At 42.3% G+C, this 143470-nt stretch overlaps 7 protein-coding genes across 8 annotated transcripts; 3 read left to right on the top strand and 4 right to left on the bottom strand.

Moving 5' to 3' along the window:
- The first annotated feature begins 6206 nt into the window (after positions 1 to 6206).
- opn8b (opsin 8, group member b) lies at positions 6207 to 16184 on the top strand. Its single transcript, XM_076756789.1, has 4 exons — positions 6207 to 6476; positions 11130 to 11423; positions 12519 to 12847; positions 14125 to 16184. The coding sequence occupies exons 1-4, from the start codon at positions 6407 to 6409 to the stop codon at positions 14488 to 14490; spliced, it is 1059 nt and encodes a 352-aa protein (XP_076612904.1). The 5' UTR covers positions 6207 to 6406; the 3' UTR covers positions 14491 to 16184.
- A 4678-nt stretch (positions 16185 to 20862) lies between these two features.
- mmut (methylmalonyl CoA mutase) lies at positions 20863 to 35228 on the bottom strand. The gene is made up of 13 exons (XM_076756478.1): positions 35153 to 35228; positions 33962 to 34394; positions 33305 to 33672; positions 33019 to 33176; positions 30218 to 30389; positions 29879 to 30127; positions 28190 to 28301; positions 26873 to 26988; positions 25844 to 25959; positions 24942 to 25073; positions 24685 to 24832; positions 22317 to 22484; positions 20863 to 21664 (listed from the first exon to the last, which is right to left on the bottom strand). The coding sequence occupies exons 2-13, from the start codon at positions 34356 to 34358 to the stop codon at positions 21536 to 21538; spliced, it is 2265 nt and encodes a 754-aa protein (XP_076612593.1). The 5' UTR covers positions 34359 to 34394; positions 35153 to 35228; the 3' UTR covers positions 20863 to 21535.
- Positions 35229 to 35563: 335 nt separating this feature from the next.
- Positions 35564 to 43554, bottom strand: fkbp1b (FKBP prolyl isomerase 1B). Its single transcript, XM_076755927.1, has 4 exons — positions 43097 to 43554; positions 42398 to 42445; positions 36425 to 36537; positions 35564 to 36335 (listed from the first exon to the last, which is right to left on the bottom strand). Exons 1-4 carry the CDS (start codon positions 43131 to 43133, stop codon positions 36207 to 36209), a joined length of 327 nt encoding a protein of 108 aa, XP_076612042.1. The 5' UTR covers positions 43134 to 43554; the 3' UTR covers positions 35564 to 36206.
- A 45-nt stretch (positions 43555 to 43599) lies between these two features.
- wdcp (WD repeat and coiled coil containing) lies at positions 43600 to 48501 on the top strand. 2 transcript variants are annotated; one of them, XM_076755924.1, is made up of 5 exons: positions 43600 to 43738; positions 44116 to 44329; positions 44490 to 46428; positions 46790 to 46910; positions 47439 to 48501. In XM_076755924.1, exons 3-5 carry the CDS (start codon positions 44509 to 44511, stop codon positions 47630 to 47632), a joined length of 2235 nt encoding a protein of 744 aa, XP_076612039.1. In that variant the 5' UTR covers positions 43600 to 43738; positions 44116 to 44329; positions 44490 to 44508; the 3' UTR covers positions 47633 to 48501. The 2 variants fall into 2 exon arrangements, with proteins under 2 accessions (XP_076612039.1, XP_076612040.1); XM_076755925.1 differs by lacking the exon at positions 44116 to 44329 and having other exon boundaries at positions 43623 to 43738.
- A 50-nt stretch (positions 48502 to 48551) lies between these two features.
- mfsd2b (MFSD2 lysolipid transporter B, sphingolipid) lies at positions 48552 to 66576 on the bottom strand. Its single transcript, XM_076755926.1, has 15 exons — positions 66246 to 66576; positions 65329 to 65687; positions 61032 to 61157; positions 60807 to 60931; positions 57032 to 57155; positions 55207 to 55285; positions 54890 to 55071; positions 53433 to 53523; positions 52771 to 52892; positions 52166 to 52249; positions 51880 to 51963; positions 51563 to 51672; positions 50150 to 50293; positions 49750 to 49926; positions 48552 to 48919 (listed from the first exon to the last, which is right to left on the bottom strand). Exons 2-15 carry the CDS (start codon positions 65668 to 65670, stop codon positions 48871 to 48873), a joined length of 1839 nt encoding a protein of 612 aa, XP_076612041.1. The 5' UTR covers positions 65671 to 65687; positions 66246 to 66576; the 3' UTR covers positions 48552 to 48870.
- A 2489-nt stretch (positions 66577 to 69065) lies between these two features.
- Positions 69066 to 74675, bottom strand: ubxn2a (UBX domain protein 2A). The gene is made up of 7 exons (XM_076756791.1): positions 74556 to 74675; positions 74109 to 74171; positions 73662 to 73764; positions 73271 to 73380; positions 71641 to 71778; positions 70697 to 70858; positions 69066 to 70047 (listed from the first exon to the last, which is right to left on the bottom strand). The coding sequence occupies exons 2-7, from the start codon at positions 74150 to 74152 to the stop codon at positions 69864 to 69866; spliced, it is 741 nt and encodes a 246-aa protein (XP_076612906.1). The 5' UTR covers positions 74153 to 74171; positions 74556 to 74675; the 3' UTR covers positions 69066 to 69863.
- A 2448-nt stretch (positions 74676 to 77123) lies between these two features.
- Positions 77124 to 142807, top strand: atad2b (ATPase family AAA domain containing 2B). The gene is made up of 28 exons (XM_076755520.1): positions 77124 to 77318; positions 79074 to 79240; positions 79581 to 79612; positions 79730 to 79877; positions 80385 to 80484; positions 80594 to 80723; positions 80879 to 81028; positions 81189 to 81264; positions 81476 to 81577; positions 81810 to 81921; positions 82159 to 82274; positions 82495 to 82669; positions 83677 to 83765; positions 84936 to 85095; positions 86405 to 86495; positions 86628 to 86939; positions 87587 to 87737; positions 88623 to 88809; positions 89196 to 89381; positions 95926 to 96061; positions 97193 to 97386; positions 97472 to 97631; positions 100245 to 100367; positions 102592 to 102720; positions 122788 to 123528; positions 124901 to 125031; positions 136773 to 136901; positions 141424 to 142807. The coding sequence occupies exons 1-28, from the start codon at positions 77220 to 77222 to the stop codon at positions 141463 to 141465; spliced, it is 4368 nt and encodes a 1455-aa protein (XP_076611635.1). The 5' UTR covers positions 77124 to 77219; the 3' UTR covers positions 141466 to 142807.
- Positions 142808 to 143470: the final 663 nt, after the last annotated feature.

Below are 143470 nucleotides of genomic sequence, written 5' to 3'. Positions count from 1 at the left end.
ATAAGTGCTGTGATTGGATTTAAGAGGGCAGACATAAAACAAGAGGGGTTAGTAAAACATAAGTGCTATAAATATAAAGAAGTGCATTCAAATAAGTGCAAGTAAAAAACACAAATATATAAATATACACAATTTGTGAAAATAAAAATCATAAGAAAGATAAAAGTGGTTAAAATGAGGTTATGCATTTTTATGGACCTTAGGCCATACTGTTGTTTTCTGTCTAAAACCTTCTATTTGTAAAAATCAATCCCAAGATAAAAGAACTTGCTCTACTAAAAAATAATAATGATAATAATGACAACATCCCACAGGTTTTTGTAAAATACGTTTTATTAAGAAGAGGGATTAGTGGGGGCTCCGACTGTGGCAAGACGCCTCTTGTGAAAGAAAAGGAAATGAATGTTAGTCTATGTAATGTCCCCACAAGTGATGAAACCCCCCTTGTGTGTGTGTGTGTGTGTGTGTGTGTGTGTGTGTGTGTGTGTGTGCGCGCGTGTGCGCGTGTGCGTGTGTGTGCGTGTGTGTGTGTGTGCGTGTGTGTGTGTGTGTGTGTGTGTGTGTGTGTGTATGTGTTCCTTCCTGATCTTGTTAACATAAGGACGTCCACTGAAATTGCTATCAATTATGTAATGTCATGTAATGTATCTGTCTAATTAAGCATGGTATGTTTCAAACCTTTTAGAATTAACACATTCTGAGAATATCTGCAACACTAATGAGGAGTGTGTCTCAAATGGGAAAACTTGTCAGGGACTTTGATTGGGTTACAGGCCTGGTGTGTACCCATTTTAAAACAAGCTGTTTAGCCTGGCAAAACAGTGGTTTTACCCTCTGAATGCAGTTTCTTCTTATTGTGTTTGTATCTGATTCACAGCTGCTTGAAAATGATGAGTTTTGTGCATCTTTCCACAATGTTCTCATTATAAATAAAAATAATTTCTTCTCATGCACGCTAACCTTCGGCTGCAGTTTTGTGCGTGTTCATGTGCAGACATGAGGCGGGCAACATTTTTGACTTTATCGCCGCATGCTGTGTGTTATCAGCTGTAGAAGGTCCACATTTTCTCTTGATCTGCCATGCCTTTTCATTAGTCCTACTTAAAGCAGTTCGACATTTTGACAAATATATACATTCATGCCAAGAGTTAGATAAGAAGGTCAATACCACTCTCATATCTGTCCCTTAAATATGAAGCTACAGCCAGCAGCTGATTAGCTTAGCTTAGTGTAAAGACTGGAAACAAGGGGAAACAGCCAGCCTGGCTTGGTCCAAAGGCAGTAAAATCACCCCCTATCTCCTCTAAAGCTCATTTATTAACACGATGAGCTCCTTTTACACTTTCTGCACATAATATAATGTGTTAGGCTGGTGTTTTTTTCTGCTGTTTACAGGATTTTGTCTAAACGCAGCTAACATTTTCCTGGTTGGATATCGTGGTCGTATCAGTTGGCAAGGAGGTGATTAATTGCAGGTATTTGGTCTGTCAATATGGTTGACAAATCGGGTGGGTTAAGAGACCCTTAAGGTTAGGCTCAAGGTCTAATCTACATGGAGCATGCGGTACCTTGTAGTTTACTTAACATAACGTTCCATTCTCAAACATTCACTAAATGAAATTGGGGTCAAAAGGTCAGCTGCAAACTGTTCCATCTGGATATAGGGGAAGGGGTGAGCGTTAATGTATTGTATTTGTTCAAATTGTGTTTGAAGCCCTAGTACTAGTTAACAGTAATAATTAAAAATAACAAGAAAAACTATAAAAGAATGTAATAATGTCAGTACAAGGACATCTTTTGAAATATGCAAAACTCACTCTAAATATGAATTAGCTTTATTATTATAAAACAATCTATAACAGTTGTTATATGGAATAAATCAATATTTTGTATTTAAGAAAGAACATTTTACCAATGTTGATTATTCTGCATTACATATATTGTATGAATTAAAGTTTAATGGGGGAAACTATAGCAAAAATGGAAAACACATAATTAATTAAAAGAGAACATGAGGAGAGTATGACCATAATCGCAGTGGTATTTTTAACTAAAGTATGTGGAGCATGATACGCAAAATACCACCACTAATGTAGATATATAATTTAGTGAAAAATAAAAGAAATTGCCAGGGGGTAATTGAACCTCAGTATTTACAAAATTCTGTCTACGGCCCTGCATGGAACTGTGAGAAAGAAACATGTGGAAATAATTAAAAACATCAATAAAACAAAACTTAACTAGATGCTGCAGATTAAAGGGTCTTCATGTAATAAACGGAATTTCGAAAAAAAAAAAAATATCCACGGAAATACAGTGTTCCTATCAAGGCAGGATTTCCTTCAAGTTTTTGGCCAGGGGGTCCTGCACAACACGTACAAAAAAGGACATCTCACCTTGGAGGACTGAGAAAGCTAGTGACAACCTGTTGCCAACACGTCATCATGCTGCCACACCTTCGTTGCAGAGAGAGCATGCAGCAAATCACAAAGCAGCAGTCAGCAAGATGTGGAAAACCTGAAAAGTAAGTGCTCACACCACAAGTGAATTCCCCTCCCTCTCATGATGGCTCTGGCAGTTAAAGGTACCCCGTGGAGCTGTAAACAACCAGGGTTGTTTACATTGAATACATCTGTTTGAAGACTGCATCATTTGTTCACACAGCGATCTCTTTCTGCTCTTTGACTTGATGTACGGCAATTATTAGAGATCTGCTCTTTATGTAAACATTTGTGTAACCTGAACCTGGACAAATAAAACCAAATATTGCGTGTATGGCCAGATACCACTAAAATCAAGTTCGAAACAGAGATAATACAGAAACTGGCTTATTACACATCGTCCAAAACTGCACACCTTTACCCTCAGAGGAAATGATTATGCTTGTTGCTTTGACCACACAATAGCAGTTAGCACAGCAATTTTGAACACTTTCTCCTCCACTGAGAAAAGCAGCTCATTAGCAGCTCCTTTCATGGGAAAATCTGCACCACTGTCAGGCTATCGACACCTTGTGTAACGACACATGCCATTTTAGTTCCACAAAGCAACACCCTGGCTGGCCCACTTAGTATTATCATTTCTGAGATATTTTGTGGTGGAGACTTGTTGCAGTTGGGGGTGGGTGGAAGGGATCTTTCAAAAAGGAAGCTCACAAATCCAGAAAACCTCTCCTTTGGAAGTTGAGTGAGTTATCCTGAAATGCACACATTTGGTTTTGTCTGGTTGCTTTGTCTGTGTTGACTTCTATGGTGTACTCTGTCTTCTCTGTCTGTGAGCTAATCAAATCTCTGCATATCGAAATGTGCTGTCGGCAAAATGAGAAGCTTCCAGGTTTCCTAAGAACGTCATCTTTTCCAAAACAACACAAGCGTCTGCATCTTAATTAGTCTCTGCATGGAGGAGTTTCTTTCATGTTCATCAATAGCACGTTGCTGGGATATGAGAGGAGCAGAGAACTCTTGAGTTCTCAAGTGCTTATGGTATGGCAAGAGAACAAAACACAACCTTCATTCAAACCAAGTTATCTCAAAGCTAAGGGTATGGAGGAAGATAAAAATCTTGCCTATGGAGTAATAGATAGATGCATAGATACTTCATTCATCCCCAAGGGAAATTCACATTGTGGATGAGTGGATTTCATCCATATGTTAGTTGTTATATCATCACATCTTATTTAATGAAAATGCACTGTTCAAACAAGCCATTTGTAGCTACCCTTTCTTGGGAATGGGTAACAAATTATAATCCTTTAGTAAATTTTAAGGTTAAGTTCCTGTACTGCTAGATAGGTCCTGTAGATATGAAATGTCAAAGGAGGAGATGAGGTCAGCCATGCTGCCAGTTAGTGCAGTGGATCATCAATAATGTTATTGTTAGCATGTTGCAGTAGAGATGGCTGGATATTATTTGGAAACTAAATTACTTTTGAGGAAAACAAACAGCTTTTCATGAAAAATCAGAATTAATGTGCCTCCTATACATACTTGGCACAAAATCTACTCTCTCTTTCCAAAGGCTATAAATGTGCTTCTAGTGGCTGTGAAAGCTCCATCAGTCTCTCCATCTTTCCAGCAGAGACTGACAGCAGCTTCTCGTGGCTGGTTAACTCTGACCACCACCTCAATGTAGCCATCCATGCTACACTGGGTGGTAGTCAGTCAATCTCCCCAGTGTCCCCTGACCCTCTGCATCACACACAACAAACGTAGCTGTTTTCCAAAGAACAGATTTTCCACTTGAGTGACTGGGTACTGGCATATTCACTCTCCTTCAGACCTATTTTAAGGTGTGATGTCCTTCCCACTGTCTTGGAGGCTGCAACCTTAGCAGGCAGTTGGCTGGGATGGAGCATGGAGGCCTTGGACTGGACTGTATGTTTTGGATACTAAAGTGTCTTTTTAAGTCCGAGGGCCCATTTTTCATTCTCACCTCTGCCCCGACCTTAAAGGGCGTGGGTCATGGGAAAATGTTGGCTGGGCCCTTCAAGAAAAGAGACGACTGCAACAAATCAAGTTCAATAAGTAAGAAATGCAGTTCATCACCGGCCTTAAGCATAAACACAATGTGTTCCTGTGAGAAGGGCCGACCAACTGTAAACGAAACTGCTTCTGTTTACAAACAAATAAAACCGCCTTTGTTTACAGTGAAAACTCCAGAGGCTACCTTCAATGCCAGAGGCTTCTCACATTATTGCCTGAACAGTGCCGATGTTACTTCTGTCACAGATAGGAAAAGCAATTACTTACAGCACTATTTTTGTCCATTTAAAAGACAAATAAAAGTTGCGTGTGCAGTATTATGTGGTGGGGTTTGACACTATATGTAACCTGAAAGTCCCAATGCTTTCAGATGACACCTCCGGCTACAAAAGGCCAGTGTGTTGTCAAAATTCTGTTTGGTTCTCATCTATAAAAGTCAAATTAAAATAATTTTGGCACCCTCCCCCTAGCTAAATCAGCTTTTTTCTCAGCCTCTTGTCCGACAAACAACACTCCATTCAACACCTGTCAACTCCAAATACTTGCCACAGAAAAGACATTTACTAATAGCTTCATACTCTCGACGCAGAAAGGCCTTTTATATTTTGACAGTCTTGTATTACCGTGCTGTTCCTTTTCACACTAACCCACTCCTACCCAGTGTTAAGACATTCCATCTGTGCCCTGCCTTGTGTCTGGCTGTTAATCAGAGCTGTCATCTCTGACTGACTGTCTGGACAGCATGGGTCACTGAGTGCCAACAATGGATTTTCTATTGCAGGTGTCGACAATGATGCACAGACTCATAAAAGAAAGACAACTCAAGGTGAAAAATTCAGTTTCTCTTTTTGACATTTGTCACAGAAACATCCTTTCTTATGTCGCCACTTCAAATCAACAACATTTCAGTGAACACTGACAGCTATGAACAAGCTTGATCCAAGATGGGAGAAGAGAGACTCAATTTCAGGGTCCTAAAGCTAACAAAGCCTTTCATGGGGCTGTGACCCTGCACACGCACACACACACACACACACACACACACACACACACTTACCTGGAGACTTACCCTAACCATAGCCATAACCACTACTTCACCCAAATCTTCACCCTAAAATTTAATGATTTACATTATGAGGCATTTTGTTGGCATTGGCTGTTTAAACACATTTATGGCCCCACAACGTGGTCAGGAAAATAAAGCCCAAAATAGCATTAATCAGAATAAAACACATAAATTGGTTATTTCCCCCCACACCTACTCAGCAAATCTGTAACTGAGCCCAAGGCTTTAGAGATTACATATCCTCGTCTTAGCTGCAGCCTTTATGAAGAATACGCACCCTGGCATCTGCCCTCTGGATATAGAAGATCATTCCGCATGCATAAAATATATAACATGATTATCCATTGGGACCGTTCAAACTGCAAGAAAGCAGGAGCCAAATCCAAAACTCGTGTTAGAGTTAATGAAAGCATTGATAAATGAATAGTTTCCATGTTCTCCTGTTAAGCTGTCTTCTGCCTCTAACACGGAGTTGATTCAGGGGGTGATTAAGCACTGACTAGTGATTTGGAGTGCAGTATACCACTAGTCCAAGATGTTCCTCCTCCTCACTCACTTGCGTGAGCTGGGACGTCTGACATGGAGTCACACAGCAGCAGCGGAGACGTTGGATGTAGCCCTGCCCTTACTAACCATCTCTCAGGCAACGCACCTTACACAAGCTACAGGCTTGAGCCGGAGCAGAGGAAGCCAGAGCGCTGCGCCCTGAGAACCTCTCTGCGCCCTACTTGAGTACAGATGGATCTGACACCAGAAAGCTGCATTGGCTGTACATTTTGACCTTTCTCCATCTCATGGAGACGGGTCATCTCTTCTTTGACACCTTTTTTATCACTCTTCTCTGTTACTCACAGTCCCAATGGATATCTACGCCTCCGCTCTATCACCGGCATTGGACATCGGCGCAGGTTGTTATCTGCTGGTTATAGGTAAGTTTGAAGCCGCGCGTAAGCTTGAGTTAGTGATACAATAAGATGTGATGTTGCGCTCAGAGGCTTTGTATATGTGCTTTGTTCAGTTCTGTGTGAGTGAAAATACATGTAGGCTACAGTGTGCTGAATTAAGTTCTCTAGGATTTGGAGACAATTATGCATTTCCATGGTCCATTTTACGTACACCTTCTGGTTGTGTGCCTGCAGTCTGGTATTCTTCCAGTGACTTTCAAACAACACAATTTAACTCAGAAATGTTCATCAAGTGTTTTCAGTGTGACCTATCATGTTGCCTAAAGCCATACATAAATTCATCCCTTTGAGCACCACATTCTCAGGGGAAGCTGTGAGCAGGTTCGTGGTGAGTGTCTGTGTGTGCGCGCGTGTGTGCACGTGCACCTTTTTCATAACGTTGGGGGGACAGAGATTTTTTCATTTTTTCAAAATATCAGTCATTTAATGCTAATTGAGATTGGAGTAAGGCATGCAGAGGTCTGGATTAAGGTTAGGGTATGAGAGAATAAGTGCATATCAATGCAGTGTCCTCTGATGTGACAAAAACAAATGAGAATTATGCCGTCATGCAGTGCCCATATAAACTGTTATAACTGAGTGGTAAAATTAAAAGATGCATTAAGACCCTTCATGTGGTCTATAAAGAAGACAAACTGGTGAGCAAGTAGTCAAATGGACGTTTCTCAGGGCACATTCACAGCAGGGTATTTCAGCCTGGGGACATAGACTTAAATAACCATGCTGTGAGACTGTCTCACATGCATTGCAATATTATATGTCTGACAGTAAAGCCAGCCTTAATGTTGTGTAGGTCTCAGCTATGAAGAGAATCAGTCTTGCTCACTACTGCACACAGCCTCCCTCCACAGGAGCGCTGTCATCTCACAGAGATCTGCCAGTAGTAATCTGCCAGGATGGCAGACACCGCAGTTGTCCTCCATCTATTTCACATATGATATCTGCCTGGACTTCGGTCATAGAGCATTAAATCTACAGAACAACCAAAAGCAGATTGATTTACCGAAGTAATGAAAGATGGATGATAGTGAGCCAACTGATCAAAAAGCAAACAGACAGCTGACCCTGATGCATGAGGCAATGTAATAACAGTTCACAATCCATCATGTGATAAAACTTCCCAATTATTTGTTTCTTGTAGTGGACAAACAGAGCTGGTGTAGACATTGTGGTTGAGTACTGACGTTCACATCTGCAGTTCATCTGTGCTTATTTCCCTGTTATCCACAGGGGAGGAATATGAGGCTTATTCTTTGTAGATAAGTTTACATTCAAATAAGTATTGACGATTACTGAGGCACACATTACATTATTTCACACTTTGTCCAGGCGTTGCCAGTGAGTATCTTCCTCTCAGGATTACCCCATGTCTATTAAAAGAAATTGTATTGAGGCTTATTATAGCTTGCTGCAAATTGATTTATAGCATACTCATACATAATACATAGATTGAATTTGCTTGGCAGCCATAGAAATTTTGAGACAAAATAATAAAAATGTGTGATAGCAGCATGCACGTGCTGTAATAACCTGATTTTTTTTTCAGTCAAAGAAAAGAACATCTTCCAAGGAGGGGGGGGGGGGGGGGGGGGGGGGGGTCAATGTCCTTCTGGTGCTCTTCAGTTTAGTGATCTTAATAGTTTAGAAGCCTGAGTTACTCAAGAAGGTAGTAAATTAAAAAGTCTTTAATAATGCATGGCTATTGAATGAAAATACAGTTAAGTGGTGGACTCTTTGGGCTCTTTTGTCTACATGTTGGCAGTATGCATGTAAGCTGATGGTAAGGACATCTGGAAGATCTTCTCTCAGAGAAACTTTTAAGGTCAAAATGGAGGGGGTCAGAGACTTTATAATATCACAAAAAACAACAGGTGACACCTGCTGCTTTCATTTTCCAACTTGCAGAGCTGATTTTGAACCACAATCCATTTGTGTTTGAGAATCAAGTCTACAAACAGAAACAGGGTTCAGCAATGGGAGCTTGTTTTGTGGCCAATTATTCTAACCTGTTTATGGGATTCTGGGAAGAAACATTTGTGTCTTCTAGCCTAAACGTTAACTTGGAAAGACACATATAACAAATGCTTTTCCTGACATAAGTATAACATTAAGTCATTTATAAATTGCAATATATGTTGTTTACAGACTTGAGTGTTTTGTTTTTAAATTGGGAGACTAAACCTAAACTGAAGGCAAGACTGGCTGAACATAAACATGCTATGAGAGCTGGCAACCCCCAACACCCCATGGCTCTACATTATTAAGAGGCTGCCCCTGGCAAGTGCAATACACTAAGGGTATCAGGCTTAGACTGTATGGAAACTCAATAAGAGGTGGAGACAGATTAAAAAACACTCTTACAAAGAGAATAATTTTAGATAAATGTACTTAAAGATACACAATACCCAGGCTTGAATGGGGAACTTGCATTTAGAAACCCCTGTGAACTGAGAACTTGAACATTAAGATGCTGTGTATATAATCACTGCCTTTGTTTACTACTTGATGTCCTCTGCTGAATATGGTCGATCATTTGTACTGAGAACTTAAATATCGAGGTGTTTTGAGATGTTGTGCCTGTTTTTCTTCTGCTAAGCATGGCCAGTCATGTCATTTTATCTGCTTGTACTGTTCATGTGACTGCCAACCTGTAGATAAAGGAGCCCAAAGGTGATTGGCTTCCTATTTGTTTTCCTTGGTGTTTAGGATCTTTTGTCTATGTTTCTTACTCGGCTACATATTGTAAATGAATTCCGTTCACTCTTGTTATTCTTTTTGCTGGGAAGCTCTGGTGCCCGCAGTTGGAGATGATCCAGACTCCTCCAATAATACTGAATGAGAAATGACATTGCCTGAGCATTGCCCACATTGTTTGCCTGCTCTCAGGCCGTGGGACTCTGCAGGAGCGTAGATGCCTCATAAAGCTGTGTGAGATGCAATGATGTTTAATCTTTTTTTTATTTGACTGTGTCCATGTCAGTTGAATAAATAACAATATTTGATTTTTTTTTTATTATATGGACAGATCCACACAAATATGATTTGGAATGAGGCTTTTTTTCTTTAATGTCGAAGTTCTGGTTTCTCTACATCCCGGTGACAAGAGCATTCCCCCATTCAAGACTGGACACAGATGGAAACAATTTGCCTGGCTCTGTCCTCTGGGGAAAAAATCATACTTGCGCCTCTAAAGCTCACTAATAAACACATTTAATCTTGTTTAATCTGTACAAAGTGTAAAGACAACAAGTTGTTGTTTCTTAAGGGGGTTCACGGGATGACTATTTCTTAGCTAGGTGCAATGAGACTTCCCTTTTTGCCTGACTCCAGGAAGTTATTGCACCCGGCCAAGAAATAGTCTAGCACATATTCCCCATAAAACCACAGCTTGTCATTTTAACTGCTGGCAGATTGATTTGGTTACCCCCAGACAGAGCAAAGCCAGCAGTTTCCTGCTTCCAGTCCATATACTAAGCTAAGCTACTCTGCTACTCTTACCAACTGTACTGTAAGCTACTGTAGCTTCACAATTACCAGCCATGAGAGTGCTATCAATCTTCTTATCTATCTCTTGGCAAGAAAGGGAATAATGAGTAAATAAAAAGTCAGATGTCAAACTATGCCTTTAAGGTATGACTGTGTGTTTTGTAATTGGTTGGGGGAGTTGTTGTAAGCCAAACCAGTAACATCTGTTCTGGGGCTTCTGCAGTACAAAATCTTTGTGTTACTCAGTAGTTGTCCCCAATCTTGGCTTCTAGGCAATCTCCCCAACCTCTGCCCAGTGTTTGTTTTACACTTGCATTCACCCTTACATACATCACATACATGATTGTCCCCTCTTTACACACCTCATGTTTAACCTATGTTTGGTTAATGTGTATTCATTGTGTTTGGCCTACCTGTCACTTCAGAAGGAGCATGCTGTTTTATTTTGGATGCATCAAGTTAATGAGTGTCCAAAACAAACAGAGGACTCCTCAATTTATGGCCTAAACAAGTGTCCCTTGGCTGCCCGTATTATGTCAGGAACCTGTCCCATAAGATAAAATTAATGATGTTATAATTGTGTTCAGGAACCCCCTCAAATATACTCTATTTAAGGCTGTAACAGTGTTTTCTAAACTGTGCTTAAAGCTCTGTGTTACGTTGGATTAGGTCATTTGGCCCTTCATGCTTGTCTAAAGGGCAAGCATTGCCAACATAGAGCAACAGTACACCTCAGGCGGTTTGTGAATTGAATTGTTAATAATGTGTGCGAGACTTCATTCTGCTTGGTTTCGTGTCCCCCATTCTTTCTGCATCCTCCCTTTAAACCATTTAAGCCATCAACAGTAAGTTGTGCTTCTGGAGCTACAATGACAATTTTGTGATGTTCGCTGCAGTGAAATTAGCCGACAGCTTTTGTCATAAACATGGGGAGAAATGGCATGTAATTCACCACAGAGACACATTCTGTATATGCAATCAAAAGACATCGGCGAAAGAAGATACATTTGAAGGTAGCTTTTACGTGTGTTTACTGGTTCTTTTCACATAGTTTCCACTTCATGGTTCACTCAAACTACTTCGGGTGCTTTTATTCCAGCCCTCTCTGTCTCATCCTCTTGTTTGTCTCAGGTGTTCTGTCCATCATGGGAAATCTGCTGGTCATCGTCATGGCAGTCAAAAGGTCATCTAGGATGAAGCCGCCGGAGCTGCTGTGTGTGAATCTGGCAGTGACAGACCTGGGAGCAGCTGTTACCATGTATCCCCTGGCTGTGGCCTCTGCCTGGAGCCACCACTGGCTTGGGGGAGATGTTACCTGTATATATTACGGTCTGGCAGGGTTCTTCTTCGGTGTCGCCAGCATCATGAACCTGACAATCTTGGCCATAGTGCGCTTCTTTGTGTCCCTCAATCTGCAGTCGCCAAGTGAGTTATGAGCTTGAAAACTGGAGAACATAATCACAATGAAAATTTCATGCAGCAACTTCTTACCTGTGAAATCTTATTTTCACATTTCCTGTGCTCCAACAGACATTTGCATCATTAAGTGACTCTTACTGTGGAAAAGGGTGCTTTTAGCAGTAGCAGTGAGAGACCTAAGACTTAATTCTGCCTCACCAAACTCGATCAATGGTAACACAGTAACACAGATCTATAAGCTTAAGTGAACAGTTCAAAAGGTTCTTTACGCTTCGGGGTTTTTAAATTGCTGCACTTAAAAAAGGAAAAAAAGGAAATCTACTTTGCATGCAAGTTGGCAATTGGCTGCTTCTACTTAATATTTACAAGATTTAATATGTGAAATTGTGATAACACTTTCCATGAAGGTCAAGTCTTTAATATATTATAATCACATTTATAATACATTATCATAATTGATGATATCATAATATCAGAATAATACAATTAATAAAACTCAGTAAATGTTTCTAATCAGGCATGACAACTTCTAAGAAGGCTTACAAATTATTCTAAGCAGTGGAAATAATGTATTCTAAGTAATTGGAATAATTTTGGAATGAATGATAATTAATGTAGCTGTTCTCACGATCCTTGCGTTGATAGTACAGCACGGAGACTACAGGAAAATAAAATCAACTATCTTCCAATTTGCTCTGATTAATATTATTAATCATGCATTTTCTTCTTAATATTGAATATTGAAGAAAATGACTCTACCAAGGTTTAGACCATGGGTGCAGAATCTTTCTTCCTATCAAGGACCATCTCAGAGATCATAAGGAGGTGCAGGTTGTTGTTTGTTTGTGAATTTTTTTTCATGCAAATCAGGTCTTACAATAATGTTTAATCTTTATCATTATTTTGCCATTCTTGCATTAATCCTTGCAGTCTACATGTAATTTGGGGAAAAGCAGGAATGTAGCTTCTCTCTTTTGCATAAAATGTAAGCTGCCTTCATAGATGCCTTAATAAAGGACCACTTATCTATAATGTACAGTGTAGCGTGCTTAAACAACAAAAGAAACAAGAAACCAAACAACCTTTCTTTTCACTCTGCAGATGAAAAAATCAGCTGGAAGAAGGTGAAGATGCTGTGCATATGGATCTGGTTCTATGCTCTTATCTGGGCTCTGTTCCCCATTCTGGGCTGGGGACAGTATGGCCCAGAGCCCTTCGGCCTGTCCTGCTCTCTTGCCTGGGGACAAATGAAAAATAAGGGCTTCTCTTTCGTCATCTCCATGTTCTCCTTCAACCTTGTCTTGCCTTCTGTCATCATCATCTGCTGCTACTTTGGAATAACCATCAACCTCTATTTCACCTACAAAAAGTCGATGAACAACAGCAACCGAGTCCCCAACATTGTCAAGCTCCATCGAAGGCTGTTAATAGTAAGTAACTCTTTCTGATCTGAAAGGTCCATTATAGGTTTGATAATGCTCAGTGCAGGTTGCCTTGACATGATTCAACACCAGTTTGTCCTTGGGAGCTGAACACTGAACTGAATAGTTCTTGATTATGCGGAGAGTGGGCTGTAATTTAAAAATCATTATATGACCTGCTTGACTTAATGCCTCTTTGCTTCTCTAAGGAACATAGGCCATTGGCAAATGTTCTCCACCTCAGTCTGATTTGGTTTTCATTTGTCAACACTTCTGTAACTCACACTTTTTTATCCTCATCCTGGAGATCCTGGCACTGCTGAGTCTGCCTCCTCACCCTTGACCTGTCCAGTTTACTTTGACCTGCCACGGGTATAAAGCCCCTTCTGGCATAGCTCTCAGGGTCACAGGAGTATGCAAGCCTCTCTACCACGTCAAGGTTGCAGTCCAGGAGAAAAATTTTTGTATGGGCATTGTGAAATAGTATCTTGCTCAATATTGCAAATTCAAACACACCCAGCGACTGCTTATGTAATGCAAGTAATACACTATGAATCACTTATCATTGTCAGTGTGGCTGTACAGGATAGAGCAGTATCTTTTGTCTGATGTACCCCCGTAACCATGTTTCCATGACTTTGAGCTAACTGTTTCAAGTAGTTTTTCCTTTATTTTTAGCTTAATAACAGTTATCCATTCCGTTTAGCCATTTCAATCATTAGTCCTTTAATGAACTTTTTCAACCATTCATCAATTACTTAATCCATTGATACACTGAGTTAACTATTTCAAGCATTTATCCATTTTTTTGCTAACTGTTGAGACCTATGTTTGCTTGGTAAATCTTCACATAATTGCAACACAAACTGTTCAAGTGTTACAACTGCCTCAGTATCTGAAGATATTTTTTGTATGTCATGGCATATGGCCCCTTGGTAACTGCAGTGCCTTCTGAGGTAGAAGTAACCCTGGTTGGGAATTACTGGTATAGAGGAAAAGTGGCCAAATTTAACTTTAAAGTTACATAAGATGTAAATTGTTTTGTTGTATGAAATAATTATACCTAGGACTAGGCACTTCGAAAACAGTTGCTGTACAGCTGCAGTACGGGTAGTTCATATTAAAACAGACTTATTCTTTAAATGTTGCCCTGATCTCCTGAATCTGTTAATTGGTGACTTTTATTGGTTTGAATTGTATAATTATCAAGCACACTACAGGTAAACACAAGTAACGGCGAGATCTCGTGGGACTTTTACTGACCCTATCCTCCTGTTCTATTGCAGATCGCTGTAATGATCAGCGTAGGCTTCATAGGCTGCTGGGCACCCTATGGGATGGTAAGCTTGTGGTCTATTTTCCAAGACAGTAGCACCATCCCACCTGAAGTCAGTCTCCTGCCGTGCATGTTTGCAAAGAGCTCCACTGTATACAATCCATTGATCTACTACATCTTCAGCCAGAGCTTCAAAAGGGAGGTAAAGCAGCATCGCTGGTTTTGCCTAAATCAGCGATGCTCTAACTCATGCCACGTCTCCAACAGCATCAATGACAACAGCATTTATATGGTTCGTACCAACATCATGCCCAAAGTGGAAGCACAGTCCTCTTTCCAAGAGATCACAGAGTCAAAGACAGTGACATTAGGCTAAAAGACTTTTTTGGGGATGTTAAATGTTTTAATCAAGTGACAGCTGAAAGGTCATGTTTAATTGTCAAGTCTGTCTCTAAAATGTTTACAAAAATAGTATTGTCCACCGTTACCAAATCTAATGGATGTATGTTGACTTCTATCATTTTTAGCAGCAATCTGCATGGTTCTTAGGAAGAAGAATGTGAGCAGCAACAGTATTATATTTAAGGGACCAATGCATAGGAGTGGCATGTAGCAGTGAGGCTGCAGAACCAACTGAATACCCCTTACTCACCCCTCCCTTTCTGAGCGTGTAGGCCTAACCTGGCCATGAAACTCATGAAAAAAGCAAAAGGTGCTCCCAAGAGCCAGTGTTTGGTTTGTCTGTTCTGGGCTGCAGTAGAAACATGGCAGTGCAATATGACTGACTCCATGAGGACCCTCTGTAGGTATAAAGAGCTCATTCAGTGACAAAAATTCTTATTTTCAGATAGGACTGTCATTATGTTATCTTTTTATTGTCAAGAAATATGGACCAAAAGCAAAAAATACAATTGATTGTATTAACAAGTATTGCCATGTAAAGCCACTGGACTGACTTGACTTGTTCATGTTTGAGTATGGTAAATAAGAAGCTACAGCCAGAAGCCTGCATAAAGACCGTAAAGGGGGAAACAGCTTGCCCGGCTCTGTCCAAAGGTAAAAAAAATCAGTCTCAATGTGTCATGAGATATAACGTGTTAATTAGTGAGCTTTAGAGGTACAGATTTTTAATTTTTTTTTTTTTTTGTAACCTTTGTACCCCCCCCCTTTCCAGGCTTTGTTCTAAGTGGCCAAGCTACCGCGCAGTTGGTAGTAGCTTCATATTAAATCAAAAGACATGAGAATAAAACTGCAGTTACCAAAACAATCTCTACTCAAGGTCCGCTAACTCACTTGTTCTGGAGCTTACAACCGTATCACAAAATCCTCATTAGAGGTTACCCAAGAGGCCCATGAAATTTTAATGTCAACGTGGACAAGAAGTCCTACAGATGCCCAGAATCATAGCAAGTCTCAGCATCTACAGTTCCATGGCTCGATCTGCTAATGAGGACCATATGATTCAGCTGAAAGCACCAGAACAAACGAGAAGCTCCCTTGAGCTGTTTTGTCAACAACAATTCTGAGATCTGGTGCAAAAAGAAATAGCTACGTCGTGTTTTGACTACACATTCAGCACTTGTAAGTAGGATACATTTATTGCCTTTCATTGACATTAATACAGTAATTAGTGAAGGCATTGTCCACATTTCACTGGAAATCCCCCCATGACACTGCTCCAGTACAACAGCATATTATTGTATATAATTCATAATAATAATCAGTTCATACACCATACACCATACATGTTTCTGCTTAATAGACAACTGTTCTTTTCCTGGTTTACTCAGGGATTATTTTCTTCCTATATATTCACCTGCGTACAGTAGCAGCAGTAGTACCTGTTGCACTGCCTTTTCCAACTTTCAAATTGAATGGCAAATGCTGTTGGCTTTTGGATTTAACTGTGTCATATGTGTTTGTTTGTTCGTTTTTTAATTGCAACTTGTAACTACTTTTGACAGTGTTGAAATATTTTTTACATTTGTGAATGTAGAGCTACGGACATTGACCACATTTGTGTGCACAATTCATTTGACTTGTTTGAGAATAAACACTGAATGAATACAGCAAATTACTGGACAGTGAATACATACACCATGAAAGTATCACTGTCATACTTGATAGGAATTGGGAGAAAGGTGGTGGTGCACACCAGCGGTTGGGCAGGTCCTGCAGGTATAGATGCTGCTAATCTCAAGTCACAAGTTGACAAGCTTTTTGTTTCAAAAACAAAACCAATGGCAAATTGTCACTGACCTGACACAAAAAGCCATCAGTTAGTTACATTGTTAGTTACATTAGTTCCATACCCTCATGATTCTATCACTGTGTTGCTGTTGGGCAACAAACACGCAGCAATGGAGGCAAGGCACGACCTTGGTTTCATGGAGCCAGTTCATCTCCTTCTCTGTGATACTGGACACCAGAAAAACAATTTCTCCAACAAAGCAACTGCGAAAACCATCCCAAAAGTTCCAGAGAACAATCAGCTATCTAACCACCACCCTCTTGCTTACAGGCGATGCCCACCAAGCGGGACCTAATTCCAACTGTTGTGACCCACAGTCCCCTGACACTTTCCTCAGACAAGGCACTGTCCATCCTAAGGGTAATTCCATGACTGAGATACTCCAACAATGTGACAACAATCCACTGTCTCTGTGCTAACTAAAGCTAGCTAAAGAAATTACACAAACATTTCATGAGACTTTGTTGTCCTTTGTTTGTCTGAAACATGGCTAATGGACTCATCGCCCAACACTGCATACCAAGCACTGGTATGGTACCACTAGTAATAGAAATTACCAAAAACAGAGCAGGGATGGTTGACTGCTTATGGACATGAAATACTGCATAAACTACAAAGAAACTAAATTCAACAGCTCTGTGGATATAGAATGCATTGCTGTCACAACTGTTTTATACCGACACGTCCTTCCCTGTTGTTGGTACACACAGACCTCCCTCATCAAACATCAAAGAAACACCCTGACAGAACCAAGCAGAACCAAGAGGTAATTCTAGATGGGGATCTAAATATTATAGTAACTGTTGAGAAGTCAAATAGGAAAAAGCTTAAGGAAATAACAAATCATTTTAACCTCAGCTAAGTAATCCAAGGTTCCACTGGAATCACCCCATTATATCAAACTCATATTGACCTAATATTCAGCAGTAAACCAGGAGTAACCAAATCATTCAATTTATTGTCTGGGCTATGAAATCATAATTTAACACTGGCGGCAAGGAAGCTAACAAAACAAAGGTTCATATACCAACAAGAAATTAGAAAATGTCAAACATCATACAAAAAAGTGTGAGTGAAATCATGTCCACAGACAATCTAAAGGCTGCTTTTAAGTGCTTAATGATCACAATTAATAAGGTCAAAAGTGAATTCAGTAAAAATGTCCCAGATTCCCAAAAGAGGCAGAACTTTGCCTGGTGAAGTGAATTACTGTGAAATTTATGAAATGGAGCAACCACACCTTAAAAACTGCACCTCAGTCTTCGGTTAGACTTTTCAGAATCTACAACAAATAATGATAACTATAGTGTAAATTTAAATGGCCACGCACAAGTGGCAGCTAGTTACAGCAGCTCCGACCTTTTTTCTTTGTCTTGTTTTTTTCCATCACAAGTCTCGGTCGATCATACGTACGTATGGATGTGGATGGTGAGACTAGTGACTTTTTCTTTTTACTCTTTCTTGGATTACTTGAAACAGTATTGGAAACCTATTCAGTCACAGGTCCATTGTTTACACACAGGAACAACTGTTAGCGCTGTGCAACACAAAAGTATTCCCAGTGGAAAGACTGGAGATCCCCACGGAAATAAAGAGAAGGAGGAGGGGATGCAAAGCTGCGGTGAAGTGCCGTGAGAGGAAATCCATACCATCTCTTATTATGGGGAATGTGAGATCTCTCCCTAATAAGATGGAAGAGCCCCCCTGGCCCTCCTTCTAAGCTCTGGGGATTTCAATCATGCTCCCCTGTCCTCCACTCTCCCCAGCCTCACCCACTATGCTAAATGCCACACCAGAGACAACAGAACACTGGACTTACTGTATGCACATACTAAGGATGCTTACAGTTCTTCACCCCACCCCCCACTGGGACATTCTGATCACAACCTGATTCATCTGCTCCATGCATACATACCCTTGGTGAATAAAGGACCACCAACCATCAGGTTGGTCAGAGGAGTCCAGTATGGCACTGACACCACTGACTGGGAAGTGTTGTGCCGTCCACACGGGGAGGACATTGACAGTTTAACGACCTGCATTACGGATTATGTTCATTTCTGCATGGAAAACATTGTGCCTACCAGGAAGGTACGGTGTTTCCCAAATAACAAACCCTGGGTGTCCCTGGAACTGAAAGCCCTATTGAATGAGAAGAAGAGGGTCTTTAGATCAGGGGACAAAAAATGAGCTGAGGGGGGTGCAGAGGGAGCTGAAAAGGGAGATAAGGAGAGGCAAGGACAGCTACAGGAGGAAGGAGTGTTGATGGTGCTGTTTTCCTTGATTCTAAAAAGGCATTTGACACGATCAGTATTCCAAATTGTCATAGTTGAATTTCTTGACTCATTCCTCAATATGGATTTTCTCAAGAAACTCAAGAAAACAGTGCACAAAAATTAATGACACACGCTCATCTTTTTCTGACTGTATTGCTGGTCAGACCAATTTTTTTCGTGTGTGTGTGTTTGTGTGTGTGTGTGTGTGTGTGTGTGTGTGTCATTGTCATTTTCTACAGGAAAACAGCTTTCAGACAATCAGCATTTTTAGCAGAGCAGCAAATAAATAGAACTCAATTCCCAGTCAAATCAGAGAATGCACAAACTTCAGTATTTTTAAAACAACAGTTAAAAGATGGTTCACGACAAACAAGTCATGTGATCACTGATACTGAAACTTTTCCAACATAGAGACTAATGTATGTTTTATATGTAAAGTATTGTTTGCACATTTTGCTAACTGCATTGTTTTTAATTGTTTGTATTGGATTGTCTGTGTTGTACTGTATTGTTTTTTAATATCTTCCTGCCCAGGGACCACAGATGTAGATGAGCTATATACAGTAACTCTGGCTCAACAGTTGTGTTGTACATTGCCCCTGTTAAATAAACTAAGTTAAAAAAAATCACTCATATTTCCAACCTCCATTATGGGGGGAAAAAAGAGCCTATGGCTGTAAAGTAATGATGCAGTGATTCTCCTCCTGAATTGCAGTCAGGCACAGTTTCATCTGTTGGACCAGAGATTGGGGTGTAAAGGATAAAATGTCAGTGTATAATTTTCCATACATATCACATATATCAAATTTCCATACCATCAGTATGCAATATGAACCCTTCAGATACAACTGGCACCTTCTGTGTTGTTGGTTGAGGTTGTCATCTGTGATGAGGGGATTTGGACAACCTTCAACATGCCACATCAACATTTGGAAACTCACAGCAGGAACATTGTGAGCCATTTCGTGATTTAACCGGGAAATAAACATTTTGTTGAGGTTGAGCAAGAGACGGGGTGGAGTGGGGACACCCAGCCATCACAGGAAGTGAGAGTACACCTTGAGCTAAATGGTATCTTTCTGCCCTGATTCCTAGAATCGACCCTCACAGGATTTGACTTCATGGTCGTCATTTAAGTATGTACATAATAATGCACCTTGACAGCTAACTGCTAGGTTTCAGCACCCAGACATCATTCAGCCAGCCTCACCTACATCTCTTTGCCCATTTTTGGTTTCGCTGAGTGTTTGGCTGAATTAGACACTGCCAAGATGGCGACAGCCAGAGTCACCGTCACTGAGCTTCACAATGGGTCTTCAGACATGGATGGGTGCAGTCACAGAGACATCCATGATTTATACAGTCTATGATTCAATAACGTTTATATATTTAGCAACAGGATGTTAGCAGCTTTGTGAGACTGTACTTAGGCACAGCAGAGCTTAGAGATACACACTAAAGGCTGAGCATGTCAGCCCTTGGCAGGCTTATGTATAATTCACCATCTTAGCTTTGGTTCTCTTCCCTGCTTGAGGCTAGACGCCATGTTCGCCACTACTAGCGTGACACCCGAATCTCCAACCAAACTGCTGGTGGTCTAGTGGCATTGTAGGCAATGTAAACATCAGGTTTTTACAAGGATGAGGAAACACCTAAAAAGATGTTTGGCTCTGGTTTGGCTGCATCAATATTGACACAATCGCCATCCTAGCCGAGCTGAAAAGAACAACTCCCATTGCACCAGAAGAGCTGCAGAATTTAATAATCTAGCACTGAAAATGATAGATGAATGAAAGTAACGTAATGTCCCTCTGACATTTATGTACACCCAGATGTTTGAGTTCAAGCCAGCAATAACCAGCTGGAACCACAAAGTACTGAGCCGTACAGTATCTCTAATGCCAATGCTGCTACAAGAGTCTGTACATACAGTATGCTTCAAATGCATCAAGCCAATTACTGCAATTTTCTCAATGCCAAAATGGTGTCAAACTAAATAATCTTCCCAATTTATAGAAAGTCTCAAGTTAAGTCAAGTCTCTTAGTTTTGAGATATCATCATTCATTTATAAAAAACTGACCTCTACAATACCAGAGTTTAAAAAAGACTGGTGAGTCTACTAAGTAGATGATACCTTTAGTGTGTATCATCGACTTACTACCAAAAGTGATCGAACATCTCATAAATAGGTGCTGCAGTTGACATTATCTTAGGACGCGATCACATTTCCACAATTCACATACTTTATTTAGGTCAGAGCGTCAAATTGGATTCGGGATCACAAGTAGAAAAATACATTTTTCAACTGTTTCATGAATTGCGCTTACTGTTCCATGGTTTTATCTTTGAACAGGAGTTGGTTGAATTATGCAGAGGCAAGCTATCAAGGCAACAGAAGGCCTCTTTTAAGATGAAAAATCCATGAACATAAAAGGCAAGGGTCATAGTTCATAAGAGGCTTGATTTGATGTGAATTTCTGCTTATCTCCACAGCACTGGCACTAACCACAGCCGGCTAGCTAGCTGCAATAAAGGCATTACATTCCAAGTGTAGCGATGTGCTGTTTTACCTTGGATGATAAAAAGCAATGCTCTGCTATGCAAACACTATGCCAATGGGGAAACTCTGAGGATATTATTAGGAATTAAAATCAAGTTTGATATACAGAAAATGCAATGTTTATACAATCAGGACACCCAAACAGGTTCTGAATCATTTTGACTGCTGTACATGCTCACAATGAGGAATCACTTTCTTTGTTTTTACAGTCTTATGCAATGAGTCAAACTGGTTCTGTGCAGAGGGTTCCCACTTGGGACTTTTTTGTGGATCAAACAAAAAAAGACAGTTCGGTCCATTTTAGGGTTTGTTTGTTGTTGTCTTTTCTTTTTTTCACATGGCCTGACGGATGTTTTCCAGGCTCTTCTCAATGTTGTCAATAACCTCCACTGCAGCTTGTGGGATTCTGGTTCCTGGGCCGAAGATGGCGCACACACCGCTCTGGTACAAGAACTCATAGTCCTGCATACACACAGAGGTGGAACAGTTTATATGAACTGCAGTTAATGACGAATGAAGCTTTATTCATCTGGAGAAAGACAGAAGTGCACAGTCCCTATGTGATTAGGTTATGTTAATTATGCTGCACTTGATTCAACTGAAATGTGTTTTGCGGAAAACTACTAAGACTGACAGGAACAGGACGACAGGGGGTGAGACTGTAGTGCAAGCTACAGGGTTGTAATGATGATTGTATGGGAATCCTCATCATTACACATTGGTTCTTTGTCCACAACCACAGGATGACATTTTTTATGCGTGCTTTTGTGTAATGCTACATAATGTGCTTTCATGGCTCAAAGGTGCCAGGAGTCATGCTGGAGGCTATGCGGGCTTAGCTTGCCGGGGAGAGCTGTAAGGGAATTATCTCTGCCTCTGTAGACCAACAGATTGTACAATATTATGCTGCTCAGTGCCCGATGCCTCCCCAGTTAGGATAACTCAGCAAGGACCATTACCAACATATAGTGAACGAAGGTCAGATGCTGCTAAATATTATGTACACTAACACTGGTGTTTTCTGCCTCAGACATTTTCTGTTAAACCCCTGAGACCGCCAACAAATCTCCATCTCAAGATTTGAGATTCGACAGCCGTGAAAGTCAAAGGTTACCTGTGGTGGGATGACGCCTCCACAGATCACCAGGATATCTGGCCTGTTGAGCTTCCGTAGTTCCTTGATGAGCTCTGGGACCAGGGTCTTGTGTCCTGCTGCAAGCGTGCTGACCCCGACACAGTGTACGTCTGCATCGACCGCCTGCTGGGCAACCTCAAGGGGAGTCTGTTCACCAAAAGGCCAGACAAGGAAATATATGTATAGAAAAAAAAATGTTAAAAAAAAAGAAAAAAACTTTAAATATCTGCTTGTTAAATACTGCATATAACAGGAAAGATATAGTCATAGTCATGAAGGAGATTCAAAACAAACCAGCTACTTAATGAATAATGTGCTGGCTTCAGTACATTTCATCACATGCAACTGCACAGAAAGTACAAACAGTGCTCCTCCAGTATCTACTGACCTTTTAGATTTAGCAAAACTGCATTTTCACGCAATTCTCTGCAAAAACATGTAATTCTTAGAAGTGGCATGTCCCTGGGGTCCATTATCCAAAGCTACATGTATCCCCACTGTCTAACTTGATACATAATTCATAATGTAAAACACAGTTCCCAACGCAGAAGGCTAATTTATCAGTTTTTTACTCTCTACCAGAGGCAACGCTTAACACCAGGCCACATGATCAAAGGTTGAGACACATTCCACTGATCCACCGACGCACCCAAATGATATGATCGTAATCTGAGCTCATCTGGGTGAATTTTAAGATATCTCGAGAGGTTACCTCACTGATATTATTTTACATCTGCCCATCTTCATAAAATAGGTTTACTGGATAATAACACCTGTGCCTCAATCAATTTAACTTTGCCTCTAGGGGGACAGACAGCCAGAATTTGCTCTAGCCCTTACAGGCTTTACTTCAGCTGATAGGGTTATCTTCTGTAGCTGGAAAAGCAGAGTTAGACCTGAATATAGAGAGAGTGGGTTAAGCTAATGACAGAGCATCATTTGTGTTAATGAAAACCAACCAGCATAACCATAATTAACATCATATTTTCTTGTCTGGAATCAGTCTTTCATAAAAGGAGAAAAAAAAGGCATAGGAGCCAGACGCTATATTTATGAGGAGTGTATTTGCCTTTTGGATGTTCCTCTCATGTTTAATTAATATTGTGCATATTTCTTTTGCCCATTCACATCAGGCTACATTCAGCTGTTTTTTTATTTTCACTTGTCATTGCAGGAAGAGCACAGGTGTAAGTAATAGGATTAACAATGTCTTATTCCATTCCAGGAGGCTCTGCAGTAAGCGAGCGTGCACATTAACAGGACCTTGGTACTGACACACCTGAATTGAATGAAGCCGTTATTAAGTCAGATTACTCACTGCACCTGTGTCTGACAAGCCCATGACTACATTTACACGCACATTATTTTTTCCACTTGTATTCTGAATGTGACAATATGTAACAGCATATTCTGTTCGAATATTCCATGCAAGGCCACTATTATGTGGTGAAGACGTGGGATTCTGAACACGTTCAGAATACGCGTCTCAGTTGGGGGTCTCCACCACCGTTTAACACACGGCCTCATGTGGTCAGCCCTGTCCGCTGAAAACAAATCAAATAGCCACCAGTTTGCAAGACAAGGCTACATGAGATGAGATGCACAGAAGAAAAGCCCACGTTTCAGGCCGTCAGGAACATTATGAAAAGCTTGGATATGAACAGGCTTTTGGATAAGCACAATTATGGTAATGTCGACTTTTCAAGACGGTGGCTGAACGACTGACAGAGGGAGGCTGTGTTTGTTCAGCAGAGTATGCACTGCTGCATGTACACAGCAATATTAATGGAAAATTCTCTTTGATTAGTCATGTAAACAGCTGAGTAGCAATATTGCCTTATTCAGAAAAAGGGCAAATGTCATGGCATTTTCAAATGAATTCAAAACTCCCATTATGAATATGATAAAATTTGAAAACAGAAATGAGAGTAAACTTACAATTGCAGAGGAAATGTTTGTGACTTTAATTGGAAAATACCGAGCTAGAAATGAACCTGCAACAGTGAATATGAGCAGTTCATTGACCTTACAGCTGTCTGTTTAAACCATTACCACTATTGTAGGTAAATCACAATAAACCAAAACTGATACAACTTCTTCAAATCACTTACATCCATTCCTTATGCTTTCTACTAACTGCATTTTAAGCGTTACTGTATTTACAATTATTTCACATGAATTGACATTAACTGCTGAAATGCATGGTATGAGGTATTTTTTACTAGCAGTTCATGTGAAATATAGCTTCTGGGTGGAGTCACCGCTTCTGACATGAGCCCTGTGTCTGGCACATTATCTTTAAATTGGTTGAGGTGGTGCAGGCGGCAGATCTGTGGCTCACACTGACCTGAAACAATGGTCCGATGTCCACATCAAAGCCCAGATCAGCAAACCCTGTGGCGATGACTTTGGCACCTCTGTCGTGACCATCCTGCCCCATCTTTGCCACCAGCAGTCGAGGGTTCCTGCCCTCGTGGTTCTTAAAGTCTGCAACTCTGACATTAAAAAAAAAAAAATGGTAGGAAACCCTTATGTAACTCAACCAGTCAGGTAACCAGTATGTGCACAGTGAATATAAAGATGCTGATTAGGCTTCTTTTCTACCTATTGTGGGCCAAAGCGATCTCTTCATGCTCCCCGAACTCGCTGCGGTAGGCACCGCTCACCATCCTGGTGCTGGCCTTGTGTTCACCAAACACTTTCTTCATGGCATCAGTTATTTCACCAACCGAACATCTAATAAAAAAAAAAAAAAAAAAAAAAAAAAGCAGACGTCTTCCTCAGCATGTTTTCACTTTCCCAAGATAAATGAGTTCCATGGTTCCAAGGTTGTGTTGGTATACAGTAAACAGCCTTATTCCACTACTGTAGTAATCCATATTAAGGCTGGTGCTGTAGCTGTTGAAGTGAGGGTAATCAAACAGCAATGGTTAAGTAACTTCAGTGTAACTTGTAAGCCAACAGCTGAAATGCAAATTACTGAAGTTATTCGTGCTTACATGACAGTAATAGTCATATTATATTGAGATGAATTACAGGTCTATCAGTAGTAAAACTGCACGGGATGTTGAAGTGCTTATGGATGACTGTGAGAGTTGAGATGTGAAGTCACGCTGCCTCTCTACAAGCGGTCTGTGATCAGCATGTGGGCTCTTTGATGATTCACACAACACTGCACACAAGTACTACAAGTACTGCACAGTTCAGTGAAAAAGTCCATCAGATCTTTCTTTTCTTGAAGCCAGTTTAAGATTATCTGTGTCTTATCTTTATCTGTGCTCATGTGTGTGGGTCAGATGGTTTCATATTGTTGGAGGCACCAAGTAAGACTTTATTTGAAATGTGACCCACTTGTCATACCAATAACCTTTTGACCTGGTCAAATGGTTTGGTGTTGCTCAGTAGTAACCACAAAACAGCACATAAAATACAGAATAACACCAGTCCCCCATTGAAGCTAAAAGACATAAGAATGGCCATTACAATCACACTGTGGGAGTTTTCACCTGGCTCGTGCAGCCTCCACAGCCAGAGCTAAAAGGTTGCCCTCCCTGGTCTGGGCACACTCCTCAATGGCTGCCAGGCACTTCTTCGCTGCCTCTGAGTCACGAGTCTGCCTTACCTACAACAAAAAAGATGTTGGCATTTTGTCTTTTTATCCGCCCTGCTGACAACATTCATATACCCACTGATGAATGTCACAACGTGTGTTTCCTCAACACAGAGAAACATTCAAACAGCTCATAGACCTTTCTGAGAATAGATATTTTGACTTATGGCAGGAAAAGCAAAGATAACATTAACGTCACACATCTGTTCCATTTTAGTGAGCCGGCATGCACACTAACATGGCCCTGGAGCTGAGACACCTGAATGGAATGCAGCCACTACTAATTAAGGTTATTAGCTGCACCTGTGTTTAGTCTTTATATCAGCGTTTGTCTGTTGTGCTCTGCCAGGTAGAAAAGTATTGTGACAAGGTTTTTTTTTGACTCTTTTGTGTTGCATTTTAATAAGATAATGACAAGAATTTGCCATTTTAGAAATCCTATCATAAATACAATAAAATTAGAACAAGTTAAGGGAAAACACAGAATTAAATTGGAGTAAAAGTTGTTACAGACCTTGTTCAGAGGGAAAACGGCCAAGATTTCCATAACCCATGAGCACCTGCTGCAGTAACATTGTGTATCTGTCTTACAGCTCTCTATAGCCTCGTCCCTCATAAGGCCTGAGCACTGTACCGACTTTAACTGACATCTCCTGCATAATGCGCAAGACATGACATAAACACGGCATGTTTGTGACAAAGATGGTGTCTGCATTCCCCCTTATGAACACCTAAAGCCCTGTGTCCATCAATAGACATACTAAGAGTTAAAGAACTTCAGCTATTGCCCAGCAATCACTTTGTATGTTTATGTCAAACACAGTGAAAAATGTCCCAGATTCCAAGGTGACCAACAGTTCAAAATCCCAAACTACTCAGTTCACGGTGTTACTGAGAAGGAATCAATTCTTAAAGGAACACTGACCTTTTTCAGTTTTTCTATCTGCTTCTCACGAACAACAGTGTTATCTATAGCCAGCACCTCCACAGTCTCCTCTTTCTCCAGACGGTACTTGTTCACCCCGACAATGACCTCTGATCCTGAAAGAGAACAGGACAAAAAGTACAAAAGTGCTTGAACCAGCAGGAAACAAGTACAACACGGTGGTATACAGTGTTTCAGGGTAGCAGAATAAAGTACTGTTAGACGTGTTCCCTGGTGGGATCTGTAGAAAAAGTTTAAAAGTGAGAGGAAGTTGCAAATTAAAATTCATTTGTTTAACCTTTTTTCACATATGGCCTTTGTGGGGTTAAAAAATAATCATTTATAAACTACAATTTTGAACTAATGTGGGTGCTGAAAACTCAAACATACACAGAAAGATGTTCTTTATATTCTCCAAAGATCCCAAATTACGTTCTCATAATTTCACCCGAAAAACTGTGAGCCTAACGTGGTCAAAATTAAGGTCCATCTGAAGTGGAAAGAAAATGTTAGCAGCGAAGATGTGCTGCCAAGGTGAATCAGAAAGCCAATGAATATCAATGAGAGCAGGCATCAGGGGATTACAGAGCAGAGCCATACAGTCTGCAAAGGTGCTGCTCTGCTCCATCGCAGTCATTTCAGGCATTATTGGACATAGATCAAAGTAAATTCCAAAGAGACACAAAGAAGCCTCAATTAAGCTCTCTGATAACACCCTGGCACACTTCACCAAGCTCTCACATCTCCCCACTCCTCTAACAAACAAACTACACACTGTCTGCTTTAATCAAGCTGTCGTATGATCTCGTGTGAGCTGCTTTCCCGAGCCACCTGTGGTAGCCTTGCCGTGCCCGTCTACATATTTTCTGCCTGCCTTTCACTGGGGTCAAGCAAAGCTCATCAGGAGCATGTTTGGGTTCAGGGCACTTTCAACAGGCATTAGGAACATTTACTTGGCAGGTGAATCGAGCACTTTAACAGTCAGGTTAAGACCATAGCAAGTGGGTTTAAAAGGCAGGAGGCAGCCATCATCCTAAAGGAACATGGGTCAGTCAGCATCAGTCAGTATGAGTATGAATTAAGTCATCTAATACACTTGAATCAAATATTTCATGCAGAAGTTGGTGACTTCAGACAGGAGTTGTGCCCTTGACTCGATGTCAAAAACTGAAATCGCCATCAGACACTGCATTTCAGCTTTGTTAAGGTAAGTTCAGAGGCAGAGAGCATTAGCGACTTGAGGCAGAAGAGGAAGATAAAAGGATGACAGAGTGAGAGGCTTTAAGGCAGTGAGCAGATGAGATATGTAAGCAGTACCTGAGTCAATGCGGGCCTGTCTGCGAGCAGCACATTCCTCAATCCGAAGTTTGGGAATGCCCTCCGCCACAGCCCTGGCCATGCCTCCCATCTCTTCGATCTCTTTAATGAACTATGCGAAAGGAAACAGGTTGGACTCGATTACCTCTACATATCACTTTGCATATAATGACATTTACCAACCAGACAAATCAACGCCTCATTCACAAAGAGAGGCGGCTGTATCAAATGTAAAGGAGAAGTCATTTGGTACTGCCCTAATTAAAACACTACTCTGGACTCAGGGGAGGTTAGTTCTAGTAAAGGGATCTATTGATGGAATACAAGTTTCCCTCATGAACACGTAAGCGCCACACGAGGATGATCCTGGATTCATAAAGACAACCTTTCACACATTATTAAACCACAGCTCTGGTATCTTACTGCTGGCAGGAGACTTTAATTGTGCTACGTCTCAGCTTACGGACAACCTGTCTCAAAAAGTCCCATCTGCTTAAAAACTTATCAACAGAATCAGGTTTGGGAGACATTTGGAGTAGTAAATTCCCTAAAGGTAGAGCCCTCACTTTTTATTCACATAGACATCCATCTTATTCCGGAATTGATCTGTTTTTCACCCCCACAGCAGAGTTACAAAGGATAGAAGACATAAAGATTTTACCAGTTACTGTATCTGACCATGCACCTCTTGCATTATCATGGGACATCAACCAGACAATGGAGATTGAATGCAGTGCTCTTAAACGAAAAGGAATTTACCACATCCATCAAAACTGAATTAAGTAATTATCATTGTTAAATGCAGACCTATGTATATTAACAGCCATTTTTGTGAGACGTGTGAATAAAATTTTTACAAAAATGACCCACCCTGATCAAACAGGATTCATCACAGGAAGATATTATGGAGACAATATTAGACTGTTAGATTTAATAACTCATTCAAAAACCAAAGAGAAGGACATAATGATATTATCTCTAAAAGGCATTCGATCGAGTATGGCAATACCTGTTGCTGTCAAAGTGAATGGATTCATTTCAGATCAGTCTGCACTTGAACACGGTTGCAGACAGGAATGTCCCCTGTCACCCCTGCTGTTTGATATCAGTATTGAACCGTTAGCACAGCTCATTAGAGATGACAACAGCATAAAGGGACCGGCAATAAATGAAGAACAACATAAAATTTCTATGTACGCTGATGACATACTTGTATATATATCCAAACCAGCAACAACAATACCATACTTAAAGAATCTCAACTCAACCTACGGATGTGAAAGGCCCTGACAGACATTGCCTTTCCAAGACACCCCGAGTGATATTCAAATGGCTGAATGGACTAGAATCACTGCACAACCTGCACAATGGATGCAGGTTTTTGAAAATGGTCAGAACATGGACTCACTAACCTTCACAAACTCATTTGAGCAGTTAAGAGAGGAATTTAGGCTTCCCAACACAGATTTTTTCATATTTTTACAAGGAGGTGTTTGATGCCTTTAAAGAAGTATTTCATCAGAATTTCGTAAAAGATCCAAAGACGGAGGGCATTTCACAAATAGTACTAACAGCAGTGAAACTGTACATAATTGTGTGACTGAATCTGAAATAATGAGCTAGAATAACACTACTCTGATTAATTTGGAAGGAAGCCCATGCTGTTGCCCATCTGTCCCCATGGCAAACCTTCAAAGCTGTGTTATACACGTCATCCGTGAGAGCCTCCATCATGTGCGAGCCCCCCCAGGGATCGGCCACTTTGGGGATGCCCGACTCTTCCTGAATGATGATCTGGGTGTTCCTGGCGATGCGAGCGCTCTTCACTGTGGGCAAGCCCAGAGCTTCATCGAACGAGTTGGTGTGGAGCGACTGGGTCCCCCCGAACACAGCTGCCATGGCCTCGATCACTGTACGGATCACATTGTTGTATGGATCCTAAGAAGGGGGGGGGGGGGTGTTCTGATTACTACTGGCTCATCAGAATTTCATCATGTCTCTCTGGACATTATAAGGTCCGATGTTTACCTGTTCTGTGAGAGACCAGCCTGAAGTCTGGCAGTGTGTGCGCAGCAGGAGGGACTTGTCATTCTTAGGCTGGAAGTTCTCTTTAATGAGTGTGGCCCATAATCTCCTGGCTGCCCTCAGCTTGGCAATTTCCATGTAGAAGTTCATCCCAATACCCCAGAAGAACGACAACCTGACAGCACACACAAGAGGTGCCAAAAAAAAAAAAAAAGCAATCAGTGATTAAAACTGACTGAAAATTGAGGAAATGCAGGTAAGTGTACTGTGGCTAGATTGATAAATGGGCCTATGTTGGTAGATCGCAATCACAATTCTTTAAAATACAATTTAAGTGCTTCTTATCAAAATGTGGATTTCTGAACTTGTCTCCTTGCTCAAAAAAAAAAAAACAATACCATAATACACGGGGAGATGGCATCAGAGCACCAATATCAGCTATTCCAGTGTTTGTGCAAACCCAAGGGTTCACGAGTCCAGGAGCAATCAGAAAAGTAAGCTGGAGCGTGATAATAGCTTAGGGTGGAAAACCCTCCATTTCACACAATTGAGTGACATCTTGATATTGATTCATGTGCGGAAGGGTCAAGCAGGACTGGGCCCTCAGGATGTTGCTGCAGATTGCACACACATGTTATCTGAGTAATTGAAAGGCGGTGAAAAAATAGCTGAGGGACACAACGGAGGCGCAATATGAGGAGCGTGACGGACAGAAGGGTTGGAGATGAGGTGCAGTTACTGAAAAGACCAACTGCAGCTGTGTGTTCCAGATAATTTCATGTAGACAGAAAAATGTAATTCTGTGAAGCAACAGGGGCTCTGAGCTAAAGAGCTAAAAATGGATGGATAATGGATAACAGCAAGAATACAATTCACAACTTGATTGATTCCCTAGAGAGACGAGCAGTAAATAAAAACAAACGGCGATCATCACAACACTGCAAACAAGAAAAATCTACATATATGCTGTTTTATGTCTGACATATGGAGACATAATCTCCTTATATTTAAGTTTTTATGTTTGAGTAGTTCTCTTGTTTCAAGCTTTTTTACCCTTTGTTATCTTAATAAAGATATTATGACATCATAACTTAATGCTTTCCAGAATTATAAAGCTGTTTCATCAACACTGACAAGTCCAACACTGCTTTGGTTAAGATATTTTTACCTAGCAGATAATTTTGCTTATTTCCTGTTTTTGCAGCGCAGATCATTCATGCAGCGCCTTTAGCCACCTTTACCCTATTTTCCCATTTATACTTTATACGACACACGTTTTGCTGTGCTCATTTGTATGAATTACTACAGGAAGTCTGTGAGTCCCATCTGCTGCTTCAACAAATAATCTGCTCGTTCAAATAAAGGCAAAGTTATTTGTTTGCTCAACAAGCCCAGCATCACATTAATATTAATAAAGTACCAACATCGTGGCTGGCACAAGCGAGGCCATGGTTTAGTATTTTGGGAGTTTGTCATTATCAGCCTACTGGCTTATTGAGTGGCAGAGGCCAACATTTGGGTGACTGAGTCACTCATCAGTCACAACTTTTGTCGTCTACGCGGAGCAGAAATTTTGCACAGGAAATTAAAAAAATAAATAGAATAAAAAAAGTGTAAAGTGAATGTTGGCACTGTCCAATTCGACCGATGGCACCATGTACTGACACCGGTGGTGCTAAGAGCTCAGTCACACGTTAGATGCAGGTGTCACGGTTGACATCTTCCATCTCTGGAGTTTTGGCCTGATTTTAAATTTTTTTATCCAGTTTGGATGCTGCACAGTGTGTTCAGCAATTGTTTTTGCAAAGCCATGGGTGCAAAGAACTGAACATATACAGAGTATTAAGACATATCATTATTTCTGTTTTGCACAGCGACTCAGCTCTTTTGGAGTCAGGATTGAAGGAGCCATATCTGACAAGATTATGACATTGTGTTGACAATGCAGCTTTTTTTTATCTTATATTTCATCACTTTTCTCCTGCTGGAGACTCTGAAACATTATGCGGGAGTTATGACCTACATTACAGCTCCAGCTAAGGAGCTACGACTGTCAGGATAATAGGCAGTAATATTGCAGGCGTTTGTGATGTGTTTTTTGGGCAAATTCCTGAGTAAATAATCCTGAAAAACACATTATCTGGTCATCACAGTGAGCTATAATTAAGTAAATCAAAACTGGTGTCTTGCACGGAAGCCAAGAACAGCCATGTCTGCAATCATTTATTTATGCCTTTGATCTCGAGATCGTGGGTTAATTATGTTTTTTATCTCATGAAAATGAGTTTTGTTATCTCAAGATAACGAGACAATCGACCCGGTATCATGAGAACACATAAAGTCTCTTATCACTTATAATGTTTGCATACATAGACGGCATCTTGACAACTGGAGCCACTGATTTAAGATGAAAACGTTCCCACGATTGATCGTCCCATCACAAGGTGCTTCAGTCTAACTTATTTATACTCATACTTTATCATTCCATTCAAACAGACACCAGTGTGCTTTAAGTTGACCACTGTATGTAATGTCAATACCCTCATCAAATTACTGGGGAAAACATTTCCACAACAAACAGCAAAAACTCACATCATTTTCTTGACAAATCTGCCTTTTGTTTTCTCGAGATAACGCAAAAAATGAACCCGTTATCGTGAGAAAACAGGCTCTGTTATCTCCAGGCAACAAATTAATGAACTTGTGATCACAAGATAACGTTATTAAAAAAGAAATAAGTGCTTGCACGGCTGTTCTGGACTTTCATACTCCCCCACACTCGGTAAGATCTTAAGATTTTGTACCTCGGGGCAAACTCATCGATGGTTAAGCCCGCTTTCAGACCAGTGCGGCAGTACTCCAGGCCGTTAGCGATGGTGTAGGCTACTTCCAGGATGGCATCGGCTCCAGCCTCCTGCAGATGGTAGCCGCTGATGGATATGGAGTTGAATTTGGGCATGTGCTGGTGACACAGAGAGTCGGAAAAATCACTTAAACTCCTAATATGATGAGTAATACATTATCAGCATGACATAAAGGAAGCAGCAGCGGAAATCCTCTGTGTTTAAGTAACATGTAAGTGGTACAGACCTTGGAGGTGTAAGCGAAGATGTCCGCAATGGCGTGCATGGAAGGTTCCGGGGGGAAAATATATGTGTTGCGGACCATAAACTCCTTCAAAATATCGTTCTGAATCGTGCCAGTCAGCTTGGCTTTGGGCACGCCCTGCTCCTCTCCAGTCACAATAAACATGGCCAGCACGGGGATGACCGCTCCATTCATCGTCATTGAAACGGACATCTTCTCCAGAGGGATTCCATCAAAGAGCATCTTCATGTCTTCAACTGTGTCGATAGCAACTCCAGCCATGCCGACATCGCCGTGGACCCGGGGGTTGTCGGAGTCGTAACCGCGGTGCGTCGGGAGGTCGAAAGCCACAGAAAGACCCTGCTGTCCAGCTGAAATGAAAGAAGCAGTGTGTGAGAAGATGAGGACATAAAAAGTGTACAAGTCATAGATTGGAGCTCGGAGATTTAGAAAAAAACAACCACAGATTAAATGAGATTTGAATCGCGAGTATTTGTGGTTGGCCCTTGTAAGTTTTAGTGACCTGAGAGGTTAAAACTCCTCGTGCAGTTTCTGCACACACTCATCTGCACAAAATCTGCATAATGCATATTTGACCCCACAGTGACTGATGATTTAAACGTCTGTTTGAATCCACAGTGTTTTAGCTGAAAACGACACCTTTAATGTTGTCTTTGTAGAACTTGTTGCTCTCCTCTACAGTGCTGAAGCCAGCATACTGCCTGATAGTCCACGGTCTGTAGGTGTACATGGTGGGATAGGGCCCTCTAGTGTACGGAAACACTCCTGGCAATTCATCTGCTCTGCCAGCGGAGTCTGCTTGGGTGTACACGGGCTTGATGTTGATGCCCTCGGGTGTGCGCCAGATCAGATCTTCCGGGTTCTTCCCCTTCAGCTGTTTCTTAGCCAGGCTGGCCCACTCAGGGAGCAGCTCAACCTGGTCCTGACATGGTACAGATGTGTGGAGGAGAGAGCGATGTGTGTGTGCTGAGGAGACAGAAGCTCTAACCAGGTGGCGGGCAGCCATCGCTGCACATGCCCTCTGTGCAGTCAGCATGCTTACTGTTCTGTCAATCAGACGCACATGGATCACCTGAGGGAGACAATGTGGACACATCAGAAGTGGTGAAAATACTTATGATGGTTGCATGTCAGTACAGTCAGGAATGAGTTAGAGATTGCAGCTCTGTGGGTGTATGCCATGCAAGCTAGATGGGGTAAAAGCGTATCTGCACCCTTCCTTGTGACCAATGGAGTCCGAAAAGGTGGAATACTGCCACCTGTTCTCTTCAATCTGGATGATCTTTGTAAAAAGTTGAACGAATGTAAGACTGGATGTATGGTGGGGTGGTCTTCTTACAGCAAATGCTTCAAGTTATGGTGTGCAGTATGTAAAGCTGCAATGACTGTTTAACGTGACGTAACCAGCGGGTGGCTTGTGATATTTTAACCTAACAGATGACATTATTTTACCAGCTGACAGCAAATACGTAAACATTAGCTACTTTAGCATTGTGGGCTAGCTGAACTAGCCAGATGCCATCTTTTCTAAAGTCATCAACATATGTGAAGATTAAATCCCTATGGATGACTATGGCAACGTTTTTAATGAATACTAAAAAGGCAACACGCACAGGCTTATGTTGACAAAACGTTTATGTTAAGTAAGGCAGATGCAGTTGCGCTGCTGAGCACTTTTGCTAACTATGAATGTTAGCTACGTAACCTAGCTTGAACTGTTAGCATTCGTTTAAGGAACTAAATGGATGTCCGCTAACATTAGGCACTTCATATGCATGTAACAGTATTTTATCGCACATATTTTTACACATTTCATGTTAAGTTTCTGACCTTGTCGTCTGTTGTGTTCTATCAGCTTGACGAAAGGCGTGTGTTGGTCCGTCCAATGAAGTTTCACAACATTCACAATCAGCCAATCGCAGGCTTTCATCAATGGATGAACTGTGACCCTGGACACCGGAAGTAAATACTAATATCAAGATCGTTGACTTTCGTAGAGATAAGCAACACCGGCTACCGCGACTACATTGAAGTTGTTTAAACGCGTTATTCAGCATTATATTTAGAAGATTTATATTCCATTTCCTCTCTAAGATAACCACAATTAGTCACTGTATATACTTCAATTGTCATTGACTCAGCCTGTGCTTACTAAGCCGCTCTGCATTTCTATAACATGTGCCTGCAGGGGGCGCTGTTGGCAGTCTCTTCATTACTAACAAATCACACACAGGACACGGATTTCTCAACACAGTACATGCCATTTTTATTCAAGAGTTGGTCAATAAACTGTCAGAGTAGCAATGGCTCTTACAGAGTTCTGTACAGTATTGGACTGGGTTCGATTGGATAGGGTACACTTGCAGCAAATGTTTATGAGGGATATAAAATATACTAAACATAGCAACATCATTCAGAGCATTCAGCAGGACAAACCTTTATCAAAGTGGCAATGCAGACAGTGGTATATAATGCCCAGTTAAGATACAGAGCAGAAGTTATATACTTTCAACACACAGTATGTACCCTTCCTCTGTTGTTGAAACTGTAAGGCAGTATATGTTCTGATTGAAGTGTAGTACGGCTTTTCATCACGACTGATTTCCTCATGGTTCAACAAAATTTACAACTTGACTAACAAACAGAAAACCAAACCACGGTGAGTGTTTTTTTTTTTTTCTTGCGGTTATCTAATATGACAAGATGGCAACAAAGCAGCGTACATACATTTAAGTATCGAACTAAAGAAGACTGTAGAAATCAAAGAAGAAGAAGAGTGTGTGGATGGTGGGAGGCAGCAGCCGAGTATGGTCTCCCTGTGGAAACAGGTTGTGGCGAACGCAGCTTCATTAACCTTCAACCTTTCATATTTAGGCCCTGGCATTCACTCCAGCTTGAGCAGTTCCACATCGAATACAAGCGTGGCGTTCGGGGGGATGACCCCGGGGTGGCCTGTCGCTCCGTACGCCATGTCTGGTGTGCAGGTGATTTTTGCCCTCTGGCCCAGGCTCATCTGAAGCGCAGGAGAATGGGAAAACACAACTGAGCACGCCGCTGCTGAACGTAGCGCAGTAATGTGACGAGGCATTCGAGGACTCTCACCTGTGCTACTCCTTCCTCCCAGCCTTTAATGACCTCCAGCCGTCCTATCTTGAACTTAAAGGGCTTGTTCCTGTCTCGAGAGGAGTCAAACTTCTTCCCATTCTGCAGCATACCTGCCAAAGAGAAACGACATGAACACAAGCCGGGGAGCAGAGGAGCGTCTGGCTAAGAACATTTCTGGCGATCTGATGAAGACTTAGCGCACACACACATTTTCACGGCTGTTTTTTTTTTTCCATTCATCGGCGAAAATGCCACATCAATTCACGGCCCTTTCCTCCACAGCGAGCATTTTGGGACGAGCCGTTTTAAGATTAAAGCCCGAGGAATGATTCTGGCGGGGGCTTCTTATCGGGATCTCGGGTCTGTTTCAATTACCCAAATGAACAAAGGGAATGTGAATCAGGAAGCAGTGGCCTGGTTTAGTGGATTATTTTTGAAGTTAACTAGGCCATTGCTTGCCTGTATCTAGACCACAGGGAGGCATGAGCAACGAGGGCGGAGCGGTGCAGGACTGCGCTCCTTCAGAGCACCGGCCGACCGCTCAGACATCACCGTAACACCGGGGCCATTAAACATTATTAAAAGGCATAGAAACACTGGCCCACTTCATTAGCGATTTTAAAGTGCCCTCGTTGACTTCCCATTGGCAGCGTCCCTCGAGGGGATCCAGGCTGCCATCTGAAGCCATGTTCTCTGTTACTCTTTTGTTCTTTGTTATAACTTGGACGACCGTTCTGACCCCTCTGGCGTCGAAGAAAGGACGTCATCAGCAACGAAGACTTCAGAACAGTCTTATTTTCTGTGCACTACAAGTATCTCTGTGGAGCAATGAGACAGTAGAATAATGGGCATGACTTGGGCTCATTTTTGTTCCGTGATTAGTCTCAATGTGGGTAAAGAGACCATCACGTGAGTTTTGCCTTGCTAATAGCCTACGTTGTGCAGAGCATTCTGGGAGAAATACATCATTTATGCCATACATTAGTAACGACTATTTCATCCCCTGAGTTACACAAGAACAGATGTCCCATCCTGCTCTGCTTTTATCTAGAAATTATATCTCAATTGACCTCAAATGATAGAAGATTTCGTCTATAATGCCCCCCCAGAGCATGAAGGATCCACTTTTTGAGTCAAAGAATTTCCACTCCATGAACTTGCATTTTGGAGGCAGCTCTGTGACGGCCCTTTGATTTATCTGCCGTAATTCAACAAGTGTGAATACTTGGCATTTAAAGTCATGTGCTAACTGAAGTTTACTGATAGCGTCTGGCTCATCTGGTCATATGAATGCTGGTACTGTACTGCTTCTCCCCTTTCATTCCACCTAAACTTAGTAGGTCCACCATTTCCAAGAATCACAGCAGCCCCGATATCAGCCGGCTGGGCTCCATCCAAACACAGAGTCATCAAGTGCACACACCGAGGCAAATAGCACCTGCTACAAGGCGTTCAGACAGGCAGAAATCGCCTTGCATCAACTGCAGGGAAGCGGGTTCGGTTTCTGGCTGCGGCTCGCAAGGGAACACGGACTGGCAGTGTTCACAGGTGGGAAGCCAGTGAGGGATCACATTCTGAGCGTTGCACTGAAGATTCCTGCTGGATGGATGGATGGATGGATGGAGAGTCTGTTCAGAGACTGCTGATGTTAAAGGATGGATTCTCCATGTTAGGCTAAGAGGCGCAGCTAACAAATCCAATTGTATTGGAGGAGGCAGCAGCGGCCAGCAGAGGGGTTAACACACTGGCAACTGGTCCAAACCAGTTTGAGGAAAAAAAAAAAAAAAAAAACAATGGAGAAAACACCACCTGCTCCGTGTTTCCTGTACAAAGAAAACACAGCAGCATTGTTCCAAAGAGAAACATGGAGTCCACATTTACACTGTTACACTGTGGCTTGAAACTGTACCCTGCACATGTCTGGGCTGGATCATGCTCAAGCTCTTCCTGCAACACAGGACAGCAGAGAGCTCGGCTGAACAGGCGCACATATGTTTCACTCATGGCTGTCAGACTGCATCTCGCAGGAAAAGAAAACCCACGTCGACGCCACGCTCGTATCTGTGCTCCGTTATCACGCCTCGGACAGCTAAGCATGGGTGGGGTCTCTGCACAAATAAAGCAGGAGCCGTCCCTTCCTGAAGCCGGCTCCCACACTCTGCCCTCATGAAAGGCTCTCACTCGGTGCTGCTCTGGCTCCATCTGCAAAAAGCCATGGCACACAGGGGTGGGGTTATTTTTACTCCGTTTACTGTATCCTGCCCCACCCCCCACCCCCCCCCCGTCTAGGATGGCTGCCAGCACAACAACCCCCTCGGCCCGAGCGTGGATGAAATGGGATGCGCGTAAATCTATCTGTCTACGACAAACTTATATGTGTTGCCATGTTTCACAGCTGCGAGCGCGCTCGTCTCAGTGGAAAGAATGAAGCGTTGCTCATGCTTCATTAATATGTTGAGTGCAGCAAACTGGGCGTAGGTGAGATGTGTAATTGGGAGTATTTTCAGCAAAGACAGTAAATAGCTAACTCACTGCTGGAGCATGGACAGCATGAGAATGATCCTCAGCAAATGGCTTAAAAATGGCTCTAATGTGATCGTTATACAGGCCAACCAGAGGCCGAGCTGAGCAAAATATGGGCTGTCCTGCGTCAGTCCTGGTCCGTGGACCATCAGGGTTTGCTGGACAGGCCCGTCTCCTCTGTCAGGCCACTGCAAGAAGATCTTCTGCCTACTTTCTATCAGACTGCCAACTGTAAAAACAAAAAAAAAAGGCCGATCAAACACAACAACTCACTCTTCAGTGATGTGGCGTTCTCCTCCCAGAACACCTGCAGGCCATAATTCAGCAATGGCTCAACCTGATTTAGCGGATGTTTCTCGGCCTAATTTAGAAGCTGCACATAAGCTGTTTCCTTGCTTTCTTTACCTCTACAGTTCTGGGATTGAACACTTCCCACAGCACTCAATCACAACATTCCCGCTTGGGAGGCGAGTTCGGCCGTCTCATGACACACAACCCGGCGTTTCAGTCTATTTCTGTGTCACACACCAAAGGCCATTAGGTCTCGACTTGAGCACGTTTCACGGTGAAGTGTGGAGCTCAAACATGGTAAGGAATGACGTCCACATTTAGGCGTGACATCATATCCAGCGAGACTGCTGCTCCAGAAGCTCGTGCGTCTCGTCAGTGGAGACCGACAGGGCTGTCAATCATGAATCTGAGGCCAAGCTTCATCAATAGTGTGATTTTCTTCCTTCGCTGACACACAGAGAAACGAGCTTATGATCGGACACAAGCCTCTAACCTTCATCTCATCAAATCCATGATCAGCCGCTGAATTTACCATTAGCTTTTCAAGCTTTTGGCCAGGCGCGCATGTGTTTGCGGCTCGGTGCGTACAAGTGTGAAAGCAAGGCCAGTGAAACAGATGATTACACATCTCGACCCACAGCGGCCCGCTCGTCTGTGCAGCTCTGCTGCTCTGCGAACAGACCCTGAGTCAGCCACGACAAACACAAGAACGCGCGTGAAAGAGCGAGCAGCTTTCCTCATTATTTTCTGCTGCCGCTTTCACGAAGCCAGAGCCCTTCGCTGCCTTGTGGCAAAGAGCGCTCTGCTAATTTGGGCAGCCACAACTCTCACCGGCGTCAGAGGGGGGTCACTCGCAGACATGCATGTCTCTGCACTCCGGCGTGTGTGTCTGTGTGTGTGTGTGTGTGTGTTTGCATGTTTAAAATCCCCGAGGTGAACGCGAGGATCCAGAAGGCACGGAAGTGAGAGTGCAAGGTTTCTGAGAGAATGAGGCTCCCTTATGTTAAACGCTGGACACACAGTGGTTTCAAATCCCATTAAGCGAACTTACTGTTTATCTTCACTCTGCTGTCTGGAAAACCTACACCGGCGGACGGTGCAGCGGAGGGTGCAGCGGAGGGTGCAGCCTGTGGCTTTGGACGAACAGCCAGCTGGACGACTTGGACAGGCTTACGTTCCAAGTCGACAGCTAACCTCTATTACTAGAAGTATCTCTTCATCAGATCGTGAACTAATCTTGTATTTGAGCTTTTAAATAAAACAAACGCGGGTTGCACTCAAGTTAGCAGGATTTAAAATGTGGTGGAAATCAACATAAAATGAGAAACACCTCTTTCAGGCCTCATTACATGACTTCCCAGCCGTACCCATGCCTTATGTGAGGCACGCACTGTACAGCTAATATGACTAATTACAACTCAAATGCTCCAATTTCTCTGAAAAAAACAACATTCTTGCACTAATCTCCTGGCTTGTGCGCCAGGTCTTGTTTTCACACAGTGTTGCAGCTCCACCTTTAAAACCCAGCGCATTCTTTTCCATCTACCTACAGCAAACGCTGATACAATAACATATTTATAGCTCTGTTTGTGCAAGGCCCCTGCTTTAGCTCGACTCTGCATTTTGTGTGCCACTGCTGCAAACACGCCAGGAGCCGACGGCCAAATCCTGTGAGTCCAAAAGACACTGATGTGATTGCAAGGAAGTAAGTGTGGGGCTGAGTGAGGTGCTGATGGAGGCTAAAACTCATTATCTGCTTTTGCTAATGTACAATCCAAATTCCAGACTACTGAGCGAAGAGCGAGCGAGTACCAAAACCCTCGCTGTGCACGACTCCAGACTGGGATGTACTGCATCTCCTTGCAGCAGCTTTACATGCTGAGATGTCTCATTTCCAATTATAGCATAATTCATGGCTGCGGCGGCCGATCTCTGCAGAGATCAGGCCCAAAGGGAAACGTGGCGACTTCCTCCTCTGCTGCAAAAAGTTGATCAACGCAGCATTTTGTTATCCCAATTTGGGCTGCGTCCCTTTCATCGCACGCCAGTCAAATGAAGCGGCCATTCTCACAAGAAGCTAAGTGCTATAAAAGTCAGTTAAGCTGAGTGATAAATATCCAAACAGATTAAGTCAGCCACGTGAACCCTTTACGAACGATGGAAAGGAAATCCCCGGCGTCAGGGACATGCACGAATGGGCTGCAGACGAATACACGCATGTACACACATGCACATGCAATACAATCAAATCTGTTTAAGACAGTGCCAACGCCGCAGAGTGCGCACTGACTTTTATTACCATGTCATAACACGGTGATACTCACACACGCTGATGACATGTGAACTAGGCTTTGTTTACTTTTTGTCTGACCTAGTTGTCTGGACTGCCAACCCCGGGGCACCGAATAACCCAAATTTATTCCCCTAACATCTAGACATCTTACTGCCCCGCCTCAAAATTGGGCAATCTGACAGGAGACAAACAGGAAAAAGAAAGAATGTGCGTGTGTGTGTGTGTGTGTGTGTGTGTGTGTGCGTGTGTGCGTGTATGCATGAGTGCATTATGCTCACGGTGCAAGTTTCAACAGTCTCTAAAATGTCACTGACACCTTGAGACACCAAATCTCTCGATCAAAAGAGAAGCACAGTCATGCGACACACAGGTGCCCACATGTCTCTCAAGCTGGGCCACAAACCGAGCTGTGTAATGCTCCAGATACTAACACACACACACACACACACACACTTTAGATTTTCATCACTTTCAGGGACATTACATAGACTTGCATTCATTTCCTGGAGACTCACTGTCACCATAAGCACTACTTGGCTAAACCTTAACTTTAACCTAACCTAACCTTAACTTAAACCTAATCTTAACTTTAATTTAAACCTAACCTTAACCTTAATTTAAACCTAACCTTAACCCCAGTCCTCAGCCTAAAATCTAATGATTTACATTATGGGAACCTGTATTTTGTCCCCACAAGTAAGGCGAGTCCCCACAATGTGACTGTGTAAACAGATTTATGTTCCCATAACGTGAGTAATACATGCCCCCCCAACCACACACACACACACAACCACAAAGAATAATTTCCTCTCTGAACAAGAAGACAGGAAAGATGTCTGAGACGTCTGGATAGAGACAGTTACCTATGTAATGGACAACACATGTCTGGCCCTTCTTTGGAAATGTTCTTCCTGTTCAGAAACGAGAGAAAACAAGTGTTATTGTGTGTGTGGACGCCTCAGAGGCTGCCAGGCTTATCTTCTAGATTAACAATGGCTGGGTTGAGTCTGGTGAGGCGTTCAGGCACGTTTCTAATGCCAGCAGACACGTTCAAGTCAGATACGCGTCTTTTCTCATCGATCTCATCGAGATCTTGAAACTTAAGCCTGGAGGCTTCCTTTTCCAGGGTAAGGGGCTATCAAATGCCCCGAGCTTAATCACATTAGTAGTGCGGTAAACGGAGGAAAATAAGTCTAGGGAAGCCTTCCATGCCTACCTGAGAGCTAATGTTCAATTAAAGAGACTTGTTGATTAAGCTTGTCAGACATTTAACAGTAACATTAGTTTAGTGCGGAGAGTTCTAGAAAGATGCAGCGTAGACATCAAGTGATGATGAACAGTGGAAAAACATGGCTTTACAAAACCACAACGATATCCCGAATTAGACTGTTTGTGGCTAGCTATCTTACGAGAAAACAGTTTTACCCCCATCGCCACCGATCTTGGTTTTATCTGTACATTATGTTGATATTTAACAAGATTTCAGCGGCATTCCGGGGAAGTACCGAGCCCCACCACCACCACCGCATCAAAGCGCACGCAAGCGGATAAAATCAACTTACCATCACCGGGAGATATTGTCTCGACTTCTACGCCCATGGTTGTGCTACTGCAAAGATTAGCTCTGAAACATGCAGCCTAAAAAGCCGTTTCGACAACCAACGGTATCCGTTTTGCGGCTACAAGTCGGGCTATAACGGTGGAAACCATGCATTCACGGACCTCTACCGACCAGCAGCCACAGCGGACCGAGACACAGCCAAGATATTTTCTAGTTTGGAGCGAGACAGCGTCGAGATCTGCAACTGCAACACGTACGTTGTCTTCAGCTTTGTCAAACACTTACGCCACGCGGCCTCGGTGCTAAGTTCCAGGTGAAACTTCAAACTTTGTTTCAGTTTTATTTTCTACCAGATATATTCTTTATCACGGTAAATATTTTGAGCGTTTAGTTCCTTAAACTGTTCAGCATTTGACTTTAACTCACGCAGTGCCCTCGAGCGGACAAAGTGGCAAAAACAAGACGCTCATAATTCAACTGCATATCCCAGAATGCACCGAGTCTGTCAGTCGTTTTTGCTTCCGAGTCAAATAGAAATGAACGCTGGAGATACATTTCACCGGCAAAACGTGAATTAATAGATGGAAATGCCACTTTCACCGTGTCACACGGGTTGTACATGAGATGCCTTTAATATTACAAGGTATGCGTCCAGTAAAATTTCAAAATCGTGTCTATTTTCCTGCTAATAATTGGTTAGTTTGCTACGTATAAAGGATAACAAAATACATGTGATGAATTCTGTTGAGTGTGAGTTTGAAAACTTCCACGTCTCATCGTGGCGGCTAAGTTTGTTCTCATTTTCTCATTTTAACCACACATATGATATAACCTCTCCTCAATAAGGTCGTACTCTTATTTCCTGTATCTATATATCTATTTTTTACAACCTCTCCTCTGGTTTAGCTCAAATAGTCAAGTCAATGTGCTCATGTATTCAAATTGTCAGCTGTGAATGATACTTAAGTAACTCACACGTCTAATTTAAATCCACTTTCTTTGTCTCACTTTGTCACATAGTGTGGAATACCATCTGAAAAGGATCATGGCAGTTTCACAGGTTTCACGGGATCTAAACAGTAAATGCTGTGATGATCGTCTCCTACTCAACACATACTATTGTTAATGCCCTGAGGTCCTAACAGGGCCTGTATGTTGTTCAGGTCATGGAGGTGTAAGCAGCTATAAGTGTTCGTCACCGCAGCCTCAGCTCAGGCAGAGGGGATTAAGGCAGGTACTTGGAAGGAGACACGAGAGAGGCTTTTGCTATTCTTAATCTGCATAGGTAGCAATAGCTACTTGTGTGCAGGACCCATTCAGATCAGATACACGTCTCTGTCACCAATGTTCACCATCTGAGTCGTATTTTTTTTTTCTTTTTCTCTCCGAACAAGCTCCTTCATACTGGCCGGGATGGATCTGGGTAAGGCAAAGCTGCTTAGGACGGGTCTCAACACGCTGCACCAGGCCATCCACCCTGTGCACGGGATAGCATGGACGGACGGCAAGCAGGTCTGCCTGACAGCTCTGTACTTCATCAATGGGGAGGTTAAGTTCGGGGACACCAACGTCATCGGGCAGTTTGAGCATGTCTTCGGGCTCTTCTGGGGCCCGCTCTGCTGCTCTGACTCCCCTGCACTGCTGGCCGTTCAGCACAAGAAACATGTTACCGTGTGGCAACTGCAGCTCAGTGCCCTCGAGCAGAACAAGCTGCTGTGCACGCAGACCTGTGAGATGAGTGAGCCTTTCCCTTTGCTCTCCCAAGGCTGTGTGTGGCATCCCAAACTGGACATTCTCGCTGTGTTGACCAAGAGAGACACGTCTGTGCTGTTTTCTGTCAGGGTGGACAACAGGAGAACCAAAGCAGACATCAGAGGCAGTGGACTTATCCACTGTGCATGCTGGACTAAGGATGGCACGCGCCTGGTGGTGGCTATAGGCAGCGCTCTTCACTCTTACATCTGGAATGACATCCAGAAGAGCTTGGTGGCCTGCTCCTTCTGCCCCATCTTTGATGTGGGAGGCTACATCTGTGCCATCGAAGCCACGGGGGAGGCTCAAATAGCCGTGGCGACAGAGCTGCCTCTGGATAAAATCTGCGGGCTGAATGCAGGCATAGCCTTCGACGTGCCGACGGAAGCCGAGTCCCTGCAGGGCCACGGCTCGCATGTGCTCATGTCAGATGACGACAGCCCTCTCGACTCACGAAGAAGATCGTTTGAATCGGAGAGGTCCTACATCCCCAGCTCAGGCCCTCTAGACCTCACCCACCTCTTGGCGAGGCACCGTCGCTCCGACCCCAGCCCCCTCATTCACCTGCGGCGTCGGGACACCATGACAGGCTCCGGCCAGGACTCCTCTCACCTCATCCTGGTCACCTATGAGCGGAAAGTCACAACCACCCGCAAAGTCAGCATCCCGGGGATTTTGGTTCCAGACATCGTGGCCTTTGACCCTCGTGGCTCCACAGTTGCAGTGGCCTCCAACACCTGCAACATGGTGCTTGTGTACTGCATCACAGCCTCTGCCATGCCAAACATTCAGCAGATCTCCCTGCAGACGAACGAGAGGCCCAAAGGAGTTTGCTTCCTCAATGACAAGATGCTTCTGCTGATGGTGGGCAGGCAGAAGTCCATCGACCCTGCCTTCCTTCCATCATCGAACACAGATAAATATATCCTCCGTCTCTTAGCCAAAGAGTTGATGTATGATGGAGAGACTCCTATCACACCATCCCCCTCTGCTCACAACCACGAGTCCACCTCTAATTTCTGCGCAGGGATTAGGAGGCACTCCGAGCACCTATCCAAGGATGACAGGGAGCGCCCAGGGATAAAGGACTTGGTGTTGCCTGGTGGGGGAGTAATTCGTTCACCGGGCAACAGACGCAGGCTGGTGGAGGAGGTGAGGAGCGGCGAGCCCAGCCCCGTCGCCAGCTCCGTGGACTTGTGCGACCGAGCGTCCGACAGAGGCCTGTCTAGTGCCTCCTCCATTACGGTGGAGAATTTCGATATGGACCACATCAGCCGCATGTCCAGCCTGGCGGTGGCCAGCCAGGCCAGCAGAGACTCCAGCCGGGCCAGCTCCCCTCGCCTCGAGCCATCGGACAAACTTCACACAGAGCCGACGCTGCCGATGCCCGAAAAGACACCGGGCCCCGCCAAGGAGCGCGCGCTCGAGCAGCTCGTTCACAACATGGAGAGGCTTTTTACTCGCTTCGCCGATGTACAGCAGTGCCTGACCGAAATCAGAGATTCTACCCAGAATGGCAAGAAGGCCCTGAGTGTCTACCCTAAAGCCTGTGAACCCCCGTATGTCAACGTGACGTGCCAGGTACGGTTTTAATCGCCACATTTTCTCTGTGTGTTTGTAACCGACTGCGCAGGGATAACGACCCGAGCTGGAGTCGAGGAGAATCCCTTTCTTTTAACAATCTCTGTCATGAGCCGCTTTTGCGTGAGAGGCTTAAACAACATAATCAGCTGCAATTTTCACTTTGAGGATAAGGCAGCCGAAATCCCTGGAATCATTTAATGTGTTCAACACGAAGAAATCCGAGCACGGCGTATTTAATGATCAGATATCAGATCAGGATACTGACTGTGCTGAGAGTGTTTAGCTGGATTTGTTTGATTGAGTCCTGCAGGCGACTGTTTCTCTTTTCTTGACTCCGTCGTCCTTTGTGCTTTTGCAGAAGCAGTTATCAGAAAATGTGTTCATCGATGAGCGGAGGCCGGTGTTGCTGTGTGACGGGAAGCTGTGTCTACGTGCCCTCCAAGACCTCTTTAACCTGACTATCGTGGAGATGATGTACGGTACGTGCAGCCTGTCTTAAAACCCTCTGGGCTGTTCAGGGTTAATGCACTAAAACTGCTTTGAGGAAACTCCTCGTAGGCCTCTTAGGAGAGTCTCCACCCCGGTCAGTATTTTTAACAAGCTTGTGTGATGGGCTTCCCTCGTGAGGACACCTGGAAGTCATCAGATGTGTTGTCCGAGTTGAACTTTTTTACACCTTCAAGTCTCCCAGAATTCAGACCCGGACATTGCAGTTGATAAAGAACCTCGTATTTTATTGTACACTCTTCGGCAACACGTTCTAGCATTGTTCTCCTGTCAACATGCATAAGCTATAATTAGAAGTGATTAAAAGCCTAGGCCAGATTACACGGTTTTAAACAAAAGCAGCTTAGTACTATTTAATGTACATAGTGTTTTGTTGCTGTAGCAAAGACACAGCAGAGAGTCACAGCTATCACAAAATACATTTAGCATTCGATAATTAAGCAGAAATTGGTTGTAAAGAAACCCACGCTTGGCCCATAACGCTGTGTTTTTTTTTCCAGGCCCATTGTGGGTTGTGCTTGTGGCAGATGCAGACGGCTTCGTGCCTCTCACGTTCAAGCCCAAAGAGGAGCTCACAGTGCGGAACGGGAAGCGGAAAACGACCCTGCGGACTCCTGGGAGTCCAGAGAACTCCTGCCCGTCCAGTCCGGCCCCCAGCCAAAACCCCAACACAACCACAGAGGCCTCCGTATAGTGCCGCTTCAACACTCCTCAATTCATGGACCCTTGTTACTTTTAATATTTAATATTATATTTGACTTGATCCAAGTATGCACGGCAGAATGGACGTGGCATGAACATGCAGAACCTCACTTATGCAGATAACAAGAGTTATATGTCATTTTATTTTTGCACTGAGTAACAGTAGGGATTTGAAAAGGGCTGCCTGTTCAATGTGATGTTTACATGTTGCTGCTTTGAAGTGGAAGCTTACCTGAAAGAAACACAGAGCCATGTTTTTTCTTTTGTTGTCTCCAGAATGCAGTGCAGTTGTTGAAGTCTTGAGGTTGAGGTCCTTCATTCAAGAAGGACACCAATTGTAGTGCCAAGGCACTCTCCAGCTTTGAGTGTGTTTTAGGGATGTTAGAGACCTGTTTTCAGCTGTTCTGATGTCCTGCTACAAGAACCCATAGAGGCGTATGCATTATGTAAATGTTTTGTTTTGAGCTTTACTCGTTATTAACGAAGCGCTGCAGAAATACCCACACTGATGGAAATGAGGTGTATGGACTCCAGTTTTTACCCATTAAATTTCTGAATTAGCACTTTTATGCTGAATAGTCTCACTTAAAAGTCTAAGTTAACTGTGTTATACAACCCCCTGGGGACATCTAAAGTGTTGATGAGAGCACAGCTAAAGCACTTCTTCTGCTGCAGTTATAATGTTACCAAGCTCAGTAACACAACTGACCAGTAGAGGGGGCAAGACTCAATGGAAACCTCCAAGTCTTTGCTGCACAGTGTCCCTCAGAGCTCCATAGAAGACCAAATGAGTGTAAAAGTAAATGTTAAAACTGAGATCTTGTAGCTTTTTGAATATTAAATTTGCATATCTAGCGTTCACTCCTCTGTGTGTTACTTATTTTCCATCAGCAAAGAAACACAACACGTTTATCTGGTCTACCAAACAACCTCTACAACATTTATTCATTTCATATCATCAACCCTCAGTAATCATATATCATAAATAAATAACAGTGTTGTAGAGCTAAACACAGCAAATAATGGTATACATTCATTTATATAAATTAGGTAATCTTATTATATATTCATATATCCAAGATGACTGTACAGTACATGTGAAAATGAAACAAAAATGTTTACATTAAAACAATTGAACTATTTATCAGTGTAATATACACTAATGAACAACTTTCCAGCTGGGTCGCTGGAATACGTGGCTTCAGGAATTCACTCCACTCAAAGTCCAGGTCACGGGTTACTCAAGTCTTCCATAGTTCTGGAGCTGATGCTTTGTTTCCTGTGGGACACATCAGTATCAATCATGTCTTAAGTTAATAATAGTAGTTGAAAATTAGTAAGTACATTTACACAAGTGCTGTACATGAGTGTGATTTTGAGGTTCTTGGATTTTACTTGAATATTTCCACTTCATACTTGTACTCCACTACATCTCAGAGGCAAATACTTTTTACTCTGATGCATTGATCTAACAGCTACAGTTATTAGATGACGATTCTACAGACACAACAGATGATCACTATAAATGATGATGATGCATTGCTATAGATGAAAGTATTCAACAATAAATGAACTAGTTAGCTTCAACTTGACCAAATACCATATTTAAGTACCTCTCACATGTTAACATTTCAAGAAGAATAATCCAATAATATAATAATGTATCACTAACAAGAAACATTCTACACAATGAGTTTTTTTTTTACTCTTGACACTGAGTACATTTTGCTCATAATACTTCTGTCCTTGTGCTCAGGTAAAAATTTGAATGCAGGACTTGATGTAATATTTATGTCAAGGTGTAAAAATTCTAGAAATCACTTTTTATATTTTTATTTGATGACATCTCCTTTACAAAGGTTTCAATACGATATCTGAGCAGCCTGATTTTTATTCTCTAGGATGGGTCAAGCTCCAAAAACACTGGATCCTCCAGCTCCCACAATGCAACTCACTGGAATCTGTCATTAGACACTGTGCAACTGTCTTTACAGGCTGAGCAGTGCTCCTCGTGACGAGTGAATCGAACCTAATGTGTTCAGTTGGAGGACTTCCCCTTTAAAGACTCAAAGTTTTTTCCTCAGGTGCACATTTATGATTTCTACTCACCGTAGCTCATCCAGGCAGAGTTTATTTCTGAGCCGTATGTCCTCGCTGATGGGATAGAGCAGTAGGATCATTAACCCTGTAACAATGAAGGCCACTGGGGCAGCACCAATCAGCAGCTTCAGGGTGTACACTACAGGAGCAGGCTGCTTGCAGGCGCCGGTGTCATACCCTGCAAATCTACACACACACAAACATCCCACTTAGACACAGGTTACAGGAAAGCGACATCCAGCCCGACGCTGCGGAACTGCAAATGAGCAAACTCGGCATGATGATGAATCAGAAATCAGGTCTGGGGTTAATGCACTTTTGCAAGGTATTGTGACACCTTAAGTGCAGGTTCTGAGCATCATAGAGCATGTAAATGAGTGGTGCATGTGTCATAGTAATGCAGACTTACTCCAGACAGAGGGTGGACACTCCCAGGGAGATTCCAGCAGCAAACTTGGTGAAAAACACGTAGAACGAGTAGAAGATGGCTTCATGACCTTTAGAGTAGGGATTGGCCAGTCTGAAGTCATCCACCACATCTGGCAGCATCGACCTGAACGGCACACACAAGCAAACACAGTTGAACACAATCTGTTGGTTTTGTTTTGGTTTTTTTGCAGGATTTTGTGAGCGTGCATCCTTTGTCTTTAATGCTTAACATCATTTTACAACATGGCAAAATTTTCAGCTGATGTGTGCCTAAGACCTCCCTCACGCTCTTACTTTAATCATCTTATACAACCACTCAAGATGGTGGGAGCTGATGATGTGAGGTCTACTTATAGCGCTCTGATAAACCAGTGGGGCTAAAATTACAGAGCTAATAACACGATTAGATGATGAGCCGCGGGCGGTACCACTGGCCTCGGACCACATACAGGATAAACAATCGTCCCCTTCCAAAGTAAACATGCCCCCATGGGAGGCCCCTGTAATTTGGGGTTTGAGGGAGGGGACAAGAGATGAGTGAGGACCGGAGCCAGCCATAGAAACAACCGGCAAACAGACATGGAGAAGGAAACTGCTTTGCGTCTGGCGTTGTATTAGCTCTGTGATGGTATACAAGATTTATAGCAGACGCCGCCTCTAATTCATAAAAATGACATCACTTTCACGACCGTTACATGACCCAGCTGACTGGACCGGGCCCTCTCGGCGCCAAGTTACCACTAACAGCATCTTGGCGCACTATCATGGTTGGACTAATGCCACTTTGATATCAAATCAAAGGGAACCAACATGAGCAGCACAGCCCCTGCACACACAGACAGATAGCAGGACTGCAACTATAAAAACAATGTCAGAGGATTAGTGGATTTTTGATATTTGAAGGATATAAATGTATGTTCTTTTAATGCTAATGGGGTGGGGTGGGGGGCTCTCCAAATGTAAATTTGACTGATGGTCAGGAGACGCCCTGGACAGTCCCAAATAGTATCAACACAAACTCTCAGACTCATGTATAAATATCAGCAGGCAACACAGAGTCTCCAGTCTACCTAGTCTGCCTGTTTTTGAACTGTGAGAGGAAACTGGAGCATCAGAGAAGAAGAAGAAGAAGAAGAAGAAGAAGAAGAAGAAACTCTTTATTCATCTGATCTCATAATAGATCTTTGCAGTTTTAAGGATGTGTCGGTGGTCGGTGATTCAGCTCAAATATTTAAACCATTTTTTTTCCCCCGATCTGGTGTTTTGAATGTAAATAAGTATAGAAATCCTGTATGTGATGGAAAAATCAGCCTTGAGGGGAAGAGGGGACTGAGCTGGTGGATTTGGGGACGGGCCCATAGAGAATGCTTACGCCTCTGCTCTGAAGTCTTACCATGGCAGCAGGAGCGAGGCAGCCACGCTGAGTCCAGAGGAGACAGCCACGACGTAGGCCACCACAACATTGGGGATGAAGACCAGCATCAAGGTGAAGGGCATGATCCACTAGATAGAGGGAACGAGTCATAAAAGTCTTAAAACTCATGTACTCATGTAAAAAAAAAAAAAAAATTCACTTGTTTTGGTGTTTGAGACAAGGGTGCTGCATTCCCAACTTTGTCCACAAGATGGCCCAAACATCAAAATGTAATGCTCCACGTTTAAAGCTGCTCCTAACCCTAACCCTAACCAAAATAAAAACAGTACACTCACTGTGATGCCGCAAAAAGCCGCCGTCTTCTTCCCAAACCTCTGCAGAAACCATTGCCACAACGGGATGCTTATCACTGCAGAAACCTGGGTAAACATGCAAGCAGAGAACACATGAGGCATACTGCGTGTGAAGAGACTTGTTCTGAATAGGACACTACTGAAGTAAGTCTGAAGGGAAAGTGCCCTCTTAAAAAGTGATGATGCATGTAGTGTTTTTCTAGAGACAGGTCATATGTTACATCTCTGGTAACTTGTGAGGTGAAGCCGTGATAAAAGCTGCACTCACCAGGATGGTCAGCACAATGTTCTGGAAGTGGTCCCTCAGGTCGGCGGCGTAAGTGCAGAAGAGGACAAAGTTGCTCTGTACCAGCTGCAGAAATCAGAGATCAAGCATTCAGATGGTCAGCCTTGTCTTGTCTACTCAGCACTGTCGCTCAGCACTCTGCTTGCCGCGCTGAGTGCCAAGCGAAGTGACTGGAGAAGCTGCTGACGGTGTTTCGCAGTGATTTATTCCCACTCCGGCCTCACATGGATGACAACTGACACCTCCTCTGAGATGAGAGGGTGAAAAAATACAGAAATAGATCCGATGCAGAAGTTGGAAAGTCTGCAATAATTTAATCAGCCTAAGCCCGAGGTGCCAAAGCTGAAGCATCGGCCTACATGTGACAGACCAACAGTGAGACGACGCTGCGCCGGTATCACTCAATAGTCCTGAGATTTACAACATGCTTTAAACCATGAGCTTTCAGTAAGTGCTCTTCTGCACTGATCAAATCAACATTGAGCGCCAGCGATTCTTCCACACTGTCAGGATCCAGGACCGGATCCATTTACTGGAACGCTGAGTGTCATGTCTGAGAAGTGCTTCATAAATAAATTTGCATTTACCTGAATGGCGACAGTGATGAAGAGGAATGCGGCGGTTAGAGTGAGGTACGGCCCGTGTCTCATCACCAGGATGAAGCCCTTATAGAATGGGATCTGCTTCTCTGTCCTTGGGGCATACGGATCTGAAACGGTTACATGTGGAATAAGAATATGAGCGTGCAGCGGATCGAATAACATGCAGTGAGAGAAAGGCGATGGATTAGCTCACTGGGGATCCTGCAACTGCCCCTGCATTGCAGTGGAGGTGCACCTAGGTCTGCACAGAGGTCTTAGCCAGCTTAGACAGAAACCTCTGAAGGTTGAATTAAATTCAGTTGCAGTCAGTATTGTACTTAATAATTGTAATAAATTTGGGCGACTCTCAAGAGACAGGTTAAAAAAAAAAAAAAAAAGAGCAGTCAATTTGACACCACCAGTTTGTAATGCAGGCTTTTTGTTAAAAATTCTAAGGGTCAAGCCCAATCTGAAACAACCCAGATGACATCATCAGGGTTATTTTTTCAAACTCTGGAAAGCTGGAACCACTGAAATCACTGCGTGACAAGCAAAGTGAACTTTATGCATTAAATTGGCGTTCGTGCCCCCTTGAAATATTAATTAATTGTCGATTAATTTTTTGTCGGCGGCACTATGGCCCTCAAACCTCAGGAGAAAAGTCTCACCATCTCTCTCTTTGACTCCCAGGAACATCACCACGGTGCAGATGAGAAACACTCCTCCTATAACACCAGCAGCTATCATGTACACCTCCTTCTGCAGAGAGAAAGAACAAACACATTGCCTCCATCAATCCATCTCTTCTTACACCACCAGCACAATCCAGTCTATTCTGAGCCTTTCCTCAATCTTTAATTCATAATGTTCCCTAAAAAATTGAAATGCTTCATTTCAACATGCTGCACGTCCATTTTGGAAACAAATGATCACAGAAGGTGTTTTTTTTTGTTTGTTTTTACTCATTTATGTTGTTTGCTTTTCAATCATTCCCATTACAGCACTCCTCAGTGCATGATCTGTCGCCTGCGATGTTTTCTGTTGTTTTTCACATCACTTTAAACTGGAAACTCTGCCTTGCACATTTCACTGTACAAATACAAGCATAAATAGGGAGAAACCTCAAGCAGATAGACCTCCTAAAATACAGTCTTGACCGTTTAATGTCGCACCCCGACAGGAACTGCTCTGCCTTAAACAACCTCTGTTTGTTTGCTATTTTTCCATGTGGCTCAGCCCAGCGCACCATTATTATTTATGCACATCAAAACACTCCCTGTTTCCGAGGGCAGACCTGGTTTGCCCAGACGGTGTGCCACCGCCACCAGCGACCGCAGAGGAATTCAGCGGGTGGCTGCAGAGGGTTTGGCGTGGTGAGTGGGTAGCCCCGATAGGGTTCAACCAAAATCCATTGGAAAAGAACCATTTGAAGCCCAAATAGCTGCGGTGCAACCAAAATCCAGCGTAGGACAGTTTGGACTCTGGCTTGTTTCATCTTCACAAAAAGCCCCATGATGGATTCACAGCAGCAGCCGTGTTTATTCACAGCTCTGCAAACTGAAATGTGGATATGAATGCATCCTATCACATTCCCTTTCCTCTAACTTGAAGTTCAGCTGCAGCCACCTTGAAGTAAAAGACTAATATTTCCAACATATTGAATCTGGGGTGCCTTCAAATGCTCTGGGTGAGATATAAATAGGCCTAATGACTTACAGACTGTGGAGACCCCTCGATGTGGGGGCCACAGTTTGGAGCCTGATGTGAGGGAGGAACCCCCTTTGTGGTCACGAGAGGGGAGCTGGCTGAGGATGTCGGGTTCAGATATCAAACAGTGGCGTCTCCTTTCAATTCTGAGGGCTGCGTGGGTTAAAACACGAGGCCATTTTGGATGTCAGAACATGTAGACAGTCCGCAAATATGGACTCAATTTCGAACAATCCTCCTTTTCATTCAGCTCTGCTTTTTTTGACCTCTGATATTTAGCAAAAGTAAACCGCCTTGAGCACACATTGCAGCTCCAAGTTAAGTGAGAACACTGATGACAGCCCAAGTTATTTTCAAACCAACTCTGTGGCCTACTTCGAGCACACCTGGGCTACTGGCCTGGCACGGTGACACTTACAGAGTGTGACAGGTAGTCCTGGGAGCGCACCAGGCTCTTCACGATCTCCGCCCCGCTGCTGTTGCCAAGGTAACCGGCAGACATGTTGTGAGTCGGACAGTGCTTCAGAGTGTGAGCGCTGGCCACAATCTGGCCCTGGATGGCGGCGCCCACAAGCGTCCCCAGCACCTCCATCGTCATACCTGCCAGCATACAAGTGAAGATCCAGCTATCAGTTCCAGTACTAATTCACAATTCTTCATCTGAAATGCTGCTGCTGATGATGAATTCAGCTTTGCAGGCTTTAATAACTGCGTTTTGCCTGTTAAAAGACTTACGGTAGGCAGTGGCTGAGTCTCTCTCCTTCTGCTCTGTGCTCAGGAACATGGTGAGAGCAGAATAAGGCACGTGGAAGCACTGCAACGGAGCGGAAAGACACAGTCACGGTTTGAGTGAAAAATAAATACACACACACAAGTCTGACACAACAGCAGCCTCGCAGTCACACAGTCACTCATAAGGTTGGAGAAAGACAATCATTTTTAGCCACGCCAGCAACATGGTCCTAGCTGGCCAAAATGTAGCAGCTATTCAATGGATTGCCTTGAAATGTTGTACAGACATGCATGGTTCCCCACATGATGCACCTTTAATGGCTTTGGTGATCACCTGAGGTGGACACTTGTGGTTTGAATTGATACATCTCAACAACTTCTGAATGGATAGCCGTGATATTTGGCACACATATTCGTGTTCCCTTCAAGGTTAATTCTAATGACTTTAATGATCCTTTAGCTTTTCATCTAATGCCACCATCAGGCTGAAATTTGTCCAATACTAAATGCTCAATGCTGGATGTTCCCATCAGCTGCAGCTGTACTTTCTGTTTATGGCTGTAAGAAAATGTTAGCATGCTATCATGCTAAACAAAGATGGTCAACATGTCATGTTAGCATGCTGTCGTGAAAGCACCATTGTGCTTAAATACAGGCTCAGAGAGCCGCGAGCATTTCTTTACACTCATGTAAGCATATAACATTTAATTGACTCACAATCGAACGGGAACACCCAAGATATCTTTAGACGTCTTTTATCTGCATGTTCCGGCGAAAATGCAACATATATATCAAAAGCAATCTCTGCAGTTTCCATGTTGGCCAACCTCAACTCTGTTTTCTCCTTCCTCACCACCTCTCCCAGAGAATAGGCAAGCAAACCATGGGCTGCTTCACTTTGTAATTTACACAAGGGCCCAGTCAGCACTGCGGCCAAACGAGCATTCATGGCCATGACAAAAATAAACGCGGCCGTGAAAGCATTTTTTTCAGCCATTGGTTCTATACAGCATGTCATTTATGGGGCCTTTACTGGATGCAAACATTTATAGGTCTGAACCTGCTTAACTGTATGCTTCAGATGGACGTGAGCACTGAGAAATCTCATAGAAACCCCTTATTAGTTGATTACAGAAACAGATGACGTACTGCATCCCAACCTCTGTTTACAGACTGTGACCCTCTGAAAGATAACAGCTGGCCGTTCCCACCTAACTTCACACAAACACACATCCAGAGACAATGAAGGAAGGCTAAAAGTGGTAACCAGCATTTACCCAGCAAGAGGTTCCTGGCAGGACTGACCGTATACTTATCAAGTAGTTAGAATGACATGCCATTACAGCTCGCCGCAGTGTGGCCGCAGTGGTCTACACGCTCTGTAGCACATGTTATATGGGTTACCCCAGAGCAGAGCAGAGCAGAGAGGGAGAGAGATGAATGGTCTGGACCATAATAACAAAAGGCAACCTAAATAACTTCACTTCCCCTTTGAGGTGAGGTATCTAAGAGCTCTGGGCTCTAATCTGCTGCACGTCTCACAAATCAAAGAGTAAATCCCACTCTGAGCTGTCGGAGCCTGGCGTGAGATGACTGTAATCATATCCACTTGAAACTGTGTTATTTACAATGTTTGCTACATTTTATCTATATGTTATGTAACGCCTCGTCCGTAGACTACGAGCTGCATCAACCAGAGCTTTTATCTCCTGTTTCCCATTTGACGTCTCTCTTGCGCTGCATGTGAGTCGAGTTATCTGAGGCGTGCGCATGCCATTTCAGATTTCTTAAACATCAAATGCACCCCCGAAAGAGCACACATACTTACAGTGATGAGGGTTTGGTAGAGGCAGTAGAAGCCTAGGTACCAGATGAACCTCCCGCTGATGAAAGGAGGAACAAACCAGAGGTAGAAGTAGGAGACCACCAGGAAGGGAGTGCAGCCCACCATCCTGAAGAACAGACATATGTCAGGTGAGACAGGGAACAAAACGTTTTATTTCATTTTCAGGAAAGTAATGAATTATCCTATTTACATCTTAGAATTTCGGACAATCAAAGCTATCTCCAAACAGCCGTCATAAGCTGTTAGAGGAGGCATGACAGTGGTTGTGTTATGTAACTTAATAGCAGTGCAGTGTTAAAATCAGGCCATATTTCTGGCAGATTACTGTGAGGCTCAGATGACTGCTAAATGATTATGCCTGTGTAAGCATGATAGGAATCTGTCCTGGGAGGGAAGCAGGGAAATACCACAATATTTCAAAGCCACATAGCATTTAAAGATCTGCACACGCTCACACACAAATACATGAATATGCAATAAACACTCAAGCAAGTGCAGCATGAAGGAATTCTGCTGTGTTGTGCTTTTCTCAGAACTTTACAGTATGTGGGCCATGTATAATTCAAAAGTAAACAACTGGCATGTGTGATTATGGTTAAAGTGAACAGCTGTGTGTTTCAAAATGAAGCCAAAAAAGGGCAGATTATGGATGATTAAGACTGACTCGTCTGCAAACGTCAATATATCCTCCGCCCTCTTCTTCTTTTCCTTTAAAGAGCAAATGGAGTTGGCTTGTCATGCGGTCTAGAGCCTGGAGCAGCTATAATACCAGCAGATCTCCAGGTAGAAAAACGCGCTGAGGGGATTTTGGTGACTGTGACAAAACCTGCAGAGGTTCTGACCTCTGGCCTGCTCTACACCAGGAATTATAAAGAGAGAAAGTGGGAGAAAGAGGTAGAGAGAGCACGGGAATGGTCATTTCTAGCATCGTCCAGCCCGCCCACCTCACTCTCCTCCTGATTGTTTGCTTAAACAAAGGCGGCTGACAACGCTGGTGCTGCAGTATTGACCGCTTGGTCATGGGAGCGATGAAAGGGCCCCGGGGTCGGTGAATGGGACAGTTAGAATGTTCCTGCAAGATGACTGTGCTCAGGGAGAGGCAACACAGGCACATGCGCAAACACACACGCATATTTTCTCACACATCAGGCATGCATGAATACACGTTCACACCTGTCCCAGTAATTTGCACAGTCTTAATTAAAGCAGAGCAGGTTGGTAGTAGGCTGACACGTGCAGTCTTCTCCTCTCTGACTTGTTCGGGACACTTGCAGCATGTTAATTAGATGATGTGCAGAGGAACAGAGGGGATTTAGAAGTGGTCCGGTGGGTGAGAGCATGCATTCTTGGTTAATTTTGGGTTCAGTGGTGTTTATATGTGACAGTAGTGGATAGTAAGTTAGTGCTTTTACTCAAGTGCTGTGCTTAGGTGCAATTTTGATATTTGAGTATTTTCTTTCTTTTACTTTGCACTGGCACTCCACCACCTTTCAGAGGGAAATACTGTATTTAATCCTCTACATATTTCACAGCTGCTCCGTACGATGATCGCTTGAAACACGATCTGATGTTAAAGATAAAAGCAGTGGCTCCCAACCTTTTTGGCTTGTGACCCCTTGCAAAAAAAAAAAGCCTTGTGGGGGCCCCTCGTCACAGGTCTCAAATGTCTATGGGTGGTTAAACATTACACCAAAGTGATTTCTCCTCTGAGCTTTTCAGATGGTTTCAGTTAGCTCACTGCTCATAGAGGAAAATTATCCAATATTTTACAAAAAAGCAAAGATTAGAGAACTCTGACCCTAACCCCCCAAAATGAATACAAACCTGATTAGCACAACTGTTCTTCTTTCTTACACTATTAATGATCCCCTGATCCCTCGCATTTATCTTGTGATCATTTGAGGGGGCTAGACCCTTAGGTTGGGAACCACTGGACCAGACTACCTAACTGTATATGAAGTAGTTAAAGAAAGCCACATCTGGACCAGCTGCAAGAGGAAAATGCCACTTTCTGATGATTTATCAGTCAAAGGTGCCAAGTTGTTTTTTTTACTTTCGGTAAATTGCAGCATTTTACGTGTAACGGAGTATTTTAACGTTGTTGGATTGCTACTTCTTCCACCACTGACATACCCTCACCATGTCTTTTTCTATCTTCTATGAGGGAAAATGCTCTACTTGCCACTGGGATTGTCCATCAGTACAATCACAAAATAATAAACAGGGCAGCACCCGAGCGGGCATTTTGGACCAAATGACCCCATCCTAAAGAACTCAGGACAAAGATAGACATCACTCCATGTCTGGCTGTGGATGTGACAGCCAGAGGGGGAAAAACACTTCCTGCTGGATGGGCAGAGGGGACTTTCCAAACAGGGTGAAAACTGAGGGAGTGTCTTGCGATCTCATCACAAATACGCATGAACACACTTTAAAATGCCCACATTTACCACACAAAGTATTCACGTGGACACACACACGAGCAAAAGCACACATACACACACACACACACACACACACACACACCTACAGCTTCCCGGGAGTAATCAAAGCTGATTTAACAGCCATCAGCATCTGTCTGGTATTGAGCGCGGCTGGCTGGCCACAGTGGACTTGGTCCCCCTCCAGCACTGTCAGCCTGTGTGTAATCTATGGTTTATAATGCAGTAGGCATTAGAAACTGGATGTGTAATTACAGCAAGTGTCACGCTCGAATGTTCAAAAGACTGCATAAACACGCACATCCCCTGATAAAATCATTTTTGAAAATGGCGATTTACAGAGATGGTGGTATTATCTTTATATAATCTAGAATTATAGAGCCATGAAGTCAGATTTAAAGGCCATGATATGGTGAGCAATATCTTGCAGACAAAGAAAGCTGGATGATGCCCAAATGTGAAATGATGTGTTACATAAATGTAATAAAATGTCACCAGGCAGCACGGTGACATATAATTTAGAAAAGAATGCGGATGAACTTCCTTGTCTACGGCATCAGAAGAAAAAAGCAGCGACGCCCTTGAAGCACACAGTATGTAGAACTCATCAGAGGGAGCGACGGGAGTTGTATAATTAATGCGCAATGTCTGTTTATTCAGCTCAGTCATCAGGTGAGATGTCTGAGAAGTATCTCAAAACCACCCGAAACTGGAGCACACGGCTTGTTGTTGTTGTTGTTGTTGTTGTTGTTGTTTAGATTTAGCACAAACATTAGCATGATGTCGCCGCCATAATTATGCCTGAGAGAGCAGGAGCGAGTTTCAGAATCTGTCAACAAATTACAGTCTTTAACGCAAGTGTGTCTGTATGTCAACAGTCGCACTTTGCTGTGTGTTAAAGGAGGATTATTTCACCCAAGTTCGCAAGCTTAGATAAACAAACATACATCTCATTTTCATTGGGTCTTTGGATAATGTGAGAGTAGAGCTGAGCAACATGCCAAAAAGGGAAAGTGAGGCTAGATATTGTTCAGTATGCTGATTAAATCTCATTCTTTTCTGGTCTTAAAGGCTGCATCACAATCAAACAATATAATTATCTGAATTAATCTCACTTGTTCACTGAATCTGGTTATTAGTTCATAATTTCTCATCATTTTCTTTTGAGTCAAGGCAATTATAGTCCTTCCCTGGATTACTGTCTTATTGCTATTTGTCGGCAATCAGATGTTTTTTTTTTCACTGCTGCTGCAGAAATGTGGGAATAACAGAAATGAAAAGAAATAAATAACACTGATGGAGAGCAGGGAGCTCACCAGGGCATGAGTCTGCCAATCTTGGTCCATCTGCTCTTTGTAATGAAGAAACCCACAACAGGGTCAGTCACTGCACCCCAGGCTTTACCAACGAACAGCACCATGGAGGCCTGGAAGGCGTTGATCTGCAGAGCGGAGCAGGGACAGACTGGCATTAAAAACCCATTCAGGCACAAAACTCTTATTTATACATGGGAGTTACACACACTTTCTCAAACACGTTACCTGAGCGATATCAAGCAGGTAGATTTGCAGGAAGAAGGCTGTGGCACTGGCAGCCACCTCTTTGGGCGCGCCGCCAATGGCGAAACACAGCTTACTGCATAACGACAACTTGTGGCTCAACTCAGTCTGTGAAGACAAAGGTGACAATGGAGGATGGGAATAAAAGTTAATAAGATAATGCCGCTATTGTGGGTCAGGCTGCTAATGAGCAAATGAACTTTTCTCCGCTGCAAACATTCTGATGAAGCCTCTCGTTCCAAATGGCAATGGAAATAAAAGCTTTGCTGACACAAAACACACAATATGACTGCTGAAGTTGAAAGTAACTTTGAGGTAACTGCTGCCAAAATGGTTCTGCACTCACGGGCATAAAGTGCATGCATGCATTTATTGCTTATGTTTTCATCACACTCATTTCCAGGACAGGACGTCAGGAGTTACATCAAGAATGTGTCATTTTGTTTGCTGGTAAGCTACACTATTACACCATTAACAACAAATGACCAATAGACTCAGTGGAAGTGCATACAGTATTTTAAACTTTCTTTTTTCATTTTAGCATTAAAAGTGCAGCTATTTATTTTCACAAATGCCTACCTAAACTTTAGACTACTTCCCAGACACGCCACAGTGAAGTAAGGTGTGTCGCTCTCACATAAATTAGGCCATGAGGACAGATTTATGACTAACAAATAGTGAATCCTGTAGTCATCCACCGTCTGAATCCTTTGGAATTCTATTTCAGGTTCTTCTAAAATAACATGCCTTCCTCTTCTTAATGTCGCAACGATTCAATGATTCAGAGGAATGTACAGAAAAATGCAGTAGTTGCTGAAGCACTCCCACATCACACTGCATTAGCTGTGATGTATGCGGAAGATGTGTACACGCTGATATATCTGTTTTCTCATGAGCTCCACTCCCTTACAAACACACAGATTGTCCCCCAGCTACAACCTCCAATCATCAGTCTTCCTGTATTTTCATCTCTTTAAATGTCAGGTAGGAGGCAAGAGAGATGCTCATGGTTCAATTATGTGTAAGTGTGCATGTGTGCAAAATAAGAGGATCAGAAGGAGACCCCCTGCCGACTGTTTGCATTGTGGTCTATCTGTGCAGACGCTGAGCCTGGAGAACCCAGAGTCATCCGTGCTCTGCTAAAACCATGAGGCACGTGACTCTGCCTGTGTGTGTGAGTGTGTGTGTTTGTTGTGTGTGTGTGTGTGCGCACAGCAAAAAGGGCAAACTTTCATCTTCACACATGAATAAGACGAGACACCACAGTCTAGGGAGCCCGATATTTACGACTGTCTCCGAGGCTGTGCACACATCTCAACCTTTGCCTGTACCTCCCTTCTGTGTAACCTTTGGTGTCAGACACACACACACACACACACACACACACACACACACACACACACACACACACACAGTGTCACTCCACATCCAGTGGCCCAGGCATGGCCTACAGCTACTCCCCTCAGAGCTTTATGAAAGAAGGAAATCACCAAAGAAACCACAGCCGCGGCCGACACACTGTTATTATCCGACTCACGTTTTCTCTTCCTCCGTTTTTCGCCCCATCAAAACATGGAGGGCTTCGAGAACGACAATTACCAAGAGGGAGGGGTGTAATTATTCAATTGCAAGACAAGCGGGTCAGAGGTAAGTAAAGGCTGCGCGGCGGTTCCAACTTCAAAACTCTCTCTTCTTCCACTCTCACTGCAATTACCCCTAATTGGAGAGAAAAATTAAAGTCTTTGGTGTCTGGAGAATGCTGCTGAACTGATGATGTGCAAAAATACTCTGCGCTCCCAGCACTGCTCTCTCTCTCTCTCTCTCTCTCTCTTTTTCTTCCCCTCCAAAGTCCTACACTCAAACTTTCATTACTGAGTTGTTATCATCAAAGAAGATAAACAGGATATCCCCTCTACTGTTGTCTGGATTCACAAACAATACCACATACACACAACTCAACACACACACATACAGCTCATGTACAGAAACGCAGGCTCAGAGTAAAGGGAGCATCTGCAAAGTTCAGACTGTCAACAAATAAGGGACAAGGACAGATAAGACTAATCTCTGAAGTTAATGAATCCTTAACCGTGAGAGGGGAAACAATTTAAAATGCATGAACTGTGCCGCAAGTAATTTAAATCAGTACTGAAGATAATTCTAGTGCAAAGAGAGGGAGGATATAAACTCTTGAGCCAGCTAAGATATACTCTTCAAATAAAATGTACATTGAATGTTGGCGTACTGAAAATTAAACTTGTACAATTTGATCCATGAAGCAGTTTAAATGTTTTTCGCTGAGGGATTTTCTGACAGTTCTGAGTATCAGGGTCACATATTTGTAACAGTTGAAACAGCAGCTTTGTGCCGTCAATGCAGATTATGGATTATGAGTATGAAAAGAAAAGAAAAGTGGATTATGTCAGCGATGGCAGAGATGGAGTAACATCAGAGTTACGCATCTGAACCTTTGTGATGGACCTGGAGGCTCTTCATGTGGACTTTACTGTGGTAGTTTCCTGAGTATGGATCCATCATGTACGTTCATTCATAAAGGGAGAAACCTCTTTCATCTATTATGTCCCACTTGGGCATCCTTATTTGACATTTCTCAAACCTACAATTTAATTGCAGAGATTTAGTGGACTCAACTAATTTTAGTATTAATGTAAAATATTATAAATATAGATAATATAATATATAAATGTAAGGATATGCTTTAATACTGTCATACACATCTTACGTCATGGTTGTTTCCTTTGATATCAATGAAAACAGTGCTAACCTCAGTGAAAGTGAGTGTTCACGTCAGTCCTTACTTTATACCCGCTCTGGTCCTAAAGTGGCACCAACATGAGCAGCTACAGCTTTGAGGTCTTTGTGGCAAATAAAGCCGGACTCATAACACTGAGGAAAAAGCCAAGTTTCCATACAAATTTCATATAAAATTTAAAGCAATTTCCTAAAAATCTGCATTAGTTTTCATAGATACAACAACTTTTCCTCTTGTAATGTTTTTTGGGAAAAGTTTGACTTTTTTATTACATTCCCACTCAAAATCTGTTCTGGTATCTAAACAGTTACAGACTGAACCTTGAAGGTTTATTAAACTTTTATTAACTCAGTTGGTTTTACATTACAGTAGCTCACTGAATAAACAAATTGTTCTTGTTTATTTCATTTAACTCCCATTTTTAAGGCAGCAGAGGAACTTATGTTTCAGTTTTCACATCAGAAAAATTTCCAGGGAAACCTGCGGTTATTTATATGCTGTAAAGGTGTCAAATATGTCTCCAGTGAGTCAAAATAAATAAATAAAAAAACACTGTACATTAGACAGAGGTTTGGCACAGATGAGGCAGTTGCTGAACTGGTTAGATTGGTGATGTAATGCAGTTTCAGGGCACCCTGAGCCAGTGTAGCAAAACAGAAAATGAGTGACTAACCTCCATGGTATTGCATTATGACAGTAACCGAAACACTGTCTGTATAATATGGTATCTACCATAATAAAGGGGCAATACACCATGTAAACTCTTTTTTTTGCCTGTCTTTCATTTCCTTGCTTTTACAGTGGCAGCATCAGCCCGAAAACACAGCTTCTCGCACTTCCATTGACACACAAATACAAACACACTCTGGCAAGAGGCTTGCTTACTACACTTCTGATCTTCTAGTACTCAAATGGCCATTGCCAATGTAGCTCTCATAAAGCTAAATAAGATAAGATAAAACAGAAAAAAGGGACTTGAAAGTAAACTTGGTCTTCTGGTGTTTGCAAAACCTGAGCAAGCCAGCCCTTTCTACTGTCCATCCACTGTCTTGTTTCCTATTATGGCTGTGATTACAACAGTCTTCATCACCACTGATATTGTCGGCATCAAACAAAAGAAAGCAATCATCCAGCAGTTCATCCCGTCAATGGGAACAACCTTCCTCAAATGAAAACAATCAACTTCCAGGCACTGAATCTTCCATCTGGGGGATTACAGTTCACAGGAAGACAATGCAGCTGATTAATCACAAACAGATACACAAACTAAAGAGATGACACTTTCCATCTTTTTCCCCCTCTCTATCCAATCATGTGAAATCACTCACAACCAAGCTGAGCCACAAACCCTCCAGATGAGTTTGAGAATTTCACTCACATTTACTGCCTGGCTATAAGGGTCCAAACAAGGGGACCACAGTGTGATGTGATTTCAAATACTGGCATTACAGCTGGTAACAACTTGAAGAACAACACAAATGAAGTACCAAAAATAGGTGATCTTACCTGCTGAGGAGTTTTGGGGAAGAGTGGTTCAGTAGGCTTGATGAGCTTCCCTGCAGAGCCCTGCGCTCCCCTCTCTCCCTTGGTCATGGCTGAGAGGCTGTGTGTGAGCCGACAGGCGTACTTCTGCGACTGTGTGTGTGAGGGAGTGTTGAAGTGAGTGTGACTGTGACTCCTCGTGTGAGCCAGAGTACGAGGAGCCTGCCACTGGGTGGTGTGTGTCAGAGGGTGAAACTGGATGTGGCTCTGACTCCGGGTGTGCGTGTGGTGCACGTGAGTGACGACTCCAGAGGTTGGGAGCTCCTCCTGCTCCTCTGTGACAACTCTGCCGCCTTCTGCCGCCATTCACATGCTGTTGTGCTCTGGAATGAGGCCAGGAGGGAAGGGCAAAGTCAGACAGGCGGTGCCACACACATATGCAAAACACACACACGCTCACACTCAATGACAAGCATGTAATGCAACACAGGCACAAGAATGCAGACACAAAAACACATATATGAGCACAGACAAAGACTTGGTCTTTGGATACATGCAGAAAAGCACACAAAAATGGGACAATGCACAAGAGCGCATGAATACAGATGCAACAAGAAATCACACACACATACACACACACACAGACAAAATCACAAACACACCTGCTCACACTCACACACACCTTAAGAAACCTTTTCTAATATATAACCTACTGAAAGTCAAATGTCATTCAGGGTGCTCTCATCTGCTGTGACAGCTTGCACAGCTGGCTGTGGTTGAGAAACACGGGCGCAAAATGCGACGCTGTCCCGTGCAGGAGTGTGCTGCCTGCACTCATCTTACTATTACTGTAAGTGCATCCATAAACAAGCCCTCTGCACACTTGACAGAAACCTTGAAGCATATTTTATTTTAATGGGAGAAACACAACAGCATCTTACCCCGTGTTGGTGGAAAAGCAGCCGGTGCTGTCAGCGGTCAGTCGCTCAGTTATTTTGTTAGTTTGGTCGGTGCGGTGGTCGGCCAGTCAGTCAGACGGGCTGGATGAGAAGGGGACTGCGGAGGATGGAGATGGTCTGCGCGTCTCCACTCTCTGTGCTGTCAGTCTGCAGTGACGGGGCTGCGCCCTGCAGCGGCCGTGGCGCTGTATGACACACACGGCTGCTGTGTGTGTAGGCTATGCATGTGTGCGCATCTGTGAGGGGATTATGGCAGGCGATGGTCTGACACCAGCAATGTGTGTTTTGGATGGAAAGGCACAGCGATGACACCACTGTAAAGGATGAATTGTGTTTTCCTGGGACAGTGAGAAATGGAGCTAATCTCATGTGATAAACAATTCTGCAATATTGTCATCATCACCTACACTTGATATAAAATAAGGTTTTAATCAGTGCCGGTTCTTTTCTTGGCACAGCTGTTGTTGTTTTGATGACACATTCGGCGGGATATGAAAATCATCCACGCTTGGTGACCAAAAGTGATCTGTCTCATAAAAACCTGTTATTCTTGTGACTGGCCGTGCGTGTCATTTCTCAGCAGGTGGTGCGGCACAAGTGGAATGTCTAAAATGTATCTTGGTTTTATTGTACTGAGTGAGAATTACCTGTGTGATTCTTTAGAACCAGGGAGCCGGAAAGGTGTGTGTGTGTGTGTGTGTGTGTGTGTGGGGAAAAACCTCAACAAGGACGCGCTCACATATTTCCCAGACTGCATCATCAGCATCATCATTACGGCGTAGGCTGTGAGTGCTAAATGGTACTTTTAAGTCACATTTACACGTAACATTTAAAATGACCATGCAAGTTATACTCTGTGTGTGTGTGTGTGTGTGTGTGTGTGTGTGTGTGTGTGTGTGTGTGTGTGTGTGTGTGTGTGTTGTGAGCCTGTTTAAAGGGTGCCCCAGAGATTCATAATTGCAATTTCATGAAACTGAGGGACTCACAAGACATCACTTTAAAAAAGGTTGATCAAAATCAAAGCAGCACAGGCGGACACATCCAGAAATTTCATCCTACATTTCCCACAATGCAACCAAGTAGTGTCTTTCATTAAAGCCTGGTCACGCCAACATTTAAAACAGTGAATTCGATTCATTCCAATGGAATCGCAGAGATAAGTGCATTCATTCATGGGGCCAAAGCAAATCAGTGGAAATTCGCTGAACTTTGACCCATCAATTGAAGCCACTGGCTGCCAGCACACCATCTTGACAGTGCTGGCCAGAGAGGTGTAGCCTACAGTAGAGGAAGCTTTTGTAACTTATGAACTGTGTTGCACCGTTCACGTTAATTTAACCTCTTGTAATGGAGAGCAGTATGAACCGTTCCACATAGAGCTGATGGCACAGTTTCTTGAATAAACTGTGTGAATTTATATACAAATACAGTTCTTCACACACTTAGAAGATTATATTCATATGCTCTTTATTCAGTATTTGACATATGACATATTGAGTGCTGTTCCTTTTTCCACAAAGTACTTTCATGAGCAGCTCCGTTAGTGCAAGACGTTTACTCAGTAAGCCTCACCACAGAGCATGACAACAAACATGTCATGGAGAAGTTGGCTGATGAGCCTCATACCTGCCCTTAAATTCCAAGCATGCAAACCCTTCTACCAAAACCACATTACTGACAATGAGAAAGGCACCACTGCAGAAGAGCCCGGCATATGACCTGCATTAGAATGGGTATGTTTCCGATAATGCGTGAAGAGGAATGTGCAAAATGAAAGGTTGGCTGCTGCACGAGTAAAAGGGTCATTCTGAAAGGAAATGTGGAAGTTAAAGGGAAAGTAATTCCCTGCATGCTTAGCCTTATTAAATATGTAGCACAAAGGAAATGTGCTCTCTTTTACTCTTTAGCCAGACCCCCTCTGGCTGCCAAGCAAGTGGTGCATATCAGCCTGCACATTCAGGTAAAAATCCTAAAATGTGCAACATGGCCTCATAGAAAGGTTACTCCTGACAGGGAGTTATGATACACGAGCCATTTCTGCTGCTGAGCTTCTTCCCCTGACCTTGACCACCACAAGGCTGTCATCTCTTCTTCCTCTGCCATGAGCAAATACATACCCCTCTCTTCTGTACTCCCCACCCTCCCATTGCTTTAAATATTGAAGATGGATAATGGTGTTCGCCTTCTTCCCGAGACCAGGCAGAAAGCTTGGCGATGGAGAAGCAAGCACACTCATATGCAAAAGCACAGGCGTGCACTGAACACAAGGTGCCTCATTCAAGAAAAAAGGGGCATTGATTCAACTTTTAACCTAATCTAAATTTGATTTTTAGCCTGTTCTTTGCCTTTGGGGGCAATTTAGTTGTGAAGCGACTGGTTTCTACAACCGCTGAACAGTGATCGCTGTGGTTACACCTCCTACCATCAGATACATGTTTTCCATACCAGGTATCTTAGTGTCAACACCGTGAAGTAATCATTCCTCCAATTCTGACTTGTTAGGCATCAGTGGCCCCTCCCTGCCTTCTTAATCAAAATCCCCATTAAATCTGTAATGACAGCACAGATGTTGCATTACAGCAGGAAATAAGGTGCTGCTTGGTGTCATGCCATAATCACCATGATAATTATAATCACTTGAAGCCGATGGATGCTTTAATTATCAACTATTTCTGTCACCAGTCCTCACACCTGGGCAGCAGTGGTAGGGATTTGAAAGTGGTTAAGAATTTGATATTAGCTTGGACACAAACCACTTCATTATGTTTTATATCAAAGAAAAAAAAAACATAAAAACACACAGAATTTCGAGGAGAGTTTTTATTGTACCTTGATTTGTGATATGTCTTTAAAGGAAGCAGTCAAATAAAACAACACATTATACATTCTGAATTCATCCACCCTCCCAAAACAACAAAAAAACAAAGGCAACTGTTCAAAAAAATGCATCAAATTGCAAAAATTGAAAGACCTGAACAGTCAGGCCAACATAAATAACAAGCTGTCACCTTTTTAAACCAGAATAATGTGCAAACAAAACATCAGAATACGTTAAATAAATACAACTGTAAACTCTGCGATACAAACACCTATTTTTCAGTAAATAGTGCAGAAAACCTGGTGATCACAGTTTGGGAAGACTTTGGACAGTTGGTTGGCGGTGCTGGTGGTGTGTGTGTGTGTGGGAAAGGAGGGAGGGTTACATGTGGCAGACCAACAGATGGACACACATGGCTGACCATCTGCACGGACGACAGAGCTGGTTTGCCTTGACTGTTTTTTCTGGAGTTTGGGGGTTTAGGGAGATCTGTTGGCAGGTAAACACTGTCCTCCAGAGGAAGAAGACAAAGTAAGCACTGACAACAGCACCTCCAGAGTGCCTGTGACGGTGGAGATAACTAACTGACAACATCTCCATTAAGACTGTGGGTAATCCCACACAGAGATTAATATACTGTAGGGGGGAATAATCAGGATATGCAGCGCAAACGGCCTGATAAAGAAACATTATAAGCCATAGGAGGCCTTGAGACTGCAATAGGGGTCGTGTAGAGGTGTCAGTGAAAGGGATAAGTGGCTGTGAGTTAAGGGCCCTTTTAGTCAGGAGTGTCCAAATGGAGCCTGTGTGTTCAGGGGCCTCTGGACAATGACAGCGTTGGCCAAATCTGCCTCTTCTAGGCTTAATTCTTTGTCAGTGAGCTCCCGGAAAGGGAGTGATGTGGTCAGGACGAACGGCGGGCAGCTCCTCTGGGAACGTGCCACGAAATCTTGAACATCCGTGATCCTAGAAAAGAATCAGAGACTGAATTAAAGAAAAGGCAGAGTTAGAACTATTCCTCATGTCTGTTCCTTTCCAGTAAGGAAAGCATTACCGGCAAAATACTCTACTGTCTCTTGTGACACATGGTTTCTCTCAGAGCCACTATACTAGTAACATAATCTATTATTAATCACGACCGAGCAAAGACGAGCGATCCTATGGCAGGACTACTCCTCACACACTCGCTGAAGGTTAGAGGGGCTCAGTCCTCTCTATCCTTAAACTACAAACTCTGTTATATAAATGCTGCATCTGAGTTACGCAATCCCTCTCTGGGGATTTTATAGATCCACTCCGTTGCTACATCTCAGATTATGTTTTCTGCAGCCCCGTGCGCTGTGGCAGGGGATATAACATGCACCGTGCCTTCAACTCCAGCAGACTAGAACAAAGCATTACGTAATCCTCAAACAAACCCCCTCACCACCTCCCAAGCTAGTGCAAACAAAAATCTTTTGTCATTCCATGAACTACTTCTTCCCTGCGATGCTTGAGATTAGGGGATTTGCAGACAGTGTAGCAGGGGTAGGTTTAGAGCGAGTCTCTCTTTAATATGTAGATATTATATATGTCAAGCTCAGATGTGTTTGGGCCTTGACATTGTAACACATACCGATGCGATAGGTTAAACCTCTGCACCAATCTCCTGCCATCAGCCAACCAGATCTGCAGGGAGGTAACAGGAAGGGCGTGGTCTAGTGTTACCATGGGAATAGGAAGAGATTCTCCATCCTCGTGCACAGATGGTGACCTGGCCACAACTCTGGGCGCAACGCTGGGGATGGACAGAAATAAATATCAGATTAAGAGCCAGTTAAAAGCACATACAGCGCATGTATTGTTTATTTTTCTCAGTTAATGCTCCAAGGTGCAGGCAGACACAGTCTCACAGAAAATATTTTTGGGACCTGCCACAGTTTAGTATTCATACAGTGATGTTGGGAACATGTTGAGGCTTCCAGTTCATCAGGCTGACATTCTGCTTGGTCAGATTTGCTTATGGGTTTTTTGAAAGCTTGATTTAGAAGGACCCCTAGTGGTACAGAGTGGCATAGTATCCTGGACCTTGAGACCTGAGACAGACACTACTTGAATACAAGAACATCAACTCAACAGGTGCATTATTGATTATTTATGACAATTATCAGGCGTTTCTTTGCAAAATGATCATACACCAACATATGCAAAATTTTAAGTACTTTGGTCAACTCAGGTTGTTTTTAAGCATGATATATAAATAAACTTGCCTCCACTTGGTAATATCACAACAGAAGAATATCATAAGAACTTCTGCCTTTAGAGGGGACGTAATGCTTTGTATTAATGTTGGTGGATAAGAATCTCATATCTATAAAAATCATCTTCTTGATGATCAGTTAATCATCTTGACAAGCCAACATCTTTCAGAGGACTTAGAAACTTTAGAACCATATAAATGACATACGACCATGTAAATATTGCAAAAATGTTTGAATTGCAGCGTAGAGGACAGATTATAGATCCTTTATAGTGTGTGAGAAAATAATCTTTGTCAAGCACACATTGGATTTCTCTTACCTGCCAAGCCGGTATCCTCGGCCGCTGAAAGGGTGAAAGGCCTTTTTCTTGGGAACGTAATTTTCCTCGATCAGATCCTCCACACTGATCTCCAGCTCCTCCTCTTCTGCTCTGCTCTCCCACTCTGCTGGAAGCTCCCTGGGACAAATTAAAGATCAGGCTTGCCGTCTAGTCAGATCAATCAATATGACAAATGAGCACTAAGGAACATTATGCTTTATCTATCTTATGTCGCCTGGTTGTGGTCTGTAGGAGGGACATCTTTACTGCTAATTTCCCTGTGGGGACTGATGGGATTTGGCTGTAAGATCGAACCAAGGACAGACATTATGTTACATTTGAGCTACAAATAAGGCTCAGTTCTCTCTCTGCATACACTGCATGTATACAGCAAACTGTTCGTGTGATGTGAAGCTTTAAAAAGTTTGTCTGCATTTGGATTTCTTAAAAGTAAAAGTGAATCACCATTTTTGAGCTGAAGTGAAATCTGCAAACTAGTCAACCACCAGACAAACCTAACCCAGAGGCAAACTCAGTGACCCGTGTCTGTGGTCCATCTGCCCCGAGTGGGCATTTAAACAATGTAACACTAGTCTTGTCTATATAAGAAAAAGAGAACGAGAGACAATGCAAAGTGGAGAAAGAGTGAACGTGCAGAGAAAACTGAAAATAAAACTTTACTGGTGTTCATGTTATGTAGTTCTCTGTGATTCTGTAGCTTTGCAGTCTCTTTGAATGCTATCAAGGAAGCATTAACCTCCGTATAGCTGTAACGATTAGTCAATTAATCCACCGGTCGATCTAAATAAAATGAACTATTCTGCTAAATGATGAATCGTTTAATAATTTTCTACTAAAAAATGTCACACTCGCTGGTTCCAGCTTCTCAAATATGATGACTTGCTCCACTTCTGGATTTAATATTTAATGTTTTTGGAGTATACATCAGAAAAAACAAGGTGTTTGATGATGTCTCCTTGTGCTCTGGCATATTGTGATGGGCATTTTCACAATTTTCAATGTTTTATAGACAAAGTGATTAAGAGATTAATGGAGATGAATGAAAATGATCGTTAGTTGTAGCCCTGAAGCTGTGAGTTTTAAATTTACATTCATTAAACCCATAATGTGCACACATCTTACATGACAGGGATATACTATAATAACAGGGTTGTTATATAATCTTTTTATTAACTTCAGAAATAGTATGAACGAATCACCGATACAGGTTACATTTGTTTGTCATAGACACGACACTCAATACAACCACGAGCCAACAGAAGCATCTAGTAATGAAGCACAACACTGCAATAAAAGATAAAAGTAATAATATTATATTATATGCTGCTCTATCATTTGCTTTTGATCGGCTGGAGAATATTATGTGTCGCAATATCTGACCATCACACATCGCAGTCTCCTCCATCTTTAACTGCCTGTCAGCTGTGAGAGGAGCAGATTAGCTTGTTTCAGGCCAGAAGGAGAGCTGTTAAAAGCCAGAAATCTCAGCACTTGTCGAGGTAATTGTTAAGACACTGACATCAATCAACAACCCTGTCAGAAGTCGAGATATCATTGTCCTTTACTGCTTTAAGGTTGGATAATCGTACTTGATACATCTGCCACTCACCCCCTTTTGATGGCATCCAGGAAGTCTTGATTCTCTGGTACGGAGTAGCTGCGAAACTCCTCATCATTCACAGTGAAGCCGTCCTTCCATAGCCTCACCACCATCTCCACCTGGAAAGAGGCCCACAAAAATGACCCCTCTCATGTGCTGAAATCAGAAACTAAGGAAGGATCAGGTGGCCACATAGGTTTTAAAATGCCAACCTAAATGTATTTCCCTGCTGAATGTTTAATATGTTACAATATTACAGTATATGCGTGTTTGATATTCTTAGACTATATGTGCACAAATGCACTGTCAACACTCTCAAAAGATGCCTGTGGACTTAAAGCAGTTTTCCTGCGTCTGAGACGTGGCCCTGCAGATTTAGTGAGGTGAATTCGTGTCAGACCTTCGATGTCCCTGAGGCGTCGTAACAGATCTTCTCCACCTCATCGAGGAGGTCTTCTACCGAGAAACTACGCCTCATTGGAGCCTCCTCTTCGTTTTCTTCACTGACAACCCATTGAGAAATAGACGTGAGCAATTCAGTCATTATACATGTTATTGAATTCAGCCTGCAGTCATGGGTTTTATTGTACAGAGACCTTGCAATATTGACTTCTCAGTCACAAAAATGATAAATATTTAGGCTTGGCACATTACTGTCCAGCCTAATTGATCTTCTCATTCTAGAGGCTGCACACATTATACTGACCTACATAAAATCCAGTGGTTGAGTTGTATTGCTTGGTCCATATGACTTTTGGGAGCTCTTAAATCCAACGGTTCCATTTAAATATGAGAGATTTCGAGGAAAATAAAGAGAATAACGTGAAACCAATTTATTGTCACTTACCAGATTTCATGTTTCTCACCCCCCACAGTGTCAATCTCTTTCATGACGTTTTATGTTTCCCATCTATGAAAATCAAACCAAGACACAGTCACAACAGGGTTTATCACCTTTACAGGTACATTTGGTACATTTTAAGCTAACCTTTATTAGCTTCGCGGTTTATTATGACAATGTAATTCGCGTGGGCATTGTTAGTGTGCTATACTGCTATAAAAGCCTCAAAACTGATCATGTCATTTTATTAACTGCCTAAATCCTTGTCGATAAACAACCAAGCAGCCTGTAACATTATCGTGAATTATGTAAGTGGGCGGCTGAACGCCATGGACGTGCACAGAGCCAGCGACACGGGGCCTGTGTATAATACCGTGGATTATAAGCACATATACACACAGTAGATGCTCGTTTGCATGCCCGTATTAAGGTTAAGGTCAAATACTGATTTACCAGTCCGTGTTTTGGCAGTTAATCCCGGGCTACACATCTGCAGCCGTAAGTTTCAGGAAGCGTCTCCTCTGCTGAGCAATACGTGTGACGTCGCCGCGCCGTAAATCGACCCCTCTTGTCGTAATGACCCTGTTCTGCTGAGCTCAGCACATGCTCAACAATCCCAGCTGAATCTGATGATACAATATTAAATGGCACGGATAAGACACCTGACACACACACACACACACACACACACACACACACACACACACACACACACACACAAAACGAAGTCTGCACCTCTATCTATCTATCTATCTATCTATCTATCTATCTATCCATCTGAGGGATGTAAAGACAATAATTGGGCACTTAAGATATAACTTATCATCCCTGTGCTATTTTGCTATTTTTGATAGTAAATTGTTCAGTTCATGTCCAAGGGAGTGTGTCCAATACCAGTTTTCTGTCCTGAGGATTACAGTCAAGAAAGAAAGACTCTTTGACAATAAATCAACACTTTCTTCTGGGAGTTAGTCCAATGTTCAGAAATAACTGATCATTACCTTTCAGCACAGACATGCATCCTTTATTGAAACATATAGAGCATCTCAAGTGAGGTTATAATGACCACATCTTGAATATTATCATCCTCTGTGCTATATTAATGTCATTTTTCTAAATAACTGCATTACTATTTCTATAGAGGACTGTACATATTTCTCATACAGTCAAAGACTGAGCAGTTTACTCAGAAAAAATGTTTCTGTTATGGAAGTCAGCCTTATTTACTATCACTTAATCAATTGTGCATGCATGTCACTATTCTTTTACATCAATTGAGTTTTTATACTTATGACGTGTTACACCACAAGTCCATCCTTAACATTTCACACAAAGACATGATTTCAGGTGGTGAAGGGTTCCTGTGAGCGATGCCACAGACTGTCTAGACATTGCCATACCTCCTAATGACCACTAGGAGCAAATAATTTAGCCACAAGTATAAGAATATACTGTACAGGATGAATTAATTACGTGGCTGATTTTCAGAATCTATTATTCACAATAAGTAAAAACCTATTGTCATGTTAAGGGATAGGCTCTTGAGTCTGTGATGTACACAAGTAACTAACAATGCAACTACTCATACTACTCATAAAGGCCCATTAATCCATTATTTGACCATAAATATGAGGTATATTCACATACATACTTGTTAAGTTTTAGTTATAAATGCATTAATTTTGTGTTTCACAACTGATCAGAATTCAAAACATTAGTTTAATTTAATTGAAGTAATTAAAAAATACTACTAATAAACAAACTTTTAACAGCATGAGAAAACATTAGAATTTTGTGTTGTCAACTTCTAGTTACATTCAGTTTGAGGAAAGGTTTCAATCTTGTGTTTTGATTTCCAATCGTAGGGATACCTTTTTTTTTTTTCTTCTTACATTTGGATCACAGACAATGCCTTCAGCATCTCCAAGAACACAAACATAGTGAATTATATACAATAAAACAAAAAATATTTTAAGGGTGTTTAAAAAAAATATTATAAACCAAAAACATGAAACAGATGACTAGCACAGTTGCATCTTCAGTCAAGCCAGAAATAGTACATCCACACAGGTTTGGGTTTCAGCAATGGTCCCCAAACTGGGGTCAAGTGATCTCACAGGGTCTCTGGAACATATCGCTGGAAGTTCTTGACAAACTACAGTTTTGCCACTTTTATTTCATGATCAAAGGTTTCAATGCTCCACCTGCAGTATAGACCATATAACAAAAAACATTTTTGGATCATCCTTGTAGTTTTTTTCTGCCTGGCATATGTTATATATTCCATATATTCATCATATTTCTGAGATGTGGCAACCAAATGGTACAAGATGAGGAGCATTGGTGAAAACAGAAAGAGTGGAGAGTGATTATTTCATTATTATTTCTATAACTTAGACCACATGCATTGAGGTTATAATAAAGGATAATAAAGCAAGATAGTCATCAATATTCAGTCTGTGTTTGAGGCAGTCTTCAAATTTTACATGTCTACATTGTTTGGTCAACAAGGAGATTGAATTTCCAAATGTGACATTGGAGAACACTTAAACACAGTAAACTGGAGTCTGCCCATCTGTTACCTGCGAGCTCCTTGCTAGTGTCCCACCCCGCTCACCTTTTCTCCAAACAAGAACAAAAAAACTAAACTAAAAACAAGAAAATTAAAACTTAAAGTCACTGTCAAGTTCACAAAAACATTTTTCTCAACTTAATTCCTTTAACGTTCCTTCAGAGACTTAACATGCTTCAGTCACACTTAGTGGAGTGACTTTATCTTAACTTGAACTCTGTATCTTCAGAGTTCACTGTTAACATCTCTACTGTAATCTGCACCCATAACAGTGTTGTTGATTATTATGTGATATTTTTGTAGTATGCATATGGGAATTATGCTAGTAGTTCTTTGTGGCAGTAGTCCGGTCAGCAAAAATGTATGCACCTGCCAAACAGACCCACATCCACAGAGAGAGAGAGAGAGAGAGAGAGAGAGAGAGAGAGAGAGAGAGAGAGAGAGAGAGAGAGAGAGAGAGAAATGGCGCCTCGATGCTGCGCTCACTGAGGCAGTGTTTGGAGCCGGCTAGGGAGATTCAGTAAGGGCAGACAAAAGGAAAAAACATGGTGAACACAAGGAAAAGCTCACGGCCAGGGAGCGGCCCCTTCATCTCCTCGAGGACTAGGTCGTCGTCGAGAAACGAGCGAAACTCTGAGGAACATGTAAGCCGGTTTCCTTTCTTTGCCGGCGAGCTAGCTGGCTCTGCTAGTTGGCTAGGTAGCTGTAGCCGTGGCCTCAAGGTGCTCCACATAATGTATTATTCACAGCAAAGTACGAGCAGCATTGAACTTGACATCCGCTCAGTCACGTTGATACACAACAAAAGACTTTATTGCCGCCATTCATACGCGTGTCGTTCGCACTGAACGAATTGTTCAACTGTCAAATTACATGCTAGCGATGTTAACTCCCGGCTAGCCCTAACTTGAGTTCCCTTTGTGTTTGGCAATTTTGCCCGGCTGACTTGTTTCACCATTGTCTCCAGAAATTAGCCTTGCAAATAAAGACAACTGGGAGTTTGACATGAGACTATTAGCAGTACTTCACGTGGGCGCCCTGGAAGTGTTAGCGTTTATATTTTCTCAAATAGAGAGATAAAGCTTTAGTTAAGCTAGCATTTGTAGGTTATAGCTAGCTCGACAGCTAGCTTACAGTGGGGGAAGGGAGTCCCAGGTTCAAAACAGTTGGCTGGCTCAAGTCCCATATTCAGCAAGTCTGAACTTGGTGAACTTTCTGGTGTAAATGCCCCAAAGACCCACATATAGCGTATTTTGCCAATAAGTGTTTTAAACGCACTGTTATAGCGTTATACCGAATGCTGTTTTCCTACTTATTCGAAATGTACACCAAATGAATAGCCTTAGTTTGTGCTCCGATCGTCTGACCTACAAGCTGTCTGACAGTCTTTGTCTCAAAATGTAAACATTGAGATTATGCAAGTCAAGAGGTTCTCTGTCCCCGCGTTATTTACGATTATTACAGCGCCTGACACAGACGAACAGTATAATTCACCGATCTCATAATTTATCGACAGTCATTAGAACATTCTTGAGTTTTAATGGGCTGTTTGGCGAGGATCTATACTTAGTTGAATTGTGGTTCAAGAAATTCAAGTCATTCCTGGCTTACGTCCAGTGCTGTAGATTGCAAGCCAGGCTAACTGATGACACATGGCAGTGCGTGATTAAAACCCCTTTAGAGTGACAAACCTTACACTTATACGATGTTACTTCCAATATGTCAGATTCAGTTGTATACACTAACCTCCCCACCTTTCCGTCCGTTGGATGCGTGTAGACCTTGCTGTCAGAAAACTTGTTGCTAGCCTGACCATCGTCTTGAGACAGTGTTAGGAAAATGAGTTAAATGAGGAGCGATGTCAAAGTGCACCCATCAGGCCACAACTGCGTTTGTTCACTGTCAGTACATCTTGCACTTTTCAGTCTGCCTGCATCTCTCTACCCAGCCAGTCAGACAAACCGCTCTGCAGCCATTGCAGACAGTTGCCTATGACAACAGTGAGATAGACTCTCATATCAGCAGGGAGGTGAAGCTGTGAAGGGCGTGAGCATCAAGGGCATATGTCTGTGAGGTGCTCTGTTGTGATTTGGAGAATGCATTGAGGAGATGGGTACAAGATGTCTCACCTCGTCACAGTATTCTCTCTTGCTCTTGTTTTTTGTCTTTTATGTTGTCGTAGATTTGATATTCACTTAAGCAGTTTGCTCATGCTGGTTATTTGCTTAATATTCTGGCTTTGTACAATGTTTGATGGGGTGAAATTTTTTATGGAAATATTTGTCAAATGCTGTCACGGTATTAGGTATTCCCTTTTTCTGTTGCTTCCTTGTTCTGACTGTCACTATTGCATTCACTCCTTCTTCCTCTCTTAAACTGGTGTAATATTGGTGGAACAGAAGGATCCCAGTAGTGATGTGAGCAGTCCCAGCAGTCCACGGTTGCCTCCCCCTTCTAAGCGAACGCGCCGGCAGACTGCCTCAGAGCCCAGCTCCAGTGATACCTCCCCTTCCCCTCAGACTAAGGGCCAGAGGGTCACCTGGGGTATTCCCACCTACCGCACCAGGTCAGCTGCAGGCCTTTGTATCACTCATGAGTATTGCTGAATGATAGAATATGGTGGACTCATACACTACTACATTGTCTTTGGAAGGAGTTTGAGGAATATTTTTTTCTAAGGACAAAGATTGATTTAGATCATTTAGTTTATTAGTTTGTCTGTGTGAAGTTTGTAAAGTTTAAGTCAACCAGAGTTAGGCTGAACAGCTATTTGCTGTCGAGTCATCTCTTTTGTTCATGCTGTGTATTGTTACTTAAATGTGAGCTCTCAAACAGTATTGTGTGATTGATTGTGGTGTTCTTTTCTGATATGCATTCATATTTTCACTTTGTTGTTTTATTTCTAGGTTGTCCTCTCGCATAATGCAAAATGGTCACGGTAATGCAACTCTTTTAAATTTATCCCCTTTTTAAAAGCCATTCATTGGCCGTATGCATGTGGGAGGTGTACAATTGAAGAATTGATCCCTAATTTAAATTTTTGTTGATGCTGTAGCCCATATGAGTCACCCGAATCAGGAGAGTGGAGGGGGAGATCACTCTCACATGAATGGCCATGTGGAGCTGAAGAGGAGCTGCCGGGTGAGGAAGAGCCAATTTGAACACCTCAATCAGAGCCTGCTGTTTGACCAACTGGTCAACAGGTAGCTAGCAGCCACACTACTGACACCTTTCTTTGCATTATTTCATCTAATGGAAGACAAACGGGAAACAGACGTGTCTAAATATGTTGGAGCATACTTTATTCATCTTGGAACATATGAAATCGGATTCTTTATATATGAGAAGAGTATGGTATGGTTGCCATGTTGTCCAGGTCTGCTTCCTTTAAACAGCACAATCTGCAATTAAAGTATTTGGACAGTGGTACAGTTTATACCGAGTCCCCTCAATGTTTGAACAGTGCAGCAGTCAAGTCCTGCACACCTGTTCACTTAATATGAATGTGAATACCCTCAAATTAGAGATGAATGTCAGAGCTGTAGTCATTCTGTCTTTTTGGATTCCATACTCGGGAGTAAAGAGGCTATATAAAAATGTCACTGTCTAAAGCTGCACTGTACTGCACTGTGAGACAAAAATTGTTTACCCATGTTGCACCTCTGTAAAGGAACCTTCAGTTTGTCATGTTCTGTGTTGTGTGTGTGCAGCACTGCTGAGGCTGTCCTTCAGGAGATGGACAACATCAGCAGCATCAGGCAAAACCGTGAGGTGGAGCGACTTCGCATGTGGACTGGAGACACTGAGGAGGTGAGTGTGGCTCTGCTGTCATGCACAGCCCAGAGGTGTAAAGTACAGTGCCACTGCCTGATCATCTAATGTGAATATAGAGTAAGCGATAAAGGTCGTGTTTTTCCAGGAAAACATGGACATGTATTCCCGAGTGAAGCGCAGGAAATCCATGCGCAGGAGCACTTTCAGTATGCCTACACACCACAAAGTCATGAGCAAAACTGAGCAGGAGGAGGAAGAAGAAGAAGGGACGGAAGGTCAGTTTCTTACTAATGTTCAACTTATGATTCAGTGGAGAAGGAGAGAGAGAAGCAACTCTAACTGAATTTATCAAAATGTGAAAATCTGGAGTTGATTATTTCGTGTACTATTCATAGCTTTCTTATCTGAAGTTTAAAAACTGCACTTTCAGATTCTCACGGTGAGGAAGAGGAAGATGATGCAGAAGATGATGATGAAGATGATGAAGGGGATGAAGTGGAAGAGGTTGGAGAGGAAAATGACAGACCGTATAACCTGAGGCAGCGAAAGACTGTACAGAGATATGAGGCACCACCTATTGGTAAGTGTCGATTTTCCTTTTTGAATCAAACCGTTGTATATGCGTGGTGTGTTAGGGACATTGTCGATTTATTTAATGATTTTCTTTCAGTATAATCGCTTTTAAAACTATTTTTAGAGGCTTTGTGTGACAACCAGTCACTTTGTGTTTGCTTTCTCAGAGCCTGTGAACAGAAAACAGAGCAACCCCTCACTTTTTGACACCCACAGATCCCCAGCAAGAAGAAGCCATATAAGGTTTGTAAAAAAAATCATGAATAATCCAGGTGGAATATGATGCTAAATGTGTTACTATGTGTGACTCTCAAGCAGCTTTTTCACTACCATGACTAATGAAGCCAGAGCTGTGGTTATAAAAGGTTTTTTACACTTCCACTGGTCTCTGCTGATTAGGAAATGTGACTGTGTAATGGTGTGTCACTGAATCTAGATTGTCACACTTTTCCAGAGTGAAGAAACATGCCATTCACAGCAGCGACACCACCTCGTCTTCTGATGAGGAGCGGTTTGAACGGAGGAAAAGCAAGAGCATGGCCCGGGCTAGGAACAGGTGACGGCTGCTGCTCTCTTTCTTCTTCCTTTTTTATCTTCCTTTCATCTTCCTCTGTTTTGATCAAAACACTTTTAGTTGAGTTTTTTAAAGGAACTATGCAGTAATTGAGATCTAGGATTATTGATCGTACAAGGGCTGAAGCAATCACAATTGTGCTATCTTTGTGTGTCAGTAGGTATTTGCACTGTTTGGATGGAATCATTTATGTCAGTCCTGTTTTTTTTCACAGGTGTTTGCCTATGAACTTGACTGCGGAAGATCTGGCTAGCGGGGTGCTGCGTGATCGGGTGAAAGTGGGTGCCAGCTTAGCTGATGTGGATCCCATGAATCTGGATAGCTCAGTGAGTGGAAATGCTAATAAATACCAAAAAACTGTAAAGCAGCAGTTTTAATCTTAATACTTGGAACTGCTCAAGCCTTTATGAGCTGCAGATGATACATAATAACTCTTTGAATGGAGATGTTTAATTATACTTATCAGTTAATTTTGTTGTCATACACAGAGGCTTCCTGCGTAAGATCCTTCAGAAAGTCTCCGTTTCTCATGAGTGAATGTTAAACGTGTGTTTTCCTTCCAGGTGAGATTTGACAGTGTGGGTGGCCTCAGTAATCATATTCAGTCACTGAAGGAGATGGTAGTGTTCCCACTGCTTTACCCTGAGATCTTTGAGAAGTTTAAGATTCAGCCTCCCAGGTGAGAAGAACTAGCATGTGTGTATCAAGAATCACTTAATTTGGTTCTGTTGTATTTTCTGACAAGTTTGATGGAAAACAGACTGTATGAAAATCCGATCACAGATGCTGTGCCCTTCATGATGACATTTTTCTGTTTGTGTTGGTACATAGCTACGAGATATTTGAAATATGTAAATGTTTAAAAAGTCTGTATCCATTTCCTCTCCCTTCCTCCTTAGAGGGTGTTTGTTCTATGGCCCTCCGGGGACAGGAAAGACCCTGGTAGCACGGGCGCTTGCCAATGAGTGTAGCCATGGAGACAGGAAGGTTTCCTTCTTCATGAGAAAAGGAGCTGACTGCCTCAGCAAGTGGGTCGGGGAGTCAGAACGCCAGCTACGCCTGCTTTTTGACCAGGTGAGACACTTAGGCAGCACACCTGTGAGGTTTAAGGCAGTTTGGACGATGTCCTCGTAACTACAGCTTGACCTTATTGACTTCACAGTGTAATTAGAAAACTTGTCATTTGCTGCTGGTAGAACATTTTCAATTCCTGTATTTCTTGTGTGATAGCTATTGTAACTTCAGTCTAGTAATTGTTGTGTGAATTTAGTTAAGACATGGCTTAAAACAACCGTCCCACACCATATTTCATCACATTTGATTATTTTCTACTTTGATTTGGAACTCTCATGCAGACAAAAAAACTTGAGAGACAACACTTGAGTTAAGAACAAAAGACTCAAAAGTAGTAAAACTAACTTTTTTCAAAGTGGAAGCTTTAACGTTCGACAGAGATGCAGTAGAGGTGCATTATGACCACCAATTCTCTCAGGTTACTTGAGAACGTGTTAAGCAGCCCTGCTGCCCAAATCATGCACCCTTGCAGCTGGATTGGTACAACGTGCTGCCTGCTCAGAATATATAGCAGAGACACCAAAGTTTTTTTTCTCACGTGAACTCCCAGCAATGTACAGATGATGAGATCTGAACAGCATCCAGAGTTGCCCTTTCACACATGTAGCACATTTATCAGTGTAAGACGTGTTCTCACTTACTGGAAATACTCCCTTTGGTTTAGGCGAGGGGTGGCGCCTGGGAAGCGTGTAGGAGGAGGGCTCATCTGTCATGATAACTGTTTTTGTGCTGATATCAGTACGATATGTATTGAAACGTATCTGCAAAATCAACACAAGAATGGAAAGCAATATACAGGCAAGCAGAAAAGTGTAGGAAGCAGCTACATGTGCAGTGTCATAAATATATCCACTTGCTTGCTGTGTAGCAGGGAAGCTGTGCGTACACTATCTACTGTTGCACGGTCTATACCATCATATCACACGACCCTACCAGCCAGCTTTGAAATATATTTTTTTCAGTGAGCATAATGCTTTGGTTTTGGTCTTATGTTTGCTTTTGACCAGGCTTACCTGATGAGGCCATCCATTATTTTCTTTGATGAGATTGATGGTTTGGCTCCTGTTCGCTCCAGCAGGCAAGACCAGATACACAGGTAAGACAGAGCTGGCTGTTTAAAAAAAAAGGTGTGACTGTTGCAGATACACTTTACCTCCGACGTCTAGTGTTACACTTATTGTCAGTTTGGCAGTGAACATTTTTTTTTTGTCATATGTCTGTAATTCTAAAAAGGGAAATAGCATAATTGTTAAGTACAATCACCTTGTTAGTCACTCAGAAACTCTGACCAACTCTTTACACACACACTTTTTTTTATTTCTTACAGGCACACAACATTAGCAGATTTTAAAACAAATAAAATAAACTTTAACTGTATTTCACAGATGTGACATCCAGTGGTGAAGCTGTCAAAATTGCAGCTGTTTTTACTTTTGAACACATGGACATGTCTGCACCTGCAGCTCTTCTCTGCTGCTGCTGCTGCTGTTACTGTCCTTGCCAATAGGTGGCACATGTTTTCTTGAAATGCATGTTCAAAACTGCTGGCTCTGCTGCATTCATTTTGGATGAAATTGGCTGGATATGGATTTGGGTGCTTCACATTGGTGACACTTGAGTGCACAATAGCAATGGAAATGGGAAATCAGAACAATTTCCTTTCTGATTTAGAGCATTGCAGTATGAACTGTAGGTGAGGAAGTATCCTATTATGCAAGCACAGCTTGCGTTTGATTGTTGTGGAAATGGTTCCCATATAGACAATGGAATATTTGTTACTGAAATGTGACATTACATTTCTGGATCAAAGCTTATTCATGTGCTTATACTTGAGATTATAGATGCTCTTCCCTGTCTGCCATGCAAAGTAAATACATGCATGGAGCTCTATTCAACACGGAAAGAGGACAGTTGATATCTTTGCTCAGTATGCATGTCTGATAGACCAGCTCTGTGTGCTGTTTGCAGAAATAAAGCCTTCTTTTGGTCAGTACTGGCTCATGAGCCTTGTCAATATTGTCTCAATCTCAAGAAGTATTTTGCTCTAAATGTCTACATGTATATTTGTGTGTGTGTGTTTAACTCATGCAGTATGCCTTTGAGATATCGTATGCACAGTCAAATTAGATTCTGTTCTTGTAGAACCATCTTGCGATAAATTCAGCCCATTTTTATACATCTTGATTCAGTGTGTAAGATTAGATACAACTGAATACTAAATAGCATGTATTACATTCTTTCCCGCCACCTCCTTCCCTCTGTCCAGTTCTATTGTGTCCACTCTGCTGGCCTTGATGGACGGCTTGGACAGTCGTGGGGAGATAGTGGTCATTGGTGCTACAAACAGACTTGACTCTATCGACCCAGCACTCAGGAGGCCTGGACGCTTTGACCGGGAGTTTCTGTTCAGCCTGCCCGACAAGAAGGTGAGACAGCGTGGAACATCAATATTGTGTGCAATTGACACAGCCACACATGCAAAGTCTTGTTTCCACTGTGCATTTTTAATGGGTGTGTTTTTCATTGTTGAAGCATGGTACCGAAGATGTTGTTGCACCACAGAATTTCTATCTGTCCAAACGTGAGATAACAGAATGCAGTGTTCTGTATAAGGATTACTCAATGTGCATGCAGTGCTGCACCCACATGCACAGCCAGATGGAGATTCAATATAAAGCACAAGTAATTAGTGTTTTAGTCCTGCGACAAAATTAGTGCATCCTTTCCTCTGGCTATTAAGAGTCTCCTCAACTGTTATTTCCTTGATGTTTTGTTTCAACAAGCAAGCATGCTTATTAGGTTTCTGGAAAATTAAAAATCGATTTTAAAGAATTTATTTTTATGTAGAACTGATTGCTTTATTCTTGCACTTAGGGGGACTTCTTGTTTTTTCTGCTATGCACAAAACGATGTTGTATGTGTGCAAAGTGACAGTGAGTCAGATAAACAGCTCGGTGTAGGTGACTCCTCCCCATCGAGCCTGTCTAATGGGTCGCCTTGCGTCGTTTGTCCGCACAGTAGGATCATTGGTAATCAAAGCGTAATCTGCAGGCCATTGCCAGCAAGGCTCACCAGTTGTGAGCTCTGACTGATTAAAAAGCTTGCTTTTTGTGCCAATAGCGATCTTCTCCACACGTTCAAGTTCAACTCCCTCCAGGTTATTGCCCCAACTGCCAGAAACCTGTATGAAATCTGTCTTAGTTGTGTCTCCTGAATAGAAGAGGAGATGTGATGAAAGATGCTGAAAACTGTTGCTTTTGATTCGTGACAAAGACCGCTTTGCTCTTGATGTCTGCTTATCAAAGCAGAGTCCTGTGGAGACGATGCAGTGAATTGAGGGGCGCGTTGTGCTGAAGTGTTAGCAAGCCCTTCACTTGAACTGGCTCACGCACTTGATTCCATTTTGATCTTTCTCTTGCTGTTGTCAGTTCTAGATAGTGTCAAAGTGAGTATCATGGTTTTAATTGTGATATTGATGATGTGATTTCCTTGGTGTTTTTGTCATGCTTTTGTTTGTTTTTTTATGTATTTAAATGACATGTTAAATCAAAATTAATTTACATTCCGTTTCTTAGAATTGGCAGCCCGTGTTGCAGTTTAACATGTTTCCTTGCCAGTGATTTTTGAAAGGTTGTTTTGGCTTCACAGGCCTTGAGGGCCCTCATGTATTGACTTTTGCTTTTTCTGTTTTTTGTTGTGCTTTTTCCCTTTGTCCACCCCAAATCCTCTGTTCAGGCCAGAAAGCACATCTTGGAGATTCACACACGGGACTGGAATCCCAAATTGGCTGAGCCATTTGTAGATGAACTTGCAGAAAAATGTGTCGGTAAGAGTGACACCTGTGTGTATAAAAACAGCCTCGACCAAATATTTTTGAAAAAGTTTTCGTTTTAACCTGCTGACATTCATGTTGTCTATGCTGTATGAACTAACTTCTGTATATCTGGCTTGATCCCAGGCTACTGCGGTGCTGACATCAAAGCACTTTGCACAGAGGCAGCCTTGGTGGCGTTGCGCCGCCGCTACCCCCAGATCTATGGCAGCAGTGTTAAACTGAAGCTGGACATCACCTCCATTGTCCTGGGGCCTGGTGACTTCAGCAAGGCCATGAGGACAATCGTCCCAGCCTCCCAGAGGGCCCTGGCTCCCCCGGGCCGAGCCCTGTCCCCCACCCTCAGGCCCCTGCTGGCCAGCTCTTTCTCCTTGGTGCTGAAAGTTCTGCTCCGAGTCTTCCCCCATGCTCAGTGTACTGACAGGGACAACACACATGGTAGGGATCAGGGACCCAGGCGCCCACGGTTTCAGCTGCATTATGTCTTTTCAATTTCCTGCTGCTGGTTACGGCTTCTCCAACCTTGACTCTTGCTCTCTCCTCCCTTGCCACCTGTCTCACTTCTTAGTGTCCTTTCCCTGTTGACACTTTGTGCTATTTGATTATTTGTTTCTGTTTCCCCCCACATTATTGCCAAAGTACTTTGCATCACCCTCACACACTGAACATGGAGTCTGTGGTGAAACACTCCCCCTGAGAATGCAGGGGTGATAGCACAGAGATTGGATAACCAGTCATCCTGCTTGCACTTCAATAACTCCCACTCCAGTCAACAAAAGAGTGTTTACAGCAGATTAGCCACAATGCAGCACTTGACCAGTGGGAGATTGCTGTCATGAGTTTCCCAGGGTGCTGAAGTGCTTTAAATGCCCATTAGATCTCGCCTAATAAGCCAGCTTTCTTTTTTTATTCTCACTTTTTTGGTGAAATGACTGCGTTAATGTCAATGATATGGCTGCTTTGAGAATTAAACTTTGGAGAAGCAAACTTTAAAGTGAGTTTGCCACCATTGTATTCTGTAACTCCAGGAAAGGTGAGTTGCTACATGTGCATGGCTGTAAAAGCAGTGTTTCTCTCTGTGCTAGGCGGTGACAATCAACTGCTCGAAGAGGACTTGTATAGCGACGATGACAATGAGGAAGGCTCTGCTTCCATTTATGAAGTCCAGCCTGCTGCATCCCCAAAGAGTCAGCTCTACTCTTCTGCAACGCACAGACCCTTCCTCCATTTCTCCTCGTAAGTCCAAAGAAAAAAAAGATACAGTTGCATTGTGGTAGAAAGTAGTTAGAAAGTAAATGTGTTTAAAGAGCATAGACACTGGTGTCAAAGTACATTACTATAAGCAAACATGGGATATTTTTTAATACTCTTGGTTTTATGAAAGTGAGAATAAATATATGCAGATCTAGGCTGAGGAATTTAGCGTGCCAGTATATGCCAAGCACACACAGCACATACATTTGCATTTCCTAACATGGAGCTAATGTTGAACGCTGACATGTATGTGTGTGCAAGCAGAGCCCATGCTGCAGACATGTTGCCCTGTGTGTGTCTATGTGACATGCACACAAGGGAAGTTCTGTGTAATATGGTGGAAGTTTGAGGTTTGCCTAAACTGTAGCACACTTGTGCAATTCTCTCTCACCTCTTGTGTGTGCATCATTCTTTCTTTCTTGTCTTTTTTTAGTCAAACTACATGATGTGAACACATGGTTGTTTTTTAGCTCCTGTTGCTTAGAGTTCATCATTGTTCAAAAGAGGCAAAGCCTGTCTGTATTATGTTTGGATTGCACTGATTTATCCCGCTGAGTCAGAAATGTAATATACTTAATTTTGTCCTTGAAATATTACAAACTGTGTTAAGATACTGAGATTTCTGCTGGTATTTTTACAACATGTACTGAGGTAGTTTATTTCTGTAGATTTATAGCAAAGCACTTTGGGGTTATTGAGTCAACACTAGCTTTACATATCAACATTAGCTTACTGAAGCAAATGAACAAAACTGAAAACAACAGTGCTTATGCTGTGACAATGCTGTTTGAATGACCGTATGACTGCTGGTCAGTGATTAGAAGGTGTTAGAGACGATGCTAACTATGAACTCCCTTCTGTCTCTAGCTCTGCTCTCCAGCAGCCCACAGCATACCGGCCTCGTCTTCTCCTGGCCGGGGCTCCAGGCTCAGGACAGAGCTCCCACTTGGCCCCTGCCTTGCTGCACCATCTGGACAAGCTGCCAGTGCACCGCCTAGATTTGCCCACTCTCTACTCCGTCAGCGCTAAGACGCCAGAGGAGTCCTGTGCTCAGGTAACGCACACACACACACACACACACACACACTGATGCATGAGTAAATGCAGACATTCACACACAAGGCCATCTGTTGCACAGGTGATTTAAATTTGAAGAGAAAGAGGACTTTTAGGTAGAGGTCGACTGGTTGTAGATTTGGAGCCGATATATCGGCCAATATCTTTAGCCTAATGCGTTAATATACCATGCTATAATCAACAACCAGATCATGCTCAAAATTTAGGAATAAAGCTGTTTTACATACTTAAACGTAAATTATCTCAAGTGCACAATGAAATTACATTTACTTTGTGTATGGAACCTCCATAACAAAAGTTTTTTTTTCTTATTCATTCATATTTAACCAACAATGTGTGCTTGACTTGTCTGTGTGGTTTTAGGTTTTCCGTGAGGCACGCCGGAGCGTGCCCAGTGTGGTATTCATGCCACATGTCTCAGAATGGTGGGAGACAGTGAGTGACACTGTGAAGAGCACCTTCCTCACCTTGCTGCAGGATGTACCCTCTTTCAGCCCTGTCCTTATCCTTGCTACTGCCGAGAGTCACTATTCACAGCTGTCAGACGAGGTAGGAACACCGTGTACACACACCTGAGCTGACATTTTCAGATTCACCTGGAGGCCTGCCCCATGTTTTTCAGTGGTTCCATATCACTGTTGATACAATTGCTTCCATTATTTGAGAGAGGAGAGTGTTAACCCAATGTCTTTTTTATGTAGTATTGGAGGCTAAAGAATGATTCGAAGGGTTTCTGTCATGCTCAGGATTGCTAGTGCAGACACACTCAAGTTGTCACAGTCAAGGTCATCTGCATCTGCTTTGGCTCCATCTCCCTTTTCTTGTCATTTATCCCAGTGCCCACTTTTCTCCCTGGCTATCCCCACCGCTGCTCCTTCATCCTCGCTCTTGGATTTATTAATATCTTTCTCCAAAGAGTCAGACCACCCGTTGTGGGTTAGGCTGTAAGGGAGGGATTGCGTTAGAGTAAGGGGAAAGAGAGAAAATTGGAAGGGGAAAAAAAGAGATGGAGACAAATAAGGAGGAGGGTCCTCTCTAGTCAGGCAACAGAAGGACTTTAATTAGGTCCGGGAGTTGGCAGCCCTGTGTCTTCACCCCAGGACACACACACCATATCAATATGCCTGTGCAGACTGTGCAGATTTTTTTTCTGTTTCTTTCTCTGTGTGTGGCTGCTGCTGGCAAGGCCTCAACCCTGGCCATGCTCCAAGGAGAGAGAGGCTCTTGGGATGCTTCTTTCTCTGTAGCTGTCTCATTAGGACATGAGGCACCTGGGCTGTTGCACCCATGGAGGCCTAAGCTCTTTTTCAACCTCTGTTGTTCTAGTTGCCTTTTTTATTTGTTCAATTTTTCTACTCTTCTAGTGGTTTTTACTTGTATATCTTTTTTTTGTTGCACACCATTCTTTATAATGTTTTGTCTTTTCATCCGATTTGTGTGATTGCAATATCCCATCAACGGCTTGAGGGAATATCTTTAAAATCGGCACAAACGTTAACTTGCAATCAAGGATGAGCTGATTAGATTTTAGTGGTCAAAGGTCAAGGTCACTGCTATCTCACGTCTGACCCATTCTTGTAAATGTGATATCTCAGGAATGCCTGGAGGGAATTTTATAACATCTCGCACAAAACATCCATTTTTTTTTTGCCCATAACTCAAGAAGTTTTATTTGTATTTATATCCAAAAGGTCATCGTCACTGTAACATCATGATGTTTTGCAAAAGCACTTTCCTGGCCATTATTCAACACCATAACTCAGGAACAGAAGGGGAGATTGTGATCATATTTCACACTTTATCACATACTGAATTGGTGACACTAATCTTGGGTGTCCACCTTGAAACTGCGGTGATTGTATAGATCTTCTCTGCTGCTGGGTTGAAGATGTGCGTGAAGCATCCTCATTTTACAATTTGTCGCTTTTTTGGAGCCACATTCATATTGTAATCCACCACAAGCTTATTGGTTTTGTTGATATTGAACTTCAGGTGATTGTCTTTGCTTTATGTGATGAAGCTCTCTATCAGTCCTCTGTAAAAATGGTCTGTAAGTGAAGACAGCATGTTTGTCATTGGAAAGTATTAACTGGAATCATGCATGTCAGTATATTGAAAAATTTGCCAAAAAAGGAAACTTGATATCTTTTCATTAAATTCCTTCAAACTCCTCACTACACATGTGTCTGGACAGACTTGGGTATGCACTTCTATTTGAGCGGTGGAGGCATACAACCACAAGATGGTAATTCTAGTTTCAGTTTATGTTGTGTGATTGATAGTTCCCTGCAATCCTTGACATTTCTTAAAGGCTTTTTACTTCACGTAACTGCACCATGTTTGTTGATTCACATGCTGTGTTAAGAGATTAGGAAAATAGAAGAAGTCACACCCCGTAGACCATTCAGCCTCTGTGTCAAAAGGTAGATTGCTATTTATTACATACTAGATGACTGACTGAAACCATGTTGGATTGTAGGACTGGCAATTACTTTTTTTCTTTTGTCAAATTAACTTTTCTTTGGTCATTGAACACATAGTCATGCAGCCTGGAAAATTGGGAAGCACATGATGGGACTAATGTTGTGCTCAAGCCAACATGGAGCCAGCATGAGGGCATCAAGACTGTCCTTAGGCTATGCTGCCTTTCTGCTGTGTGTTCTTCCCCATTTGAGTCTAATGTACTGCTACCAGTTCTTTTCTTAACGTTTTGCAGTTGCACTGTGAAAAGACCCTTTCTTTGCTCCTTTTTAAAGCTAAAAGCAACTCATTATGTCTTGTTCCTGCACAGGCGAGGATTCATATAAATGCTTAGTATAAATGGTTAACAAAAAGATTATTGCCCAACCCCTCATGCTAGACTGCTGCCCACTTGCTGCATTAATTTACTCATTAGAAAATGCTCCTTACCTTGACTACTTTCACCGTTCACACTTCTCTCATTCTGAATTTGGGAAATTCAGTCAGCCTACATTCTCAACTGCACCAACCTTCGGTGGACTGGCTACTCTGTAAATGAGTTGAAGGTTGATTTCCTTGGGACTTGTTAAACCTGAAGCTACACTTGTCCCCACTGGATACTTCAGACAAGCACTAGCTTACTCATTTTGATGAGGCTGCTATTCAGTCATGCATTGTCATTTCCAATAATAGTGATTCTCGTTATTTGGCAGCCAACTCTCAAATCTACCATGCTGAAGTTTCCTGTGACCACATGAATGCACCAAATGGAGTGTTTAAATATAACCATGGTATCAGCTCTACTATAAAGAATCACATACCTGCAATGGATTACTTATCTGAAGCATATTTCATGTTTGTGCTGAGATGACCCTAGCCAGTAAAAACAACCATACAGTAACTGTGGTATGACTAGGAAATGTGTTCAAATGAATGCAATCATGAAGGCAGACATTCATGTGATGCAGGTGTAACTACAACCTCTGTGGGGAAGTGTGTAAGGGGAACATCTAGTAGTTGGTCCCACTGAAACAGTGCAGCACATTTTCCAGAGAGAGTATGATTCGCAGACTGTTTGCTGAACGAGTGGAATTTTGCTCAGGCTGTTTATATGTTAAGCCGTTTGTCTAATAAATGGACCTATTTGCTAGGATTGTTTGCTTTATCTCTTGTCTCATAAGTGTCCCAATAGCTGCTTTCAGCAAGTTCTGAGGAGTCTTGGTTTTAATTTTTAGGCACAGGCATGCTGCAGTGTATGGTGCTTCAAGTGATTTGGCTATCTCTGAGAGTGTTGTTTCACTCTCTGGCACGGAGAACACAGTGACAGCTGCTGTCTCAGCTCCAAACCTCAGCAGGGAACAGACAGCATCCCTCCCCAGCCAAAATTGACACTACAGGCTTGGGTCCAGCTACATAGCCTCTCTCCCTCCCTTAACAGCCATTCACTCTGCTTAGATTGACTTCCTTCTTTGTGGAGGACCGATGGAAATTGCTAGAACATGTGATTGTAAGGGTGAAGTAACCGCAGCTAGAGAGAGAGAGAGGGAGATGGTGTCACATCAGCCTTTCTGTTCAGCAGTGTTGTACTTTCTGGGATGTGTGTTTTGAGGTAACGCAAGTGCATTGTGAGAACATGAATGTTGCTGAATATGAATGCTTGCAGCACAGTTTTACCATAAATGCATGAATATTGATCTATCGTTATTCTAATTTCAGTGCTGAAGTAAAGTATATATGGTACCAAACAACATACATGTCTTCACCAAAGTATCCAGATCATTTATTTTTGATGGATTTTGTCACATAATTTCAAATTGCTTTCGTAAGGCATATTTTTCAAAGATTTAGACAGAATTTTATTTCTAAAACAAATGTAAAAAAATCCTACCTCACTTTATGATAGTTGAACTGTATTTTACTGAGCGCAGTTGACTTTTATTTTGTATTGTAAAGTGTTTGAGCACACTGCAAATTTACATGTCTCTGAGATTTAAAAACAGCCTTGATCATGATTCTGTGAAACAGTAAGTATCTGCAGTTTTATAACTGCTTAAAGACAAACAATATCCATTATGCATTATGATGCAGTTAAATATGTCTTATATGTTTTGAATGATTGTACAAATGTGAAAGACCTACTCTACATCCTGAGCTGACAGACAGAAAGAATCTGTTGGCTAGTGAAGTAGCTAACACACACTCTTCCTGAATCATAGTCCACCCATATTATCAATGTGTTTAACATATGTCAAGCTGTGTAACATACTGTATGTAGGAGCCATGACGCAAATTACGGTGTCCCCTGTATGAGTTAACAAAATGCAACTGGCCTGGATGTCTTTTTAGAGTCTTAGTTACACTGTACACTTAATGCAAAAAAAGCAACCACTAATGTATTTATGAATGATTGAGCCATATTAACTTATCCACTGTGCCATTCTCAAAATCCAGTAGCAGCACCGGGCTTGGTTTACAGTGGCAGCAGGAAGGCTAGGATGTCCATACGTCCTTTATAACTGCATCCTCCAGCTCATTCTGGGGGATCCCGAGGCATTCCCAGGCCAGATGGGATGTAATCCCTCCAGCGTGCCCTATGGTGTCCTCCCAGTTGGACATGGTGGAATGCCTCCACAGGGATGCAATGTGGAGTCACTGAGCAGATGCACGAACCACCTCAACTGACTCCTTTCAATGCGAAGGAGCAGCGGTTCTACTCTGAGCACCTTTTGGCCACTTATTCTTCAGGCTCAGCTCCCCCTCCACCACAGCAGTCCAGTGTAGCGTCTGCATTACTGCTGATGGTGCACCAGTCTCCCTGTCAATCTCCAGCTTACCCTCATTCACTTGCCACCATCGGGACTTTAGTGTGTGCATTATTGTCCAGATCAACATTTTTCTTGTGCTTTGTTTATTGCAGGGCGTTTACAGCACTTCTTTGTGTTATACCTTCTAGTTTCTGGCAAGATAAAGATACCATCTTCAGACAATTCAGGAAGGTGTCTCAGACCATATGAAGAATTATTCACTCAAGCTGTGCTTTACTGCCATCTCATTTTTACATCTGCAGTAGTGTTTTTTAATCTTCAGAAAATTGAAAAAGGGATGTAATGACACCAAGTCAAGCAGCCTGATATTAAAGTTTTTGGTTTGCTTTTCAGTCAGTTTCTGCAGGTAAGAATTGATCATGCTAGCTGAACAGGTGTCCAGTTTTGTTCTATAGTTGCTCATCCCACTCAGACATCCCCGGTTTTCTTTGTACATTAGGCTCTCTCCTCAGTACCCCCTCTCTTTTTTTAACCATTCATCTCCACACATTTCTGTTCTCCCTGCCTATGTCAACACCATTGCAGCCTTTATCATGATGAAAAATACTGAGAATCATTACCTGCTGCTCAAAGTGTATGTACCACACACTATGACTGTTTCTGGCTCCCCTATTGTCCTCTTTGTTTTTATTCCATTCCTCCTTTTCTTACCCTACAAAATCCAGAGAGAGCGGATAAGAAAGAGAGCAGAAGGCAATGCAGCGAGAAAGAGAGAACAAGCATGTCATGGTTAAGGGAGAGGATCGATGTGAAAGACAGATGGGAGGAGATATAAAGTGGAAAGTAGGTGCTTAGTCAGCAACAGGGCTTCCGTCCCCTCAGCCTTGAGCTCCATTACGAAAGTGAACTGGGACTTTGAAGATCTTCCACACAGTCCCCAGTATAGATGCACACTAGAAATTAAGGTTGCTGGATAAAGGATCGTATTTGTCTGCTAACACTTATACTAATGCGTAAACCACACTGAACAGATGTGGTGACATTGTCATTTAGTATAGATCAGGTATTGGATTGGTCAAAACTAGTTGCAATGAACACCATATAATGAGGTCCATTGTAATCATCCTGTGTGATTCAGTGCTTGATCATGTTGTGTTGCAGTAAATGTTCGACCTGGTTCAATTATTTTGCTGGACAACCCTGCACTGTGTTGCAGGACCTATTCTGTTTCTTGACGTTTTAATGGCGATGCCTCATTGGCAAAGTTTGGATGCTTTTCATAGTTTGATCAAATGTCATCTGATCTCTAGGAGAAATGACCCATTTTCTTTTAACCACTGTTGCGAGTAATGTGGGAATAAAAAATTTTATCTGTTCATTAAGTCCTGAACTTCTAAGTGGTATGCTTAGTTTCTGCTGTGCTCAGTCATGCTTTGGCTTAATGTAGTGGCTGATGAAAACAGGCACTTCAGCTACACACTATGTGACAAACATAAAGTGGAGTAATCAGTTCGATACTGTGTGTATAAAAATGTAGTGTTCTCAAGATGTGATTAATTTTACTGGGATCTGAAATTAAAAAGCTGAAGGAGTAGATTTAGTGTACTGCCCTATGAACAGAACTTAAGAAAAAAGACACAATCTGATACATAAACGTCTCACACAGACACCATACGTTCAGCATTACTAAACTAATTTTCTGCTGTTCCAGTTCATAGTATAACTCGAGCTAAGTGCTCTGGTCTTTGTACTTGTTCTATACTTTAACCACCAGTTTTTATTACAAGAGGAGTTTAATTGGAAGGCATAGCAATATATGGTGGTGGTCAGCAAATTCTTATCAACCCCCTGTTTGTTTTGTCACACAGGTGAGAAGTATGTTCCAGAGGACCTATGGGGAGGTGGTGACGTTGTGCCCTCCAGGAGAGGAGGACAGAAGGAGCTTCTTCTCTGACCTCCTGTTGGTCCAAGCAGCCAGAGCTCCTCCACGCCTCAGGAATGCAGGTACTTACTGTACTCATTTAGAGATACACATGCAGGACTCATTTCTTCTGTCAGTCCTGGAGGTCGGTGTTGGCTACATGTGCTTCTTTCTTTCCAAACTCTGTTCTCAACCTTTCCCTTTTGAATGCGGTGAAAGGTAGAGGAGCAGATGTTTTCTGATTAGTACGTGTGTGTGTGAGTGAGTGAAGTCTGTGTTTTCCTGGACATCTCTCTCCCTCACCTACATCAAAATAAACTGCCCTACACCCACATCCACTCCTCACAACTGCCATGACCCCAAACCTGAATGCTCCCCCAGCTCTCCATTCGAGTTCAATGTGAGGGAACTGTCCACCCGGTCTTTCAAATGGAAATGGTGCCCAGCGATCGTCCACAGTTTCCTCATTGATGCAAGGCAGGGGGCCCCGGCTTTACTTGCCCGGTGCTCTTCAGGGGTCCCTGCCTGACTAAGGCAGCAGTCTGGCTTCCAGCAGAGAGGTAGGCAGAAAAGCAGAGAGAGGAATTGCTATGAGAGGGCCCGGACGCTATTAGCCATAATTAGAATCAGGGTTTGGATTGCTGCTAGTAAGCGAAGCGGCCCGAGGTGCTGTGGAACCTTCCTAACGATGTCGGCAGATGCCTTGGGCGAGGACCGGTGCCTTGGGAGAGGAGGAGCGTATATCTGCTTGCCTTGCTTCATCACTCTGTCATTGGCCAGAGGCTATTCCTTGGTGTATTTCAAAACCTGTGTTTGGGAAGTGGGGAGTGTAGCTGTATTATTTTCTTCAGCTGCAAGAATCTTAAACCATATTTTTTTCCCCGGGTAAGTATTTGTTGGTCTGTGTCTGCAGTGATGTTCAAAGGAAATGGTCAAGGATCAGGTTTGAGATGAGACTGTCTGGTTGTTAGCTTCCAGCCAATGTATTAGCTGTGTGTTCATGTTTTATTTGCATTGTTGGTGTAGTGATTTTGCCTGTAGCTGCCTTTGTGTGTTGTTGCTGTGGGCAAACACACAAAGATGATTTGTTTTGTCTCTGGATCTCTCCTGGTGTGAGATCTTTAGGTCTGGTCTATAGATGGAAGTGTGAAAACTTTATGGCACAAATACTTCTCTGTTTTTGCCTCCAACTTTTTTTCCTCATCTCCCTACAGACATGTGTAAAGAGGTACTGCCAGTGGCAGAGGCTCCGGGCCCCAGAGTCCTGTCAGCAGAGGAACAGCGCCGCCTGGCTGAACAGGAGGAGAACACACTACGGGAGCTCAGGCTCTTTCTCAGGGACGTGACCAAGCGCCTGGCCACTGACAAGCGTTTTAACATCTTCAGCAAGCCAGTTGACATTGAGGAGGTATGAAGTAATAGACTCATACCTTGGTATCTCCATCGCCCATTTTAGGCCTTTGGTAAAACGAATTTTGTATATTTTGTGTCAGGTGTCAGACTACCTGGAGGTTATTCGGCAGCCTATGGACCTGTCCACTGTCATGACCAAGATTGACACCTACCAGTATCTGACAGCAAAGGACTTCCTGGTGGACGTCGACCTCATCTGCAGTAATGCTTTAGAATACAACCCTGACAAGGATCCAGGAGGTGAGGATGAAAATTACATGGGCTTACTCATGAAGACGCTATTGCACATACATGTAGGGTGCTGCACATAACTGCACATGCTGCTATATGCACAGTTCATATGCTTGCACTCCATCAGACATGTGCCCATATGTACATAAATGAAATCTGCCACAAGTAGGAAACAAAACAAGACATTCAAAATAGCTGGCATTTTTTATGCTAAGATAGACTAAACACATCACAGAACTACCTCTTTATTAATACATAGATATTAAATTAGTAGCGATCGTTTCATCCCAGGCTTGCTCAAAAAGCAGATATATGAATTAACCCAAATGTCGAAGACTTCCTTTAATCCCAAACTCATCCCAAGATTATCCTTAGAACTGACGATCAATGCATAGACAAGCTGTCACACTTCTTTTTGTGATGGCATGTGAGTCCCTTGATAATAAGTCAGCATTGGACTGTCCAAATAACAATGACCATTTGTTTCTGTAGTTACTGTTGTGTTCCATTTGGCTGTCATTATGCGAGTGAGAAATAATTCGATTTAACACTTACCATGCAGTAAAATTACAGAACCTCGTGATGTTGTTCTTCAACTTGAAAATTCAAATGAAATTAAGTGCATGCAGCCTCCACTGAAAATAGCATTTCAACAGTGTAATTCTTGCTCCGTAGCTGAGCAAGGCTGTATATGCATGAAAATTTAATTGTGTCTTGTGTTGCAATTTGATCTGATTTTTACCTCATTCTCCTTCTCGTCTCAGCATCTTTTCCAAAGCCAAGTATGAGCAAGAACACACATGTACACACAAACAAACAAACAAAGAGGCCTGTTGTTATTTGCAATAGCTTAGAAATAAATTGGATTTACAGTTGTTGTTTTAATAGGATGCTTGTTTGCATGACTGAGAAAAGCCCGTATGAAAAGAGATACATGTTTGTGTTTGCATTTAAAAAACAATGTGGACAAACGGGGAGGGGGGAATTTTACTTTCCACCTGAATCAAATCCACAACGACCATACCATGATGTTAACTGAAAGCTGAATTCAGTGGGCCTTCATACTGTTCAGTTCTTATGACCATTTTTAATTCTCGCCTTGTGTGCTTAGTTGCTCCGGTTCCCTCGCAAGGATATAGCTGCCTGACACTAATGGGAAGCAATTCTCTGCCAGCTCAAATGAATAAATCATATCTCTGTCTTTGCAGGCAAGGGTGTGGGTCATTTGTTGGAATGCAGGGTCTACAAATGATACACTAAAGGGGAAAAATGCAATTAGGAAGTTTAATAAAGAAGACTAACAAAGCCTCTTGCCTGCTCACCCAGTGTTTGGCCCAGGGAATATTGCCCAGACCCTGCACAATTACGCTGCTGGGAAGCTCCACGCTAACTCACAAAGCGCTGGGAAAAAAAAACTCATTATTCCTCAGTGGTCTGTTTCTCCTTGTCCTTCATACTATCTTGATCTTATATGTTGGCTTCCTTGTCTTTTACCTCCTCACCTTGCTAAATAATTACTTTGTTATGTTAAAGAGGCTGATATCTTGTTGCTCCACAATGTAGCTCAGTGTCACAACTTCGTCTTTGTTGCTTGAGGGAAATGGCGATAACAACCCTTTGACTTCGAAGTAGCGCGTAAGCAACATCGTTGTATGTCAGTGCGTTCTTGTCTGTTCTAGATGGGAAGGTTAGGCAGCGCCCATAAGGGTGCTAATAAGCTCTCGTCACCCCAACTGGTCTTTGACACCTTTTCCACTGAAAGGCATTTTTGGCCTTATAATGCACTTGCATGTACACACACTCAGAAATTCTCTGTCAGTTGAAATGTGTACGCACACAGGCACGCGCGCACACTCACTCACACACGCACACACACACACACACACACACACACACAAATTGCCTCCATTGCAATTAGGCCAGCCATCCTCCAATTAGACAAAGGAAGCTGGCAGATTGTGACCCCTCTACCACTCTCTGCCTGAACTGCTCTTCCTCTGCCTGCCGTAATGAGAGACTGCCTGTTTACAGTGGCTGTGCTTTTAGCCTGCCTCTTCAGCTCAGTCTTTATTTTCCCTCCATGGATGCCGGAGCAGGGGAAAAGGAGGATTTAATGATGCTGTGGTACAGCTAAGGGAAGAGGCATGAAAGTTATAAAGGTGTATGGAGTGAATGGGTGTGTATTTAAAAAATGTTTCAGATTGCATATATATGTGCCTCTTAGGTGAAGTGCTGATATCAAGACTTTCATGCATGTCTGAGTGCGGCCCGCTAACATTTCTCACCAAAGCCAGCTCTATCCTTTTATTCAGACTGTGAGAAAATGCTACAATCCCTTTTCTCACAGATACAGGGAAATGGGGTGGGCTTGCTATCAACTCTTTTCCTTATATACATGATAGGGCGTGGAGAACATGCAACATCAAACCGCAGACTACATTCCTGCAAAAGCCTTGATGGCGGGAGACTAACTGATATCTAAAGAAAAAGGCACTGTTGAAATACTGCAGCAGAGACACTGGTTGATATCCTGTGTTACAAAGAACATGCCCTTGACCGTACATGGACACACACGTCCACACAAACGACACAATCGTTATGTTTCACTGTTTCCTTTCTCAGACAAGGTGATTAGGCACCGAGCATGCAGTTTGAAGGATACAGCCCATGCTATATTTGCTGCCGAGCTGGACCCTGAATTCGACCGCATGTGTGAAGAGATCAAGGAGGCACGCAGGAAGAGGGGTAAGAAAATCACTTAAACAAAGCATAATAGAAAGAGTGTTATTAAAGTCATTGAAATGAGACACTAGCTGTACCTAAAAGTAAACTCCCATCTCTGCGTTGTGGTGCAGGTAACGAGCGACACCGTGAAATTTGTTCTTTCATGAAACATGTGCATGCCCAAGCGTATCCTCAGTAAGCACTTAGCTTCTTATGAAAAGCGCAGATTTGCAAGATCATAAATTTAAATAACTCCAGTTATTTGATAAATACTTATTTTGATTGCACTGCAGTCTGTGGCTGTTTTCACACTATTTATGGTAGAGAAGACATAACACTGAGGTGAGCATCATTTGCTTATCTGTATATACTGTATAAACATTTTGAAAGAACACTCATTCCCTTGAATGAAGCCTATCCTGTCCATGTTGGTTGTGTAGTTCCTGGCTTCCCTTCTCACCCTCTCTCTTTTTTTGTAGAAAGTTTTATCATTTATTCCAGAGAATAGAAACATGCTTTTAGGGAAAAAAAACGATCTATAGGGTAGACCAGTAATATTTGATGGAGCAGTCAGTTTTAAATGTAGAGTATATGGTGCAGAAAGGAGCAATGCCCGAGGCTCCAGTGTTCCAGACAGTACCTTCTGTGCTAGCTGTCTGCCCAGCACTCTGCATCTGTACACTCACCAAACAGCCCCAAGCACTGTGGAGTGGATTTAGTGTAAATCTAAATTTGGTTTGTGCACATAGAAACACACATGTATGATGTAGTCAAATGATGCACTTCAGCTTTTAAGTATTGACTTATGTAAGCGGTCAAATATTGAGCACAAAGCTATGTAATCATATGCAAATACTCCTTTACTTGCCACATAGGAATAGGCTAATAAACACATTGAGCTAGGTCTGGCTGTGCGCTTGCCAAGGCAAAACATGTGTTTGTGTATGTGCAAGCACACCTGCATATGTTATGCACAAAATACTCCACTCACCAGGCTTACAGAGGGGTCTAGTATGTTGGAGAAATTACATTCACAGTAAATTATACAATACTTGGCCAAGACTACAGAATCAGACAAAATCTAAACACTACAGTGTGTTTTTCTTCTTTTATTGATTCACCATGAAGACCTCTCCTTCCCTGCACTTCATAGTTTTAGAATTTACACTTTGAGAAATCAAAACCATTCTTCTGCATCAGAAACACATCTAAGTGCCTACCCCATGAAATATCCTTTATCTTTACCCGTTCAAGGAGATACACACTGTTGCACATTATTTATTGCTTCTGGTCTCTTGCAATTTTTTGGTTAAATTTTAAAAAATATTCAGAAGCTCACAAACGTATTGAAGGAATTGCACAAGAAGCCCCGAATTCTCTTCAAAAACATTATCTACAGTATGCACAGCCCTATCCCCTGAGGGCCTATTGACTTCTGACTTAAGCCACAGAGGCCTGACTCTTCCATGTCATGCTGGAAACTTATCAAAGAGAAAGCAATTTTCAGAAGTCACCCTGTTGCTTTTGATATCCTCTTTTAGCAACTAAAAGCACAGGATGCTAAATGAATATTGCAGGAGCAGAAGTCAACTGCCTGAGAGGAGGAATACAGCAGTGTAAATATTTCATCTTCCAGTCAAGGTCCTGCTGTAAAGCCATCAATTAGCCCGGCACGGCATGATGTCCAATTGCAGCACTGTTCAAAACCCACGGTGCATCAGGGGGGATTTTCTCCCCGCGACAAGATGAAAGAAGCTGTGATAAATTTGGCCAAAACTTAAATATCACTTGATGTCAAAGTTGAAATGTCTCATTTTCAGGGCCATGCATGTCTTTACACTCCTGTGCACACCTGTTTTTCATTCCTGTCACACTCAAGCTCTCAGAGCTTGAGTGTAGGGGTGTAGAGACATGCATGGCCCTGAAAATGAGACATTTCAACACGGACAGTGATATGTGTGATTAGGTATTGCAAATCATATATAGTAGTTTTTGCAGTAATGTGTGTGGCTGTACCTAATTCACCATGTCACAGCCCTTTGGTCATCTTTTTCTGCCAGATCACACTTTTATCATTGTCTATAAAAGTACCTTCCTCGTCCCTGGTGTTTATACACACATCCACAAACACTCCATCCTGCCAGCAATATATTTCAAAAGTGTTTTCCCATTTACTCAGACACACACATGCACACACAAAGAGCATTGTCTGTTGTTGGTAACTGATCCTCCGTGGTCACTGCAGACCTCCAGACGCCTGCTCAGCCGACGCCAACGCTGGGTGCTGTGGCAACCAGAAAGCACCACACTGCAGTAGAAGAGCAGGCCAGGAGCAGCACTCAAGGGGAGGCCACTTACAAACAGTGCACCACTAGTGAGTATTCAAACCGTCTGTCCGACCACACGCTTCTATAATTGCTACACGTCCTGAACAGGGTAATTGATGAGAACTGCAGAGTGATCATGCATACATGTGCACTCCATACTCCATATACCCACCTCATAGGACAAGTTAACTGTCTTAGTAAGTTGCTAGTGAAATTGTGGAAAATCTCAGCTGTGATATTATTAGATTTTACTATTTTGCTAACCAGTTAAAACACACATGCATATACATTAGCTTTTGTGTACCTGATCACTGCATATTTTTGAAAAAGCAATGAAGTTACACACCCAGCTCACACAAAGAGATAAATTGATTTCCCAAAGTACATTTCTACCTTTGCTTGGCTCACACACTCTCATACTTTGGCTCTCTTTTTCTCGCCTTATTTTTTTTCCCTCTACCTCTGACGCAGCAGCAAGCAGCTGTGTTGTATTATAACAGCATACCAGATGTATGTGGTGCCACACACACCTGCCTGCTCATGCATACTCACGCATACACATATATTTCTCAGCAGTGGAGAAGCGTCACACTGAGCAGCCTCATTAGCGAGGCTGCTCTCTTCTAACCACTCAGAACATGACCACGCCACAGAGCAATTACATGCCCACCTGTGGCAAACGGCAGGTGCCTAAGGGTGACTGGAGGGCCAGGTATGGGCAGGGGGCAGACTAATGAGGCTGTTGCCAGAACGAATCAGAGGTAAGCAGGTTTTACGTTTAATCTAAAAAATGCCCTTCCACCTGTGCGAGGGGAGGGAGATGGACTAAAAGAAGCACCTTCAGCAGTCATCGAGAGATGGACAGGAAGTAGAAAAGAAACACAAGAGTGTGGAAGTGTGGTATGTGTAGTGAGATATGCTTTGGCTGAAGCAGCTAAGCCTCAATAATTAGAATGGTCTGTTTGTTGTAACCAAAGTTTAATTTGACTTTTTTGTGTGTGTATGTAGTACAAGTGTCCAACACAAGGTGGTGCTTGTCCCTCATGAGAGTGTCCCTAAAGGAGTCCCTGCTGTGTGGGTGAAGCGTTCCTTCTCCCAGGGAGATGGTCCCCTCTTGAGAGACAAGGGCCTCTGTTGGCCACCATAAATACTGTAAGACTCTGGGCATGTCTAAGTCTCAAGCTCACAGTCGTTTATCTTGTCCTGCTAATCCAGGAGAGAACAGTTATCTAATAGAGAGGTAATATTCACATTTAATTGTTTAATATCCCCCCACCCCACCCCCCTGCTTTAATTCAGTACAGAGGGAACTAATGAAGCTTTGATTGAAGACTGCAACATCATGGCGTGATCCTGTAGTTTTTCAAAGATTCATTTTTTTTAGTTTAGAGTGTGTAGATATAAATGCATGCTAAATACACTCTAATGCAGTTCAATGCATCACAGTCACTCACTATAGCCTAAATAGAGCTGATTGAACATATCTGGCTGTCTGTCACAAATGTTTGCTGCTTTGATATTTTATTTACTCACATGCTTTTGTACAGATGGTCCTTATGAATTAATATCTTGATGTGTATTATGAGTGCATAGGTACAATGGCTAACATCTATTTGCAGTGTTCATTCATTGATTTATTGCATATTAACCTATATAATGTCTGTGAAAGAATTGTATATTCAAATGTTAATCAGATGAGTAATTATGTAATCCAAACAGACACCGCTGCTGCTTTTTTAAGGGGGACAGCCAACAGTAGGCCCATATATGCGACTTTTAGCTGTAGTTGTTATCTACAAAGCCAAATGTCACAGATGCGGACCACCAATTTAGATGCTCTTGGGAGTGTTGTTATCAGCCTCCACCAGAGGCTTAATTAATTAGGCTAACTCAGGTGATTAATTTGTGACATCGGCAGCCAGTTCTCACCTGGAGCACCTCAGCAAGGCAGCTATTAGACTAATTGATCACAGAGTCAGTCATGTCTGGAGGAATGACACAGCCTCATAATGAAAGCACGGTGCACCTGGTCGAGGAGATGCAGATTTCTGTGTCAATACTGAAGAAATGAACTCTTCATGAAATTGCACCCGCTGCAGCCAGGTCATTTTGGGGTTGTTGGTTTTCCCTTCCTCCTCTATGGAAGGTCAGGCCACATGAAGGTTAAAGTTATCCTAGATCATTACCTGCAGGGGAAAGCCTTGCTGGAGCTGTTTTGGTATCTGCAGTTCTATAGGGCTTTATCTGGGCCACCTCTCCCTCTCTCCTTCCATTCCTCTTTTCCGTTTGCCTAGAGCTGAGAATTGCCTGTGACATTCAGATATGATGGAGAGTGGTGGCAGGAATGGTCCAGTATTTGTAACTGCGGAGAAAGTTACCCAAAAGGCTTTTTGAAAGCTAAGGATATTTCTGAGTCGGGTGTTAAAAGCAGTGGCTGTGGATAAACCCGCTAGTTGAGATCTAGATGGCTGGGTCACTCATGGGTGGGACGATGGAAGACCTGCTGCTGTTAATGCTCAAGAACACATGAGGAGGGATGTGGTTTCCATTAGCCTTCATGTTTGTTATGGTTTCTCTGCTTGCCCCTCTTTCGCGATTCATCTCTCTATCCATGCCACTTCATTCCTCCCTCCTGCCACTCCCTCTCAGGAGGAGCAGAAAACCGAGGCCCATTACCTGTGCCACAGCCGTGGGTTCATTTGTAGTGCATCACCACGAGGATCCGGTTCATATGTAGTGTCTTCCTTTCATTCATAATTAAGTCATCTCACTTTTTCACATTCACTCTTCGCTATTTTTTTTTTGCAAGTTAAATCAGCTGGGATTTTTTGTGACAGCCAGAAGGCATATGCTATTGATTATTTAACTAAACATCAATGTCAGATTATTCTCTTGCTTTTCTTAAATGTCATAGACTTAAGTGGTGCGCTACTTTCTGGATTGGCAAACACCTTTTTTAGCCTGTTTTTTTTTTTTTTTTGGTATGGTTCACCAGTGTTTTTCCACTGCCAGTTGACAAGATTCCTTATTCAACTGTTGAACTGTTTTCGGAAGAAAAGAATAATGATGCAGCCGCTGCATAATGTGTCCTCCGCGTCACTCAATAGCATGCCCAAGGCAACAGCTACCAGGCTGCATTCATGTAGATTGAACACTGCTGTGTCTTGCCTCTCCCCTGCCTTGTATCTCACACTGCAGTAAACTGACAGCTCCTCTCCCCATTGCCAATGTCAATCCATCACAAGACCTTGATGGGATATTTAAAGTCATAATAAACACCCCCGCTTCCTTTTACTTCAAGCTGAAGTAGTTACTGCGTAAAAGGATGGCCTGGATTTTTGCTCAGGACAAAAGGACAATAGGCACACAGCCTATGACATCCTGAAATAGGTTAATAGGATTGCACTTTTTTTCCATTTGCATAACACAAAGCACTATTGAAGACAAGTCTGTTAACTTTCATTTCTAATCTGTACCTTTTCTGTTTACAGTGTTGTAAGACCTACTACACGTACTGAAGGGAGTCTTAGGTCCCAGCTTTCTCTTTATTGTCAGCTACTCTCACATCCCTGACTATTTTAAAATTGCCAGTGTCCAGCCCCCTCTTTAAAAAGAAAAACCTCTCTAGACCCAGCCTAGTTAAAGAATTACAGACCCTTTTATCCAAAATCCTTGGAAAAAAAAAATGTCACAGACCAACTCCTCAAGTTGAAGGTCAAATTTCAAGATGACTTTTGTCACAAGCGTTCTAGACCGCTTTACTGAGATTAACAAGTGATATTATTATGCATGCAAGCAAAAGTGAGTTATTCATTCTCATCCTACTTGATTTGACTGCTGCCTTTGACACCAACGATCGTGCTGTTTTACTTGATAGGTTACATAACTGTGTTGGCATTTCTGGTACACCTGTACAATGGTTTTATTTCCACTTGACAAATAGATATTTTAATGTCTGTCTCGACAATCATGTTCCCCTGCTGTGTGGTGTCCCTCAGGGTTGGTCCTTGGAGCAGTCCTCTTTTCATTGGACATGCCTGCATATGTACGTGCCATATACTGTTATGCCGATTATACAAATATCTAATTCTCAGATAATCCCAATAATCGGAATCAAGTGTTCTCCTTCCATGATTGCTTAGCTGCCACCAAAGAATGGATGCCTCTAAGTTTCCTCCACCTAAACCCTGACAAAACAGAAAATCCTTCAGTTGGTCATGATAACGTTGATAACGTTGATCAGTTTATCGGTCCATTTCACTCACATCTACTGTGAAGAATCTTGGTTACAAAGCTAGATCAGTCCTGTTTTCATCAGCAAAGAAATATTCCAAATATCAGATGTGTATTGTCTTCTGCAGATCTTGAACTATTGAGTCACACTTTGATTTTCTCCCACATTGTTGTAATTCCCTCTACATGTGTCGCAGTCAAGCTGCTCTAAACCGTTTACAGGTCGTTCAGAATGCAGCTGCGAGGCTATTAACTAGAACTAGCTGACAGTCCCACTTTACCCCATTCATGCTTTGCTCCTTTTGCTTTTTATACAATTCAGAACAAACTAAAAGATCCTGTTTTTTTTTTTTTTTTTCTAAGGCTCTGCACGACCTTGCCCCCAGTTACATTTCTGATCTCCTTTTTCCGTATTCCACTTTTCGACCACGCCGATCCTCTAATCTCGACCTTCTATGCACCTAGTGCTCCAGCTGCAAAACAAAAGGCCATCGTGCCTTTGCTGGTTTAGCCCCAACTCTCTGGAATCATCTTCCCCCATCCATCAGATTTGCTGAACCTTTGGACTGCTTCAAGCGACTTCTTAAAAACTCATTTTTAAAGGCAAGCTTTTTTATAAATCTCCACTCTGGGCTTTGTTTGTCTTTTGGTGTCTTTGCTGACTGGTCTGTCTCACATTGTGCTGCGTTTTGTATTATATTTTTACTTTTTTATTTGTTGGTGTGGGGGAAGCTTTGTAACTGTGTGTTCTCAAAAGAGCAATATAAATAAAGTTTTACCTAATTAAAGACTTATATTTCAGTGAGCTGAGAGTTGAGTGGCTCATGGACACACAGTTGGCCAGTTTACGTCACCGTACAAGCTGTGCTTTCAGTCCAGGTGTTTTGTGAACACCCTCAAAGTCTAGAAAAGCTTGAAGGAAGCTTTTTTCTTTCTTTTGCTTGTATTCTTGCCTGTAGTTCTCTGTCGTTTCTTTTCTGTTACTCAATCCTTCTGTTTCCACTTGTTTTCCTCCTTCAGCTCACATCTTTTGTTCCTGATTTGAAAATTGGGAAGGAAAATGTGGTAATCAGATTCTGTCTTGTAGTAGATCCTGCCTTGTTTAGCAGATTGATTGAGGAAATGCAAAATTTCCTATATTCAAATTAGGTAATTTATTTTCAATTATCATTTTATATTAGTCGTCATATATTGCACATTTCAGTTGATTTTGAATTTACCTTCTGAACAGCATCAGGTACAGGCTGCAAGTGATGAATGGCGTCTCAGTTCATGAATGCAATATTTCTTCAGCTTCCTAAGGGGTAGAATTAGAACACAGCGGTCAACATCAGAAAACAAAGCATCTGGCCTGAAACTGAAATGGCGATGTTATTATTAGATATTACAACTGGACGCTTATTCTCCCCAAGCTACATCTTGGCTACCAGGCGAAAACAATCTTGAGTTGCACTCTCTAACACCCCGAGGCGCTCACTAATAACATCCATGCAAAACATGCAAAGCCCTGAGCGAATAAACACCGAGCTTAAGCTGCCATTTTGTGGGCACAGATGCCTCTTGGATCATTGTGGCACCAAGCGTGAAATGAATGTAAAATCTTCCATGATGCCTCTTGCTTCCATTTATTGTTTTAGGGTGCAGATGAGCTGACATCAGTGTTAGTGTCTCTGAAAATTCATTCTGTGTCTGTGGGTCTTTTCACTTCCAGCATATTTCTGTGCATAGTTGCTGCTGCGTGCGGAGTGTATACAGTTGACAAGGTTGGGTGGTGATCCTCTTCACAGCATTTTAATGTCTGTTTTTTATTACTGTGCAATGCAGATAACCATATATATTATTGTAAACAGCCAACATTTCCGCCTGAACCAAATGAGCCCTGAGAGTTGCACTGGAATGATTGAGCGTTGCTGCTCATTGCCTCCGTGCATGCCCAATGACTGCAAGCTGTGCTGCCTAAGGATGTTAGAAAGGTGATGGGAAGGGAGAAGAGAGAGGGAGTGGGTGAGTGATGGAGGCAGGCTTTTGAATGCTAGATAGAAAGAGTTGTAATGCTGACAATGCCAAATTATGATGTATGGTGAGTGCCTTTTCAGAAGCAAGGCTTAGTGTTAGACAGACGATGCCAGGATAGGGCAAGGGTGAGCGTTAAAAATAGTGCCAATGTGTAGGTAGCTGTTTAACACTGCGTTTTCTTCACCTGATGTCAAAGCTTTATAAGGCTTACAGCCTTCATGCAGTGTCTACACGGTGAAATTTCTCCTGATTGATTGCTTAATCAGATGGATGGACCTCAAATGGCACATTCATTGTTTTGAGATTGTGTTTTCTTTCGAGGAAAATCTGTCCATCACAAATTACATTCAGAGGCTTCCATGGGTGGTTTGGATTTTCACAAAGGATTGGCCGGCCTGCCATTCCAATTAAAGTGGATCTGGCGCTGTGCTTTTGATGATAAAGGATCTTTTTTTTTTCTCTCTGTGTGTCTCTCCAACACTAAAGAGCAGCCCAACATCTCAGTATTTAGGCAGTTCTACAGACAGAAAATCATACAAGGCCTCCTGGGCTTCACTCTCATTGTTTTTTTTTTTTTTTTACCATAGTGCAGTCGATTAGTCAATTTCAGTAAACATCAGAAGCTAGTAAACGCCAAGCGGCCTAATGGGGTGCATTCCCTCTCTCTGCTTGGTTCTGATAAGTTGTAATTGACTGGAACAATTGCACAAACACGATGCATTAGTGCTTGATTAGTTGAAATGACTTATGGATTTGTTGGTGAGATCCAAATTATCTTTTGGACTTTATGCACTACTCAAACCCAGCTTGATGGAAAAACTGGTGTCTTGTTTCTCAGTAAGATCTACCAGCTTGTGCAGTATGGTTTGCATTTGAATGCTGGGATGTTTGGAAGATGCCTGATTTAATATATATCACCCTCCATACTCAGGGAATGCCACAGGAGATATCACACTTGCCGCTATCCTCTTAGATGTTTTACTTTCTGTTGTTGTTGTGTTTTGTATTTGTATTCATATTCTTCAGAAATCTTCAGTTGAATATTTTCAGTTTTGGTGGTTATTGGAACTGATTAGGTTATGTCAAAACATTCTGAGATGGAGATTAATTTTCCTGAACACAAACAGCCATTTGAAAGAGATGGCCACATTAAAAGACATGAGCCACACCAGAAGAATAGGAATGTGCATTGTCTGAGTTTTTAATTACATCAAATTGCTTGTAGAATTGCACTTGCCCAGGCTAATCGGCACATTTTCCAGGGATGAGATGCATTTTCTCTCAGCATAGCCGCCCTTTTTCGTCTAACCCATCATTAAAGCATGCCGTGAAAGTCAAGGACTGTTATGCACCTCATCAGCTCTCCAGGGCCCAAGTCAGGCCTGTGTATGGTTCGTTGTTATTTACCAAACAATCTTATCTGTGGAATGTCAGTTACTAATGATTCCACGTTGATGCAGTGTTAACGTGACAAGTTTCAGGAAGAGCTTTTAATTGTTTCATGAGCCAGTTCCGCTCCTTGTTGTTGTGGCCCCGTCATGCCATTCAGGGACAAGTGGTGGCAAATTTCTGTCTCTTTTTCACTCTGACTCACTCACTCACACACACACATGCCCATACCTTTTCGATGGGCAGACCTTACAAATGCAATCCAATACAAACAAAAATTAACATTGAATTGCCGTCAGTCTGATTGAAACTGTCACCTTCACAAACTAAGATTTATTGCACAGCTTCTGTATTATCACATTACAAACTTCCCTCGCAGTGAAGTCCACTTGAAGTCAGTGTGGAATACTATGTATGGTTAAAACTACTGAAAGCTATAGTTTACATTTTGCTGTTGGTTATTGTACTTTGGAATTCCTAATCTAATTCGGGGTTTTCGTGCACGGAAAGATGTGATTTGCAAATCTCTGTTCTGTTATTATATTCATGAAAAATTGGTTTGAAGATATGAAAAAGTTTTTAAATGTAATTGTAAGTGTGGGAGGACTGGAAATAAGAACTTCCCTTACTTCAGAAAATGTCCTGACACTATAACCACTAACTTTTTAAAAGGAAGAATGTTTTCGTACATAGGAAAGTTAATACAGATAATCTATTCCATTCAGTAATAATAAACAGAATCAGAATCAGCTTTTATATGCTGGATCTGTTTCGATAGGTTTTATCAGTGCCATTCCAAACAATTGTTGAAGTAATTGAGAAGAGAATTGCAATTTAGCTACAGCCAAACATGATCTGCCTCACCAATGTAGTTGTTATTGCAGAACAAAGCCAAAGCATTAGTAACATTAGGAAACACCAGCAGTGCAAATGGCAGTTAAGAATGAGCAACTCAGTTTGACACCTTAGAAAGACCATTGAGTTGGTGATGGCAGTGCAAGAACTCAGCTGGCAGATAAACAGATCAAGAGCACAGGACCACTGCCAGCCTGAGCTAACAGACGCTCTTAATTTCAAACAAACTCAGTAAAAGCATTTTTATCGAGAATAAATATAAGCACAGGTCTTCATTTTGGTTTCAGGCTGTGTTTTGGCCTGCAGGCAGAATTGTTGAATCAGCCAAATCAAGAGCTGGGAGCAATCAATAGCAACCCTTCCAACACCACAAAGGCCAGCACCAACTACACCATGAGGCAGTTTAAATTAGGATTAGTTTTCGTGGAGACACTGTCTGGGAATATTGCAGTTAAGGACCCAGCATACAACGAAACCTATATTCATTTTTTCTCACTAAGAGAACAAAGTAATGTAAGCTCTTGCACTTATGGATTGTGTTTTTAGTTCTCTTTAATAATGCAAACTATTATTTCTTTTGCAACAACATTATTCTGAATGAAGGAGCAACCAAGATTGAGGATGAGTTGTGATCCAAGGTGACCCCCCCCCTTTTCAGTCCTTATTTGTGAGTGCAGCAGTGTATCTCATACAGCATTGAACACACACCATTGTTCCTTAATGTTGTTGCTAACAGAAGGAGCCCATTGTCTCTATCACTTTTTAAAAGTAGATTAATAGATAAAAGTAGATTAATGGATGTCGTAGCAGCAAAAGGGCCTGAAAGTGATTCGAAGACTTTCCAGAGGACTGAGCACAGCTTGATCATGTAAGGAAGCAGATGTTTGTTTTAGCATTACCACTGAGGAACAGATGATCATCAGGGCACAGACTGTTGAAATGTGGGGCATGGAAGATGTGGAACAAAATTGTTAGTTTGAGCAAATTGCTCACTATGCGTGCTCGTGATTTGTTATGACATCATGCATGTGACTGACGTGAGGCCTAATCTTAATTTAATTGGCCTTCATATAAAAAGTCAGTGAATCTTAAAACTCATCCAGAACGGTGTCTATGTAGAGCAGAGAATGACTCCCTGTGTAAACAGTGGTTAATTTAATATCTCTTTCTGCCGAGTCCTATTATTATACAGCTGTGACGACCTGAATCCCTTAACAGACTGGCAGGGTATCTAATTGGTATCTAATCTAATCAATTTAGCAGGTGTAAGAGTTCCGCCAAAGTACAGTGGCTATCCTTCACAGTGAATGTGATACGCCTTCAGATCATGGCTTTTGTCAGATGGTCAGCAGAGTTTAAGTAAAGATAGCAGTAACATTATAGGAGTAATCTAACTAATAAGATCCCATTTAAGACCTCCATTTTTGGGGGATTTACACAGGTACCTAATAAGACATTTGAGTGGTTAAATTAATATTTTTCCAAAGCTCCATAAGTTACATCAATTCTAAATACTGCAACATTAGAGTGTAAGAAAAGAAGATACAGCCACAACTAAACTGAAGACACAGTATTTCCAGGCAAAAACCACTTACTGCAGTTCACAATAATGCTCAAATCTCCAACACAGCAGTTAATTAGCACATTTCACTCTACTATTCTTATCATATGGAAACATAACTGGGGCTCTCATTGCAGTGCACATTGTATCCTAATGAAATGGAAATTTTACCCATAAGCAGTAAGAATGGAGGATGCACTGCAGATCTCCTTCTCCACCTTGTGCACTAACACTGATATCAAGGTCCTGTTGTGAAACACCCATTTGTTCACAGTATTTAACCGCAGTGTTTCATTTAACAGCCATTGGACATTGCCATTCTCCTTGGAGGTGTATGCTCTCCTCCATGTATTATACTACTATATTATATTGACGTATGGTAACTCATACGTCAGTCAAATGAGCCAACCGGTGCACAACTCTTCACCTCATCGCTCCTGCCTTACAGCTTGCCTGTATGCATGTTTTTGCTGGGGGCGACAGACCTTTCCCCCAGAACGCTTTCATACCCCGCTTTGTATGTACGCTTGTGCGTGGGCTGACATCTTCAACAGCGCTTGGAGCTGCTGGTGCATTAGGGCATATCTGTCTTCTGAGAAGAGGGCACCACAGGCACCGTCATCCCACTGGCCATTTACTGAGCAGCAGAGAGGAGAAGGACAGAAAGATGGATGCCCTGACTGAATTATGTCTTCAGTTCCTCCACCTTGTAGCTGTTTTCCTCTTTGTAGTAGCAGTGATATCCGGCCAGTACACATTGCCCCATGACCTGCCATCCCTTCTGTTATGATTCTTATTTCCTAAACTATTGACATTGAGGGTCATCTTAAAGCCTGCCTCATGCATCCACTGCATTTAATGGCTTTTGTTTAGGCTTTTAACTTAAATTTCTGTTATGATAAGTTAACATTGATTCTGGTCTTACATGACAAGATGTGTGGCAGTGTTGCAGTGCTCATGTGAACACGAGTTTATTTGTTAGAATTATGGCTTCGTGGAATCAGTCTTTTGTGGTTGAGAGGTGGGGTGGGATTTTCTCTTAGTGTTACTGCAGTTCTGTGTATCTATGGATTGTACTCAGAACAACAAGATACAACTTGTTAGTGAGCTTTAGAGGTGCTGGGAGGCGGTTTTATGTTATCTTTATGCTAAACTAAGCAAGCCATTTATTGGCTCTGGCTTCAAACTATTCCTTTGAACCAAGCAGTATGGTGTGGGTGTGTAGGCCTTTATGTGAGAGACAGGGAGAGAGGGAGTGAAGGAGGGAAATAGGAAGGCAGCATCACAGCAACCGAGGGAAGTGACTGATTTCCTTCATTTCAAAAAGCAGGGATTGGATCATTTATTGATCTGGACATTTCATTAAGTGTCAGTGTGAAGTGTCACATCAGGTGACAAACGGCTGTCTTCCTTTCACAACCTAGAGACCCCGAGGCCCTGTGTCACCATGACGGGCTTTCTGCCTCTTTCTCTCCGACAGTGTTTCCCATGTGGTCTCCTGTTTGCTTTTCACCCATTCTTCCTGGAACAGATGTGGTACATGCTGCTGCTCAGTCGCATAGTTCAGCGTGGAGTGATGTAGAGGATTGAAATGAAGGCATAAAATGTGAATATAAAAAATGCAAATGAAAAGGAACAGACACAGATTCAAATATGAATACAGCTATATCATTTAAAGTTAAAGCTGAGGTTATACTTCAGGTTAACTGACTTTTGCCCCTTAGTTGAATAGAAGTCATTTGAAATTCAGCTGGGCTTGATGCCAGACTGATAAATACTCCTAAATAATGCTCAAAATCTAACATCTATGATAGTCATGCATCATTGTATTATTGTTTCTGTGCATATTTCCAAAGACAAAATTATAATTATTCGTTTAGTTTAAGTCATCAGGACCCATTGAATTGGAATTTGTTCAGCAGTCATTACAGTGGATGTACAGCCTTTCCACTATGGTGATTACAGCTCAGTGAAAGGTTTCAGATAGAAAAAGAGAACAGGATGAAATCCACAGGGAGAGGTTATAGAGGGGGGAAAATAGTTTTCAAGAACAAGTTCTTATTGCTAATGCTTAGAACAGCTGAACCAAAGCAATGACAGAATTTAGATTCCTTTCTCTGAATACAGTTGCATTTAGCCATGTTCATAATCATGAGCCCGAATCACTTCCTTTTCTGAATGACAAGAATATCAATTCTTTAAAACTACTGACCATGTTTAGAGGGAAAGCATGTCAGTCTACTTGTGTAAAAATGGTGAATATGTTTGTTTATTGTAAGATTGTGATACGACTCCTCTCCCAAGCTCCTCCCCATCAGTTGCAGGTTATGCGAGCAGGACGCATCAATACTTCATTAATGGTACAAGATTGAGGCGCAAGCTCTAGTCGATTCCAATGAACCAGGACCACAAGAAGCAGAGTTGGATGCTGGGTTTTGCCTTCAATCATGCACCCACTGGGTCTGCAATGCGTGTAACTCCACTTATACACTGCATGTGTGCATAAGCATGCTGAAAAACACTTCAGTATGATCATCCCCTGATAAGGATTGGATTTGTTCCAGAGGTGTTTAATTAGCTTTGACCAGAGCCTTCTCAGCAAATATATACTGTAAATCACAGGTTTATAGCATGCAGTACACCTGTATGCAAGCACCTGCATTTGTTACGTTTCTCTAGCCATTTATCTAGAATTTCACTTTAATTAGGTTGCGCCGCAAAAATGTTTTCATTTCTTTACAGAACCATGTCTGAATCATAGTTTCAGTGACATAATGTTTAATTATTTTCTTTGACAATATTTTTAGAAACCAATCCAAATGTAAATCATTAATTTAAGTGCTTAACAGCTGTGATGCAATCACATAATTAACATTAGTCTCAATAATAGTTTTAATCCGCTTTTACCCTTGAATTAACTTTAAACCTTTATCACTTTGCAGGTGTACATACACTCATATCTCACATGCTGTCCCATGACCCATATTTTTTTCTCACTTAAAGTTGAAAGTCTAAGATTTTCAATTCAGTCTTGATGTAAGTTTCTGCTTCCAGTCTAAGCTGAGATCTATAGACCTCATTCTGTGATCACTGTGACTCTCAAATCAATTGGACTGTGCTGCTACTAGAACGCACACGGATCCCATAGTGTTATTAAATTACATATGTGAACGCACACACACACACAAAACACAGTTGTATTTTTACACATTTTCTCTGGAGCTTGTTTTCCTTTGGTCCCAAAACGTAATATATTTCTCAGCATGAGTGTACCTCAGCATTGGCCCAGTGTCCTAAATGTGAATCATGGAGGAGAATTAAAGAACAAGCGTTATCTGGAGGCAAGGAAAGTATTGTTTATTGCCATGGAAACAGACACACACACATGCACACTCAACAATAAGGAGGGAAGTAGGTTAGTAAGCAACAGAACATCTGTCTAGGTTAGTCTGTGTTTGAATTTGGACCGATTCGGGTTTGCCTACCCAGACCTACCCAAAGGAGATTTGAGTCGTACAGGTTGTTATTAATGCAGCTTATTCACCAGTTAAATCTACATCCTCTACTTTTCTTTCAAAAGTAAAGTATACAGTGGTCTGTTTCACAACTGATAACCTCCTAACATTATCTGCAGCTAAGGTGGACTTCATGTGTCAAGCTTGAAAAACAGTGAGATCATTCAGATGGGGACTGTTACCTTCGCCGTGGTCTGTTCTCACTAAAATGAATGTGTTCAACTGGTGCTGCTATCCAGAGATGTGCTCAACAGTTGACAGCATTTAATTATTGCATGTGTCATGATTTTAGCTTTCACACCCAGTAATTGCAAAGCAGTTGCATTAATTGTTCTCACATCATTGAGAGTTATAATCCAGATCTGGAAATGTGTTAGGATCATCATTTTAGACATACAGCTGTAACGATGCAGTAAATGTTGAGGCTTCATGAATTCTTCTTTACAATGTGTGTTATCTTTAGGTCCTAATGTCCACACTATACAACTGCAGCATTGTTGCGTCAGCCAGATGCCCATTTTAAAAAGTGAGCTGCCACTGAGGAAATGGAGGGCTGAGGTCAGATTTACAGTTTGTACATGGACAATGTGTTTGCCAATAGATATGGGAGCCGGTCACAATGAGATGATTACATTTCAGTGTAGTGTGTGTCTGTTTGGTTGGAATGTGGGGAAGTTTGATGCCTTCATTTTCAATGATATTTTTACTGTATGCTCTGGGCCTGTTTGACATTTTAGGAAAAACCTTTAGGACCAGTTGCCTGGCAACCTAGCAGAGACTCCAGGAAGTTACTGGTCCTGACCAAGAAATGGTCTGGCATGTAAACCGCTGTAAAATGGCGATATGTTGTTTCTACACTTGTGTTTTTGGATTATGGATTAAACAAATGACATGCAATGTGTTAGGTGCTTGGTTTTTTTTATCTTTGGACAGAGCTGCTTGTTTCCCCGTTTTCAGTCATTTTGCTAAGCTAAGATAACCAGTTGTTTGGCTGTAGCTTTATGTTTACAGTACAGATTAGGGATCGACTGATGTCTTGTTTTTGCTTTTTCAGGGCCGATTCAAACTATATAAACTATATATCGACAAATACATAATATGTTATTATAGATAAAGCTACACAGCTGTATGTGAATTAATTAAGCTAGCTGCAGCATTAAACTGATGAACACATTAATGCAGTACTTATAATCCAGTAATATAATATTCATTATTCTGAACTGGGCCATTCTGCATGTTTGCGTTTTGGTACTTTTAGAATCTTTTGATTTTAATACTTTTTTAGTCAAGATTTTAGGACTTTTATTTTAAATTATTTTTACACTACAGTATTGCTACATTTACTTAGATAAAAGATCTGAGTACTTTAAGCATATATTTAATTTAATGCTGTAAAAGAGAACTTTCTAACGTTACCTTAAAGTGCAGAGACCTCCCATATAGTCAATATCAAAAGTTAAGTTTCTGTCCTCAGTTAGTCGTCCCAGTCCAGCAGCACCAGATTGTGGTGTAGAAAACAGAGTTGCTCAGTCACTTTTCTTAAGTGAAGACGTGTTCACTCAGAATGGACGCTGCAACAAAGTGCACTATTCAGAGACTCTGGCAGAAGAGCGACTGATTTAAAAACCATCGCTTTCACCTCCATTGAAATCCTGTATGCTGTGACTTAACACTTTTTCAGTCGTGTAACTGGGAAACTGGGCGTGCATGTCGTCATAGAAATAGAGCTATACTAATAGAGCTATAGATTGTGATGTTTCTTGCAACTTCTGCTATATCTGTCGCCTTCCCTTTGACACCCAGCTCCGCTCGCTCACTGGACCAGCTCTAGTGTTTCAGCCCATCTGTGACACAGTAAACGTCAGTGTAAATAAGCCATTACTTTTTTTATTATACCTGTGACGTGTAACAAGTCAGATAGTGCTGAGGGCCAGACATCGAGCAATACTACAGAGTAGTGACTACAGACAGAGAAGTGTTTGCTCACATTCTGAAATCAGTTTATCGGCAGTCACATAAACAAATAACTGTTAACTGATAATTGTAAAAAGTGATGAATCAGCCAGGCTGATAATCGGTCGACCCTAATACAGATATGTGAGTGATATATCAGTCTTCTGAATTAACTCATCGCAAGAAAGTTAATAAGCACATCTCCCAAATTGTCAAGCTTTTCCTTTTAAAGGGGGATTGTTCCTCCTGTGTAAAACCTGGAGGCTAATCAGTCCACGATGTTTTTCCTTTTGCATAATGTAGACAAAGTGAACTGATTAAGAATTTAAGCAGAAGCAGATTGGAGAGATTGCCTAGATTTATGGAACTAGCTTTGGGGTATACAGTGAGTATGAGTTCGGACTGATGCTAGCGTGGCATTGTGCCCACAGACCGATCATACAAGTCTACCTGAGATGGACACACTTTTATCCCTTTATGTGCTATATGCTTGTGTGTCTGGGGAGCATATAAAGGTAACAAATAGCCTACACTGAATTGCATAGTTCTATATGCAAAATTGGGCATAGGATTTCTCTTGGACAGTCTTGTTATTCTACTAAATTGTAGAAAGGTAGCTGGATTATACTGACAAGGCTTTGGGGCATTGACTGATACCACTGTGCAGTACAAACAGTGGTCTGGCCGTGTACACCTGTGGAAGGAAAACACTCTAACATTGCACACTGTATAAAAGCTGTCAGTTTTTTCTTCCAAGTTTTATTCTACAGAACACCTCCTTCCTTTGTCCTCTCTGTAACTTTCTGTCGGTGAGTTGTGATCTGATTACTCAATACTAGGAATTATTAAATAAAGAAATCAGTGAATCAGAGGCACTGATTCACAGTTCCACCCAAAGGCATTGCTCGAGTATGCCGCTGAATTGTCCATCAGTGTCACTGGACTGATTTATTTATTTAATACTTGCTGGTACGGCAGTTTGGATACTAGTCTCCTGGGGCTTTCTGCACTCACAAGCTATATTTGTCTGTGTGTGCATGCATATGCACACGTGCGTACACGCGCGCACACACGCTGTTCTGACATGTACATTTGATGGTAACTTGAAATATTTCTGCCACTGCATGAATCTTGTATGGGTTAGGCACTTTTAATTAATACAAAGTGCTCTGGTTCTCTTTCTCTTCCCTCCTTCCCTCCTTCTCTCCACCATCAGCATATCTCCCCTCTGTGGTTGGCTGTTCATGCTCTAACAACTTTCATGCATTATTTAAGAGCTGACTATGACGAGTCATTTGCTGCCATTCTGTCTCACCTTTTCCTCCCTTAGGAGCACGCTTCATAGCTTTGATGGTGATAGCTGACCCCATCGAGACCCCTTTCATTGAGTTGTGAATTGTTTGTTTTGCTTTGCGAGCGGGCAAAAAAAAAAAAAGAAAGACTGTGGATAGTACATATCCAGAAAGGGTTAAAGGGGAAAATCGGAGTCAGCAGAAAATTAGCTACTGTGCTTCTTTTTTTTATTATGGTCTGTTTAAAATAACCATGCTGAAGTTTGTCTTCACTTGGCAGGATTTGATAAGGAAATAATATAGATCCCCCCAAAAAATATAAATGTCAAACTAGGAGCAGAAAAACAATATATTCTGTTCTGAATTCGAGAAGAGCCAAGTTATGAGTAATTGCTGGACTTTGCAAGGTGACAGGTGTAAGTAAAATCTATGGTTAACTAAAAAAAATGTTTGTCAAAACTGACCAGCTGACAAGATGAGAAAAGGACGTGTTCAGACACACAAAGAAGCATTATTGATAGGATGCCAGGTTCAGAAATATCCAAGAAGCCTGGAACGTTTCCTTGGTCTTTGTTCTTGCTCTCTTTTTCCATCTCCGGTCCCCTAGTTACAGCAGAGCAACTATCCCATGTGCCAGCCATGCCTGAAGAAGACTGCTGATCTCTGCCTGCTCCATAGCTTACCCTACGGCTGTCTTCTCCTTCCAGATCAGATGAGGAGGAAGTGAAAAGCAGAGCTGCACACTGCCTCATAACTCACTCTGCCAGCAGCTCCTGTACCCACTTGAGAGAAGCTCTATGACGGACTGGGCATGATGGCCAGTGGACAGGCTGCCGATCACTCCAGCATGCCTTGGCAGTGGGAGAAGTGTCTCATTGTTGCTTTGAACCTCCAGCTCTGGTGGCTTCCTGTTGAAGGGATTGCTGACCAGTTCCTCTTCTATTATTTTTAATTGTCCTAAATACCAGTGTGTGTACATATTTGTGGGATATTTGCGGGAGACCTTTTGTGTGATGCGCTGTTGTTGTCTTACGCTTGCAGAATAGTTGCGGCTCCGTTTTTGAGAGGTATCCATTAGTCTCCTAGCGTGATGACAGAGTAATGCCTGTATGATGAAATGAGAGTGCATTGAAAATTTCAAGGCAGCACTTCAGCACATGTCAGTGTGAGTTCAGGCAAAGTCAAAGAAAGATTGTAATGCTCTATGCTTTGGTATTCTGGCAAACAGATGACAAACTCTGTCTGTATTCTTTATATATATATATTTGGGTTTTTTTTGGTATTGTCAGCTTTATTAGACAGAGTGATAGTGAAGAGGTGACAGGAAATGGTTGAGAGAGAGAAGGGGCCATGACGTACAACAAAGGTCACTGGCTGGAATCGAAACAGTGAAGTTGCACTTATGCAGCACGCACACAGTGCACAGTAACCGTTGAGCTACTACGGTCGTCGCAAATACTGTTTTTGTTTGTTTGTGCTCTTTGTCCTTGAAAGTGTTCATGATAAGATATATAATACATACCCAGAATGTAGCCACGGCATAAACACCATGTGAACTGCTGTTTGTTACAATAATTGTATTGTGTTAGTTTGCACCAAGTGTGCTCTGTTCCCCTCTGGGTTGTCTGGTGTGCTGGTTGTGGCTGACAGCAAATGCGTAGCTGGTCATTAAGAGGGTCACCTGAGAACTCTGTTACTGATGAGGAGGGTCCTGAGCCCACCATGGTTGACTAATTATCCCCTTTTTGTTGTATTTTTGTGGGAGGTGAAATATAGCTTTCAGTTAGCGTGATTGTTCTCCCTCTCTATTGTGAACAAGTGCGTAACGTAAGGTTCCCTTTTTCTACCGTCCTCTGATGTACAGTGTGTGCACTGTGCATAATTACATCTTTGGAGTGCAATGCTGGTTAAAAGCATTGGCGGGATGAGGATGATGGGGTTGACAGGCAGCATGCACCATGATTTCTTGTCAGTGTTTGCCTATTCATATCTTTGTGGGAATACGGTGCAGACACAGATTATACAATGAAGACCTTTTGTAGTGTTGAGGCAAAGGCTTTGCTCAAAGCATACAGGGAGTATACTGTGCAGTATGATCTATGTTAAATAAGATAATTGGAGAGCATTTAGTCCTTTGAGAACCAGGATGACGTATGTTATTAATTCTGCATAAGATTCTACTTTGGCAGGCTTGGATCATTCCAGGGGCCCTTGACAAGAGTTTTAATCGGGAGGACTTTTTGTATTTTAATGAGTCCATTGTGATTTAGTGTCCATATTCACATCTGAGCTCATTCACATACACATACATACAAATGTGGGACCATTTTAGGTCATCTCTCTTTCCCTTTTTGAGCTGGTTATTTTTTTTTTTTGAAAAGGATTTCTGTTTTTATCCCGGTGTTATGCAATGTCAAAAGCTGTCTGATGTGATTCAACTGATGATTTTAAACTGTCAAGGCCTTTCGGTGCTGAGGCTCCAGAGGGCTTCTTCAGGGTTAAGGTGTACTTACTGACAGGTCATGGCAGTGCCACTCATCGTCAGGTTCAAACCCTTGTGTCCCAAGGAAAGTGACTTGCTGTGGTCCCTGTGTGTTTTCTGTTTCACGCTGTCTTTCTCTGTCTGCTCCTCTCTCTGACTTTGTTGCTCTCCTGTGTGTCTCAGTGACTGCTTGGGAAAAGCAGCAAATGAAGGCAAATGCCTTGAAGTTTCACTGCATTTAGCACTCTTGCTTGCTTGCTGTGACACTTTTACTGCACTCTCAGAGAGACGGCTTTGGTTTTCCCCTTCCTCCTAAAACCCCAAGCACCATCTGTTGTCATTAGTGTCCAACATCCATGATGTAGCAGGGCTGCTGTCTCTCTCTGCCTCTCTCTCACAATCCCTTGTCACCCACTGCCTGCTACTCTTTGAGGAAAGCCAAATGTCCAGATTTAAATACAATCAACTTGCAAGCTAAGCTGTGATGCTGTGTGAGGAAGGAGACGTGGTTTTTCTACTCCACACTATCTTTTTAGAGAGAATGTTGAGGAATTCTGTTTAGTCGACTTACAATCTTTCACGTGCTTAATATTAGAAAGTTGAGTATTTTTTTGTCATCATTTTTTTATTATCTCCTGAGACCTAAAACAGCTTTTTAAAAAGAACAATTTTTTTTTAACTTTTTGACTTTTTAAGTTGAAGAATGATTTAAATGTTGTTAAAAAGAATCAGCCGCCCGAGCAGCTGGTTAGTTTTGTAGTTTCTCCTAATTACTCTGAAGTTTAGTGAATGCTTTGTGCTTCCTCTCTCCACCACAGATCACATAAAGCGGAAGATTCGCCGGAGGCCATCTTGGGGGCGGGGCATCATCCGCAAGAAGAAGAACTATAAGAAGGGAACAGAAGAGGAGGAGGAGGAGCCTGAGGCAGAAGTGGAAGCAGCGGGGCCCAGTGACTCGTGTTTGACGCAGGATGAGGAATCATCTTGTGATACCGTGTGTCCCCAGCCCAATGGCCATCATCCCCATGTCCCCTCCACTGAGGAGGAGAGCTCCAATGAGCCCCCTGTTGCAGCTCCCGCTGAACCCCCAGATGCCAGTGAAGCCCAAGAAGAGCCAACACTTAAGGAGGAGGAGTCCACAGCCAAAGAGGCAGAGTCGGAGAACGCAGAGAAACACATTGAGCTGCACTGCCTTGGGAACAGTTCTCAGCCCAAGGGAGACGGGGATAGCCGGGACAAGCAGGCTGACTTCCAGCCTTTGATTGAAGCGTCCGAGTCTTCAGATGCTGAGGCCCAGCCTAAGCACACAGAGGGTCTCCTAATGTCACAAGTTGACTGTTTAAATGGAAACGAGTCAATGGACAGCCTGGACTCACAGAGCCTCAAGAGGAGCAGTGAGGCTGAGAAAGTGACTCCTCAGAGCATGGCTGACGGCTCTGATAATAATCCAGATCAGGAAGAGCACAAAGACAAAAATGAGAGCAACCCAACTCAGGAGCACCCTCCCCAGGATGGGAGGGCAGTAACAGAAAATGTTGAGGAAGATCAAGATAAAGAAGGTATTAAGCTAGACTTCGAGTTTTTACGTGTTCCAGCTTTAGTAGCACAATTGCTTAGAAGTTTTTCTCCCTCTTTCTTAAGTATGTTGTATGTTTTAATGCCTCTAGTGTTCCTCGAATATGCAGCTAGTAAGAGCATACAACATTTTCACCACGCCAATTCCAGAGAAGGTGGGACGCTGTGTAAAACATAACCTATTTGCTGGTGGATGGCATATTTCTGTTGGTGTTTTGTTGTGAGACTTGGGTCACAGGTGAAATTGCAGAGCCCATCTGTCACTTTTGAAAATATTTGGTTGGGCTATCAGTCAGACAGATTTTCGTTGCCTGAGAAAGGTGCTCATTTTGGCCTATTCTTTTTCCTTCCAAATCATTTGATCTTTGCAGATAAGCAATTAGGCAAGTTAATGCAATCTGTTAATTTTTACACATCCAGTCGGTGCTTTTCCCGCCACTTAATTATGATAATAAATTACTTTTTTTGATTATCATCCAGCTCTTCTGATTTACACTCACTTTAGCTTTTAAAATAGAGAGGGCATGAATAATGCAACATAAGTCATACAGAATATAAAAATGCTGTCTCCTGGCATAGCAGGCAGTATATTTCAATGGAGAAGCTCCAGGGGCTTGAAATTATGTGTGCCTTTGTAGCCGCTCCACACCTTCTGATATGTATTCTGAAATGTTTTCTTTGTCTTCCAAAGATTCACAATGTTGGCTGGCTCTCCCCCATCTCTGACTTTGCCATATCTTTTTTTTCCCATTGCCCTGAGCCATTGTGCCCTTTCTGCCGGTGAATTGTATTTTAATATAAGCCAAAAAAGTATATGTTTTTAATTACAGGCTTGTGGTTTTGGCTTGTGGTGAGTGGGGGGGGCAGCTGGAAGGCTGAGGTAATGGTGCTGCTAGAATATGGAGAAGCCATCAGAGGATGGCAGGATCAGACAACAGAACACAAACAAACTGTGGCTCCTCAAACAACAGACAACTCAGCTACTCCGCCCCCACACTCATTACAAGCTGAGCCAGGCCTTTTGTTTCCATCAAAGCGTTTCTTGTGCACTGTTGTAAATGGACAGGAAAGAGGCCAGATGTGAAATATTGTGCCCTGAGCAGCTGCTAGTAGCTCCAAATAGATTTTCTTCATATACTGTAGGATTGCATCAGTCTTGTAGCCATGGCAGTTGGAATATTTTTTTGTTCTTTGACAACTGTCCAGTTCGTGATTGATGCCGGATCATGATGAAAACCAAAAGAGTCTCAAACTTAGCTCAATCCTTCATAATAGGCTGTTTTTATTTGCTATTACACTGCATTCATTCATAACCCTCATTGTTAATCATTGTTCCATCAATAATCCATTTATTAGGGGCTTCCAAAGCCAGGAAATGCAAGAAGAGCCTGTCAGAGCAGCTGAAGGGATCTGCTGAGAGGACAGAAGAAGAGCCACAGCCAGTCCCTCCCCATCCTCCAGTAGTGGTTGACCACCAGCGACTTTCGGTAATTTTTTCTATAAATCACTTATTTGGCCTCTTGGTGGTGTATTGATACATGGAATTTTCAATCTGCAGGCTACTTTGGCTTTGAGGGTCATGGTTCGCCATGTTTTCAGATCAGAATGGAAAGTGAAGAGAGCACAGTTGTAGATAATAAGATTTATTTTAGCGTGTTTAAATCTGAAATTGTTATTGATTATCTATTTATTCAGAGCCAATCCTTTATGTTATGGCTGGACTCTAGCACTGTGAAATAGGAGTTTATTCAAAGAGCGGCCCGTAAATCTGAAAATGATGACTCTTTTTAGAGTGCGGTGCGATAGAAGGCAATTTATATAGAAGATTCCTCCTGAATGGAGTTTGCTTTCATTGGTGTCATCTGTCCACTGGCACATGTCGCTTTGTTGTGTTGAGACATTTTTTGACATTATCAGAATTTTAAATGAAAAATGCATCAAAGGTTGAAGACAGTGGCAGCAAGGGGAACACGTTCCCTGCTGCTCAGACGGTTAAGAAAAACCATCACAGTCTCTCTGGCACTTAAAGTTTGTCTAACCCCGTAACCCACCAAGATTTTAGCTTTTTAAAACCCCAGTGCATGCCCTATCACCATCTCGCCTGATTCTACACAGTCATCATTCTAATTCAGGCCGTGAAGGACGTAACAGCTGGGCTGATTTGGCATTGTGCACTGACTGTGGATTGGAGATATAACAGGTACTGTGATCTGTATCAAAGCAATGATGTGGGAACAGGATGACAAGCTTTCTTAAGGGGAAAGCATGGTCATACAAAATGTTCATTATTCAGTTATTTCAGCAATTAGGAACCAGTGTTGTATGTCACTGTCATATCAGTGTCATAAATTAGAGCAATAATTATTCAAATTACATGATTAAGCAAAATGAATTATGTCACTACAATCTTGGAGACAGAAACTCAGAAGTTACAGTGTTGCCTAATATTAATATATATTCACTTTTGATTCCCTAGACATGAATACTAAGGCTATAAACGCCATGTAGATACTTCTCTTCAAATATAAACAGCCCCACATCCCACCAGTAATGAACACGACGTTGAAATATAGACTTATTGGTTGCTACAGAGCCAGCTGTGGCAAACTGTCACATTTTGCTGCTGACTAATTAGACTGTGATTATGGAAAAGAGGAGCTATAATCTAAAAATATCACCAATATGCATTTGTTTTGTCTTATTTAAGTTCATACGGGTGCTTGTTTAAATGTTGCTGCCAGTTTGGGTGAAGGGTTTTTCGAGTGTTTTCTCCGCCCTTGCGTAAAAGAAACAGCTGTTTTCACTTATTGCTTCCTATGGACTGTTGAATCGCTTTTTGTGTACGGACATCAATATGCGAAAGCTGGTGTATGCCCCTTGGTTAAAGTGGTATTAAAAATGGCGCTGACCATCATATTTGGCTTTGCTCTGGTCCCTTTGAAGGCTAACCATTCTTGTTATCTTTAGTGAGCGAGCAGACGTAGCTAGGCCCGTCCTCCCATTTACTTGCTGACCGTGTCACATCCACTGTATGGTGCTCACCTCCGAAAGCATTTGGCATTAATCCATCCCCTTGTCCTCCATCCTTTCTATAGTTTCCAGACAGAGAAAAGGGTTAAACAGAGTTTGTATCAGGATAATTAGAAGCCTACCATTATTTGGAGCCTACAAGACAGCACATTTACACTGAAATTTTTTTGTGGAATTGGATTTAAGGTATGGAGGATGGGGAAAGTCAATCATGGGTGACCAGCCTTAAGCCTTCCTCCAGTGTGGAGCTGATGCTGTCACACTGCCCTTCTCAGATGGATAACTCTAACTTCTGAGGCTTATCCCTCCTTTCCATTCACTCTACGCTCATGCCAATGTCTCTCTCCCCTTTTCATCTATCAAATATCAGTTTTGTATCCCTGCTCTCTGAACACGGAGGGAGCCAATTACAGCAGCAGACTATTTTCACATCTCTCAATCAACAGGTGTTGTTCCTGCAACATTTCAAGGAAACAAGGCTATGACTCAAACATGAGCTTCTCTCTGCCTCACTAGATCCGCCAACTTGTGCAGGGATGTGTTCAAGGAAGGGAGAGCATGAGAAGCAGCTCCGCTGTACTTTGCACAGTCACGCTAGGGTCCCACCTAATACCCCAAGTGTAAATTGGAGCCTCGGCTCACTGGGCTCCTCTGACAGCACTTCCCACTCATCGGGTGGGGTGTGCTTGGTTTTAGGACACTCTGTGTAGTGTAATTGATGTAAAAGAAGTCTTCTGACATGCATTTGCTTCTTTCCTCTGTGCTCCAAAGTGACATCCAGCTATCAAGCCATTATCTAGTGGCTTTTACCCATGGTCCCCTGGGCATGATGGAGATGGTGGGGGTACATATCTTGTCTTGCCAAACCTGACTCCATCTTTCAAACTGATTGACAGGCTTTTTATTTGGCTTGATCTTAGTGCTTCAACTGGCTGCCCCTACGAACAGCCACACACAGAACTAATCTGGAGGTTTATTTGTTAGTGGGGGGAAGAAGGGAGATATCTTAAAGAAACAGATCGTGAAAAGAGGGGACTGTGAATAATTGCTTTTTCATCCCCGGCTTACGGAACAAATTGAATATCCGGTGCGCAGGATGAGAGTCACCATTTAAGCAGATATTTGCTGGCAGGGCTGGGACTGGCATGCTGCCTGATGTGTATTAGGGCCTGCAGTGAGTGGTGTACTGTTCCTTCACTCTTCCTTCAGTTGCATTCATTGATTGTAGAGGGCTCATTATTTCTGACTTTTAACGTGATGGAAGAGGCTCTGAAATCTCTCTGGAGTTAAATACCATCAGAGTGTTATGAGTTTGTTCACAGACCCTACACTCAAAGCCTGTAGGACAGAGATGGTATTATTACAGTATTTGCATGCCTTTCAGAGCCATGGCACAGTTATTTGCTCTGATTCACTTTGTAAAATCAAGTTCTGTTATCACCAGTTTTACTGAAATGATGCTTGATGCTGTCTGGATCAAAATGAATTTCTCAGCATGAATAAATGGGTCCTGAGGCTTGTTTCTCTTACTACTCCAAAATGTCTCTTATAGTCAGCTGTTTTCTTTCATCAGTAATCAGACACTTGTCCACAGATGGACTGGAAGAAGTGGTGCTGACGATTGCAGATGAGAATTCAGTAACAAGAAATCCAATCTGGCCCAGCAATTTTTCCTCCATCTCACCAAGAACACACAGACTATCGTCTGCTCTGCTGTTTTCTTTAGCAGCTGCCGAGAAAGAAGTAGTGTTTCTAGTTGCTGGCACAGTATGGAGTCTTTTGGCTTGATGCTTAGCTATTACAGCATGTCAGGATTTCCTGTTTTACGGAAGCCTGTCAACAGAAGAGGCCTCTTTTAGCTTTTTCATCTTCCTTCATTTTTAGTACTAATAACGGCGGGTGGGGGCGAGGGGGGGGGGGGGTCCCCTCTGGTGAAGTAGCCATCATACATGTCTTTTCAAAACACAACAACCTAATAGTAGTGCTGGACCAGCATTTGATTGTTAATAAAAATAGATAGTGTTTGGAGTGCTTCTTTTATTTTCATTCATTCCCAGTGATGGCCCTGACAGTGCCACTATTTACATGTAATTGCACTCACATAGCTGTGCCTCTTGGCCATGCATTTGAGAGCCAGTTGTGTCAATAACTCACACAACGTCAACATACCAGTCTCTCATAATTTCTTCATATTCTCCTAATAGTTTGCCCCCTTGCCAAGCCCTTTTGGGTGATTTATTATGCCCTTTTGCTGAGCTCACACCTCATGCATCCTCACTCAACCTTCGGCTGATACAAACTAAAGGTTTGTACTCATGATTATTAGCCTTACAGTACATGCAAATAAGTTTTAAATGCTTGGCTTTGCTTTTTTCATCCCTGGCAAGTATAATAGTCGTCAGCACTATGGCTCCACCACTGGAAGCAAAACTGTACGGCTTTTGGGTTGATGGAAACATGCTGTAGCAGCTGGAGGCGATGTATTACGATACTATTAGGGTGCTGTTACAGTTTTTAGTCAATAGCCAAGGTGGGAATCCAAGTCAGGGTAAAAAAAAATGAAAGAAAGCAGCATAAGTGTAGATGAAGTATTGGAAATATCAACAAACTCACATTACTCTCTGGCTGGTTAGTGCCTTACATTTGCTTTCAATTACCAATTAAGCTACAATTTGTCTATAAGGAATTTAAAAAAAGGCTTGTGTTAACAGATTTTTTTTATGTCACCTCACTGTGTGAAATGACTAGATGACAGAAATGTACTACAGTGCTTATTTGCATTCATGTAGTTTTTTTTTTTTTTCCAGAGTGTACTTGTTTGTATATTCTGAAAACGTATCCTCATCATACAGGGGCAGTCTGAAATGTTTCGTGCTTGGTCAGCTTGTTTTACTATTCACAACACCCTTTCCTCCTGAATACACGCACAAACACACACACATTGGTTGCACTACACATGTAAAGGACATTGCATCGATTAACCTTTATTTCCCTGGAGGTTTACCTTAGCTTTAACCATAACTGTTCGATAGCTAGCCCTTTAAATAACCTTGGCCTAATTCTAACTTTTTCCATATACATTTGCTTCCCTGAGGTTTTATGTTTGGTGCATTTATTTTGAAACATCTCTGCATCAGGCCCATGTGAAGGCGTGTTTGGGGTTACTTGTATGAAGTCAGTGCAGTTTCTCCTTTATTGACTGGTGATATTGGACCTCTGCAGTCTATGAAATATTAACATTTTTTCCTATAACATCTTATTTTTCTCATACGTATCTTTTCTAATCTTAATTCTGTAAAACTTTTTCTCCCCAGTGCAGGCGCTGAAAACAGAAGTAAAGGTTACAGTAAAGATACAGAGTAAAGGTGACTTTGTTTATATCTCTCGTTATTCACTCGTCTTAACTCGGCCTTGAGGGGCAAACAGTGGGGAATTGTGAAAGAACAACGACAATAATAACCCTCCAATTGGACAGTGGCTGTGTTTACATGCACACCAGTGTTTCGCTGTTATTCTGAATGTGTCCGTTTTCTGAATTTTATATGGGTCATGTAAACAGCATATTCTGTTTGGATAGCCTATTCCGAATTTGGCCTTTTTCCAGCTGTTGCATTTTCCGATTAAGACATGAGATATAGCAACATTATGTTTGGGAGCATTCTTTGGACATGTAAATGCATCTCAACTGGGGGTTTTTCTGCTGTTTGCCACACACGGCCTCTTGCAGTCAGCCTCTAAAGTAGCCAACAGTTCGTAAGGCTGTTCTGCATGCACAAATAAAAGCCCACATTTGTGGTTGGAAGGAGAGAAATGCCTACTTTTAAAGATGAAAGACTTGGATATCAACAGGCTTATCTGCGCAAATATCGCAACGCTGACCTTTTTAAGAGGGTGGTTGAACGAATGAGAAAGGGAGGCTGTGTTTGTTCATGGGAGCATCCGTGGTTGCATGTAAACAGGAGTATTAGTGGATTATTCATTTTCATTAGCCATGTAAACAGCTTAGTAGGAGTATTGTCTTTTTCAGTGTAAGGGCAAAAACAAATATTTTGTGCGTGCAAACATAGGCAGTGTGGCGCAATGTGACAGTGATGTGTTTTATTCTCCAATATTTGGAGTTGATTTGGCTTAAGCTATAACTAAAAAAATCACATTGGTAACATAATTGCATAATGCTATGATCCCGGAGCAGGGCTTAATGTCAAACAATTACATTCTTAATCTGACATGGATGGATAACACCAGAACTGTTAAGATTGGATAAGGTCGTTTGGTCAGTACATGGAAATGAGAAATGACCTGTTTATGGGAACCTGTAGAGAAAATTACATGCAGAAATGTGGCAGTGATATTTCTTGCATATTTGCCATATTGTCATACGTATTGACAGAGATGGCCAGGAAATCTTGTTGGAGCCTTTAAAACCCAGCCAGACTTGGCAGACCCTGTATTACACATCCTCTGGCCAGTGCTTTGGTAGTTGGTTGATATTAATTTGTGACACAAACACATAAAGTAAACAAGCTTGACACCTGTCTCTTGGTATTTTTGCCTTGTTGTGTTTTTATAGAGATGAAGACATGTACAGGGTGGGACATTTCAAGCTGAAAGATAAACTTTAAACTGCTGTATATTGAGTCTAGGTCTACTGTCATGTAGAAGTTAAATTGAAGAAGTGTGTTGCAAAGCCACTTATTAAACCATTTCTACATAAACCTATTCTAGGTTATGGCCTTGTCCTTGTTTAATTTATACCCTGTCCAGGGAACTGGCCCTGAATCTCTAAACTCTGTATTGATTTTAACACAACTCCTTTATTGATCGTTGTCCTACAGTGAACATGGTAACAGCTTTATTTTTTAATGATTTATAGTTACTGATAAGTTTAGTAATTTTCTTAATGTGAGTCAACATAGATATCGAAATGGGTGGGAATTTGCCAGTGATGTTAGATGTAAAGTCAGCCATTACATATTTAAGGTGAGTTGGTAATCCCAGCAGGGCTTTTACATGCCTAGCCGAAGGGGATGACCATTTCATTTTAATGTGCTGAGACCACGCTAATGTGATTTGTCATGATTGTCCCTGACCCTTCTAACACTATCTATATTGCATTACCTGTGTGACCGAGTACCCTGTAAGCCACATTATGTGCCACTGCACATTTTCTCCCAGCAAATCGTCATTCACTGGTGCCACATCCACCCACCGCCCTCACTAAACACATCCATGGTATTCATGGTAACAAGCAAACCAGACTCATTTATAATTCATTCACTCGCTAGTGTTTGAGACTTAAGAAATGTTGGTAAGTTAAAACAGGAAGAAAGGGGTGAATTGTTCTCTTAGAAGCAGACATTGAAGGCTTAATGGCGTCCCTGGTGATGGTGACTGTTGGGCTTCAAATGCCTGTTTTTTTTCCCCCTCACTGCCTGCTAACCCTTTTCTCTCTCTCAGCACTGAGGATGGCTGTATACACACACACACACACACACACACACAAACGTAGCTTGTGAAACATCCTGCAGTGATCAAAGAAGAAGATCCTCTACTATATCACAGTTACCTCCGGTCCACATATGTAATTGTTTACGGCTTGGGTGATGCTAAGTACAGTGCACCACAGGAACATTTTGCACATTTCATTAGTGCAGAGCAAAACATACTTAGAGGATTTGCAGTCATCAAATGACATTACTGTCAACATTTTGTGCTTACATAATAGCATTATCAGTTGTTTTTTTGGAAGACTAGGGCACTGTCGGGTGAGTTCACCGTGACATTTTACTAATTATGTTTAAAGAGCAACTTAACCTCGATGGAAAATGATTTCCAGTGGTTGAGAATCCCACATTGCTGCAGTGATATACAAGTTTACTCGGGGTGTGCGCAGTGAGCACAGCTTGCAAATTTCGCAGGTGACATTTATACATTTTTTAACAGGTGTACACATAACTTTTTTAGTGAAGTAAGTACCAGGAGATGGTGTTTGATACTCACCTCATGCAGAGCGAGAATCCCCTTCACACGCTGCACTGCTCAAAGGCAGTATAAGAGACAATTCAGCCACCTTGTTGATGTTTACTATTTGGACCAAGTTATCCACGGAGGATGCTGCCAAGCATTTTCCTGCTTGCTTTAAGCACATTCATTCTCCCAGTCGAGTCTCTGTAAAGTTGCAAGGTGGTTTTTGTGTTGCCCTCCAATCCATCAAAGAGCAGCCCCCAAAGTTCAGCGGACTGCAGCTTTCCTCTTAACTCCCCGCTCTGCAGGATCCATGCTCCTCCCTCACGTCAATACGCACCTGCAACATTCACTCCTGACTGCTTCAGTGAAGCAAAATCCTCAGCATGGGAAGACACAGGACATGCTTAGCCTTAGGAAATTCCAGTAGAAAAACATTACACGGAGCTTCAGCCTGAAGAGCTTGTTTGTTAGCAATAGCTTGTTGGCCATTCGTTTGCTCCGTAACTCGTGTTTAACAAATAATGATAATAATGATTGAAATTCTTTGAGTCTATATAAAATGCACCAGTATTGTGTCTGTACATATCTTCCACCACAATTCAGTGCTCTCATTTTTAGCTTCAAGCCACAACACACATCTCAGAGTCACTTTTCATAGTAAAGTCTTTTCTTCTTCTCCGGTTCCATTTCTTTGTAAGCCGCTTACTGTCTGGTTTATTTTTTGGACATCTCTGACATTAGGTTACTTCATTTGTGCAGATATGTTGACAAAAAAATGCATGCAGATGAAAAATGTATATTGAGGACCAATGATAGCTCCTGCTGTCTTCTTTTGAGTTTTTTTGTGGTTGGCATTCATAAGTGTTGCATTATTGCCATCTGCTGGATTGCACATACTGACAGTGATAGCTGTTTCAAATCAATCATTTGAGAATCCAGTGCTAAGAAGAGGAGCATTAATGGTCTGAAAAATGTAGTTTGGAGGACCCATTGGTGGTTTTATTGTCTCCCGGTGATCTTAACCTGGCCCAGAGGAGGGTATGAGGAATGTGACAAATACCGTCATGCCTGTGCATTGGGTTGTCATCTGTGGGGGTTAAATGCCAGAGCTGCAACACCATGAGATGAAGTGTGTTGGTGCCCAGGCTGTAGCCTGAATCCAGTTCCATGAATCACTCCTGATTTGTTCCACTCATATTTTCTCACTATCTATGAAAATTTTACCAGGTGTTGTTTTGCATTAGCACAGCATTTTGGATTTTGGTAAGTGCAATCTAAATAGTGTAATTGTCTGGTCAGAATTCTGCACAAATTATCACATGAACGTAGAACCAGTATGAATCACTTATTGCATTATGTGAAATCCTTGAAGTCAACACATGCAAAAGGAACTCTATGATCAAATCCTCTTTCACAGGCAGACTTGTGGCACTAATTTAACTCCACATACCGTTATTCTTCTTTGTTCTCTAAAGCCACACTCATCCCAAACCCTCTTAGTTTCATCTGGAGTCTTAAGAAGCATGGGGACGGATAGAGATGTGAGTAAAGAAAGGGATGTGAGTAAAGATGGGGAGGGGAAGATGGAACACGGAGTTTAGGAGGGGTGAGGTTAAATGGTCCATGTCAGTAGCAGTCTTTAACGCATGGGATTACTGCCCTTTTGTGTGCAGCGAGCTCACTCAATCACTGAGCCTGTGTAAGACACACTCACACCATTTACCCCACACTGCCACAGACATCCTGATCAAGCAGACAGAGGCTGGGAAGTGCGCTGCTGCAATCAGCTGGCTAACAGTAAGAGGAGAATAAATTTAGGGGATGAAGAGAGGGGGAAGAAGGAGGGAAGGAGACAAACAAGAAAGGAACAAAAAGACACTGGAAGCAAACTGGGAAAGGTGCTATGTCTGGATGTGAAATGAGCCTCTATGAAACATTTAAATAAGGTGCAAAGATGCACTATGAAGCAGAGAAGGTGCACTGTAAAGTAGCGAAATGCACTTAAAACAAGAGACGGGAAACAATGAAAAATAGAAGGAGTGAAGTGGCAGCTGGATGAAAGGAAGGTAGGAGCAGTGTCTTACAGAGGATTTCACATTATTACACATATGTGAGATGGCTTGTAATGATGCTAATTAAAGCTTTTATGCATGTGTTGTTAAAAATGACATCTCACCGCGATGTGCTCTATTTGGTCTTCTTTTATGAGTTCTCTCGGCTGGGTTGAAACCTTAGAACTCCCTTGATGTTAGAACAGAATTACTGTATTAAAAAGCACAAAAAGAATCCAATAAAATATGCTCAATATGGAGCAGCTGACAGCACTTCTTGAAGGCAGCTGTGCTGATCATTATCACTTTACACGAATTCTGAATATTAGAGAAATTCTTAGGGTTCTTCGCTTCTGTATGCACACTTTATTCGTCAAGAGACCTATAGTTATTAGATTGGCCAGGTCGAGGTTTTTATGTCAAAGGCATTTTACCGGTGAATCCTCCTACACTGCCGGATTAAGTTATGGAGGTGTGAATATTTGAAAGGTATTATCTCCTCAAAGTCATGTTTCCAGGCTATTGAGTACAGTATGATAAGCACCTACTGGAAGTCAAGCTGGGGCAAAGTATGGAAAATTAAACTTATAGTGACAGAACACAAGAGCTTTGACATTTGTTTTCTCCTCTTGTCTCATTATTATATTTATATGCATGTAAATTTGAGTTAATCTGCAACTCTAAAACAGAAAAAAAAACCCAAACCGTCCAACATTTATGGAGAAAATAGCATCATAAATGTTGAAAAAGCAGTGCAGAAAAACATGTTTATTGCCTTAGGAGTGAAATAGCTTTCAAGTGTTTAACCTGTCGTTTCTCTCTCTCTCACTGCTGTTGTACTCTGTGTGGGGCAGAATCATTTTTACATGGTTGAAATGGGTTTCTGTGATGCACCTAAAAGCAAAAAAAAACATCTAAAACAAGAAAGCCCTCTCAGGAATGCAGACCTCTGACCAGGCCTAATAATCTCCCCTGTCCCCTATTACTTTTCTTGACAGCATTGTGGTGGGCAGATGAAAGAATAGTTATGAAACAGTAGCTGAAGTTTGGCCTTATGGTTGTCCAGGGAGATTTCCCACAGTCGGTACCGCTTAATGACATTTTGGCAACCAAGTGGAAAGCTAATACCCTGAACACCTGAACATGGGAGCGTGGACCCAGGTGATGTCGTATCATAATGTTTTGCTGGTATTTCAGTTGGGAGCTTCGGGGAAATAACCGAACTGCTAACAGTCATGGGGGATCCCAAGGGCAGCTCTTTGAAATTCACTTTTTCATAACTCCATTAGAGGCGTTTGTGCTGAAAAGTAAAAAACGTCCTAACAAAGCGATGTGTTGCTCTCAAAGCTAAATTACTGGTCATGAGTTAAATCCGTCTTGGGATTAAGCTTCTGTCTGTAGAAGTTTTTGTTGATATGAAGCCGCCCGCCTGTTACTTTAATCAAGACAACTGTTCTGTCATTTAAAAAGAAATCACAGTCAGATGGAGTCCAGCGATTAATACAATGCTAACCTTTTTACCTCTGTAATTTTTCTTTTGCTCACTGTAATTATCTCTCCGACGTTCGCTGATGAGAAGCTTTGACAAACATCCACGTTTTATTAATCTTGACATTGCCGTGGTTTTATGTGTTTAACACGTGGTCACTGTTTCTCTCGCTCTCTCACACACACGCGCGCGCCATTTCATTTCTGCTGAGGTTTCTCTGTTTGCCTTGTGTCAATGATGGTAACTTTAATTATTGTGCCTTTGCTGTCTCAGTCCGTGCATTCTGATGAGGCTCCGTCTTTAAATACACACACATACACACACGGACTTTGGCTTGGTTAAAATGTGAGGAACAGGTCAATTAAAAGGGCCTTTGACTGTCCAGAATGTTTTAATTAAAGTAGCAGTGAAATGTAAACTTGGTTCTAATTATGATTAGCCTTAATTAGCTGTCACTCTGATCTTAATTGCTTTTGAATATAGCTGACCTCCAAATGCTTTAGCTCCATGCACCGACATCAGACCAGTAATTCAGCACTGTGTGCCTGTCTCCTTCATTATTGTTTCTCAGTACACGTTCATGGATATCGGTGATAATGTCTAGTATTTGTCTTTGAAGAAGTTTTTAAAAAGTCTTTAATACTTCATTTGTTATGTAATGTAATGGCTGTCGATTTGTAATTCCCCTCAGGCTCTACTGGATACGGTGGTGAAGAAGAGTGAAGGCTACAGCGTGGAGCAGCTGGAGAGACTGTACTCCCTACTCAGCCAGTGTATCTACAAGCACCGCAGAGAGTATGACAAGACCCAGCTACTGGAGGTCAGACACACACATTCTAGTCTCAAGTGTCTGTAGCTACTGTGGTCAGAAGACACGTTAACATGATACAATACCATGAGCTCACATACACAGTGCAGTTAGTCAGGTTGTAATCTGCTGTGAGACTGCGTCTGAAAGTCCATCAGCTGATTGACGATGAGTCTGCAACAATTTCGCTAATGTTTTTAAGTTCCAGCTTCTTAAAGGTGGATATTTTCTGCTTTTCTTAGTCGATGATAGAAAAGTCATCATTTTTAGATTTTTTTTAGACTGTTTGGCAATAATTAAAATATATCAGCTTGGGCTCTGGAAAAATTATGATCGACATTTCCAGATTATCATATAGATGAAACATGTAATTGAGAAAATAATCATCCGATTAATTGAGAATGAATTTATTTGGACGTATGTGAGACATAAAACAGAAGTTTATTTATCCCGAGGGAAATCGTGCACTTGCGGTGCACAGTGCAAATCTAAAATACACTATGCCAAAAATATAAACAGGTTACCGGGCAGATTAACAATATGGATCATTCTGGGATGATTATGTCCATGATATTGCAGAAAATGTGCCATCATTGAATATTATGTCCCACTATAATGCGGTGATATAACATTGTTAAGTCATTCCAACCTCTCATCTTTTCAAACACAATGGTTGCCCCAGCACCTTGTGGCGAGCTAACCAGCAATGAGGTCTAAGTGTAATGAGAGAATGTGTGAACAAGGCAAAATCGGTCCTAAGTGCCCTTTTGCAACTGTCTAAAAAGGGGCATCTTTTGTGTGAAGTACAAAACAGGTGGAAAAAAAGGAAAAAAAAAATGGCCTGGAGGAAGATACCCGAGGATGAATATGTGTGTTCTGGGTTCATCTTTTATTTTGTGCTGCAGGTTTGGTATCATGCAAGCAGAATAACTCGGTCTAAGTAACTCGCATGTGGCCACTTTGACAGTGAGGCTCTAAACAACTGCTCACATTTAATGAAGTAGACATGGTGGAAAAATTGGTTGGGGGCAAATGATATCTGAGAAAAAGTGTTTCAGGTGTTTCATGGTGGATAGATGCTGACTATGGAAGAGGAGCTGAGCAGGAATGAAATCAGTTGGACACAAGGTTACATGATGCACAGGTCATGTGCATGTGTGTGCCCTGCTTCTCATTTATTTTGATTTAATTGTTTCATATTACTGTAGCATCAGAATCACAACATGCTTATTGCAGCACCATACGTGTGCAGAGCGTGTCTTTAGGAAGTACAACAATGCTTCCATGCTGTGAGTAAGGGTAACAGAAAGACCTTTAATACAGGATTTTTTTTCTTCTGTTTTCATTTTTAATCTCTCTTGACAATGTTCCATACAGAAAAAGCGGCTGTACATTTTCCCAGAATCCCATCTGGTCATCTGCTGCTGTAGGATGTGCAGACAGCGGGCCAGGAATGGCAGTGTCCTGGTGCTGGTAGCCAGAACCGGCTGTCAGGATGTCAGAGAAAGGAAACGTCAGAGAGAGCGAGAGAGCAGTCGGCCAGGTGGTGCCGCCTGCCGACAGGCCGGTTGGGGGTGTGGGGCGGCAAGGGGGGGGGGTTCGTTTCACACTGCTAGCCTAAATTGGTGTTTCCAGAGCAGAAATGTCAGCTCGTTTGGCACGTGTTTTGTTTGCCCGTGTTACAGACACACATTTCGACTCCTCAGCAGGTCATCTCCTTGTTCCTCCCCAGAGAATGCAACAACATGTGCACATGTGCTGTGTGCAGGGTTGATACTCAGTGTGGCAGCCGAAGCCATTTCACTTATTGTTGCAGCGCATCGTGTTTGTGTGTATGTTGCAGAGACGAGTGAAATGGAGCGTATCCATACATTTGTCTCCTTTACTCTCCCCGTCCTTCTCTGGGGTACGGCTTGTCTCAGCCCTCCAGAAGAGCTGACCTTTTAGCAGATGGAGTGGACTGCACCCTGCTTCCAGTTAAAGCCAGGGGGACCATCTCTGCTCTGTACACAATAACATGCCAACTATGCTCCTATCTACAAATTGGCGTTCAAATTGCCCCAGGCCTAATGTTTCATTTTGCCCTTGTCTCAGACAGCAATTTAAGACTCTGTAAGAGCCTTTGACCTTTAATCTTAATCTGTGCGGTGCTGCAGCTACACATGCTCCTGCTCCAGTTAGCTGATCATCAGAAGGGATGGTTATTTCTCTGCTTATTTGCATGTGTGCTGCTGGAGATCGTGGCCCTGCAGGTCATTCAACATACCCTTTTTGGCTTATGTGTTTATAGAAAACAACATCAGGGGCAGTGTTGATTGCAGGATTGTTCTGAAAACACGCTGGATTTCCAGGTCCATTTGCTCATTTGTTTGTCTTGTTCTTATTCATGCAGATAGGTGGTAAAATGCAGATGACTGTACCAATGTTGGAAGAGTCACACAAAGACAAAACCATCACAAAACCGGCAGAGCAATCAGTTTCCCCACTGACAGTAGCCTTTGTAGAACAGAATACAGTGCAGCCCCAGCTTTCATCATTGTGAATCTGTTGTCAGTAGCTTGTGAAACAACACCTTCATCCAGGCACAGCACACAAAATTGTTCTCTTACTCGACTCTCACTTTTTATTTTGTGGGGGGAAAAAAAAAACGTTACATCGTTGTTGTTTCTGCTCTTCTAACCTACATGTATACACTGCAGAGAGCCTTGTTCTCCCAGAGGTTGTTGAAAATGTGATCTGGGAAATAGTGGAAATAAGACAGGTTCAAAGAAGGCAGGTACACCAGAGTGATTTATAACACCTGTGTCACAAATGGATTGAACATCACAAATTGATGACATCTTAACAGTGTCGAGTACACAGTGCTGGATTTCTTTTTTAATGAATAGTGTTGATGGGCCCTATGGGAAATTAAAGATCCTAATTCTGCCATGTTGTAGCTATTGAGCGATACAGAAACTGAACCTTCTTGCCATGCTGGTCGGCTTGCGCTGATGCTAGAGAGAGACTGAGAGGCCTAACTTGACGTTAGTGAGACAGAGGGTTGGTGCTACAGAGACTTGTTATATTGCCTGCTGTGTTTTAGGGGTGACATGGTGATAGGCCTTCAGGCAGATAGGCTGGTGATCACAGAGGTGCAAAGCGTCAAGGCGGCGTCGAGCTTATGTGTGTGTGGGTGTGCAGTGAGACACACAAACACACAGGTGTAAAAAGCACTGATGTGTCTAAGTATGGGCTGCACCTGATGATCTGAGGCTTTCAGGGAATTTTCCTAAATTAGTGACTTGTTATTCAGCTGCACGTTAACTTTACTTTTCATGACTCCTATGGATTTTACAGCTTGTTTGATGGTTGTAGGTATGATGAGGTGCTAAGTGCTTAATTGATGTTATAGATGAAACTGGAAGGTGAGTTCAAACCACATGCATCGGTCCTGTGACCTTTCTATCTAATTGAAAGATGCAGAACTGTATGCTGGGTGTACTTGACTGTATCTCGATTGTCAGACAAACAGCTGACCACCACGCACTCTTTGTTTCATCTGACAGAGGACTTCAGCAGCAGCTGAACAAGTTCTTTGTGTTCATGAAAGGCTTACAAACAGCTTTGACCCTTAGAAGTTAGCTTGTGAATTCAAAGCCACTTTACAGCCAACAAAAGTGTGCATGAACATGGCACTCAGGTTGAATTTGCAGTTGTTTCAGACATTCAGGAGCATTTCTAAGGTGAATTCTCAAAGGAAGAAGTAATGAAAGCGAGTCTGTGGACAGCTCATTAAATCAGGCACGCATGAAACCTGACCTGCTTTAGGGCTGCAGGTATCGCTTATTTTCTTTCTTAACTTTTTGGTCCAACATGACACATTCAATTCAGGTCCAGCTAACAGTCCAGAACCCAAAGATATTCAATATGTTGCCATCGTCAACCAGCAAATATTTACACCGGAGAAGCTGGAACCAGTGAATTCCTGATGTAGCATCTGTTAATGGCTGCTAATTACACACAGATATTTGTGTGTGTAGCGTTAGTGTGAGATGGAAACGTTTCAGTGAAGGTTTCAGTCCCTCCCTGGAAAAGTTTACCTCTTTTCAGAAGGGTGAATTCACTTTTTACTGTAAAGCCGCTAGTTTTTAACTTTTGTTGTCGATGTTGAAATTGGTATCTTGTAGCGGCGTCTGTCGCACTGACTCAGCCATTCAGATGAGAGAACACACACAGTGTAACATCTTCAAGGCATTAATCATGGTCTATTGCAGGCTAACATCCATCTCTCTTCCTCCGGCTCTGTTCAAATTTAGTCAGTGTCAAACTCTGCTGTTTTCATGCTGAGAAAAATCGCCTGTCTCATTCCAGCACAGCTTTGCTTCATTTTACATCATTTATCATGGTGAAAGCTGTTGTTTGCTGTGGGAAATTTCCAAGTAATATTGAAACTGTGGCACAGATGCTTTATACACACATCCGAGTTTGCTGTGCTGGTTGAGACTAAGCCGTGTGTGTGTGTGTGTGTGTGTCTTGTCTGTTTGTGGCGCAGGAGATGGAGGAGAGAATCCAGCATTTTGATACATTCCTGTGAGATGGAGAGAATACCTTTCAGGTTGATCCTGAACAGCCTGGGACCACAAAGACACACACAGACTGAGCGAGAGAGAGAGGGAAGGAGCTTCTGAGTCGAGCCCTCAACACGAAAACACACACAGAGGAAATCCGGCGCCCCTCCTGCTACTGGGAGGTAACGCAACGAGGTTGAGGACAGAGACATTCAATGGTGCTATTGTCTCAGGAACCTGGCCAGATCCAGACCCATTCTACACAACCAAACTCCTGGAGGTGTGTCAGTCACACACACACACGCACGCACACACCAACTGTGACGGGCAACCCTGGTGCTACTCGGGTGCTATCCTAACTTTTGTCCATGCTGCTCTTGGGATTACTTCTTAACTTGGATGACTAGCAAAACCAACAGATCGGGTGATGTCATATCGCAACCTGGCCGCTTCTCTCCGGAGCAGGCAGTGCATACACACACACACACACACACACACACACACACACACACCCACACACCCTGACACTTCGGTATGTATGTATTTCTACAAACACACACACACACACACACACACTCACTCTCACTCGCACACACTCACTCAGATCCTCACCAGCAGAAGTGTGAATGCGGAGTGCCGCCAGGAGATGAGGACAGATAATGTTGTGAATCAGAAAACCACATTGCTGAGCCCTCGAGCGGAACGCTTTGTCATTGGCCAGTTGTCGCCACGCTATCAAGCAGCTCATTTTTTCTGCCATTTTAGCTACTTGATTAGTTCAACATCTGAGCCACCGTCGAGGATCCTCACCCACAACAATAGTTTACAAAGAAGGTCTTGTAGGAACACGAACTGGTTGAGGTTAGCACAGCGGGACTAGAAGCAATTTTGTCCTCTTTGTAACAGTGCTCATCAGGTGCGCTAGGCTGTTAGTCCCCTCGCTGTCCGTCTCAGAGTTACTGGTGAACAGGCTTAGCGTCGCCCGTACGTTAGCTGTCCAACCACCTCGCTCGGAGCATTCGCTCAGAGACCGCTTCAGGCATTCAGTCTTTTACAGACTGCCAAGTCCTGAATAGTTTGTGGTAGCTGAGCCCCCTTCCTCACTGCATTCACAGTCTGAATGTTTTCCCTCACCACTCAAGCTGTGCCCCGCCAGTTGATTTTCCTACCGACACCCCGGCCGAGGAACTGGAAGCAGTACAAATTGGAACACGTCTAGAGTTTGCACTGCCTAGTGTGTGCCTTATTTAAACCTCATATGAAACTCTGATATATTAAACAGGATTTTTTTATTTACTTCTCGTGACAATGAACAGACTCCAAGTTGGGGTGGGTCTTAACCACTGAGGTCACTGTGACCTTGAAGCAAAAAAAAATAAATAAAAAAACAAAAAAAAAAAGTCTCAATGCCATTAGGTTGTTTAAAAACATATCTCTGCTATACATCTCCAACCTTGGCCAAAAAATACTAAGTGACAGCATTTGAAAATCAGCGGAATACGAATGGAGTTGTGGATAGTACGTACCTTCTGTGGCTGTGTCGGTGTCCGGCCGGATGTGTCTAAAGCACTTGAAATGTTTTTACCATATTTAAATGTATTCATGCCCTGTTAAGCCCAGACCTGTTGGGGAGGTCAGTCTCCACCTGAGCAGACAGCAGGTGTACGAAGAGGTTGACAACACCAGCTTTCCTTCAGTTTTTGTTTTTTTTTTTTTTTCATATGCAAAACACAATGATGCGAGTCACATGATTTACTGTGCCAAGAGTTATCCCGCTCCGTCAAAAGGTGCTGACATAATGGTGCCCGCTCACGTGAATTCTGTTTCGACTATGAAAACGTTCTATTAGATGGTCATGACAACCTCTCTATTATGTTGTGTATTTGATAATTCTTTTGACTGTTTTTTTATACAATGATTTGCTTGAGTTGAGATTTGTTTTTGCATGGGTTGTGAATCCATAATGAACAAGGCCATTCTAGGCAGTGCCCGTCACTAAGGTGTATAAAGCATTACGTGATTTTTTTTTTT

Source organism: Chaetodon auriga, chromosome 18, assembly GCF_051107435.1.
Source record: "Chaetodon auriga isolate fChaAug3 chromosome 18, fChaAug3.hap1, whole genome shotgun sequence".
NCBI lineage: Eukaryota > Metazoa > Chordata > Actinopteri > Chaetodontiformes > Chaetodontidae > Chaetodon > Chaetodon auriga.
This window is presented reverse-complemented; position numbering and strand designations above follow the sequence as displayed.

What these genes read in the sequence shown, in the direction of transcription:
- atad2b (XM_076755520.1), top strand. Translation starts at nt 77,220, where the DNA reads ATGGTGAACACAAGGAAAAGCTCACGGCCAGGGAGCGGCCCCTTCATC. An exon ending in CATAATGCAAAATGGTCACG is followed by an intron (nt 79,613 to 79,729) that starts GTAATGCAACTC and finishes TTGATGCTGTAG; the next exon opens with CCCATATGAGTCACCCGAAT. An exon ending in GGAAGATCAAGATAAAGAAG is followed by an intron (nt 123,529 to 124,900) that starts GTATTAAGCTAG and finishes TCCATTTATTAG; the next exon opens with GGGCTTCCAAAGCCAGGAAA.
- fkbp1b (XM_076755927.1), bottom strand. Translation starts at nt 43,133, where the DNA reads ATGGGCGTAGAAGTCGAGACAATATCTCCCGGTGATG. An exon ending in GACAATATCTCCCGGTGATG is followed by an intron (nt 42,446 to 43,096) that starts GTAAGTTGATTT and finishes GTTTCTGAACAG; the next exon opens with GAAGAACATTTCCAAAGAAG. An exon ending in GGGAGGAAGGAGTAGCACAG is followed by an intron (nt 36,336 to 36,424) that starts GTGAGAGTCCTC and finishes CCTGCGCTTCAG; the next exon opens with ATGAGCCTGGGCCAGAGGGC.
- mmut (XM_076756478.1), bottom strand. Translation starts at nt 34,358, where the DNA reads ATGCTGACTGCACAGAGGGCATGTGCAGCGATGGCTGCCCGCCACCTG. An exon ending in GCTGGTCTCTCACAGAACAG is followed by an intron (nt 30,128 to 30,217) that starts GTAAACATCGGA and finishes CCCCCTTCTTAG; the next exon opens with GATCCATACAACAATGTGAT. An exon ending in GTGGAGGCTGCACGAGCCAG is followed by an intron (nt 25,074 to 25,843) that starts GTGAAAACTCCC and finishes TTTTTTTATTAG; the next exon opens with ATGTTCGGTTGGTGAAATAA.
- wdcp (XM_076755924.1), top strand. Translation starts at nt 44,509, where the DNA reads ATGGATCTGGGTAAGGCAAAGCTGCTTAGGACGGGTCTCAACACGCTG. An exon ending in ATGTCAACGTGACGTGCCAG is followed by an intron (nt 46,429 to 46,789) that starts GTACGGTTTTAA and finishes GTGCTTTTGCAG; the next exon opens with AAGCAGTTATCAGAAAATGT. An exon ending in TATCGTGGAGATGATGTACG is followed by an intron (nt 46,911 to 47,438) that starts GTACGTGCAGCC and finishes TTTTTTTTCCAG; the next exon opens with GCCCATTGTGGGTTGTGCTT.
- mfsd2b (XM_076755926.1), bottom strand. Translation starts at nt 65,670, where the DNA reads ATGGCGGCAGAAGGCGGCAGAGTTGTCACAGAGGAGCAGGAGGAGCTC. An exon ending in GCCTCGCTCCTGCTGCCATG is followed by an intron (nt 50,294 to 51,562) that starts GTAAGACTTCAG and finishes TGTGCCGTTCAG; the next exon opens with GTCGATGCTGCCAGATGTGG. An exon ending in CTCTGCCTGGATGAGCTACG is followed by an intron (nt 48,920 to 49,749) that starts GTGAGTAGAAAT and finishes TGTGTCCCACAG; the next exon opens with GAAACAAAGCATCAGCTCCA.
- opn8b (XM_076756789.1), top strand. Translation starts at nt 6,407, where the DNA reads ATGGATATCTACGCCTCCGCTCTATCACCGGCATTGGACATCGGCGCA. An exon ending in CCTCAATCTGCAGTCGCCAA is followed by an intron (nt 11,424 to 12,518) that starts GTGAGTTATGAG and finishes TTCACTCTGCAG; the next exon opens with ATGAAAAAATCAGCTGGAAG. An exon ending in TCCATCGAAGGCTGTTAATA is followed by an intron (nt 12,848 to 14,124) that starts GTAAGTAACTCT and finishes GTTCTATTGCAG; the next exon opens with ATCGCTGTAATGATCAGCGT.
- ubxn2a (XM_076756791.1), bottom strand. Translation starts at nt 74,152, where the DNA reads ATGAAAGAGATTGACACTGTGGGGGGTGAGAAACATGAAATCTG. An exon ending in GGTGAGAAACATGAAATCTG is followed by an intron (nt 73,765 to 74,108) that starts GTAAGTGACAAT and finishes ATGGGTTGTCAG; the next exon opens with TGAAGAAAACGAAGAGGAGG. An exon ending in CTGGATGCCATCAAAAGGGG is followed by an intron (nt 71,779 to 73,270) that starts GTGAGTGGCAGA and finishes AATTTGTCCCAG; the next exon opens with GGAGCTTCCAGCAGAGTGGG.